The 144,179-nt window shown below is 38.7% G+C and overlaps 1 protein-coding gene across 3 annotated transcripts; it reads right to left on the reverse strand.

Annotated features, from left to right (window-relative positions):
• Positions 1–6,013: 6,013 nt before the first annotated feature.
• On the reverse strand, positions 6,014–113,367 carry LOC136867403 (oocyte zinc finger protein XlCOF6). 3 transcript variants are annotated; one of them, XM_067144599.2, is made up of 5 exons: positions 113,244–113,367; positions 94,111–94,280; positions 81,843–81,976; positions 53,155–53,291; positions 6,014–10,700 (listed from the first exon to the last, which is right to left on the reverse strand). In XM_067144599.2, exons 2-5 carry the CDS (start codon positions 94,157–94,159, stop codon positions 9,170–9,172), a joined length of 1,851 nt encoding a protein of 616 aa, XP_067000700.2. In that variant the 5' UTR covers positions 94,160–94,280; positions 113,244–113,367; the 3' UTR covers positions 6,014–9,169. The 3 variants fall into 3 exon arrangements, with proteins under 3 accessions (XP_067000700.2, XP_067000699.2, XP_067000701.2); XM_067144598.2 differs by having other exon boundaries at positions 94,111–94,340; positions 113,244–113,308; XM_067144600.2 differs by lacking the exons at positions 94,111–94,280; positions 113,244–113,367 and adding an exon at positions 90,286–90,369.
• Between the last annotated feature and the right edge of the window lie 30,812 nt (positions 113,368–144,179).

The following is a 144,179-nucleotide window of genomic DNA, read 5'->3' on the forward strand; positions in this document are numbered from 1 at the left end:
AATGGTAAATGATTTCATATACATTCACAGGTTACGAAGTATAGTATCTACTACCAGTGCTTAAGATAACATATCAGTATGCTACATACTTTCCTTGGGCATCAACACTTGCCTGCACTCATGAATTAAAATAATCCCAGAGGTGGTAAAAATCATCTACTGATAGGTGGTTTTAAACCTCTTACACTTATGGCACTTGATGGGGTAGAGTAGTTAACTCTATGCCTGGCCGCCTTTGCCCCTGCTCAGGAATTAACTTGGTACTTGTTTTACGGGGCGAGTTGGCCGTGCGGTTAGGACCGCGCAGCTGTGAGCTTGCATCCGGGAGATAGTGGGTTCGAACCCCAACTGTCAGCAGCCCTGAAGATGGTTTTCTGTGGTTTCCCATTTTCACACCAGGAAAATGCTAGGGCTGTACCTTAACTAAGGCCATGGCCACTTCGTTCCCACTCCTAGCCCTTTCCTATCCCATCGTCGCCATAAGACCTATCTGTGTCGGTGCGACGTAAAGCCAATTGTTAAAAAAAGTACTCATTTTTTGTGTAGGCTGAATGAAGCTCAGGGCCATGTGCACCTCCAAAAGTGGAAATCTTTTTTCTTAAATTATTTGACTTCCTGGCAAGGAACAGAACCGAGGTCCTTCCGAGTGAACTGAGCATGCCTACTGCCTTGGCCAGGCAACTCCTAGACAGAATAGTGCTGATTAGGAAAAGTCCTCCCAGTTTTAATTACTGCATTGATGGAGTGAGAGTTCCTTATGGCGATCACTGTAAGTACCTAGGTGTTAAAATAAGGAAAGATCTTCATTGGAGTAATCACATAAGTGAGATTGTAAATACAGAGTACAGATCTCTGCACAATGTTATGAGGATATTTAGGGGTTGTGGTAAGGATGAAAAAGAGAGGGCATATAAGTCTCTGGTAAGACCTCAACTACAGTATGGTTCCAGTGTATGGCACCCTCACCAGGATTATTTGATTCCAGAACTGGAAAAAATCCAAAGAAAGGGAGCTCGATTTCTTCTGAGTGATTTCCCACAGAAGAGTAGCATTATAAAAATGCTGCAAAGTTTGGACTGAGAAGATTTAGAAGAAAGGAGACAAGCCTTTCAATTGACATGCTCTATTGGTGGTAAAAATATCTACTTCCCTCCATGGGAACTTAGAATTTCCATTAAGTAGTATGTTCCGTGCTGTCAGTGTACAGATTGCGTGGAATAACATTAGTAGATGAATAAGCTGGAGTGGTGAGTTTTACAGTAGAAAATATCAAAACATGAAGATAAAGTTGAAATTCAAGAGGATAAATTGGGGAAAATATTTGATTATAGAAAGGGGAGTGAGGGATTGGAATAATTTACCAAGGGAGATGTTTAATAAATTTTCAAATTCTTTGCAATCATTTAAGAAAAGACTAGGAAAACAACAGATAGAGAATCTGCTACCTGGGCATCTGCCCTAAATGCAGATCAGTAGTAACTGATTGACTGATTAACTGTCACTGAAATGTTTCATGGTGGGTAGGTCTGACAATCATGCCAGTCAAGTAAGTTGTTGAAAATTTTACGAAGTACATTAAACAGCATGAGTAACATGATAGCAGATTTTGTCTGTTGGAGCATTGCAAATGCCTATATGCCTTCTTGTTGCAAGAATGGCAGTATAATGAATTGAACACTGTTCTGTATGTACTATCAATTATCATAGGATATAAACTTCATGGTTTTGATCCATATTGAATTGTGATCACAATAATAATTATTAAATTAATCTCGTAAGGGTCCACATTTTCAATACTATAATGCGCCATCTTCTGCATCCAAGATGATTGGCGTCGAAGAAAACTCCAGCCAGGGTCGGTAGGCATCTCAGGGTAAATATTGAAATTTAATTTTTTTCTTTTTTTACCTGGATTCCAGATGATGCAGATATGTAAATTTAAAAAAGTCCACCAAACGTCAATAGTAATATCAGTTATTATAAATTGGGCTACCTTAACTCTAACTTAGGTACTATTCCAACTAACTATAAACAATATTAAATTATACCTTATTTACTAATATTTATTCATGAAAAGGAAATATGATGGATAAATTGTAAAGTATCTGCTTGAAAATCCTAAAATTTATCAATTGATTTTGGTTACAGTCTTCAAATTATTTGTATATAATCATTAATCGTCGTATGAATTAATATAATCATCACTGAAATGGATAGCCGCTTCATATTTGTCTAACATTACACAATAAAATAAAAGAAAACAGTTATATACAAATTCACGTGAGTTAAATCCAGTTAAATTAATTGTTTCTTGCTCACACAAAACATTCTTCACTGTATTGTACGTTCATCTTTGATTTCAAGGACAACTTTTGTTGGCTATACATCAAGAAGTTTGGACATTTTTCCACAGATGACTCTACCAAAAACTCTGATCATGCACTCTGGTGCAAGGTGGAAGAACTTATACTTAAGAAGTTTTGTATTTCTAGGTTTGCATAACTGATTCTATGTTCATTTATTTTTGGGTTGGCAATACTTCTTTTCTTTCCACCAGTTTTGAATCTGGCCAATCAGGAATTTTTGTAATTAATTTTCAACCAATCCCACATTTCTTGTTCACTTTGAACTTGCCAATAAAAATTAAGAGGGTGTGTCCTGATTAGTCCCGAATTCTCTCGAACCTTCCCTGAGGGTATATAAACTGCGGCTTTTCAGGCTCCTTTGCCAATTGATTGTCGTCTTTCTGAGTGTGTGTGTGTTAAGGCAGTAAATTCTATTTTTCTTGCTGTCTCCGCAACTTTATTCGAGGGGAAGGTCCGAATCTTTAACTATGTAACAAACTTTTCTAAAATGTAAATCTTCTTTTGCTTAATGTAAAATTTCATACACTTTTCAACTGTAAATCGGGGATAGGGAGTGAGTTACCCTCTCGAGTTACCCTTCATCTTGGTTTGAGGTGACTACGTTTTCATAACTGTTTCCTTTCTATATATTAAAGTGAGTTCCATGCGAGCCACCTCAGTAGTTTGGGATTAGCCCCAGTTTCATCGGCCGTGAGCGCTGTAGGTTTTAACTTTTCATTATCTGGGAGCGCAGTGTACGCCTCCACTCAGTTTGTGTTCGGGTCATTTATTTAACCTGTTCTTTTCCGCAAAGGCCTGGTAGGTTGGGTACTAGATACCCCTGTGTAAAAGTATTTCCATTTGTAATTCGTGCCTTGTGAGGCCAGAGAGTGTAATATTTTGGTGTAATGTTGCCTTGAGTGGGCTGTAAGAATGCGAGAGCATGTAAGCTCTTTTCAAAGTTTTGTAATGGGGAAGGCTGCCTCTGGAAGGCTAGATATTGTAATTTTTGGGAGCTACTGCTCTTGGATTAGGAGATTTCTGCCCTTACCTAAATAATACCATTTTCAAATTGTAAATCTGTAACCTAGGGGCTTGAAGCCCAGAATTATTAAGGTTCTGAATCTTGGATTTTCCAATTTTTGAAATTGTCATTGTACCTGTAACCTCATGTTATTCACTCAGTGAAAAGATTGTTATGTTAGCGATTTAAAGAGAAATATAACCTTTGTTAAAGTTTTAAATTCAATTTTGATATTGTAGATAGACCCATTCACCCCAGCACCTCCTCTAACCTCTTTCTGCTCCACGGATACTCCCGAAGCAATAATAATAATAATAATAATAATAATAATAATAATAATAATAATAATAATAATAATAATAATAATAATATTTTTAATGAGGGATTGTGGAAAATCTTCAAAAGACACTTGTGAAGGGTCCGCACTCCACAAGTGTGTGGGATTCTTACCCACTAAAAACCACACCCCCTTTTCCCACGATGTGTGTCATCACCCCGGAACTACTCTCACATTACTTCAGGGTGATATTGTGCTTTGTCTTTCAGACTTCTTCTTTCTTCATTTCACCTTTACGAACGTTCGTATGCTTCCAAATTATTCTTCTTCTGACGAAGGAAATCCTCCACATACACTGCCACGCGATCCCAGGATTCCTGATTTCAAAGCATCGCCGAAATAATATTATCTGTTGTCAATTCTCCTAGTTCAGTTTCCACACATCTTCTCTGTATCGTCCAATGGCCGCACACAAAGAAGGTGTGAAATACGTCGTCGACGTCATGACAGTATGTGCATGCTGCGTCACTCGCTCTGCCCACTTTATGCAGGAATTTCCGAAAATATCCATGTCCTGTTAGAAACTGCGTGAGATAGTAATTTACTTCACCATGGATCCTTTCAACCCAGATATCCAAGCGTGGTATCAGTCACTTGTCTATTTACCCCAAGTGTCACTTTCCCATCTAAGTTGCCATCGCCTCATCCGTTGATTGAAGGCACGCTTCTTTGCACATTTCTTTCCCAGCTCTCCTTGGATACGCCAGATTTCATGTCACTCCAATGCAAGTAGGTCTATTGGGGCTATTGCTGCCACTGTGAGGATTGCAGGTTCGGAAACCGTGCGGTATGCACATGCAATACGTAAAGTTGCTCTCCGTTGTACGGCAAACATCCTTCTCCAATACCAAACAAATCTCAAGGATTCAGCCCAGATTTCAGAGCTATACAAGAGCACTGACTGAACCGTCGACATGAGAAGACGTCGTTTACTGGATTTCGAACCTTTAATATTTCCCATCAGTCTGTCGAGTGCAGTCATGTATTTTACTGCCTTATCTGTCGCTCTCTGAATATGATTCCAGAATGTGAGCTTGGAGTTAAGTGTCACTCCTAGATATTTTGTGCTCCCAGATGTTTCAATCACTAACTCTCCAACAGTAACTGGTACAAGAGTTTCGATCCTTTTCCTCGTCAGAAGAACTATCTCCGTTTTGTGTTCGGCTAGTGTTAGACTGTGGCTCATCATCCATTCTTTTATGCGCCGCATCACCTGGTTCAGTTTGATTTGAGCCATTTGAACATTACGAGCCACTATCAAGGCGGCCACATCGTCAGCGTAGTCCACAAGCTTCGTGTCCTCTGGCATCTCCAAATGTAACAAGCCATCATATATTATGTTTCAAAGATCTGGACCAAGGATCGATCCCTGCGCTGCACCAGCCATCAGATGTTTTGTCTTTTGTCCATCTTCCGTATCATACAGCAGAGTGCGATCTTTGAAGTAATCTCTCATTATACGCCATAAGATATTATGGTAGCTTGAAAGCTTCTTCAAGAGCTACCAACATGTCGCTCCACCTTGCCGAATTGAAGGCATTCTTCACACTCAGGGTCACAAGAAGTGTCAATTTATGGGAATGATGATGATGATGATAATAATAATTTGTAAAAACAGGTATGTTTTGTTGAGTGTTTCAGATATCTTTGATGCAGTTCAGAACAGTGACAGTGATTTTATTTCTTAGACACTTCAAAATCATTGAAAGTGAGGAGGAGTGAGAGTGATGAGAGTTCTGACAAAATCAATGTCAAAGCTAGTGGATACCATGAAGTTCTCGCTGATGATCCTGGACTCACACAACATTCATTTATAGAGATAATACTGGTCCCCTAACCACATTTCATTTACCTCAACAAGAACAGCAACACCACGGACTGTGCAGTGTTCCGACAAAAAAAAATCAAAGGTGCATGCTATGAAACTGTATATTTTTGGCTACTTGTGAAAAGAAACTAGGACTACTGTACATCCAGGTGTTTGTTTCGAACTGTACCACACAAAGGTTAACTACAAAGCCAATGACTCAAGCAATAGGTATGAGAGATATCCAAAAGCAACATAAGAAATGAAAGTTCCTAATTCATTTTGTAACTGAATGAAGCAACTGTGCAAACATTTTTAAATTGTGCACCTTCTAAACAGAACTAACTGAAAAAACATTCCCTAATTAAACACGACCTTTTAAGGTTAAAATAGCTGGCCATGAAAAAATCCATTTCACTGTTATTTTTTCATGCTATGCAGATGGCACTAAACTCGTTCCTATGGTAAAGATAAAATTCTACAAAAAAAGTTCTTCAAGTTCAAGAAAAAAAGTGGGTGGGTGGGTGAGTGGATGAAAATGGAATGAAGGTGTGGATGAGAGAGAGAGAAATATGCATTTATTTCTGCTTCCCCCATTTGGAGGTTGCCAAAAAGACAAAGCTTACATGAAAATTTGATTAATAACTACAAGGGTCGTTTATAATACTGTATGTCCATAAATGATAAGTATACTATATTAAAGCCTACTTAATACAGTAATTAAAAAATGGGTATCAGTCAATAATTTTGAAATCCATAAGGGATTCCTCATAGGACAAAGACATAGCTAAGAGTATATATGATTTTTAACTATTGCTAAAACGTCCTGGTGGCCTCCTAACAAAGTCAGGCCTTCGTGTGTGACCAGTTCAAAACACACGTAACAGAAACAACCAAGAAGATTTGAACTCTCAATTGGAGATCATACTAGAGGGACTCAAAAGTCAGTTGCAGCCAAAGGATATATCAGTTACCAAGCTATTTAAAGTCTTCATGCGTGGGGAATGGACAAAATGGATGGAAACACCAAACCACGATCAAACACCAACAGGAAGGATGAAGAGACCAGCTATCGTGCAAGAGTGTGAAAAATCATTTAAGAAATGTGTTATTTGTAGAGCCTGGATTTCCATGCAAATGCATGTTTTTAAATAAGCTTGTTATCCTTCTCAAACTTTGAAAATATTCGTTTTTTGGCTTAACGATTCAAAATAACCATTCTTTTTCCCCTGCATGTTTGCATAATTTGACCTTTTTAGGTGAAAATTCATGCATAATGAATATTTTGAAGATTTTGGATTTAATAGTGAATATTTCGACATTTATCATTGCATAATATGAGCTTTCTTCTGACTTTGGCGCATATACAATGTTAACCTGCATGATAGTGCCTTTTGTGAATGGTGGTTTGCAGAATTTAGGACCATTTTCCCACGTTGTACAGTATGTCTATTACTGGACGACGGAGAGAATATATTCCTGGCATCCTAAGTTACAACCAATGTTAGTACATAAGGTACAGGTCCTATAATCCAATTAACCAAGCACTTTCTTATCTGTTGGTTGAGTAAACAATGACGTAAGCTGGAAGTCCCCACGTCGATCTCTGTAATTCTTAGGAATAAGGTGTCCCAGTTATACACTGATATACATTGAACCTTAAATTGTGCATTACTCATTGACGGCTCATTTGTTCGTCTGTGTTAGATGAACAAAACAAAACTTGTATAACACTTCTGTGTCACCGCGTTACTGAGATAGCAGCTTACAAACCTTGGTTTTGCACTGAACCCTCTTCCGTTGTTATCCTGGAATTTCCTACCCGGAACTCTCATGCAGTCTTTGTTATTGCACTGGGCAATTATTACCAGTTATTGAGGACATTCAAAAGTGTCTGGAATCATCACATGGACAAGTAGCCGCGGCAACCAGAGTTGGGTCGAACAAAGTGATCCGTTCAAATCCCGACTTTCAATTCGTCAAGCTTATATAAGACACATTGTGGTGACCTCGCATTGTCCCAGATATCTTCATTTAAGTATGCACCTGTCATTTCTTGTGATGTAGAAAGATATTTCTGTGTTTAAGAATATACTGACAGATAAACGGATGAGCTTAAATCAAGATGATTTGGAGAAATTACATTAGTTGTTATACAATGTTTCAAAAACAACTGTATTTTCATAGTCCATATTTTCCAGTTTATTGTACATGTTTTGCCATATGATAGTGCATGAATGCATGCATATTTTGAGATTTGATAGTGGATGGAAATCCGGGCTCTAGTTATTAGCAATGATCTTATACCTGGGGACAAAACATGACGACCTCAGTTCCTGGAAGTGAGCTGGAAGCCAACCACCGTGCACCCTGCTGAGTTAATGAGTTCTAAGTGCTTCTTGTTTGGTGTGGAGAAGTTGCCAAACCACTTTCTTCACTCTCTCTTCAGTCTTTACCCTTTCTCTGTATCGAGTGTAGTAGACAATATAGCAACTCTGGCTACAGTGGACGTAGTAAATCCCGTAAGTCGCTCATAGACACTGGACTGCTGCTGGAGAGTAGTGGGGTGAGGCTAGGTTGTCATGTTTAATCCCCAAGTATAACAGTACTGAAGGCAATGTACTTTTTGTAGACTCAGAAATTGATACTGGAAGTAAACATTCGGACAACATCATTTATGACTGATAATTGAAATTAATATATTGAGGACTGTGATATTTTGTGTCTCTGCTCAAAGTGTAATGTTCCTTGATAAAAATTTTGGTTGAGAAATACTTAAATAATATTTATCTTAAATTTCCATCCTAAAATCAAGGTGTCTTATGGTCTGAAAAATAAGGTAGCTGTACTATGGTAGCTGTAAGGAAATACTGACTTACCAATAGTAAAACTGAAAGAATATATGAAATCCTGTTATGGAAATATGAGTTGATTTCTCCAAAATTATAATTCTGAGCTAACTGAATGCACAATTACATCCAGAATTCTCTACTATCTTCTTGTATTTAAATTTAGTGCCAGTAGAATATGCAAATATATATATGCTTTTTACATTTTTGCAGGTGTTCCAACTAATTCCAGTATAATAATTCAGTACTAGCTGAACACATCATTGTGCCCAAGTTTTGGGTTTTGTATGTCTCTCTTCTTTTACAGGTACTGCTAATTCAGGTGAAACAGACTGATATCTTTTCAGTCCACCAAAGTACTCATGGTTACTTTGTAATGGTTCCTCTTGCTTTCACGAGGTTCCCCTATCTTGTTTCAGGATTAACCTTCAGAATTGGATGACTCCATGATCAATGAACATGAATGCTTTAAGCCAAGTTCTAACATATCAATGGGTCCTCCTCCAACAGTGGTTCAGCATTATAATGCTTTTTGGTTGCCTTTGGAACTAGAACACTGGATTTGGTGTCAAGCCTTTGTATGTTCTAGAAGAGTCATCAACTGTTGAGTTGAGTGCCGTTATGTGACTAAAACCCTCACCGCATGTAATACAGAGGTATGGCTTCTCACCTGTGTGCATGCGCAAATGTACGACCAACACATTTTTTGCAACAAAATATTTCTGACAATATTCACACTGATACGGTCTTGGTTTTTCATAAGATGACTTGTGTACAAGCTGATGTTTCTTGAGTTCTATTTTCTTACTAAACTGTTGAGTTGTCAACTATATTTGACTGCCCATGCTGAGTCTTCTTGTGTTTCAGGAGTTCCTGCTTCAGCCGGTAATGCTTTTCACACATGTCGCAGGAATGAGGTTTTTCTCCTGTATGTATACGTTTATGTTCTGTTAGGACATATAATCGCCTGAAGGCCCTACCACAAACATCACATTTGAAGGGCCGTTTCCCAATATGTATCTTGCGGTGCCGACGGAACACACCCTCTGTTATGAAGCGTTTCTCGCAAATGTCACAAATATATGGCCGTCCCCCGGTATGTCTGCGCACGTGACTGTCAAGTTCAGCCTTAAATTTAAAACTACAATCACACAGGTGGCAGGAAAAGGGCCTTTCATCTGAATGTACTCTCTCGTGCTTGTTGAGTGCCGTTATGTGACTAAAACGCTCACCGCATGTAATACAGAGGTATGGCTTCTCACCTGTGTGCATGCGCAAATGTACGACCAATACATTTTTTGCAACAAAATATTTCTGACAATATTCACACTGATACGGTCTTGGTTTTTCATAAGATGACTTGTGTACAAGCTGATGTTTCTTGAGTTCTGTTTGCTTACTAAAACATTTCCCACAATGATCACACTGGAATGGCTTGGAGTGAGTCATACTGTGCGATTTCAGAGTTGGTTTATCATGAAACCTCTTGTGGCAAAGATTGCATTCAAAAGGACGTTCTCCCGTGTGCAAACGTTGATGTGCCTCCAGTAGGCTTCTCTTAATATATGTTTTGTCGCATTCACTACAGGCAAAGGGTTTCTCACCATTGTGGATAAATTTCCAGTGTTGATAGTGTCTACTTTCATAAGGAAAGGTTTTGGCACAAGGCTGGCAATGGAGGGGTGTGACCCCTTCATGAAACTGTTGATGGAAGAGTAATCGGTCTTCAGTCCGGAAACTTTTATTGCAAACACTACATCTGAATGCATGAGGCAGCTTGACGAAACATGAGTGGGCCTTTAACTCAGTCTCACTAAGTAGCTCACATCCACACAATGAACATACATAAAGGCTGCCCTTCAACTGTTCATCTTGTGCCAGATGTTCTTCGACATGATATTCAAACTGTATCCTGTCTGGAAAACATGTCCGGCACATACTACAAGGGAACTTGTTGGACTCTGCATGCAGAGAGGAATGTTCCAAACACTCTGCCAGAGTTGGAAAAGATTGTTCGCAGAGAACGCAGTTGTACATCACCTTACACTCCCCAGCTACTCCTTCTTCACTGCTATCCTTGATGTCTGCAGCATTCAGGTCCCGACAATCTACCAGATCCACAGCATCCCGACAGTGTTCACTGGGAGATAGTTCCTGGTTGCACCCATTCACCAAACCAGTTATCCTTCTGTTGTCCTCTAACAACGTATCGTCAAATGTATCATCAGCTTGTACCACCATGCTACCTTCATAGCAGAGAGGACAGCAATATTTATCTTTACCCTCACTGTCACCACAGCTAGATTTATCAGGGTTGTTCAAGCATGGTGTCCATGACCTGCAAACAGAAATTACCCATATGCAGAAGATAAACAGATAAGAAGTCATAGTTTATCACAAAGATCAGAAATATATATTCTTTGGATTAAAATGCCACTGACCATTAAATTATCAATGGAATTCACTTTAAAAACATAACATTTATCAGTTTAATGATGGAGTCTCTTTCATGCCTTTTCCTTCCTAAACAAATGTAATGTCCTTTACTTATTGTTCACAGGAAAGACCAGTTAAATTATTCCATAGAAAAGGAAAGCATTTTCTGAAAAAATAAAAACTTTACAGTTCTAAAATGGAGACCAAAGAGCAATCATGAAAATACAGTAATATTTTGGATCAACAACTGAAAATGAAACGATCACAACTTGAAACAAGTAATGAATACGGTTATATATGTTCTGTTTAAAGGAGAATCACCATTATCAGTTTCTGGGACTATACTACTGTAATTTCACTCAATAGAACAATTAAAAATTGAGTGACAAATTCAGTGACATGTTTATTTTTCAAATCTGATAAGTACTTGAGAAGATACTAGGTGCATCAAATATAAACTGGAATTTAAAATGAGCAGCTCTGGTAGCAAATTGAAGTGGGTGGGGCTTTGAGAGGATGTTGGTGGGGATGTCCGGAGTAGGGTCTTGATGTGTCACACACCACACGGTGACTGCTCGCTTCAGTACACCATGAGAGAGCAAGAGGTACACATGTCCATTGTGCAGCGCATCATCATCAAGTTTCTGGAGAAAGAAGGCACCAAAACTTTACAGATATTTTGAGAAGGATCCGGGCACAATTTGGGGGTGCAACCCTTTCAAAGACCCAGGTGTATGAATGGCACAAATAATTTTTGGCAGGACGGGAAGAAGTGGAAAATGAACCCAACCAAAGACGACCGCGGACAAGCATCACTGCAGACAACATTCATGCTGTACGTGACCTTTTGAAGAAGATCAGTGCATAAAAATTTATGAAACTGCTTCGCTTGTACGAATAAGCTTTGGAAGTGTTCAATCCATCCTCAATGACGAATTTGACCTTTGAAAAACTAGTCTTGTGGGTTCCTTGTCTTCTCACCCAGGAAAAAAAAAAAAAAAAAAAAAAAAAAAAAAAAAAAAAAAAAAAAAAAAAAAAAAAAAAGCCAGGATGTTTGTCGAGGAATCTGAATTGCTAAGAGGAGAAAGGCTGTGACTTTTTGTGTCACACAGTGACTTCTGATGAAACTTGGGTTCATCATTACACCCCAGAGTAAAAACAAGCAAGTATGGAGGGGCGGGAACGAGGCGCTGCTGGCCCAGTTAAGACCAAAACATGCCTTTCTGCTGCAAAAGTGTTTGCAACTGTTTTCTGAAAAAATAAAACCAATCACAAAATTAAAATTAAACGACATAAAATATACGGCAACTAATGACAGGAAGTGGACAGCGGAAGGAACCCTACAAGGTCCATGTGAACGTATAGCGTTATGGGGAAAAAGAGGTACACGACGATCACCCTTAACTCTTTACTAAATTAACAAAGAAAATTAACGTACAGCACCAAATGAACAATGAGGCAAAACAAGTAATGTAGTGAACGAAAATTAAGCGAGTGAATACAAAGGCATTTAAATAAAATTAAAAAACAAGAACAACAAAATAATCAAAACCTTAGAACAACAGGAGCTTTAGACTTTGACTCAGAAGCTAACACTGAGTTATGCAAGGCAACTCCAAGGGAAACAAAATTTTACATGTCACTTACAAGATCAAAAATCAAGAAAGAGAAAGTTAGATTTACATTTTAATTACAAAATACTTCACCAAAAGAAAATGAAATTGCCTCCGGAAATAAAACATGATGACTAGCTGAAAAGCTAAGTCACTCAGACGATTTAACTGGTGAATTTGGGTACCGTGGGTAAACTCTTTCACACGAATGTTAATTTACATTGCAGTGAAAAGTTACATTAAAATAAGTTAAAGGCTGAAACACAAAGAAAGAATAGCACTTACCCTGGGGGCTGGCATCCCCAGACGGGGCCGGACGCCGAGCATGTCCACCAGCTAAGCTGGTCAGAAATCAAAGATGCGGAAAACTTGCTTCGCTCTCACGAGGAGCCCGAAGACGGAAATAGTCCGTTCACCAGGTAACCAATGGGGCAATCGCATTACTCCCAACATTCATATTCACCAATTAAAAATGTTTTTTTATGACCAATCAAAATACACTTTGTTTCCGCAGCCAAAGTTCGAAATCTTTCGATTGCAACACACACAAATTTCCTTACCAAAAAATGACATGTGGCAGTACACACTGCCTCAAAATTTATGTACAGTTACACAGTTATTTAAATACCAACATTTCTTCAAACATAATTCTTGCCATATTTGAAATGTTTATGAGTCCTAAAACATAATTCTTCTAAACAGATATCAGTTACCACAAAATTTCAGATAATAATAATAATAATAATAATAATAATAATAATAATAATAATAATAATAATAATAATAATAATTTTTTTACAGTTCCGAAAAGATTTTCAATATAAATTGTCCATTAATGTTTATGATTTCCTACAACATATGTTTTATATGGAAAATTTTCAAAATGTTCACCCGTTCAAAATTAGATAACACAGTACATGACATTCTCAAAATAAAATGAATAGATTTCGATGATTTCTTGCTGTCCAAACTACGGTCACATCTATCATGAATGAAGGACCGTGAATGCAGCCTTTTACTGCCATCTTTTGGTCGAGACAAAAGCTACATATCGCAACAAATGTCGCCAGCAACCAATCCAAGATGTTGTTCTTCTGTACGACAATGCATGGCCACACACTGCTGATGTAACACGGGAAAAACTGGAGGAAATGCACTGGACACCTCTGGAACCAGTGTTGCCAACTTAGCGGATTTCCCGCTAAATCTGGCGGATTCTAAATCCTTCTAGCATCAAAAAAAAAAAAAAATGCACTTAGAGGCTAGTGGAATTTTGATGTGTCGGGGGGGTTTTCTAGTGTCTTTGTAAAAAGTAATGCCACACATTTATGGCATAACTATTACTGAATCAAATTAATGGAAAAAATTGGAATGTACCTAGTCCCCGGTGGAAGTACCACTAAAACTGTCTCTCACTTCCGTTGGGTCAAGATTGTAAATCACCTTTGTGTAATTGGGAAGTAGGCCTATAGTTTTTTTACTGGATGAGATCTGTTTTCCTTTGTGAGAGTATATATTCAGTTCATCACTGGTGTCTATGTGGGACTACATAATTTTACTGCAACACCACAGGGTTCATTTTTAAAAGTATTTAGTATTTTAGTGACTTTCATCAGTGTGTTGTGCATGCATTCTGTGTGGGTATTATTTTGTTTAAATTATTTACTTTATCAATTTTTATTACCTCTGCCTTAATGACTCGTTCTTACTGTGTGCGCATGTTTAAATATCAAGTGTGTTTATTCCGGAACACTGTAGTTTATACCACTAATCACTTTGCCGAAGTTTGCAAGACGATGTTTACAGACTCGGTTGTTGCCAGCATATGCATAGAACAAAGTATACTGCAATAATTAAAACAGACTTAGCCCTCATTTCATAAACGAGTTGAAAAAATATATAAGTGACAGCCCTTACAGTATCATCACTGACAAATCAACAGACGTTGGCATCTTAAAATTCTGCGGAAAATGTATAGTGTAACAGCATCGTATTGCCTGGTGATTTTAGTACCGTACTTTTATTGCGTTGTTACGAGGGTATGGCTTGACAGTAAGCGGTAAGCAGGTAAGCACTAAATATCTTATATTTAATAAATCATACTCGCTTTTAACGAAGTGGTGCTATTGCAACCATTCCCAATTCTATGCCCTGTTAAGCTTTGCTCCAAGCAGAGAAAAAAATATGCAAGACTGCACATTTTATTTATCATTAAATTAAATGTTGAAGAATTTAGCGTATTTCTAGCGGAACTGGCACAGTCAATTAGCGGTTTTCACTCTTATGGTGTTGGCAACAGTTTATGGAACACCCTCCTTACAGTCCAGATGTCGGTTTGTGACCACCACTTGTTTGGACCACTGAAAGAAGAACTGAGAGGAAAGCGATTTCATGACGATGCAGCAGTAGAGGAGTACGTGCGCAACTGGCTGCATATACGTGTTCTATCTTCTTCCTTTTTTTAGGGTGGCATAAAAAGTTGCCAATTCGGTGGTAAAATGTGTGTCAAATTCGGGAGGATATGTAGAAAAATGAGGTGCTTGTTGTGTATTTGTATTTGTTGGTAGATTCAATAAAATTGTAAAAAATAATTTTGGTTTATATTTGATTCACCTAGTATTAAAGGGTTTCAATACTAAATTCATCCAATAGAACAATTAAGAATTGAGCGGCAAATTCAGTGATTTGCTTAGTTTTTAAATCAGACAAGTACTTTTGGGAGATATTTAAGTGTTTCCCATGTGCAGGTATTAGACAGAAAGAGATGCGCTTCTGGCCTTGATGTCGGGTACGTAGTTCTTGTACTTAACTCACGCCTTGTTGATAAACACATATATCTTGCCATTATCTCGAGAAGACCAGATAACACAGTGAAATTCGAATAATTTAAATGCTTTATTGTCCTCCTCACGAGTACATAATACATGAGATGAAATCAACAACTTCAAAATCCAATGAATGACATGGCCATTAGAAAGAATTAATGCAAATTTAATGGACAACATTATTGTTGGGCTCTTTGGTCCTTAAAACCAACATGTAAGATCGATGTACATTAGCAATAGACAGTCGTCGGGTTGGGAATAAACTACTGTTGGTAAGTTATCATTCACCGCTGTTCAGACAAAAAGTTCAGGTATTTTTGCTTTTAGGAACAGTTTCATTCTGCCTCATTTCAACAACTTGCATCATGCAGGGAAATGTGCACTTACTCAAAAAGTTGTTGAGTGTATGGTATTATTTAAGTCTCTTCCAGGCATATCCACACTTGTGTTACTTGGTATACAATGTTCCTGAAAAAACTAAAAATAGAAACAAAAACATATTCAAATAAACTGAGTGAGATAGTTTAACACAAGCATAGATATTCTAAGAGAGATAAACTACCATGCACTTATCACTTTTTTGAGGGACTGCAGAAATTCCTTCTGGTGATGGTGCTTGTGGCTGTTAATTTAAAGGTGAAACATGGAGGTTACCAGCCATTCATAACAATAAAATATGTTGAAAGAGGAAAAAAGAAAAGTCAGGTCCCTTGAAAACTAAAGATATTGATAAGAAAGGAAAGGGCCATGCACAGCAGAAAAACGGAGGACGATCTATACAACCCATGTTTTACAATCTGTGAGCTATAGAGGGTAAATTCCTTCTGAAGTAAGGAATACAGTTTCATTGAAAGGATTTATTTTAAATGATTATTTTAGATATGCTTTTTGACATCCAAATTTGCAATCTGTATTTTATACCGGTATGCCATACCGGCCCAATTCAACCACTGCTAAAGGTTAAATTTGAACACGTACATTTAACAAATAGGAAAGGCTCCTGTAATGTGTTTATGTAGTACTGTACTGTTGCTCCTGGAAATGGAAAGGTCATGCTCGTTTTTCACGTTCTTGTTCACTTACAGGTGATTTGAATTCAAGTCACTAGTTGAACATGTGCTCGAAAACAACACCATCAACCGCAATGCACATCTGCAATCTTTTGGTGAGAAATGAATGCACGGACTGAAGTGCATCTCTCGATAACATACGGCATGCTGCACCGATGCGGTGCTTTCGGTTATCTGGAGTCATCAGGATGCCGATAGCCATTGTCTTGAATGTATCCCAAAGAAAAATCTATAGGAATCAGATTGGTCAAACATGCTGGCCACCTAACTGTTCCTCTAACAAGGGGGCATTCCCTACTCGTCACCACCGATTTCGCTCAAATGTATAGAACATGCAGGGCTTGGCTAGAAATGAAAGTACCCAAAGTGGGAACTCCAGATGGCCAAGCGTATAGAAAATAAAAATAAAAATGTTGACGCGGCTCCCTCAACGTATAAGCCACTTACGTTAGTGTGCATGCCGAGCGGTTGTTGGCGTAGCGGTAAAGAGCTTGGACTAGTAATTCGATGGTCGTGGGTTCGGCTCCCCATGTGGAGAATGTTTATCTCAATTTTTATATTTTTTTATTTTTTTTATTTATAAAAAAAAGGCATATAGGACGTCATTTTTGTAATGAGCGCGCAATTGTAGAAAATTTGGAGTTGCGAACTATCCCGACGTGTTCAAACAGAAATTTTTTTTTTCTCCTTTACTGATGATCTCTCCTCCTTGGGGAATGTGCCATAAACGTGAATAGTCGTTTCGCTGTGAGATTCGTTTTCACCTGACAAGTGAAGGTTGCTCCTGGCAGCTGTACACAAACAATAGATTCTTGGCATAGGTAGAAAAAATTCTGACAATGAAATCCCAATTTTTTACTTTTTCTATGCCTTTTGCATATAAATAAATAAAATGAATTATTCACCTCTTTGCGTAACTGGAAAATGAATAATATAAAAGTTGACAGAAAAAAGTCTCCACATGGGCAGTCGATCCCACGTCCATCGAATTACCAGTCAGAGCTCTTACCGCTGCACCAACAACTGCTCAGCGTGCGCACTAATGTAAGTGGCTTATACGGTGCGAGAGCCACGTCAACATTTTTATTTTTATTTTCTATACGCTTGGCCATCTGGAGTACCCACTTCGGGTACTTTCATTTCTTGCCAAGCCCTGCATGTTCTATATGTTTGAGCGAAATCAGTGGTGACTAGTAGGGAATGCCCCCTTGTAAGCCCAATCCACTGGTCAGGGAAAGACCTGTTAAGGACTTCTCCAGCAACGAGTGTAGTGAAGAGGATACCTGTCGTGTTGGAACCACATGCACGTACATATGTCAAGTGGAACATCTTCAAGGACAACAGGTAATAAGAAAGTTAATGTACCTTCCATAAAGTATGGACTGATCACGAAGCCCCCAGTATCCCACACCACACATCTGCCACTGCCTCTGGTGTTCCACCAGCCTCAGCCAGCACGGGTTCACTGCAGCTCAGTAGTGCATGTTCCTCAGGTTCACGCTCCATGGTTGCTGAACATGCCTTCATTGATGAAAAGAACTTGGTGGAAGAATTGTCTATTGTCTCGTACTTGCAGAAGAAAATACCGACAAAATTCCACCCACCTTTCATAATCATGATCATGCAGTTGTTGGTGAAGTGATATGAGTACGGATAGTACTTGTGCTGTTGCAAAATACGAATGACACTTGGCTGGCTTATTCCTGTGCCCCTCAAAATGTCCCTCGTGCTCATCTGTGGATTGTGCACAACTGCTGTAAGAACATCTATTGTCGTTGATTCACCTGTTGCTTGCTTGTTTGTTTCTCTTACAAGGCATTCATTTTCTATCAGATATCAATTTCCTACACAATCTCGAAAGGGAAGTTCGTGATGGACACTGTTGCAATGGATACCTCTCCGCATATCAAATTACCGGTGATATCGCATTTCTTTTAGATTCACCATAAATAAGAAGCAAGTCCAATTTTTTCACATTGCTGTAGTAGATTTCCCTCCACTTCTGCAGAGTCTACTCAGAACATAACTGTACAATGGTGGCATGTGTGGAATGCCATCTGTTATCTGTAAGCATCCCCTCCCCCCAGCCCACTACACCTCATCCTGTATCCTAGTGAAAATATCTGAAACCACCTTACTGAACAGGATAAATAATAAGTACTGTACTCTTTCAATACTGGCTAACCTGAGAAAATTGAATTAATTTACACATTCAAATTTAAAATGAAACACAACTCTTGTGGACGTCTCGTCTAATTTTATTCTTACAAGTGTCGCTGACCATCAAACATTTCTACAATGCTCAGTACCATCACAACATGCTATGTATGGAATACGTTCGGTATGTGTGTGTGTATCAACAAAGCACGAGTCATGCAGGAGGACAATACACTGGGCATCACAATGAGTGGCACATCACTTTCTGTCTAATATCCACACATACGAAACCCTTTAATATCTCCAAAACTATTCGTCTGATTTGAAAAGTAAAGAAATCACTGAATATGTTGCTTGATTCTACATTGTTCTACTGGTGAATTTAGTATAATCCCATTTTTTTTTAAAGTTGCTATCGGTTTCACGGTAATTATGTATGTGATCGAGAGGAATAGGACAGTATTTTACGAGCACCTTAAACTTGAAAACCGAATGTATATATCTTTAACAGATCAGAAGATATTTGAAGTGGACAACTTAGCTAAATCATCCTGTATATTGTGCAAAAAATTTTAGGCGTGTAGAAATGTTTCATCCCATAGTAATTGACAAATACTGTGATCACAATGGAAATCCTTCCATGCGTATGAATACAAAGAAAACAAACTAATACAGTCTGATGGTGCTAAAATTTAGTCTGCCACTGATAACTTTTAATTTATATTCCACCTAGTCAATACTTATTACAATCTTTTTATTGTTGGCTAAGTACCGTAGGTTGAGAACCTATAGTTCTCTTCCTTTTTTTTTTTTTTTTTTGTTAGTTGCTTTATGTCGCACCGACACAGATAGGTCTTATGGCGACGATGGGACAGGAAAGGCCTTAGAATGGGAAGGAAGGGGCCGTAGCCTTAGTTAAAGTACAGACACAGCATTTACCTGGTGTGAAAATGGGAAACCACGGAGAACCATCTTCAGGGCTGCCGACAGTGGGGTTTGAACCCGCTATCTCCCAGACGCGAGCTCACAGCTGTGCGCTCCTAACCGCACGGTCAACTCGCCCAGTGTTCTCTTCTTTAGCGGCTCTACAATCTACCAAGTATTTCTAGGACTTGTTGATCTCATTACTTTATCTTGCATTACAATTAACTCACAAACTGTGTATCATTCTAAATAAAATGTTACTAAGGCTAAGAAACAAACTATTACATGTCAATCTAAATTAAAAATTACTGAAAATTATTTGATGGTAGAATGATTTCTTGGTTCACGGTACTTACAGGGGTTAGACAAGGCTGTCATCTTTCACCTTTGCTGTTTGTAGGTTACATAGATCATCTGCTGAAAGGTGTAAAGTGGCAGGGAAGGATTCAGTTATGTTGAAAGCAGTCTGGCCTATGCGGACGACTTGGTCTTAATGACATATTGTGCCGAATGCCTGCAATCTAATATCTTGGAACTTGAAAATAGGTGCAATCAGTATGGTATGAAAAATTAGCCTTTCAAAGACTAAATTGATGTCAGTAGGTAAGAAATTCAACAGAATTTAATGTCAGATTGGTGATACAAAGCTGGAACAGGTATATAATTTCAAGTATTTAGGTTGTGTGTTCTCCCAGGATGGTAATATAGTAAGCGAGATTGAATCAAGGTGTAATAAAGCTAATGCAGTGACCTCGCAGTTGCAGTCAACAGTATTCTGTGAGAAGGAAGTCAGCTCCCGGACGAAACTATCTTTACATCGGTCTGTTTTCAGACCAACTTTGCTTTACAGGAGTGAAAGCTGGGTGGACTCAGGATATTTTATTCATCAGTTAGATGTAACGGTCATGAAAGTAGCGAGAATGATTGCTGGTAAAAACAGGTGGGAACAATGGCAGGAGGGTACTCGGAATGAGGAGATAAAGGCTAAGTTAGGAATGAAGTCGATGGATGAAGCTGTACGCATAAACTGGCTTTGGTGGTTGGGTCATGTGAGGCGAATGGAGGATAGGTTAGCTAGGAGAATAATGGACTCTGTTATGGAGGGTAAGAGAAGTAGAGGGAGACCAAGACGACGATGGTTAGACTCGGTTTCTAACGATTTAAAGATAAGAGGTATAGAACTAAATGAGGCCACAGCACTAGTTGCAAATAGAGGATTGTGGCGACATTTAGTAAATTCACAAAGGCTTTCATACTGAACACTAAAAGGCAATAACAGTCTGTAATGATAATGTATGTATGTTATTTTATGGTCTTTGTGTTCCAATTTTTATACTAAATGTAATAACAGATTTGTAAATTATCTATTTTAAATTGTTTAGCCTGAAAACAAACAGTCTTGTAAAATTTTGCATCAACTCCAATTGATGTGTCTGTGAATGTTTTTGCAACTCCTCCTGCTGAACATTCCTCTAATCCCAGGAGGGTATCATTAAAAGCACTGCGGGATTAATGGTAGCCATTGGTCTACCCGTTTGTTATATCATCACAGGGACAAGCTACACAGGCGAGTACCACCAGCATTGTTAAACGTCAGCATTCAAACCAGTCCATCACAGTAAAGGTGGGTTAACAATTTTTCTTCTTAAGATGTCGTCTCCGAACGGAGGTTGATGATCCACACGGCCAGCTCTGATCTTGACGTTGCAGCCATGCCATGTGAATTTATTGGAATATCTCTCAGCATCTTTCATGCAGTGGTTTCCCGTTGCCTTCTGTATCCTAATCCCATTGACCAAACTGGTTCCTCCGCCTTTGGGAACAATTTCTTGTCCCCAGGACAATAGAGTGCCCTTACCCATACCAGCTCATCCACTCTCAAAGAGACTGTTGGCACTTGATGTAGGGGTTCTCCTTATACCGGGAGATAATGGGTCCCTTCATTCGTTAGCCGCCTGCATATAAAATATTATTTTTATATGCAGTCGTTGCCCCCTCTCTACCGTGGGGAGGTGAATGTCAGGATTTAACCGTCATTGAAACAAGGACCAAATGGCATTTCCTTGTTTCTCTGGTACTTTAGAGTGGGGTGATTAACAATTAAATAACAATTCATTCTAAAACCTGACATGATGAAATATTTATGAGAGATTTTTGTTGGCTGTAAGACACAAAATGTAATATTAATTTCCCTTATCTTTAAACTGGAACATAATGTAATAAAAATTGCACATGAAGTGATGAATATTGCACTACTGTAGTACAGTATATACAGTAAAATCATTGATGAGAGTAGCCAACTAGAAGTTTCAAATCACAGTCCAGTTGTTGTACGAACGAATACAGCACTTTATATACACATTCCGCTAGGCTTTTCTCTGGCACTAAGGTTCTTCTACAATGACAATTTGTTTTCAACTAAAGCACATGAATAAATTCTGCTTCATAACATATTTGACACTATTATTGGAAACTTGTCCATATACGTATCCAGAGAGAACTTCAAGTCGTACTAGTTGTAGCCGACGAAGGTGCAACCCACAATCGTCCTTTCTTATTAGCAGGATACATTTTCATTGTCTCTAGTTTTCACTTTTGATTTCAGTATCTGTTGCCAATAAAATTCCTAGTTCATGCATACAGGTGGACTACTTTTTCATGAATTTCTGGAACTTTATAAGAAATTTGAGAAGCCGTTGTATTAATTATGCTTTTACATTTTGATAAATTTGTAGGTGCTTTCTTCAAGGGTGCAACATATCTTGGACTTTTGGTAATCTTAAGAGTCCAACTGCTCTTTTTTAAAAACAAAGTTGCTTTTGAACAAAGCGGCATGCCTTCTCTTCAGGGCTGTTGAAACGGCTTCATCTTCCATTTTCATAACTTGCCGTTCTTCTTTCAGTCTCTCAATTTCTGTGTTTTCAGAAACTACTTCAGCAGAAGTTGACTTAGTGGAGGTACTTTTATCCATCTTTGGTTTTTTTCTTGGGTGACAAGGCTACCATTGTTGACATCGCTCTCTCAAGCAGTGTTCTCTTCTGCTAGCACATCTCCCGTTCATAACTGGCCTGTAATGAAAATTTTTCTTGAAAAGAAGGCTATTTAAATTTTTAAGATTTTGTATTATGTCAAAGGTTGAGGCCTAGAAATCCAGAAGGAAGTGGTCGTGATCTGCGAGATAGGTACCATCCTGGTATTTGACTGGAGTTAAGTACAGCAAATGGTGGGATGCAAACCCACCTGTCCCCAGACATAAAATATACTTGAAATATTTTTGAAGGTTGTATGATAAATCAATGACAATATATAAATATGTCGCATTAGGTGGGGATGAAAAATACTATAGCAAATATAAATGACAAAATGAAAATAAATAAATATATAACAAGTAATCGAACCCTAGAACAAAGACTTAAAAGTAAATAATTTACTATTCAGTTATTGCAACATATCTTAGGAGGCTTCTTTATAATTTATTTTATGTTTCCTGATTGATAAGATCTTCAATATATCAAACATGAGGGCCAATAACACCTAACCGTGTCAATGATATTAAAGCATTATAAGTGTTCTGTACAGTGCATGGTGTCTCCTACATACTGTATTTACATTACTCATGTCACAGCTTACTCATGCTTCGATAACGTATGAATAAATGTGCTTCTCTCTATTCATGACAGATACACTTCCCAATATTAAAGAACAGTCAGTCTGTTGTCCAGTAACACTACTGTCCTCATGCCAATTAGGTATGTTCTGCGAAGGAACTGCACCAACCCGCAATTTCTTCTTCAGAGGCAATTCCAACATTTCATTCCATTCCGTGCTGTTCGTAGTCCTCTGTTATCTTTTTGTTTGCATCTTAAAATCCATCACCTTTGAACATCCTCATTCTTAGGAAAACTGTGGTAAACAACTTCAGAAGTTCTACAGGTATTGTTTTTGCAGTCAGAAATGGCACACTTACTGTGGCTACCCATTTTTAAAACCATATTAGTTTACTTTGAAATTAATCAACCAGGTGCATCACAACGCATACTCTCTTCGACAGGCGACAATGGCTTGCCCGCGCAATGACGTCAGCATCAAGGGAGCCTCCTGGTGACTGCAGCGGGAACTGCAATATCAGCCTACCTGATAGTATTCTAGTTACCTTGCTCTAATCCATTCTTTTAAGGTCGTTTTACAATCTTTCTTGAATCTATAAGACAAAGAAAAGGAAAAACACTCTTATTGTTTGACTCTAGATTGAGAAAAATTGATATGAAGGTACATAAATGAATGACTTACTGAGTATGCTGCTTGGCTCTTATGTATAACCATAGCGTATCAAAGAGGACGTGCGACATCTTCACGAGTTACCGTGAACCCCCACACAGATGGCACTGTCATCCACAGTGTTGACTGAGCGCAAAGATAACAGAGGCATTATCGGGACTACTACTTCAAAATCTACTAAGAAACTCAAGCGTGCAACTTACGTTTGAAAATGATTTCATCTGCTGGACACTTTGGAATATTTCCTGGATGATTTCGCTGCCTTTGAAGTAACCAGCTCCCTTCTTATCTCCTTCGTGCGGAAGAAGAATCAACATTTTAACTCAGGTAAACTGCTACCCAAGTCTGGTATTTGAATGTCATTTTCAATAATCACAATTTTTTCCCTGATTTCATCTACAGCTAGTGTCTTCACTGCAAGATTTTTACTTTCAATTTCTCTCGCAAGAATACGCATTTGATTATCAAGAGATGTCAATGGGGATTCAGCTCTGTACTCACAGTTTCCACCAGACGATAAGGCAAGTTTCGTCGGTACGTAAATAGACTGCAACGTGTGTAAATGTAGAAAGACAATAGTGGATGGATGATCATCACAACTTAGTGATCGCAGGATACGGAAATGATGTTCTAGGTGATCTTGATTAAAGTTTCCTGTCAAAACGTTGCTATAATTGTGTTCCCACAAATATTCAGACACTTCTAAGGTACTTTCCACGGTAACTCTTAAAGACTCCAGTGTCCTTTGTGAAGCGAATGAATTTTGAGTATCTCTGAGAACATTCTGCCATTTAATTAAAGTTTTATGTGCCTGTGATCCTTTATACAGTGCTTGAGTGGAAATAGCCAAATTCAATGCGTCAATCAGACAGTTTAAATTGCTTGTGAAAATTTCCGTTTGTTTACTGTTCTCTAAACCCTGTGTTTTAATACCCCGATAAAATGGTATACCTATAGCGACTGATCTACTGAATAGTTGAAATGCCAGTCTTACATTCATTCGCTGAAATGAATTAGGATCCAAGTGGGCAGAGGTCAGTTTGTAGTAAACTTTCAATCCGGAAAATTCAGGATACGAGTCACATTCGTAAACTTTCCTGTAGAATGAATAATCAACAATATTGCCATTATAATTAACCTGTCCTTTCTTATGAAAATGATTTCATACACATTTAAATATATGTAGTACGTCTGAAAATGCCCATAATTTTCTGCTGGAGTCACCTGGATTGGAAATATAACACTTCAGGTTCTTTATGTTACCAGATATTTCTAAGCATTTCCACAACTTTTTATTCGACTGGCTACCATCCGATGTGAAACCAATGATTCGGACACCTACAGTACTTGCTCTAACTGTATGATGACATGAATGAGAATGTTTGCAATTATATCACCAGGGGTGGCATTCCGGCTAGCATATATTGCTATAGGTTTATCCAGTTATATAGAAAAGGAACAAACATTAAAACTAGAGCATGATTTGCCAACTGACCCTTGCTTTTATCTTCAGTAAGTTTCTCCAAATCAACAAAACCCATTCACTTGCAACGATTCCGAGTTAAAGCAAATTTCTTCTCGTAACTTTACCTCGTCAAGAATTCATGTTCCTCCTTTCCATTAAAAAAATCTGCTATGGCAGCGATAGCATGCTCATATATGCCGTACAAACATTTTAGGCCCTTCACCAAATTTCTCAAGTGGGATTCAGAAGGCAAAGGCAGCAAGTCATGATTTAAACAGTACCGATAACCCTTGGGAGACTTCATTTTTAAAAGAAGTGCATCAAGAAGAAATTCATCACTATATCTCATTCCTTTTTTACTTTTCACTTGACATTTCTTTAACACTGTATCGACTATAATTTTCTGTTTTTTGCTGAGAGAAGCGAACTGTTTGACTGAGTGTAATTTCTCTTTGATTTTATATCAGAAATGTCTTTTTCAAGCAAATGTATCTGAGTTGATTCCGCATTCTAATAAAATTACGTTTCTGATTCTTCAATCTCCTCTTAAATAACGCAATTGTTTTCCTAGCATCTGCGACGTTAGAGCTATCTTCAACTGCTGAGCATACAGGTTGATCACTATCACTGATATTATCTGCGCACTTTTTAGTGATAGATTTACACCCTAGTGCTGAAGCGGTCGACTTTGGTTATCTTCGAGATTCGTATTGGCAACCTTTGAAACACAAACTAAGAATCGCTTATCATCGCTGTGCGCCATCTGGCGTACACTTTAAGTACTCGTACTGTTGTTGTTTACACAGCAAAGCCAAACTGTAGAATTCATGCTAGGAACACTTTTCGCAACGGGAAATGTTATATAGTATTAAATATTGTGTGTGTGACACAGTTGTTTGCTTAAAATAATAAAGGTTTATAAAATTCATATCGATCGATCATATTATCGATTCAATTCAGATTTCATTTCCATTCAGTTGGCAGTACTACCGGAACCCTTCTTACTTCTCCAAGGAGTACAAAAATCTATCACTAAAAAGTGCGCGGATAATATTTATGATCTGTTCAGGGCTTTTATTAGAGAAATCTCTTCGTGTAGATTGCCTATTCGTGGGGTAGTTGCGTTTCTCAACTGCCTTAGAAATATACTTGGGTAGATTAGGAAATATGTGAGGAAATGCTTCTGGTTTTAATTTCCAGCGCTGTCTTGGTATCTCTACTCTTTCACCATTCACCGTAAATGAGTCTACTTTTACTAGAAAGTCATCACAAAAATGAATGTCACACACGAAACAGTCATGAGTTAATTTTCGGTCTTTTCTATGGATAGCCTTCTCCCATTTCAGTAAAACACCACTCTCTTTAGGGGGCCTAAAGAAATGCCTACCTGAAGACGATCGGTCATATCTGGATCTGCAGCCGGGTACAAAACATGAGGACAAGATGTGGTAGTTTCCTCCCGCACCGATATACGTTGTCTTATAGAACAACAGCGACAAAGACCAAGCTATTTAAAACATAACACTTCTCACACCACTCAATCGTGAATAGACTAATAATGCAAACTGTCAAAACATTTCTCACAGCGACAATAATGAGCAATAAAAATTACTACAACTGAAGACTAATATAACGCAGGCTAATGGCCAAGGGTCCCTGTTGACATCACAATCGCCTGTGCTGCCACCAAGTAGATGTCCCACCAACCTCTTCTGCTCTCTTACGGGCGAATGGAGAAATGTCGCACTTCCTCTTCAATACGCTATGGTATAACTATATTTGACCTTGACCTTTGAGTCATGAGAGCCAGTTGAACATAAACCTTGTGTTTCATACCTAAAATAAAACAGAATTTAGAAATTGCCACACATGATAACATGAAAGGAAGATGCTGTTCTACTAAGACAAAATTACTTTGTGGCTCTCACAGTTGCTGATTAATAGTGTATCATACATTGTGTCTTTATCTGCGTGCCTTTCAATTCAAAACATGTATGACCTCGTTGCAGAGTGACAGTTTAGACGGGGAAGATGAGTGGGTGGAGGGGAAGCGTGCTACTGTTCGTTGTTCAGGGCAGGGAGGGAGGAATGAATTGGGGAAGGGAGCGGAAGGCTTGAATGTAGTTATTCTGTGTTGCTAATTTTCTTGTTTCCTTTTTCTCCCCCATGCATTTTCTTACTAATTTAAATAATACGTTCTCAACATTCAGCGGTTCATTCAAATTTAATTCGCTATTCCTTTTTGGTGCCAAGTAGCCTAAATCCATATCCTTTCTTAAATATCCACCGATTTGTCTTTCTTGATTATATATAAAATCTTCATATCTTTTCCTATGTCTGTAATTTGTGATTGTATTCCTGCATATGTTCACCCATTGCCAAGTATCTCCTGTGCTTAATTGCATTTATGTGCTCCTTGTATCTAATTTCTAGGCTTCTACCTTATTGTCCAATGTAATGTCTGTTGCACTCTTGGCATGTAATACAATATACACCCAATTTGTGATATTTCTTTACATTACTGGTCTTATGCATATTAAATGTTTTTATTATTATTATTATTATTATTATTATTATTATTGTGTTTATGTTTCGTAGATCTAGAGAAAGAATATGACAGGGTACCGAGGGAAAAATGTTCACCATACTGGGGGACTATGGAATTAAGGGTAGATTATTAAAATCAATCAAAGGTGATTTATGTTGACAATTGGGCTGCAGTGAGAATCGATAGTAGAATGAGTTCTTGCTTCAGGGTACTTACAGGGGTTAGACAAGGCTGTAATCTTTCACCTTTGTTGTTCGTAGTTTACATGGATCATCTGCTGAAAGGTATAAACTGGCAGGGAGGGATTCAGTTATGTGGAAAGCAGTCTGGGCTATGCTGACGACTTGGTCTTAATGGCAGACCGATGTAAAGATAGTTTCGTCTGGGAGCTAACTTCCTCTCAACCACTGATCGCACCCTCCATTCCAACATGCCAGGGAATACTTTAATATATAAGTAATAATAATAATAACGTAAATGTTTCCACCTTTTCAATACAATATATTCACAAAATTACAAAATTATACGGTACTAGTTTCGACCCATCTAGGGGTCATCATCAGCCGTATTGGAGCAAAGATCATTTGTGGCGAAATCCAAAGACAATATTATTTTAAAGAATAACAAGTGAAATGAGATGTTATGGTAATAGTTACTAATACAAGGAATATACATACTAAGAGGTTTTTAACAAAGAATAAAGTATAAATGGGGTGTTGTAAAAATTATAATCATGGAAATCAGTAAGTTCTTGTATTGAAATGAAATATGGCTTAGGAAGAGGGCTTAAGGTGGGGCTGAAGGGTGCGGGAGAAAGTGTAATTGTCTTGGAAAAGTACCTTTGATTAAATTTAGGATTGAGTTTAGGTTGGCTGCATTATTGTTTCTGAGGAAAGTGATAAATAGATCGAAGAGTATGTTGGGTTTCTCTGAGATTTCATTGAGATTGTGACTGGCATTAAAGTATTGGTCCAGGTGTATGTAGTAATTTTCCATTATGTTCAGTAAAGGGCCCTTGTTTGCTAATACGAGGATGTCCATGTCTTGTTCAATATTGGTGAAATTATGGTTATAATCTTGCATGTGTTGGCCGATGGCTGAAAACTTGTATTTTATTGCGTTAGTGTGCTCGTGGTATCTGATAATGAAGTTTCTCCCGGTTTGCCCGATGTAGGTTTTTTTACAGGTGGTACATTTGATCCTATAAACTCCTGATTTTAAAAAACTGCTGGTCTTGTTGATGTGTTAAGTATTGTATAAAACATTCATGTTCTTATTGTTGGTTTTGAAGGCTATTTTAACGCCTTGTTTCTTAAAGATGTTGGTTAACTTGTAGATATCATTGTTGAACGTGAAGGTGGAAAATGTTAGAGGTTTGGTTATTTCTTTTTTGAGGGTAGTTTTTGGGCGATGTTTGTGTTTATTGATTATCCTTTCTATAAAATGATTGCTGAAGCCGTTGAATTTTGCGATTCCGCGGATTGTGTTGAGTTCGTTTTTTAGATCTTTATTGGACATAGGTATGCTGAAGGCTCCGTGAACTAGGCTGTTGTATGTGGCTCGTTTGTGGGACTGGGGGTGCACTGAATCTTGGCGAATGGTGGAGGCTGTTTGAGTGGGTTTTCTGAAAATTTTATAACTGAAAGAATCTGAGTTTCTAGTGATGGTTAAATCTAGAAAGTTGATTTTTTGATTTGATTCGGATTCTAGTGTGAATTTGATATGAGGATCAATATTGTTGAGTCTTAAGAGGGTGGTGGGTGCATTAATTGATTTCTCATTCATGATTACAAAGACATCGTCAACATATCTGGCCCAAAAGAGAATGTTTTCGAATTCGTTGTCAATTTTGGTGTATTCGAGGAAGTCCAGGTATATTTCTGCTAAGATACCTGAGGCCGGTGACCCCATTGCCAAACCATTTTGTTGATATATGACATTGTCAAAAGTGAAGAAGTTATTGTCGATGATAAGTTTTAATATTGTGATAAAGTCTTGTATCTCTAGTTTGCTTAAGTGGCTGTTTTTGTTTAAATTGTTTATAATTATCGGAATTAATTTTGATACTTGTATGCTTGGGTACATGTTTACAATATCGAAAGAGTGGATGGAGTGATCCGGTTGCAAATTGAACTTGTTTAGTTTTTCTAATAGACTTTTTGGATAAGAATTGATATTTTTTTCTTAAGAAACATTGGATGAATTGTGATATTCTGTATAAGGGGCTCGGTCTATAGTTGATAATTGGCCGGATGGGAATTCCGGTTTTGTGAATTTTGGGAAGAGCTTTAGCAGTGGGGAGTCCTGGGTTCATATGTATGAGTTTGGATTTTTCCTGTTCGGTAAATAAAAATGAAGTGTTTTTAAGAGTTTGTTTAAGTAGTTTTTGAATTTTTTGGGTGGGGTCTTTTTTGATTATGGAAAATGAGCTGTCTGTGAAAAAGTTTGTTTTTTCAATATATACTTTTTTATCCATGATAACTGTTGCATTACCTTTGTCAGCTTTGGTTACGATGAGTTCGTTGTCTTTAATTTTCTTCTTGAGGGCGTATATGCGCTTTTGTTCAGCAATTTTTTCTTTATTATTGAGGTTATTTCCGGAGTTGGTTAAATTGTGGAGGATATCAGTCAGTTTCCTTTTAACATCGGTTCTAACCTCATTTTGCGTGTCTTCCGGCATTTTGCTGATGGCTAGCTCTGATTCTGTGATCATAGTAGCGGCTATGTTGAGGCTGTTCAAGTTTGGCCAGTTGTGTTTCGGTCCTTTGGATAAAGTTAAGTGTTCACTTTCACTTAAGGGCGTGTTAGATAGATTTACAACAGCTGGATGAAACTGCGTACGATCGAACGTGTTACTATTGGAGTTTCTAGTTTGTTGGTTATGTAGTTGGCAGTTTTTTAGCCTGTTGAGTTTATTCTCCAAATTTGACTGTTTTTTGGCTAGTTCGTAGAATAATTTGTTCTCTACTTCTTGATAGAATAGTGTCCATTGTGCGTTTGAAAGTAGTTTAGTCGCTGCGAGGTGAGTGTCGTATAATTTCTGATTCAAAAAAGATTTCTTCCTGTACAAGAATTTAATTTCGTCTCTTAACCATATTTTGTTTGTTTTGTTTTGAGTTTTGATGGTTTGAGGTGAAGTCCGATGTTTCTTTTTATTGCTTCTTAGAAAATTAGGTGTCAAGTTCAGTGATATACATTGCTTTAGGAAATCGATGTCTTTGCGTAATTTGGCTATCTTTAATTTTAGGCCTAGATATTGAAAGGCTTTCTGTTTTGCCTGGTAAGCTACATCATTGATGGTTATGAATTTCATGTTTTTGGTCCGTATTGAACTGAGAATAATATATAAGTAATAATAATAATAACGTAAATGTTTCCACCTTTTCAATACAATATATTCACAAAATAGCAAAATTATACGGTACTAGTTTCGACCCATCTAGGGGTCATCATCAGCCGTATTGGAGCAAAGATCATTTGTGGCGAAATCCTAAGACAATATTATTTTAAAGAATAACAAGTGAAATGAGATGTTAGGTAATAGTTAATAATACAAGGAATATACATACTAAGAGGTTTTTAACAAAGAATAAAGTATAAATGGGGTGTTGTAAAAATTATAATCATGGAAATCAGTAAGTTCTTGTATTGAAATGAAATATGGCTTAGGAAGAGGGCTTAAGGTGGGGCTGAAGGGTGCGGGAGAAAGTGTAATTGTCTTGGAAAAGTACCTTTGATTAAATTTAGCCTTTCAATATCTAGGCTTAAAATTAAAGATAGCCAAATTACGCAAAGACATCGATTTCCTAAAGCAATGTATATCACTTAACTTGACACCTAATTTTCTAAGAAGCAATAAAAAGAAACATCGGACTTCACCTCAAACCATCAAAACTCAAAACAAAACAAACAAAATATGGTTAAGAGACGAAATTAAATTCTTGTACAGGAAGAAATATTTTTTGAATCAGAAATTATATGACACTCACCTCGCAGCGACTAAACTACTTTCAAACGCACAATGGACACTATTCTATCAAGAAGTAGAGAACAAATTATTCTACGAACTAGCCAAAAAACAGTCAAATTTGGAGAATAAACTCAACAGGCTAAAAAACTGCCAGCTACATAACCAACAAACTAGAAACTCCAATAGTAACACGTTCGATCGTACGCAGTTTCATCCAGCTGTTGTAAATCTATCTAACACGCCCTTAAGTGAAAGTGAACACTTAACTTTATCCAAAGGACCGAAACACAACTGGCCAAACTTGAACAGCCTCAACATAGCCGCTACTATGATCACAGAATCAGAGCTAGCCATCAGCAAAATGCCGGAAGACACGCAAAATGAGGTTAGAAACGATGTTAAAAGGAAACTGACTGATATCCTCCACAATTTAACCAACCCCGCAAATAACCTCAATAATAAAGAAAAAATTGCTGAACAAAAGCGCATATACGCCCTCAAGAAGAAAATTAAAGACAACGAACTCATCGTAACCAAAGCTGACAAAGGTAATGCAACAGTTATCATGGATAAAAAAGTATATATTGAAAAAACAAAAAACTTTTTCACAGACAGCTCATTTTCCATAATCAAAAAAGACCCCACCCAAAAAATTCAAAAACTACTTAAACAAACTCTTAAAAACACTTCATTTTTATTTACCGAACAGGAAAAATCCAAACTCATACATATGAACCCAGGACTCCCCACTGCTAAAGCTCTTCCCAAAATTCACAAAACCGGAATTCCCATCCGGCCAATTATCAACTATAGACCGAGCCCCTTATACAGAATATCACAATTCATCCAATGTTTCTTAAGAAAAAAATATCAATTCTTATCCAAAAAGTCTATTAGAAAAACTAAACAAGTTCAATTTGCAACCGGATCACTCCATCCACTCTTTCGATATTGTAAACATGTACCCAAGCATACAAGTATCAAAATTAATTCCGATAATTATAAACAATTTAAACAAAAACAGCCACTTAAGCAAACTAGAGATACAAGACTTTATCACAATATTAAAACTTATCATTGACAATAACTTCTTCACTTTTGACAATGTCATATATCAACAAAATGGTTTGGCAATGGGGTCACCGGCCTCAGGTATCTTAGCAGAAATATACCTGGACTTCCTCGAATACACCAAAATTGACAACGAATTCGAAAACATTCTCTTTTGGGCCAGATATGTCGACGATGTCTTTGTAATCATGAATGAGAAATCAATTAACGCACCCACCACCCTCTTAAGACTCAACAATATTGATCCTCATATCAAATTCACACTAGAATCCGAATCAAATCAAAAAATCAACTTTCTAGATTTAACCATCACTAGAAACTCAGATTCTTTCAGTTATAAAATTTTCAGAAAACCCACTCAAACAGCCTCCACCATTCGCCAAGATTCAGTGCACCCCCAGTCCCACAAACGAGCCACATACAACAGCCTAGTTCACCGAGCCTTCAGCATACCTATGTCCAATAAAGATCTAAAAAACGAACTCAACACAATCCGCGGAATCGCAAAATTCAACGGCTTCAGCAATCATTTTATAGAAAGGATAATCAATAAACACAAACATCGCCCAAAAACTACCCTCAAAAAAGAAATAACCAAACCTCTAACATTTTCCACCTTCACGTTCAACAATGATATCTACAAGTTAACCAACATCTTTAAGAAACAAGGCGTTAAAATAGCCTTCAAAACCAACAATAAGAACATGAATGTTTTATACAATACTTCACACATCAACAAGACCAGCAGTTTTTTAAAATCAGGAGTTTATAGGATCAAATGTACCACCTGTAAAAAAAACCTACATCGGACAAACCGGGAGAAACTTCATTATCAGATACCACGAGCACACTAACGCAATAAAATACAAGTTTTCAGCCATCGGCCAACACATGCAAGATTATAACCATAATTTCACCAATATTGAACAAGACATGGACATCCTCGTATTAGCAAACAAGGGCCCTTTACTGAACATAATAGAAAATTACTACATACACCTAGACCAATACTTTAATGCCAGTCACAATCTCAATGAAATCTCAGAGAAACCCAACATAATCTTCGATCTATTTATCACTTTCCTCAGAAACAATAATGCAGCCAACCTAAACTCAATCCTACATTTAATCAAAGGTACTTTTCCAAGACAATTACACTTTCTCCCGCACCCTTCAGCCCCACCTTAAGCCCTCTTCCTAAGCCATATTTCATTTCCATGATTATAATTTTTACAACACCCCATTTATACTTTATTCTTTGTTAAAAACCTCTTAGTATGTATATTCCTTGTATTATTAACTATTACCATAACATCTCATTTCACTTGTTATTCTTTAAAATAATATTGTCTTAGGATTTCGCCACAAATGATCTTTGCTCCAATACGGCTGATGATGACCCCTAGATGGGTCGAAACTAGTACCGTATAATTTTGTAATTTTGTGAATATATTGTATTGAAAAGGTGGAAACATTTACGTTATTATTATTATTACTTATATATTATTCTCAGTTCAATACGGACCAAAAACATGAAATTCATAACCATCAAGGGAATACTTTGCCTGGTATACTAATCAATGAGATACCTCGATAGTTGTTGCAATCCTTCCTGTTCCCTTGCTTATAGATAGGTGCAATTACTGCTTTTGTCCAATCTGAAGGTACCTTACCAACACTCCATGCTAATCTTACTACTCTGTGAAGCTATTTCATTCCTGCCTTCCCACTATACTTCACCATTTCAGGTCTCATTTCGTCTATTCCTGCTGCTTTATGACAATGGAGTTTATTACCATCCTTCCCACTTCCTCAAGCGTAATTTCACCAACATCATTTTCCTCCCCCCCATGAGCTTGGCTGTTCGCAACACCACCAGGATGGTTTCCTTTTACATTGAGATGATGTTCAAAATATTCCCTCCACCTCTCCAGTGATTCCCTGGGATCTATTATGAGTTCACCTGAATTACTCAAAAAGCTGTCCATTTCCTTTCTCCCTCCCTTCCTAAGATTCTTTATTACTGTCCAGAAAGGTTTCCCTGCTGCTTGACCTAGCCTTTCCAGGTTATTACCAAAATCTTCCCACGACTTCTTTTTGGATTCAACTATTTGTTTCTCTAGTGTTTCTTTCATCTACGTACAAATCCCTGTCTGCCTCGGCCCTTGTTTGCAGCCATTTCTGATAAGCCTTCTTTTTCCATTTACAAGCTGCTCTCACTTCACCTTTTCCCATCCTTACATACAGTTGTTCTTAGGCATTCCTTTGCTGTTTCTACTACAGCATTCCTGTATGCTACCCATTCATTTTCTATATCCTGAACCTGCTTACAGTCTACTGTTCAAAACTTCTCACTAATCATATCCATATACTTCTGTCTAATTTCCTCGTCCTGGAGATTTTCTACCCTTATTCGTTTGCAGACAGATTTCACTTTCACTACCTTAGGCCTAGAGATACTTAGTTCACTACAGATCAGATAATGGTCTGTATCATCGAAAAATCCCCGGAAATTCTTGTACATTCCTAACAGATTTCCTGAATTCGAAGTCGGTTAAGATATATTCTATTATGGATCTGGTACCCCTAGCCTCCCATGTGTAGCGGTGAATAGCCTTATGCTTGAAGAATGTATTCGTAACTGCTAGACCCATACTAGCACACAAGTCCAGCAAACACTTCCCATTCCCATTAGCTTCCATATCTTCCCCACATTTTCCAATCACCCTTTCATATCCTTCAGTTCTATACCCAACTCTCGCATTGAAATCGCCCATTAGCAATATTCTATCCTTGCTATTGACGCTGACTACGATGTCACTCAATGCTTCATAAGACTTGTCAACTTCATCCTCATCTGCACCCTCACATGGTGAATACACGGAGACAATTCTAGTCCTAATTCCTCCAACTGACAAATCTACCCACATCATTCATTCATTTACGTGCCTTACAGAAACTATGTTGCGTGCAATGGTATTTCTAATAAAGAGCCCTACCCCAGACTCTGCCCTTCCCTTTCTAACACCCGTCAAGTACATTATAAGTACATTTAAGAAACTCTGTCAAACCTGGTTAATGAATAATAATTTCTTATAACATAGTAGGATTATATCATAGCTGAGTTATTAGGTTGATTAAAACATTTAATTGATACCTTAAGATATTAAACTGCAGATAATTTAGTGTATATTTAACTCTTCATGTAGGTGTATGTATGGTCGGACAAAATAGCAGGCTTCATAGCCTGAGTCCCGCCATATAAAACAAGCGTAATTTCACCAACATCATTTTCCTCCTCACCATGAGCTTGGCTGTTCGCACCACCACCAGGATGGTTTCCTTTTACATTGAGAAGATGTTCAAAATATTCCCTCTCCCCTTAACCGAACATCACTTACTCCTAGCACATCCAGATGCATCCTCTTTGCCGATTCAGCCAGTTCTACTTTCTTTATTCCATAAGCCCCATTAATATTGATAGCTCCCCATTGAATTCCATTTCGTTCGCCAAGTTGTTTCCAAGGAGTCCCTCGCTTGTCAAATGGGAGTGGGACTCCGTTACTCCCATAGGTCCAAGGCTTGCTTAAAATGTTCTGAGCTCGGTAAATTCATGAAGGAGGATGCTACCCTACTTGCACATAGTCCAAGTGAGGATCTCTCCTCTAACGGGTCATGGACCACCAGTGAATTGTATAGTCCTAGCCGCCTGAGCACAAGGAGGGCCACGACTCAGAATATGTCCGAGATGCCCACTCCCATTCCATAGCAACTGGTATCCCGACTCTCAGGACCACTTACTAGGCCACTCAGCCGTTGCCCATGGTTCACGAACTAGGACATGACTACAGTAACCCACACCATGAACCACTAGATGATAATTTACATAATTCTGTGGTTGATGATAGATCTCAGTCTGAACCTAGTATCAATTTTCTGCAATCTTGTGGTATTTCTGCTGTTCTCCTTCTAAGTTACTTTACATGTTTAGAAGTGAACAATGAACCTGTCTGTGCGTCAGTAAATTCTGGATGTAGCATCACCTTGATGAGTGAAAACTGGTATAATTCCGTGAAAACTGTTTGAAAGTTCCCTTCTTTAAAACCTGTATCTTTAACCTGCCATACAGCTAACTCTAATTCCTTGAATGTGATTGGACGTTTGGATGTCAAAATAAGAATCCGTAATTTCACATGGAGAATGCCCGTGCTAGTGGCGGAAGATTTATCTTGTCCTTTCATTTTGGGTGCAAATTTTATTGCCAAAACTGGTATGATATTGGACCTTCAGTACAATGAGTTCCAGTTTAAATTTGTGTTTGGATCTTTACATTGTGCAATCGTTCCCCTATTCTTCCTTATCATGTTAAGGCCATTTCTGAGGACACGGGTGAACCCAAAGCGCTTGACTTTGATCATTTGCCTGACGTTCAGGCCAACCTACTTAAGAATCTGATGTGATCAATTTCATGATGTATTCTCAGATAAGTTAGGTGTAACCAATGTCTTGGAATACAAAATTGAAGTCACTGACAACGTACCTGTTCGTTCTCCCCCATATCAATTGTCACCTCCTAAGATGAAAGCCCTTAAGGCTATTATTGATCAAATGCTTGCTGATGGTGTAGTACGTCGAGCTAAATCTGCTTAGTCTTCTCCCATATTTTTTGTTCCTAAACCACAGGGTGGCTTCAGGCCTGTCATCGATTATCTGATGTTAAATAAGAGAGTTGAGCTTCAATCTGTTCCTCTTCCTGACTTATACTCTTGCTTCTCTTGGTTTGGTAATGCCAAACTTTTTACCACTTTTGATTTGAATCAGACATATTATCAAATACCTCTTGCTGAAGAATCCAAGTACCTGACTGCTTTTGCTACTGATTGGAACCTGTATGAATTTGAGCGTGTCCCATTCGGCTTGTAACGGGAGCTGCGGTCCTTACTCAGCTGCTAGATAATGTTTTGTCAGACATTAAACTCAAATTTGTATATAATTATTTGGACGATTTAGTTAATTTCAGTGAAACTTTTGAAGAGCACCTTGTTCATCTCAATGAAGTCCTTGAAAGACTCCGTAAAGCAGGGCTAACCCTTAAGGCAAGCAAAGATACTTTTGCACAGCCCCAGATGTCCTTCTTAGGGCATACTGTTTCTGAGAAAGGTGTCTCTATTAAACAATCTCGTACTACGAGCTATTCAAAATTTTTCCACCCCTAAAGATGTTAAGGGTGTAGCTAGGTTCATTGGTATGGTCAATTTCTTCTGTAAATTCATCCCCAATTTTGCTGAAAGAGCAGCCCCATTAAACGCTTTGAGGAGAAAAGATGCTAAATTTGAGTGGGGTGATGCCCAACTTGAAGCTTTCTATGACCTGAAATCTGTCTTGTGTAACGCTCCTGTGCTGGCTATGCCAGATTTTTCTAAACGTTTCATTCTCCAAACCAATGCCTCATCTACAGGTATATCTGGTGTTGTCCTTTGAAGAGGGACGTCGTCCAATTTCTTATGCTTCCCGCAGTCTCAATTCTGCTGAACGTAACTATTTGATCTATGAATTAGAAGCTTTAGCTGTTGTTTTCTCTCTAGAAAGATTCAGAATGTACCTCGAACATCTCCCTTTTGATCTTGAAACAGATAATCAGGCACTGAGTTGGGTACTGGCCAAACCAAGGACCGGCGTCGTCTTGCTCGTTGGGCAGTATGCCTCTCAGCTTTTCAGTTTGAAGCTCATCACATTCATGGCACTGAAAACGTTGTTGCTGATAGTCTCAGCAGGATGTTCTACCCTGGCAGTCCTGATCTTCAATCAGAACCTGCAGATCACTCTCCTGAACAAGTTTCGGCCTTTGTTAATATAGTTCTCACTAATTCCCCTTTTCTTTTCAAAGATATTGCTGAACATCAAGAAGAGGATGCTGAATTAAAGGCTGTTATTGACAGGATTAAGTCTGGCGAACATGTCAAACTTTATGTCCTTAAGAATCGTGTTCTGTGTTGTCCTGCTCGTGGTCGCAGAGAGCCCAAAATTGTTGTTCCAGCTAATTTGGTTCCTGCTCTTTTTAAATATTTCCACAAATCCCCTGTTGGTGGACATCTCGGTGTGTTCAAAATTATGGAGAAGATATGTAAACATTTCATTTGGAAATCCATGGACGGTGAAATTCGTACTTTTGTCAAATCTTGCAAAACTTGTAATATTAGTAAACCTGCTCCTAGTAGTCGCCTAGGTCTGTTGTCATCTGAGCGAGCTTCTCACCCCATGGAGAGATTATTCATCGATTAGGGGGCTGTCACACAGGCTCGATCGAACGACTGTGATCAACCGACTAAGAAAACAAACCTACAGAGGGCAGTGGCACCAGTCACACAGCATCGATCGTCAGCGATCAACTACAAATGTGTCCGTTTTTCAGTCGCAGTCGTTCGATGATGGCGGACGCAACATAGTCATCTGTTGATGAAATCGAAACATTAATTTGCTTAGTGTATGAAAACAAAGTGGTGTATAATCCTAGACTCCCTGGATATAGTAATAGGGAGACCGTGAATTTTGTATGGCATTCTATAGCGTCGAGAATTCGGACAAAAACTGGTAAGTAATTATTAGATTGATTACGATTATCTTATGAATAGTGTTATCTTAGGTTATTTATTGATAAAATATATTATACGGAATAGATTGGTAAAAGAAGTTATACTAGGAGAAGTAGTAATTATCATTCTTGTAACTTAATTGAAGAAATGTTTGGAAAACATAAGCAGTGCTTTCCTAACCTCAATCTCGTACCTAATGAAATAAATACCACTGTTCGCTTTAATGACAAATAAGTGTAGGCCTATGCCATAAGTAGGCCTACTACATGTATATTTTCTTTGTCACAATATTCTGATTCATTGTTTCAGGAAAAAGTTGTACCAAAACATGGAAAATTCTGAGGGCTGGATATCGAACTTGGAGAGATAACATCCTCCCTCTTCTCCCAGGTTCTGCTGTACAGAAAACATAAAATGGGTCTACTTCAATGCCCTCAACTTTCTGGAACTCTTCATTGCTGGAAGAAGGTACAATTCAGTAATATTTATTTTTAAAAGTAGGCCTACACTACAGACCAGTGTTCTAGTTGTGAAAGAGTGAGGGGAAGATTCAGTCTGTAGGCCATTAGTTCCACCCATCTGTTCATCAATTTATCAGATATAACTGAAAGTAATACAATATAATCTAACCTAACAATCATCTTACTAAAATAATTATTGAAAGTAACAATTTCTTAAACAGAAGTCTTGTGTCCAGACTAAAATGTAGCTCCAATTTAGAAGAATTGCATTAATATGTTGTTCATTTTTTTCAGTTCTATAACAAACACATCTATGGAAGTGGCACCTGGTGTATGAGAGCCTTTTCACCAAGCTGAAATAGAGGAGGAGGAAGCAGAAATAATTTGTGTTGGAGGGGTCTAACTCCTACAGTTCAGAAATTACTGAAGGGACTTCAACTTCCAGTCCAGTGGCTTCTGCTTCTACAAATAGCTCTGCTAGCAGTTAAAAATAAAAGAAACAGAAATGTGACAGTGATGTGTTAAGTGAATATTTAGAAAAGATACTGAAAATTGAAAAGAAAATGTAGGTAATCATAATCAATGTTATTTTTAGTGTCTTCATGATGACATGGAAAGTATGAGTGTACTAGGTCAAAGGGTTTTCAAAGTTAAAATTCAGGAACTGTTGTATACACTGTTAGACCAAGAAAGAATCTAATAAAATTTATGTTCTTGAGAAATGTTCTACTTTTTAAATTGAATCAGTTTTTGTTACACTTATCTATCAATATTTATTGGAATCCTCAGTGAGTTATGTGTATTAACACCTGATGGGAAAGAACCTTAACTCCAATTTTTATTAATTATTAGCATTATTACAACATCTTAAAATGTATATTTTATGTGGAAGAACATGTATGGTTTACAAGGAAAGGAGTATTTTGAAATACATGTAGTAGGTCCTTTCTGTGTGTATGTAGTAAGCAGTTGTACAGCACAGGTGGTCTGAAACCAGACTGGCGTATTGATAGTTCTGTCCAAGAGCTGACTTCCTTCTTACAGTATACTGTTGATCGCAACTGCAAACTCATTGCACTAGGTTTGTACAGCACAGGTGGTCTGAAACCAGACCAGTGTAAAGACATGAGTAGTTTTGTCCAGGAGCTGACTGCCTTCTTACAGAATACTGTTGATCACACCTGCAAGCTCATTGCATTGGGTTTACTGCATCTCTATTCAATGTTGCTTACTATACTGCCATCCTGGGAGAATACACATCCTAAATATCTATTTGAAAGTATCTACCTGTTCCAGTTTTGTATTCTCAACCTGACATTCAGTTCTATTTTAGGTGTCTTCCCTACTGCCATCACTTTAGTCTTGAAACGACTAATTTTCATGTCATATTCATTGCATCCTTTTTGAAGTTGCAAGATATTAGATTGCACAGTTTCAATAGACCAAGTCGTTCGTATAGGACAAAATTCTTACTACAGTTATACCTGACAGAATCCCTCCCTGCCACCTTATACCTTTGTAACTTGGATAGCCTTTATCTCCTCATTCCAAGTACTCTCCTGCCATTGGTACCTGTCTGCACCAGCAATCACTACTTTCATGTCTGTTACCATACTTAAAATTTATTAATAACATATAGACCTACAGAGGGCATCAAGGTAGACCGATTTTTTTTTTTTTTTTTTTTTGTGCTGTAGATCCATATAAACAATGAAAGCAAAGATGAAAAATTCATTTGTAATTATTTTGATAGGTGTTTCTACCAAAGTTTTGTAGATTTTAATCTGCAACATAAAAAACTGTATTTTGTGTGATGTGATATTAAGGGGATATGATGGCAGAACATGTACATACCGTATTTATAAAAAATATATTCATATGACAGTTACATGCTTGTAATAAAAGGTTGAGTAGATTAATTACCCTGTAAGTCAATCCAAGATCTTACAAGACCCATACACCCTACTCTGTCAAACATTAATTTATATAATCGGTATTTACAAACAGTTTTGACAGGCAATGTAAGATATAGCAAAATTAAATCATTTACCACCTGAGCAATAGGCCTAAATAACATTTTACTGTAGACGGCAATAGTATTTAGTTGTTGGAAAGGCATACTCTTCACTTCTAAAAATAAAAGGCAAGGTGCTTGTTATTAGCACCTATTATTTTTTGCAGTGTTTGGTTCTCATTTTTGGTGAAATTGAAGGCAAAGTTTTCATTTTCCTTGAACTGATTCATAAGGAAAGTATTTGAGGATGGATAGATAGGCTTGGTAGTGTTCATATCAGTAAAGAAGTTACATATGAACAATACACAGAAAGGCAAAATCAACAGAGGTAAGAAAGAGAGTCCTACCAGACCTTTGCAGAAAAAGTTGTTACTCTGTACCAAGGAGTTTACCAGTAACTTGGATGGAAGTGCAGGATTTATATTAATTGGTTTATTATTGCCAAATGAGCAATTAGATCAGCTTGCCAGTGCAAAGTTTGGGGAGACAGTACTTTATGCTTAGTGATGAGGGTAATAAACAAGACCTTGTGTATAATTTACATGTAGTTGTGACAAGTATCAGTCTATTACACTGCCAACTTACTTATTAGAACAATATTCCAGGAGCTTTTCCTATAGTTATTAAGCTAGTGTACAGAGCACTAGCCTCACCTGAACTCCTCAAGAAATGTACACATATGTAAATACACAGAACCCTAAAGAGAATTTACTTTGGAAGAGATGTCCATAGACAACCTTTCTTCACAGCCATTTAGTAAAATTAGCTGCTTTTGAAGCTGCTGTAGTCTTCAATGATATAAATTAAGACAGGATTGTCATTCTTGCAAAGTTTGGATATGGACCTGGATTCTTTGCACAAAACACAGTAGGCCTACAGAAATTCAGCAACATGCTTGTCATGAAAGCAATATGATACTATTCTGAACATGGCACAATAACAAAGAAGAGGAGAGGCAACAAGAGATTTGCAGAGGATCATGAGGGAGAGAAACAGTGTAAGGAACTCCATTGCTTTTATCATTTTCACAATATTCAGAACATATGTGCAGTTTTCTTTCTTTTAAAATTATTTACAGGATTGTAATGAAACTTGACACACTATTTCTACATTAGGTAATGAAAATTTTGACTGGAAGCATTTCTTGATATGTCTATTATTTTGGCAGGTGGGATCTCACCAAGAGGTATGAAAAAAAAAAAAAATCTGTTAACCTCCATCTAACAAATACCTCAAAATATCATTTTAAAAGACAGTAATTATGACCCAAGATCCAGCATCATTAAAACAAATAAGCATAAATGGTATTCGTCTTATATTTGAAGTAGGCTACAATGAGCCACTGTTGTGAGGCTTTTGTTGGAATTTTCACCCTGTCAAGAATTCTGGCTGTAGTGATCTATGAATGGCATCACATATAATAGGAACAAATCCACTGATGTATTGTGAGCAATCCTAAATCTGTATGAGTCACCAATGTCCAGAAACCTGTAGGCCTAAATAAATATATTTCCACTGTTGATTGTAGCACCTTCAAATTATGAATTCAATATGATGTACATAACAGTTTTCAGTCCTTTTTATCAATACTTTATTAGAATCCTGTAGAATGCAGAGAAATGTACCTGCCACTAATCTTTTATTTGATATATTTTGCCACGGACATACAGTAGTTGTTTCGGAGGTGAATATCACTTCTGACTTTAAACCTAAAAAAATCGTTGTGAATACTGAATTTAACAATAGTATCAGCCTTTCCTCAGAACTTACACTTTTCCTGTAATTTGTTTGCCTGATGTTTATTAGTGACTTCATTTCTTCCTCTAATTCCTTATACAGTAATTATTGATGGGCATTCGGTACTAGTTCCTGAATTTTTCTTCGTCATTCCACAACGAAGGCACACTTTGGTGGAATTCTCCATGGCGCTTTACCTTGTCCACTGCGATCGTCTGGTTCTTTCCTTTCTCCTGATATATTCATAGGTTAGAATCATATTTCCACCCGAATTATCGCTTTCACAACACATTCTTTTTCTCTCGTGAATATGAATACGTCTGTAGCCTGTACGGTACTGGGCGGGTGTATCAGCTGTTTCCGTGCAGTCGATCCCTCTCGATCGATGAGCAGTGTGACAAGGTAAATGAATTTAGTCGTTAGTACTCGATGCCAGTCGGTCGCTCTTGATCGTTCGATGCCCTGTGTGACAGCGGGCTTACATTGGTCCTAATCCGCGATCTGTTTCAAGCAACAAATGGGAGTACTAGCATTAGCCATACGAGTTGGGAACAGCCACGTAAAACGCAAGAACGCATCAACACACACAAGTATGAAACAATGGCCAGTCCATGATCGCGGATAAATTTATGTTGCAGTGGCCGTAGGGGGATGCTATCCCCGTTTCTACTGTCGTGCCTAGAGGAGAGGTGCGTTAGGTCTTGGGCTCGGCCGTTCTGCACCGCAAGCCAGTGACCAGATGTCCAGGTGAAAACTACTGTTCCTGCCTCACAACCGGATGTGCCTAGTTAATGGTTGTGACCACTGTCCCATGCCAAAGATTCTGATGACTACATGTTTACCGATGTGGCCATTTGTGGCGAGCAATATCCACATACATTTTTGGACATGCCAATCAACAACGTAACCTTGTAACCAGATATTTTAATGACGACTGTCGTGCTAGACCGCGCTCGGTTCTGGAGGAACCATGTAACAACGTATTGGTGAACCCAGTTTGAACTGATATAATATGGAAGCTGAAGACATCGGCCGAGTCGTCAGTCACAAAATCAGCAAAAACTAGTGGTGTTATCGTGTAAATAAGGAAACAGACTCAAAACTCAATGCCAGAAGATATTCTTTTCTTATTTTGTTTTCCATGATGTTTTTTTATTTCCAGGGGATGTTTACGTTTTTTTTAAGACAATAATTCAGTGTTGGCGTTTGTTGGACATGAAAAGAATGAATTTTTTTGATCTCTTCACAGTGTATATTTTATGTCCTTTCTCTTTCAGTGAACATTAAGCGATTAATTGTTTTTAAAAACTATGCAGAAACTAGACTGCTAACTAAAGTGAAAAAAGTTATTTTATTTGGAGCGATGCTCCAAGTTAAGGGGGGGCGGGGGAGTATGTAGTGATTGTTTGAAATTGAAATACTGGGAAAATTTGTATCATGTATTTATTTATTGTTATTTTTTGTGTATGAATTTTGGAATTAGTTTATGTTGACATGGCTCTTCAAGATTGTTTGGTGAAAAATTGAAGTAAAATGTGTTTTTTTTTTTTTTGTTTTGTTTTTTTTTTTTTTTTTTTTTGGACATACGGTAGTACACACGCTAGATCGAGATAGGAAGCTTCCTGGAGTTTCCGGTTTCATCATATTGCATTAATTTCAAAATTTCTGGTTGCTACTCGATGTTCTTTATCAGCACTTATTGCTGGGATGTCATCGGATAAAATAAAAGTTAGTGTGATTAGCGGACAAAGGAAAATACGGGCGCTCATTGGTTGTTTCACGATTTCCTAATTTCTGGAGAGTAGCTCGTGGCTAACGCGAAGCTCTGCTGAGCCGTCTTTCTGCTTTGACCAGTGAAAGGAAAGGTTGCCTTCTTCAGGTGACGGGTCTTCTTGGCCCCCCCAATAGGTAAGCACTTAGTTGTTTTCATCTTTCAGGTTATCTTCAAATGTAGCATTCCGTTTAGTTTCTTTGCCGGAGCTTACCCGTTTTTTCCTTCATTTGTCAAATATTTCTTAAAATGACTTAGCCTTCCGGCAAGTCATATCAGATTTGTGTTACGAGACGGTTCCCATTTCTTTGATTTCGTAAATTAGATATTCAATGCCTCTCAATGTAATCGTAAAGTGTAAATTTCCCCTTGGGGCTGTCTCCTTTATCCCGTTTCATCTTGGAGGATTCACATTTAGGACGGGCACCCTTTCTCAGAGTGTTTTTGAGAGGGCTGCCTCCTAAAGGTGCCCTGCACTAGGATAAACATTTTAAAAGTTGTTCTCCTTTCTTATAGGTACCGCCTGGATATGGTTCCCAGCCGCTTCCCAGTTATCCTTCCTTAGCCGTCATGTTGGTTAACCTGTTTGTTATTGTTTTCTGTGCTTAATGAGCATATGGTTTTAATTTCGTACATGTTATTACTATCATGTCTCTTGGCGTTAATTTGTGTTGGTGTGTAACTATGTGGTTGCACAATGGTAGCAAATATTATTATTATTACTTGTAGCCGTATCTACCCGGAGGTTACAAATGGATCTTAGAGAATACTTTGTGATGCGGCAAGGGCTGGCATTTTTGAATTAAGAGAGATATGCCATGGTGGAAAATCGTACAAGAACAGAGAGACTCTATTTGTGTTGTAATGCAAATGGAAGCGAGAGACTTTCTTCCCTGGTCATAGGGAAGTTCAATTAGCCACGAAGTTTTAATGGCATCGGGTACTTTCTGTGGAAGTACAGGCATATAAAATGCATATAGTACAGTAATCCAATGAATAAAACACTTGCACAGCGGAGCCAGAATTTCTCCTCGTTTTGAATCATGTTTTTTTTCTTTTGTTGTGTGAGGTTATGTTTGTGAGTTATCCGAGTGCATTATTTGAATACTGTAAATGCACCTTGTTGGATACATTTTGGGCATAGATCTTTTTTCATGGCATTTGAAAGGTTTGAACTGTGAATCAAGGTTAATTGCATGCAGTAAAAATGGACCTCAGAATATTTTGTGACGCGGCAAGGGTTGACACTTCTGAATTACAAATTGGCGGTTAATTCAAAATCACGTAATTCGAAGTCCAATTTTTGAGCCCCAACGACTTCGAATTAACAAGGTTTTACTGTAGCAGGAAAGAATTAAGTTTGAAGTTGTAAAATCAGTTTGAAGTCCTTTCAAATCTTGAAGAAGAGTTGAGTGTGGAAAGAACTTTGGAAAATGTTAAGAACACTTATATACAAAAGTGTGAAAAAGTAATTGGTTATCGGAGTTATCAACAGAAAGACTGGATGTCTGAGGAAACTAGGGACTTAATTGAAAAATGAAAAGAGGTAAAAGCTATAGTAAAGCAAAGCAGAACAAGACAGCAGAAGCCCAAGGGAAATATTCGGAAATTGACAAAATGTTTAAAAGGAGTGTGCGAAGGGATAAAAGAATATGGATTGACCAGCAGGCACAAATTGCAGAAGAAGCTGAGAAGAAGGGTGATATGAAACAACACAGTTCAAATAAATTAGGGAAACATGTTTTGTAACGTCTGGTATGTGAACGTTAATTTGAGTTGTCAAATCGAAGTTACACTCCATCCGTGGGCATAGCCATGCATTAAAATGTCAGTTGACCCCTCAAAACAAAGTGAATAGTGGTGTATCCGTGTGTCGTGAGGTACACAGACTACGGCGGTCATTTGAGTACGTTGTACGTAAACCAGCACATCCCATGAGATATCTTAACGAGGTTCAAGTTGCAAGGGCCGTCACTTTGATCCAGGAAGGATGGACTTTTCATCGTGTTGCTGTGGAACTCAATGTCTCTCCGTAAGTTATTCAACGCTTGTGGAATCGCTACAATGAGACACGCCAGTTCACAAGGAGGATTGGACAAGGTCGCGGACGCATTACAACCCCACAGGATGACCGATATCGACCATCTGTGCGTTGCGGCGTAGTTCGGCAACTGCCAGAGAACTGCAACAAGACCTCAGGAGGATCACTGGAGTCATGGTGCCTGACCAGACAGTAAGAAACAGGTTAAGAGAAGTATCCTCACGACCCAGACGTGCTGTCTGAGTGCCCCGTTTAACGCAGCAACATCGCACAGTTCGGCTTCTGTTTGCCCGTACCCACGTCAACTGGCAACTTCGCCAATGGAGACCTGTGTTGTTCACAGACGAGTTCTGATTTCCCCTGACACAGCGCGATGGACGTCAACGTGTATAGAGACGCAGTGGTGAGCAGTACATGCCAAATATTATCCAGGAACGCAACCGTTGGGATAAGGGTCTGTGATATGTGGGGTGGCAACAGTACTGATGGTTGTATGGATCTTGATATAGATGTTGATTACCATAGGGAACTTAAAATATTTGTCCCGAATGAGTAAGTTTATAATACCAATATAATGGTCCGTTATTGGACATTATAAATTTTCCAGCTAACTCATTCTTGGTTGCCTGCGTTTCGCCCTTTTGGAAATGAGACATAGTTCTCATAGTGCATTGGCACTGTTGGTGGCTTCAAGTGGCCTATGCAGTGGCCTCCACGGTATGCACTAGCCTTGCGTCTTGGGAGGTGTGCTAAGTCCCAACTGATGAGCCCAACTTAGCACACGAGGGCGAAACGCAGGCAACCAAGAATGAGTTAGCTGGAAAATTTATAATGTCCAATAACGGACCATTATATTGGTATTGTATGGATCTTGTCGTCATCCATGGTAATCTTACTGCTGCGGGGTACAACAAGCAGATACTGCTACAGCATGTGTTGGTTGCTGCATATGGTGTTGGCCCTGAATTTGTACTCATGCACGACAATGCCCGGGCTCATGTAGCGCACATCACCAGAGCTGTCTTGCGAGAACTGGACATTCAAAAGATGAAATGGCCAGAAGTGAGTCCCAACCTTAATCCCACTGATTTTTTACTGATTTTTATCGCAGCAAGTTGTTTTCCATATGATGATGTAAAATTGTATATTGTCCTGTTTTTGTTTCCATCACATCTCTCTTTTGTTTTTTCAATTGTTCCTTCATTATGTTTTTGGCATATTTTTAGCTTGCATTATGTAAATTATTTCAACCCCCCTCCCCCCCCTATCACTGAAGATGGCTCAAATGAGCCGAAACATGTTTGAATTCGTTTACTCCATCTCATGATGGAATTATATGATGTATTGAATTAGGAGGATACACTTAATTTTTACCTTTCTAAAGTGAAAACCGTCAACAGAGAATGATTCTAATATCTTGTAATAGAGTCTAGGCACCCACGTGGATGACACCTTCCTCAACTGTAAGTGGGCATGCACAATCCGCTGCAGGGTGTTTCGGCTAATTCCCGTGGCTGCCTCCATTTCCGTAAATGTGATGAATTTGTTTCCTTGGATGGCCTGTTCAACCCAGGCAATGGTGGCTGGTGTTGACACTGCGACATTCCTTCCAGAACTGATTCCCTTGTCCACCCAGTTGTAAACTGTTTCCCGTGATGGCGCATGATTTCCACAGACTGCCACCAAAAGCCGATGAATTTCTGCAGTGGTTGCGCCTTCTTTCCATAGGAACTAAGTCGTATAGCGCTGTCCCTGACGGTTGCTTTTCACGTTGCCTGCTCCTACGCTGACAGTGTTGTTATGAAATGGCTATGACGAGTGCATTCATTGGCCCCTGTGCGTGTGCTGCTACCAAATGGTGGAACAAAACACTAGTTACACATCACCACCTTCAAATGTAAAATGTGAACCATACCCAGATGTACAAAAAATAAAGTGTAAAACAATACAGTATGCCCCTCGTACTTACGACCATAAATAATTTAAATCAAGTTAAAACGGAAGAAGAGTTGGCATCAGAATTAATCAGAAAACTGGGCCAAGCCCAACTGTGTGACATAACTTGCATCACAACCTCATGGTGTGGGTAAAGCAGTAGAAGAAGAGGAATAAGAATATAGTACAATGGAAGAATATACATGAAGCAGTCAGTTATCTCAATCACACTTCAATATTCCTTATAATGTCTGCGCTCAATATTGTGATTTGTTACAATGGAAGTAATTTCTCTTCAGTTTCGACTTAATCTATAATTGTTAGATTCTTCAGTAACAAATTCAGTATAATATGAATTTATAAAATACCTAAAAAGAAATAACCGAGTATATCTGAAATGAATTTTGAGTTAAATGTTTCTTTTTCACACATAATCTGTTAACTCGTTGGTTTATACTGACGGGTCTCAGCCATGTGATTGTTTGCAGAATGTAACGTAGCTTGACAGCCGTGAAGCTCAGCACGAGTAGATTTGTGCACATATTTCAGACGTTCACCAAGATATGGCACTGACATATTATATACTGCCAGAAAGAGGAAGAGTTATTCTTTCTTGCAATAGTAATCTCGAACAGTTCACATTACAATCAACCTTGAAAAGATGTAGCTTGATGGCTCGCAGCCGTGGAGCCAAGCACGAGTATATTTGAGCGTGTATTTCAGAGGTTCATCAAGAGATGGAAGTAACATGTTATATATCGTTGGAAAGAGCCATTCTTTCTCAGAATGGTAATTGCGTTTGATTATCTCAAAGAGTTAGTATTATAATCGATCTTGAAAAGTTACTCCCTGTTGTATCTTTCCCTATCCAAGGTGAGTAGACGAGTAGCATGGCGCATAAAAGGCAGTTGTCAGTTAACGGTGATACATCGGATATGCTGAACAGAAGTGATAATGAAAGTGAGTCAGAAACTTCAGATTTTGAAAAATTACGTGTCAGTGGTGATAGTAACAGTGGCAGATCCGAGAAAACTGACAATGAATCCAAAATTTCTGATGGTGATAGTGATGTCTTTAATGTTGAAATGCCAGGTGCTAGAAGAGCTAAAGAGATGAAAAATGAAAACTACTGATATGGCAAAATATCCAAATATAGGATTTATGATTTTTCATTTTGTAAATTAAAGTTTGTGTGCCTCCGTGGCTCAAGCGGTAGCATGCTGGACTCTCACCACTGGGTTCCGTGGTTGAAATCCCGGTCACTACATGTGAGATTTGCGCTGGATAAAGCGGAGGTGGAATAGGTTTTCCTCTGGGTACTCCGGTTTTCCACGTCCTCTTTCATTCTAGCAACACTCTCCAGTATCATTTCATCTGTCAGTCATTAATCAATGCCCCAGAGGAGTGCAACAGGCTTCGGAGGCCGGCACAGTTCCTATCCTCGCAGCTGGATGGAAGCTTCATTCATTGTATTCTTGACCCGGTCAAATAACTGGAAACAGGATGTGTTTTTTCATTTTTCCAAATTGAAGTTTACAGAAGAAAACTGTAATCTATATATATAAAATAAGAGTTTTGTCTGTACATTGCTCAGAATTTAAAAAGAATGGCATTTCTGTATCGGTCATGTCCATCGTAACAAGGAAATGCACTCATTACTTTTCCATAATTTCTGTCTATCTGTCTGTATGTATGTATATGTACAAGCATCTCAAGAAAATGGCTGAAGAGAATTTAATGAAAATTGGTATGTGAAGTCGGGGAATGAGCCACTCCAATCTAGGCTTTAAATAATTTTATTCACGCTGGGTGAAATCGTAATTTAGGGGAAGGCCTAAAATTTAATTCTCAAATATTTATATTATTAGTGGTTCTATTGATAAATATTACATATAGAATTAAATTGCCAATCATTTATGTCATACGTTGTTACCGTACCGGCTTTGATAGCAAAGATATTCAAGAATTTGTATTTTTATTGCTAGTCCAAATCAACACCGAGCCACGAGAAAATGGGAAAACAGATATTAATGAAAATCGGTGTATAGAGTCAGGGAATAAGAAACTACAGTCTAAGTTCTGAAAAATTTTGTTCACCCTGGATGAAATTGTACTTTAGGGGAAGGTGCCTAAAATTTAATTTTTATATACCTATGTTAATAGTCCTATCGAAAAGTACTCCATAACAAAAGTTTTAGAGAATACTATTTCCGATCATTTATGTTTTATTCACTTTAACCGTACCGACTATGATAAGAGTGGTATTTCAAAGTCGGATGAAAACTAAATGTGAAGGCCTACAATACCACAATACATTGACCATTGTTTGCTGTGATGTTCTTTTCTCTTATGCTGCCGCTCAACTCCGATACATGGGATTACTGCTGCGTACCGAGTATAACAGCCTGACTGAATATTGGCAGGAAATAGCAGGGGAGCTAGAAAACTTTCTACTTTAGCATATCATTCCTCTGGTTCATACATTTTCTGATACCATACTGCTGCTACATAACACACTGGTTCATCATAGTATTCCAGCTATTCGATCCCTACTCTGGCGCGCTGTTTTGAATGAGCAGGGTGCACACTTAAGGCAGAGGCTCACTTAGTAGTAGTAGTAGTAGTAGTAGTAGTAGTAGTAGTAGTAGTAGTAGTAGTAGTAGTAGTAGTAGTAGTAGTATGGCCTGGTCTAGAATTACAATTTAGGCATATTCCAAATTATAGCACCACAATTCACTAATTAACTCAAAATTCAACCCTGAAAAGAGCTGTTTCTTAAAAAGAGCTTCTTCCTCACCGCCTTTATTAAATTCTACCTTCATTTTATCCAAATTAGCAGTGAAGAGAGGGTTTCTCCTCTGGTTTGGAGGAAAAAATTGCCTCCATGTCAGATTTTTCTGCCGCCAATGTAGTGAATTGAGATTTTCCGACTCATCGGATACTCTTACGGAAGATTAATAAAAGGGCATAGATTTTGCCCTGGGACTCTCCACTACTCAACGCCTGCCCCCTCCCTCTCCGATAAAAGACAAAGAGTGTTCACGGATCACAGCTGTCTGCGCCCTGGTCATTTCAGCCATGGAACTTTGGACTGCTAGATCCGCAGCGTTGTACTGTTCGTTAAAAGTAAGAAAATGTGTGGTTTTTCATTTGATCGAGTATTTCATGTGAAAGCATTGCTTTTACTTGCGCCAATCCGACTGATGTCATTGTAATGACCTATGTTCATTTCAGTTAGGAAAACCACTAAGACAGTCTTTCTCAGGATGTAAAAAGGCAGGTTGGAGAGTGAGTGTCTTCCATTATAATGAATACTCCACAAGCTGATTGTGACTGATGTTAGACAAGCGGGCCTAATATTACAATGAAAATTTCCTAACCTTCATTTGAGAAAAGACACTGGTGACTTCCCGTCGCGTTTCTAGGGTAACGTTGAGAACTGTGCAATTTAATACAATCTTGCTCACAACGTGTACACTACCTAACCTAGAACTCGGTATACAATGTAGAATTCCGTTGTGAAGCACAGGTACATCAGCTAGTAATTAATAAATTAAAGTTCTCATGAACTGAGATTTACATAGATTAAATACTAATCATGGGCATGCAAAGCGCTAGAAAATCAATACACCAATGGGTTAATAAATGTTTTCTTTTTCAGGTATTTCACAAATTTATTTTATACTGTATTATTTTCGGCAGACTGAAGAATCTAACCTAGATACAATATTGTGATATCTTCTCCCAAAAATTGCAGGTAATACATTAATAAATATGGCAGATTAAGGTTCTGTTTCATTTCCGCAATTGATCAACTCATCTTCTTTTAGCATAGAGAAATAAAAGAATTTATTTAAGTCTAAAATGAGATCATTATACTTACATGAAATAACCGCTGTCAAACAAGGCTTGTAATTTAGCTTGTGCCAGTAGTGATGTCTCAGCGAAGGAATGGCACAAGTAAAGCTTATCCACACACTCACTGCATAATTGCTTGGGCAATTTATCTGTGCGACACACCTAAAAAAAAAAAGGCAGATGTGAGGCAACATGAACTCAATACTTTGATTCTGTAAAGGACTACTTATCTGTTTCTGATCTTATTATAGTCACAATCAAATCAGAAAGATTCAGATACCACATATTCTGGCCTCTAAAATACACTACAGTTCCAGTCATTGAGACACGTTTTTATATAACCCTGAGTATCATTACCATTCAATTTATACGTTCAAAAAATTGCCAAAATATTAATGAAATCTTGATGCAAAAAAATGTTAAAATATACACTTACTTTATTTCTATATTATGTAACACATTTTCATGAGATTCAAATATGTAACACCTTTTTAATACACCCATATAACGTATAAACAATCCATTAATAAAGAATCATATAAAGATGAAAAGGGAACAACCACATTTTATATAGCACTGGCTATTTCATTTAAAAAATTATTTAACTTCCACATTTCAATGTCCACTGTTGAACATTCAGGTACTTTGTGGTAAAAAACCAAATACCAACATACACAATACAGGTGCTTTGAAATTAAACACAAATAAGTGTTTACAAGATTGTTTGAGAAAAATGTTCAAAGTTTGCAGAAATAGGCTCTTTATTCATATTTCACTCCAAGTAATTACATCCATTACAGAACCGCTGAATTGTACGACTCACTATCGCAACCCTCACCGTTCTCTGCAGTGTCTTCAAAAACCTGTCTTAGATCATCATAGTGTGAAAATGTTGTGTGAACTGCTCTGGAATGAAAGTTCCAACGTGTAGTGCATGCTTCTGGAAGTCTGAATCCTTTGGATTCCAGAAGATGAGCTCTTTTTGAGGATCTACTAAAAAATGAATTAAATGCTGTCAGATTATGAATGAAGAGCCTGACTGATTTTATTGTTTTGGAGCAATGGAGAAGAACAAGGTTTAAGTTTTGTGCATAACAGTGTAGAAATATTGCCTTTGGGCAAACTTGTTTAACGTAACGCTTAACACCTCCTTGTTTTCCTGCCATTGAGGAACACCTGCCATATGTTTTGACATACAATTTTGTCAATTACTCCCTACTTTCACAGAATATCGACAATTAATTCTGATAAGCCTGATTGCAGTCTTATCAATCAAAACATCACAAAAGCCTATGAATCTTTCTGTAGAACCCTGTTTTGAGAAGAATGAAAATATTACACTAACTTGAGATCGGTTTGATACATCTAAGGTCTCATCTACCTGAATACCAATGAACTCACAAGAATCTAATTCTGCTTTGATTGTCTCCTGAATGATGGCAGTTACAGACTCAATTCATTCATTCTGTCTGTATTTTGCTTGATGTGCCTTTTAAAGCCTGATGTGGACTGGAGATAATCTCTAATGTACTGTTCCTGTTTTGAAAGAAGAATCAAACAACTCTAGGTAATTGCCCCTGTTAAACGAGTCTTCCCATTCAAAATGACCTATCCAAGCTTCTGTTTCCCAAGAAAACGCACAGTGTCAACAAGTCTCAACAACAAGCCGATTTTGTTTCATGATTTCGTTATGTTTAACGGCTTGAATTCTTGCACCTTCAGATAAAGAATGTTCTATCCTCCTGCACCCCATTAAACGTAATCTCTCTTCATTCTGAATATGTTTTTTTTTTTTAATTTTGATGCTTCTCTGCTTTTCTATGAAAGGTTTTTGTAACAATTACACCACTTAAACGTTCTGCGTTTTCACCACCAAACAAAACACACGTATAACAAAAAAGCTTCTTACTTTCGGAACAGGCTGTTAACCATGAATATCGTGTATTCCAAGAAAAATACTTAATATCCAAATTAGGCATACATCTTTGGATTTTGGCTTCAGACTTCTCTTTGCAAGTCCAAGATGAGAACAGTTTACATTTTAAAGACTTCAAAAGACTCGTTAAGTTCTAGAAGGCGCCTACTTCACTCATTATTTCAACACTAGTTTTAATCGGATGATGTCAATTTTGTTTTACACAACTAACAGTCCATGTCTGAATTTTCACAAATAAAGCCAATAATGCACTGATTTCCTACTAATTCAAAAGAACAACCAACAATTAACAATACGGTACTTCAATGTCACCTTCGCGGAGGGGAGGGAGTTTCTACACACTCAAATAGCAGAGGAGGCATGCCTCTCTGGGGTCTAGACCTTGCGGAGAGAAGAGTGCGGACGGTAACCTATCTTTCCTTCACCACCTCGCTCGAATCATCAAGCTGATGGAAGGGAAACAAAACAAAAAGTCCTGGGTGAGACAAGTTAGTGACTGCCCCCTGTCAGAACAAGTAGTCTGCTGTCACCATCTGGCGGGGCGATCAGCAAAGCACATCACCTGCTGTCATCATGTAGCACATATCAAATAGAGATTATTGTTGATTTAACACAACAACAGCAGCAGATAAATTTGTTACGATATTTATGTTTAATCGTATTTCTTAGGGTAGGCATTGCCTCAAATGACTCCAAGTAGTTTCATCACTGGTTGAAGCTTCCCCTTAAGCTATCTGCAGGAGCTATCACATGTTTATGAAAACCCTGCCAATACCTTGAGTTCCCTATTCATAACCTATGATTCCTTGAGTTGCAGGGCCTTCGGAATGCCATCTGTGCCCCTGCCTCCTGGTTCATGTCAATACATCCTCCTCACACTAGAGCCATTCAGACCATACTGCCCTAAAGCGCCCAGCTTTTATAGTATTTTTGAGGGCAAGCTTCAAGAACTCTTTACTGATACGCTGGATTCCTGTACACACCCCCAAATTTTAACCTGATGAGTGCTATGCCCGCCTATAGATGACAAAACAATAAGTTAAATTGTACAAGATCCATGTTTTCAATACAAGATATGTTGTTGATTAAAATTACATCATCATTTATTAAATGGTACCAGTTTCAACATCCAGCCAAATAGAGTCATTATACAAAGATATAAATTGAAGTTAAAACACACAAAATTGACCCTCATAATTAAAACTATCTATAACAAGTTAAAATATAAAGCATATTTATGCTAAATGTCTAGGTTTGAATATGTAATTAATACAAGACTGACAACTTGTTAGTCATGAATAAAATAAAAAACTGAAGCTGAGAAGCCTCGTAGAAATAAGTTCACCAAGCTCGATAGCTGCAGTCGCTTAAGTGCGGCCAGTATCCAGTAACTGGGAGATAGTGGGTAGGGCCCCACTATCGGCAGCCCTGAAGACGGTTTTCCGTGGTTTCCCATTTTCACACCAGGCAAATGCTGGGGCTGTACCTTAATTAAGGCCACGGCCGCTTCCTTCCACTTCCTAGGCATTTCCTATCCCATCGTCACCATAAGACATATCTGTGTCGGTGTGATGTAAAGCAAAAAAGAAATAAGTTCGAAGTCTTTAACAGTCTTAAAATTTTTAGATTTGGGTGATTTTTACAGCATTGGCATCAACGTATGTAGAGAAATGTATGCTAAGTGCAATGCAGTAATGTTAAATACATTGAAAGAAGTGGATGATGTTCCTGTGTGAGCATAAAAACAATACTAAGTCAGTAGATAATACGTACAAAAACCATCTTCGTAAATACGATGTTATAATACCAATATAAATGGTCTGTCCGTTATTGGACATAAATTATAAATTTACTCATTCGGAACAAATATTTCAGATTCCCTATGGGAATCAACATCTATACCAATAGGATGTTATGTCGTATTTTTCTGGAGCGAGTGGATCTTGTGACCGAAATTGTATGTTGAAGAAGTTAAAATATTCTCGATCCAATGCGGGCCTGTAGTATGAAAGGTAAAAACAAGTTAAATTGGATAGTGGAAACGGGGCAAAAAAGTAAAGATTTATGAAGAGACTCACCTTTTGGTTGACTGGTTTGTATGTATTGCGGAGTTGAGTTGGAGAGGAACTGGGAAGGGAAACGTGTGCACCGACTGGGGAAGAAAGGGGAGAGGGAGGAGTGTGTTAGGTAGGAGGAGGGGGAAGGGTGATAAACAGGGCGGGATCAGGGGGTTTTTGAGGTAGGAGTGGTAATCGCGTCAAAGAGTTACATCCTATCTGAAAGACTGAGCTATTTTCTGGAATTTTGAACATATTAAACACTGTAATGAGAACATCAAACAGAATTTTCGGTTTCTCAGAGATGTCATTTAAATTAAAGTTTGAATTAAAAAACTGGTCTAAGTGAATGTAGCAGCTTTCGGTAGTATCTAAAAGAGGGCCATTGCTAAGCGTGTCAAGGATCTCAATATCCTGGTCTATCCTGTAAAATGTATGCTTAGCATCGTGAATATGCTGGCCTACCACGGAAAATCGGTTATACCCAATTGCATTCGTATGTTCTGTGTACCTAATTTTTATGCTTCACAATTAAGTATTTATTTATTTTCCACCTAGTCGATACAATGATTGCTTAAGGCAATTTTTAATGGTCAAAAGTGGTACATGTTTCGTATATTATCAACATCTTCAGCCACATAACACTGTTTAGACGAAAAATATATAAAATTGACAAAGTAATGCTTTAGAGGAAGTGTCCTTAAAATTAACATAAGATTGACAAGATTAAAACAAACAAATAACTCAAGAGAAATAATTTTTATGCTACGGCCGGTTTGCCCAGTATCTAAGCTGCTACAGTCATTGCATCGAAATCTGTATACACCTGATTTTGAGAAAGGGTTAGAGCTATAGACGCCTATAGACGGGCTGACGCAGCCGGTCCAGCACTGCTACGCCTGTCTATAGACTGTGCGCGAGAATTTTAAATTTTCTGAGTTTCCCAGTTCACATTCGAGTCCCAATTTTATCTCTGACATGTTCTGCCATCTGTTGGGCATTATGTAGAACTAATTGATCAGAGATTATAGCTTCGGGAAGTAACTTACAGAGCTTTTTGTAGACATCTGTGGGGTTCATCTGTGATGTAAACGAACATGGCGGAACAACAATCTAGTTGCTCTTGCAGCGATGTTATTTCGGATCACAGAATCTTTTAGTTATTAACCACAGTGGAAAATGATGATGGAGATGATTTTAATGAATTGTTAAGCAATTTTGAAAGTGAGAGTGATACAGAGTGCCAAAAATATTGTACGTTAGAGAGAAACCGAGCTTCTTTCTAAACGAAAGAAGAAAAACACGGTGAGTACAAAAGTTATTTTATCACCATTTTCATGGCGGACAGATTACTTTTCTTCACCAGACTTTCAAGTATCTGTGACAGGCTCTGAGGGCCAAGTAATGTTTGATGACAACCCAAAAATTATTGATTTAAAAAAAACTTTTCTGCCAGTGGAGTTGGTGCAGATAGTTGAACAAATCGGCATTACAAACAACCAGTAGAAAACATTTAACTATCACCACATTCCAGGTTTAGAAAGTATTTTACAATATCAACTTATGTACTTCTAAGAAGTTGCATGTATTAGTTGCCTACAGATTTTAGGGAATATTATTTTGGGCTCTTCACTCTGTATAAAGATAATGCACGCATGGGCACATAAGTGTAATTTTGTTTTTCTCAGAATAATATTGAACATAAGTGTTGGATTTTCTATTTGCATTTAGATTTATAAAGAACTAACATTTATAAACATTTTAAGCTAATCACCTCACTGATAAGTTAAAAATTGAAGCTTCTACAAAAAAATTTACACACGAATAAAAAAACTCAGCACTAAGGTACCAAACAGTCAACTGGTAACTCAGCACTTAAAAGGTTAATTGGCTATAGAAAATATTTACAAGTTTCGTCCCGGGTTGAAACTTTCCCCTCAAGCTAGATGGCGACAGCAGACTACTTGTTTTGACAGGGGGCAGTCACTAACTTGCCTCACCAGGGACTTTTTGTTTTCTTTCCCTTCCGTCAGCTTGATGATTCAAGCGGGGTGGTGGAGGAAAGATAGATTACCGCCCACGCTCTTCTCTCCGCAAGGTCTAGCAGAAGTTTTGCAACTTTGATACATGAAGAAAACAATACTCAAAACCTAAGGTTTGCCAACAGCAAAAATAAACTTTCCTTTAAAATTAAATTATAGTTCATCCCGCTAGGAGGGGCATTTAAACCAGTGACAGAGACATCTAACTGTTGAAAACCAAAGTATCTTGTAATACACCAGTTCAAGTTTGTTTACAAAGATGAACTTACAGAAGGCGCACAGTTTAACTGGCCGGAGAAAGTGTAGCCCCAGTACACTATGTACTGAAATTAAGACTGTGATAAATCTCAAAATACGGTGCAGAGTAGATGACTGATTTCAGAAGTTATAGTCCACATGGAACTAGAATAGGATTGACGTTTAAGAGAACGAGATGCTCCATGTCGCCATGCCGTATTACTCAACGAAGGCCTCTTTGCAGCAAAGTCAATACTGTCTATTAAAGATGTATTTTAAAGAATTCAACCAGATATTCAAAGTGATGCAAGTGTGTAATAGACTAGTATAACTTAGAAACAATTCTCTAAATCCATGGGTGAATAGTAAAAATATCAAGCTTGTTTAGAGGGTGGTGTTATCATTTCTATGACTTGTGAGGTGTGGCTATATGCACTGGTAATTTGATTTATGAAGTTGTTTAGGTCTGTTATTATTATATTATCTACATAGTTAAGTACGACAGGTTGTCAGTACGGACTGTATTTGGTATAAATTGTGGGCGTATCATTTATTATTTGTGCGTTGTATGATTTGTCTTGTGTAACAGAACATGTGAGGTTATATCACGATACTTCTGCTGTATGTTCATTAATACAACTTTATTTAATGTAAGAAAACGTAATTATTACCTGTAAATGTGATGTATAAATCCAATGTAATGTTGTGCAAAACAGGGTAAGAGTCTAGAACAACACAACTTGTCCTGATGACCCTCGAGTTTTACAGAATGTTCTATTCATTTGCATATAGGTTACTGGAGACTCGAGAAGATACGAGAAAACATGTTGTGTCATACTTTTCTGAAAGCCTGGTCAGGCAAGGTATATAAAAGGACAGTCTTGGTTTTGCCGTTGAAGTGGTTATGTTGTGTCGGTACCACATGTGATCTTGTCAATCAGCGGAATATGCGTGGTTCTCAAACACCTAGACCAATCAAGACCATTGGGAGTCGGTCTTGGAACAAGCCAGCTGATTGCAGGTGATACAGAACACTGTTATTTCGGAACAGGATGTTCAGGATATTGTGGACCAAACTCGCTGGAATGCAGGCGACATGAAACACTGTTGTTTCAGAACAGGATGTTCCAGCATACTGTTCATTTAGAGATCAGATTTGAGTCTGGAACAGTTCCAAAATAACCGTTATGATATTTTTTTGCTCATCTCTACTACTAATGCTTTCTTTCCACACCATCCCCATTACAGCTGAAGGATACATGTTGAAGCAGCTGTTAATCCCATTCTAGTTCAGCGCGGACTATAGTTTCAGTGTTTCCCTAGAACCATTTTAATGGGGGCACTGCCCAGCCGTTTTTATAGACCGCCTGGGTAAATTCACCTAGATATGTGCTACTTACAAAATATTAATACATAATACCAATATAGTTGTTCCATTATAAGGACATAAATTTTTCAGCTAACTCATTCCTGGTTGCCAGCGTTTTGCCCCAGTGTGCTAAGCTGGGCTCATCAGTTGGTAAATAGCACACCTACCAAGAAGCATGGCTAGTGCATACCGTGGAGGCCACTGCATAGTCTACTTGCAGCCACCGGCAGTGCCAATGCACTATGAGTGTGTCTCATTTTCAAAAATTGATGCCTGCCTGGCCACTGTGTGCTCCAAATTAAGAAATAAATACTGTAAAACAGTTTATTTAAATAATAAGCCTTCGGCATTTCCCCCTGTGGGTAGGTGCTGTAGAACCAACACCCACGGTATTCCCAGCCTGCCGCAAGAGGTGACTGAAAGGGACCCCAGCGGCTCTTGGGAGTGTGGGTTGGCGACCATGGGGCCCTGAGGCAAGTCCTGGCATTGCTTCCATTTACTTGTGCCAGGCTCCTCACTTTCATCCATGTTATCCGACCACCCTTGGTCAACTGTTGTTCTTTTCAGATCCCAACGGTATTAGGTGACGAGGCCTAGGGAATCTTTCAGTTTTACACCCTTCGGGGCCCTTGTCTTTCTTTGGCTGATACCTTCATTTTTCGAAGTGTCGGTCCCCTTCCATTTTTTCACTAATTAATGTTAATAGAGGATGGTTGCCTAGTTGTACTTCCTTTTAAAACCATAATCACCACCACCACCACACTCCACAGCAACTGAGCCCCGGAGTTACACGATTATGAACGAGCATTAGAACACTAGAAGATCAAAATACTCTGTTAAGACTCGTTTGTGATAACACTAAAATAGTTCAATTTTGCAGATAATACGAGAGTTGGGGCAAAAGTCATGGCACTCTCGGTCGCCAGATTTATTTCAATCACTTAGCACGTGCGGCAAGTCACATCATGTTTGTTTTCTTAAATTGTGTTAAAATGTAAAATGTTCAATTCCCTTCTCTTAAATTGTAAACCAGGGTGTCCACCAAATCCAGATTTTAAAATTCCCTGACATTTCCCTGTTTTCCAGACATAAAAACCAGTTTTTTCCCTGACACATGATGACAAAAAACAATTACAAAGGAAGTGTCACTAATATTAAAATACATTTTAAAAACTTAACATCCAAAAAATAAATGAGCAATTAATGTGCATATTAAAACTTGGAAGTTTAATTTAGTCTGATTAAATTCACTTTAAGTTTTTTTTACATGTATTACCATTACTGCTTCAGCGAAGAAGCTTCTTTGTAGCCACCAATGACTCGAGCTTCTGCCATCACCCTCCACTTCTTTTCTTTTAATTCTTTCAGCAACAAAGCGGCCTTTCTCTTATTTTTTCAAAGAATCTTCTACTTCCAATATTTCACGTTTCTCCTTTAGATTTTGAACGTACAAAGCATGAGCACTCCTTGCAGCATGGAGCATGTTCTTATTAACGGAGACCTTTTCAGTTCCACCAGGGTTTGGGATAGAATCATATATTATTCTTTGTGCTACAAGGGATACTTGTAGCATGTTCTCTACAATAATTTCTTTATTAACAGGAAAACCACATTCAAGTGAAGCATTTCCATGAAACAATATTAGTATCATTTTGAGAAATGAAGCCAACTTTTCTGTTTTCAAATTTACTATTGGAAGAACAGTGCGAAGCCAAAAGTGATCTAACCTCTCGCCTTTAGAATACAAAGAATTCACTTCTATCATTCTCACAAACAGAAGTGAACTCCCTTTGTACACAAATGGCTTCATTACCCGAGATCCATTTGTTTTCAACAAAGGCATTTAAAGTTATCCTTAGCAACCTGCTGCTTAGAAGCTACTTGGCTACACTTGGATCGAAACAAGAAATTAATTTAGTCAGTTTATATGCTAGCAGTGAGCAGATGTGGCCAACAGCTGGCAACTGCAGATGATGACGATATGCCAGCGGTGACCTTTCCAGTAACTATCTGCACAAAGCTACCATTCCCCTTAGACAATCTATGCAAAACACTAATATATCTCTATCATTTAATCCAGGATTGCCACGAAGTGCTGCTTTAGCAGCATAACCTATGTCAATTTTAGAGGCAGGCAGAAGATTTTCTTTACTGTCTAAATACGTTTTAGGAGATCTTCTGAAGACTGCAGTGACTCAGACTTAACAAACCTTGTCATGATATTTATCATCAATGAAAGATTCATAAAGGAGTGATGCAAAGGGGAGATCTGTCTGAAACTTTTACGAATGGTTCCAAATCTCCAACAAGTGATAATAAAAATGACAACTTGGCCTTAAGAACCTTATCTTTAAGTTGATACTATTTTGAAGCTGTTACAGCTTGAGATTTTCTTGTCTCTGTTTGTTCCTTCCACATATTTTTCGACATTAGGTAGGATATATATAGCATGTTCAATGACTTGAAAATTTTCAAGCCATCTTATAGCACAATATTTCGAAGGAAATACGTTTGAACCTGAATAATATATATAATCAGCACGACTTGCAGGAGCGTAGCAAAACAAGAAGTGAAGAGCACGAAGAAATTCTGCAATATTCCACCATTTTATATGAATTATGCACACTATGCAAGCCACAAGTTCCAATGTTCAACAAAATAGGAACATCTAGATCATCTAATAAATTACCAAAATCCTGAAGGAACTTTTTATTAACATTTGGACCATCCACTGAAATTTGTAACTTTTTAGATAGAGTCCTTGCTGTGCTTGCAAAAAACCATTTAACAAATCTGAGGAGGTAGAGTGACCAAGAAACATGGAATGAAAATAAGAAGTGCATACTTCATTAGTATCAGGATTGAAACAATGAACTACAAGATCCATTTGGCCTATCTGAGAGACTCGTCAAACCCAACGGTGAAATGTGTGCACTTACTACCCATCTCAAGAACTTGTTTATGGAAATAGAGAGCCAAACCATGAGTGATTGTATATGCAACTTTTGTTCTGTGCAGTTGAACTTTCGAAGCTGTTTTAGAATCTGGAAACATTACTGGAAAAAACTGAGAACGCAATATAGGTCTAATTCATCGAGCTCACCATTCCCCAACAACTCAGAATATTCAATGGTAAGCAGATCAAAACAGTGAAAATTCGATCGATCAATCATATAGCTATTGATATTATTGATTACTTCACATTCGAGATCACACTTTAACTCTTCATTAAAATTTATTCCTGGCATAAAAGACATGCCCTAGATTAATAATATAAAAACTGAAAAATGTGTTTGTATTACACGCATAAATACGGTATGTCAATTTTATCTGGCAGAAGAATGAATTTCCAGATTTTTTCCTGAATTCCCTGACATTTCCAGGTTTTCCCATTAATTATCGAATTCCCTGACATTTCCCTGTTTCCCAGGTTTTCCATACGGGTGGAATCATAAATTTCCCCCTCGGGGCTGTCTCTATTAAATCTGCATCCTCTTAGAATACTCTCTTTTAGGACGAGCTCCTTTTTCTGAAGTGTTTTGGTTAAGGATGCCTCCTAAAAGAGCTCGGTAGTAAGATATTTAATATCTTCTGTTTTCTCTTCCTTTATTGTTATCGTGTAATCTTAATCTTACTGTGCAACGCTAGGTTGTCAAATTTTACTAGCTAATTCGGTAAGTTACTTAATATTTGCGCCATGGAATTTCACCTTCAATGCGATGTTCCTTTTGAAATAATGTAAATTTGCATCATTGAAATTTGTACACTCTGTGTGAGCTATCATTATCATTATGTTCGATTTGTTAGTGTAATATTATTTTGTTCACTTTTGTAAGTTATTTCCATCCAACTTATTAACCTAGTAAATTTTTTTTTTTTTAAATGAATCACCACCGATTTCGCTTCCTCAGCACTGCCAATACCTTTCACCGCCTCAGTATGGTCCTAGCCGCTTCTCACTTCCATTCCTTAGTTGTCATGTTGCTCAACCTGATCATTACTGTTTGTCTTCTTGTGCAAAACGTGCGTTCGTTTCCAATGTCTTTGATTGCGTCTAAACATTTTTAGTCTGCATTAATTATTATTATCTTCATGTATCAAATATTATTGTGTGTAATGAAGAGGTTACAGTATGTATGGGTACAGTGAAAGATATAGGCTATCTGCCATTTCTAAAGAGGAGATGAGTATTAAAAGACATGAAAAAAGACAAGAGAACAAATACAAAAACTTTCACACTGGAACTTGATTAATAGAGAGAGAGAGATTTATTAAAGAAATAAATCATCCGTCCTCCAATGAGGGTGACCATTTGGATCCGGAATACAGTTTCAATTTCAATGGTTTAAAAATATCAAAAGATGAACATTTAATCGTTAATGCTGTTATCTTCTTTTTTCCAGGGTTAGTTGGGGAGGAATGTAACTCACGTTCTCAGGTATAGGTGGAAATGAATGATTTGCAGCGAGTCCCTCAGTATCTGTATTACTATTTTTTCTAGCTCGCAGAATGGAACTTTCAAATTTTGTAGGAAGTTCGATGTCTGACTAGGGAGGGTGCCTCTTGCTCCGAAAAGCAGGCCTGTGACAATCCACCGATCAATAGGTATTTTATACTTAGATGAAAGGTAAGGCAAGCATGGAACATAAATAGCTTGCTTTTCTAGGTCCACATCCCGTGCCTGATTAAGGTCTCTTTCAAAGCGAATGGTGGGATCTAAGACCATCGCTTTCATGTCCTCTCTGTTGATGGCTACGATGTCCGCCCTCCGATTAGAGTCATCGGTAGAGATGCAGTGAACCTCCTCGTGCACCTCCCATCCACGCTGTCTCAAGCCTTGAGCAATCGACGTTCTTACACGATGGTGGCGATGGTTGCGCATTAGCTCAGTACTCCGGCAGAATCCCAACACATGTCCAAGGGTTTCTGTCTCGTTGCAGCCATTTTGGCGGCAACGGGTTGTGTTGAATGACCTACCGGGAACCGACCTGACTGCGGTGAGGTTGCATGTCATCTTCACTGCGTTTATGTATTCAGAAGAGGACAGAGGTGATTTACGAGTCATCCAGGAGTTTGCTTTCGGGCAGTCTGAATATAACACTACTCCTTTTCCTTTATGTGGTAGCTGGCACCACGACTGAAAGGATCGATTTCTCATAATTTCACGTAGTTTTCTTCCGTCAGTCTTTGAAGGAAGACTTTCTTTTTTTATGTCAAGTCTGTGGAGTGCCATATCTTGTTCTTCAGGTAACTTCCTTACGTATGGTAGATGAACGTCCTGAATATGGAGTAAGCGATTACAAATATTGTAATGCTGTATATTTGCTTCCCATTCTGCGCAAATTATTCCCATCCCTCTGACCTTCCTTGCACTATACAGCATCGAATTTGGAGTATCATCTGGCAGCATCATTATTTCTTTTACAGAACTTCTTATAATTTTGTCCAGATCTTTAAGAAAAGTGTTTGATAGTTGTGTCAGAGGGGCACATTGTAGAGGATAGATCAAACCCGGCCAAACAAACTCGTTAATAATCTTGATCTTTTGCTCTGGTTTTAGAAGCTTTGTTTTTACCAGATTATTTAAGTCAGAAGTTATTGTGCTTATTAGTTTATGTCTGTCAAGAGAAATTTCACTGTTGAAGTCAATTCCTAAATACTTGATTCGTTCATTGTGTGTTTTTATCGATGGGATTGTTGATCCCTCAAGTGTAGTGACGTTTCCTTCAGTTAATTTTCCTTTCTTCAGGATTATAGATTTGCTTTTATGAGGATGGATATGTAAACCAATTTCTGCAAAGCTGCTTTCAGCTAAATTTAACAAGGTAGTAGCATCATTTTCAGTTTTGCTGAGTATGACTAGGTCATCTGCGAAAGCAAATGAGGATAACGACGGTAGATCATCAGATAAAGTATAGCCATAACGTTGGCATATGTCATGGTCGGTGAGATTTTGTATTACAGTATTGATTGCTAAATTGAACAGCAGTGGTGAGATAGGGGACCCTTGAGCTACGCCACACTTAATTTCGATGGGTTTTGATTTCTTATTATCAGCTTCCACTTGAATTGTGTTCTTTGTAAGAAATGCTTCAATTAATCTACATAAGTTAGGAGGAATTTCAGATTGTCGAAGAGATCGTTTGATATGTTCATGTCCGATAGAGTCAAATGCTTTTGTGACATCTAAAAAAATGATGCAACAATCCTTTTTGTTGCGTTTCGCATCTTGGAGGCAACCATTCACGAGGGAAGCGTTGACATGAGTTCCAGGTAATGGCACGAAGCCACGCTGGTGAGGACTTAGTGTGACATATGAACGCAGTCTCATATCTAGTACTCGTTCAGTTATTCTCCTAATCACCGAATATATGGTTATAAGTCTCCATTCTTTAATATCATTTATGTCTCCACCCTTATGTATTAAAATTGTTCTGGCCATTTTGAGTTTTGTAGGTACGTAGGAAAAATGAAGCATCGTGTTGATGAGTAACGTCAGAAATTTTGTAGCCTTGAGGTGCCTTAATACACGAACTGTAATATGATCTGGGCCTGGTGAGGTGTCAACTTTAATGTTGTATAATGCTTTATGGACATCATCTACTGAAATATTAATATCAGCAGGTAAGTCATTGCTTTTTTCCATAATAAAAAGAGGAGAATTGTTATTTTCGGTACCAAAAGTCTTTTCAAAATGATCCGAAATCGTAGTTATTGGGATTTTACAAGAATGGGCCTTATTCGTTTTGTTCAAAATTTTGCGAGCAATTTTCCGCCTCTGATTATAGAAATGATATTGGGCTACCTCGTAGGCATAACGCTCTCTGTTTTTCTCTCGTTGCCTTTTAGACCTCCGCTGTGGGTTACTAGAGGTTTTATGGTCATATTTACGATTATTTTGTAATTTTCTACTTTTGTAAAATCTAACAGCAGGATGTTGGGGGCCAGGTAATTCATTTACCTGATCAGCAAAGAACTGCATAACCTCAGAAGTAAAAGATTCCAGCTGATTAGCATCACCGTTTTGCATTATGTTTGAAATCCTATCCTCCCAATTTTTCATAGGATTAATATTTTCATTTTCATGATCAGCGACCACTGGGGTGTCTTCTGTCAACTGTAAGCTTTCCCCAACATTCATGTTACCGGTATTAGCATATTGAGTTGAGAGTTTATTTCTCCTTTTCTCAGGGTGAGCTTTTCCTATGTGAATATTTACTCCTAACGTAGACTTACAACATTTATTACAGATAGGACATGGAATTTCGTCACCAGACTGTGAATCAACGTTGGGCATTTTAATTCATTATATTTATTTGAACGTGGCAAGAGATGAATATTATTTTGTTTTTCATAGAGTTATTAAGGTAGATATCGGAGCTGTAAGTATTCTTAGCGCTGGATCAATGATAATTTTGAGAATATAAGATAGATTGGACGTGCTGAATACTGAAAAAAAACATTGTAAATATAATGTATACGAGGTACGTAGAATATACAAACGGGTAGATATACCCACTCCATATGATGATGTCAGATGTAACTAATGCGAATTCCGCCAGATGGTAGTGCGTTATAACTTCCAAGATTTGGTAACGTTTAAGTTAGTCTGCCTCGAGAAGAACAATGTGTAATCAATGCCAAGCAATAAAATAAAGATGGCTGTTGACTTTGGCACTAATTTAATTTCACAATTAAATGAAGAATCTCTTAACATGAAGATCGCACAAGACAGACAACACTACTACTTACGTAGAACATATTCTTGCACCCTAATTTTGATTAAATGGCATTACGGAAGTCATAATTTTCGTGATCAGCATTATTAAACACCACGTATGATATCAAGTAAGATCGTTGTTCAAGGCCTCCTTGAAATGTATATTTAAAGATGTGTAAATCACCAGACAATAAATATAAAAACATTTGCACTGGGGCCCATAAAAGTATCAGTGCATTATTGCAGATCACACTGAAAAAAAAGTCAGCTGAAGCCTTACATTTCAGACCAGTGGGTTATTAAACGTTTTCTGGTTATTTGAAGATTAAACTGGGCAATGTGTGAGAGAATATTTTGAGTGTCATCTTGAATGCGACAACACTTCGATCGACTCTAGTCGAAACTCGAAGGCGCGAGTTTCAACATACATGCCACCATTGAAAGATGTGGATACCTGTCCACTTCCTAGATTTTGTCTTCATTAGTAAGCGATTACACGACTTTTTTTCAGTACCCATAACTGGGTTAGCACAAAAAAAAAAAGACCAAGCTACTCAACTTCACACGAATATGTTCCTAATTCATAGGAAGTCTATCATGCGACGAATATTTGCTACCCTTCACTGTATCACTCAAACAAAGAATACATTTCTAACTTCTGAATGGAATGTGAAATACAAGCACAGACAGGCTTAATGGGTTATTCAGCAATATGAATGAAAACCGTAGAACAAACGTGAACTTTCCCGAGGCTAACTGTTTGCTTCCCGAAGATATAATGACAATCTGCTATAACAACTATATTTTTCACCGTTATGAATTTTCGCTATAACGGACTTTTACTGTAGTTTCACTATACGCTGAAGTTCAGGAATTCAAGGCCATCTCCCATTTTTCCAAAACATTCCCCGACCTACCCCCTGTGGTGATGGCTCCAATCTGTGTTGGAAATCACGTTCCTTTCATAACGGATGACAAAGAATATTTTCAGGGCTAGGGAAAATATAATCATACTAAGCGGTAATAGTGAAAATTTGTGATGCGATAAGCGAGATATTTTTCAACAGATTTATTATGACGTGAATCGAGAATCGCCTTAATGAGGAAAGCATTAACGAGGTTTCATTGTATTTTCTCGCGTCTGGTTACTCTACTGGCACTTGAAATATGTCTTCATGATACATACAAGGTTAAGTTATGTTAGGCGACATTGCTTGAATAAGAAAACTGAATTTTTGCCACAGGAGCCATTGGAGCAATTTTAATCAGATTTTTCAGAATAAAATTGAACATACACATTCATGTCTCGGAATGAGAAAAGTAACTTACGAGCAATCCATAGTATGGAAATCTGCGAAAACGCAAGTTTTGAACAAACTGGTTGCCGTTACATACCGATTTTAATCTGTGTGGGGTTTTCCCCACCTTTTACCAAAAAATCAGATATAATGACAATCTGCTATAACAACTATATTTTTCACCGTTATGAATTTTCGCTATAACGGACTTTTACTGTAGTTTCACTATACGCCGCCAATGAGTATCAACAAGATGCACTAAGCATCATAATGCCTTAACCAAGATTGCAATTCTTGATCAATAAATTCATTTGAATCTTTTATCATGAAATAAGCTCACTGGACAAAATATTAGTCACTCTAGGGAAATCATTAAAAGCATCATTTAATACCGTGCAACTCCGCCTCTGGACTTGATAACCGCCTGGATTTGGTTAGGAGGCGAGTCCACCAAGGTTAAGCACGTAGATCGCACCCAGGATCACTGGCTGAGGATTTGATCGCGCAATTCCACCTAAATGCGGGGATGCTGATATCGGCGTTTTACTCACTGTTTCAACATGTCCCACCGATTTTCAATGGGGTTCAAGTCAGGTGAATTTGCAGGCCAATCAAAATGTAATAGGGTGTGGGAGTGTTCATTAAACCAGTCACATATGCTTCCAGCCCGATGAACTTTAAACATTCAGGATATCAATAGTATACTCATCATGCAGATGTTGACTGAAAGGCGACAACTGATCATCCGGAATTTTTAATTAAACATGCTGGTTCATGTTAGTGGTCACTGTAAAACATCACAGACTCGCCTCCAGCTTGAACCTGGCCTTCCGCACATTCAGGAAGAAATGCTTCATTTGGCCTTCGGTGCACTCCGCAACGTGCATCATTGGAATACAGGCAAAAGTGTGATTTGTCAGACCACATTACCTTCTGCCGGTCAGCTGCTGTCCACGTTTGATGATTTCTAGCCCACTGAAGACGCGCAGCTTTATGTGCCTGTGTAAGCAATGGCCTCTTGCAAGGTGACCGACTGCAAATGTTCATTGCATGCAGTTCCTGTCGCAATGTTTTCTTGCTAACAGGTTGGGATGGACCTTCTTTCACTGACTGCAGCTATTCCTGTTGGGTTTGGAAGCGATTTTCATTCACAAGTCGTGAAATGCATCTCCAGTCCCTCTCAGTCAGGATTCCCTTCCAACCGTAATTCTGACGTCGTGTTTAGTAGCCACATGTAAATAGACCACTGCTTGTAGACACTTCAACTTCACGTACACTGCCTGCTTAAAACATAAATGTCTCACTGATACTACTGCCTTATGCTGAGAGAGAGAGAGAGAGAGAGAGAGAGAGAGAGAGAGAGATACATACACGTACACATTTAGCTCCATAAATAATTGTGTTTAGTGTTTATTTGTAGTAATCTGTGATTAGTGGCATTTATTTACAGTTTTCACACTCAGTAGTTCCGTAGGCGTTCGCTAGACTACAACCAGTAATTTAGGTCTGCGTGAAAGAAGAAATATCTCTTTCTTTTTAATAGTATTATTAAAATATCAATAGGTTTGTTGATAAAATACGGTACTTACAAAGACGGGATATTAAAAAGAGTCATAACTTCGGCAGCGGTTATATCTATTAGTGCAGGCATTTGACAGGGTGCCGTATTTCAAATAGCACTTCAACGGTCCCACCTATCACGAAGGTAATAACTTCTTTTAATAACGCAATACTGTTGTAAATTTTGTTTAAAGAAAGGATTTCAACAGAATAGACATAGTATTTCACTGGCGAAATAGTTAACAGTCGTAATTGTTATTGATTATAGTCACTCTTCTTATTCAAATATTGGCATTGTTGGCTACAGTCTGTGAACAAAGGGTGTAGTGTATCCAGAAAATATAAATAAAAATCAGCTGATTCTTGTATTACAATCATTGTAGTTCTGAGTAGGCAGTTAAAGTATCCGTAATTTATATTTCACACCCTTGACATTTCAGTATTTATGAGCGTTAGCTAATAATCAAGTTCCTTCCGTACATTCCAATAATTGCAATTCAAGTCCCTGGCGTAATTTAGACAGAAATACTTTGAGAAAATTATTGTAAACCTCATATTTTTCAACATTTAAGGACACTTATTCTTCGTCCCGCGGAGTAAGAAAAATAATAGTAATCCACCATCTGTAAAGATCACATAACCGCATTTCAGTTGAGAATTGTAGTGTAGATACAGTATATTAGATAGTAATTTGCCTGTTATATTCGTGTGTATTTTTGTGCAAACGGAAGGTTTCATTTCTATTACAGCATAGTAGGACAAGTAGTACTAATATTAATCTGTAAACGTGTTTAACTTTGTTGGTAATCTTTGAGTACCGTACCTACCAGTAGTTCTTGCGAATATCTAAATTTGGGCCTAATTGAAATTTTCATTCCTATTTGTGCTTAGTAAGCAGCTAGGATACGTCTGAACGTAGTTTTAACATTAATGTAGTGTAGTATAGTAACTTATTAGAAATTAGAGTGCCTATCCTATAATTTTGAGTAGTTTTGCAAATTTTGAACTTTAATGGTAATTTTCTTTTCTGTTTTTGCTTGGAAATAACCTGTTGTAATTAGAATACGTCTGAACGTAGTTTAAAATTATTGTAGTGTAGTATCTGTACTTAGTCTGAACGTAGTTTAAAATTATTGTAGTGTATTCTATTACTGTGAAATATTAGTATAGTATAGTACCATTTCTGTGGTATCTGTAGTAACTCTCTTACTAAAATTCTGTTGTTGTAATTAGGGTAGACTTAACTGCAGTTAAGAATTGTGTAATTCTTGTGTATTATTCCCTGTTTCCAGTAATTAACACAATTTTCATCGTGTTAGTGTGTTGTAGGAATAAAAATAGTACAATTAAGTAGTATTGTAGTGTAGTAGTAGCCTATATTAAATACCTTACTGTCGTGTATTCTTTGTAAACTAACCTAGACAATATTTCTTTCCTTTCATTTTTATTTTGCACAGAATAAGTTATCTTATTTTTCCTTTTCTTTCGATTATTTAGTAAAAAATGACTAAGCAATGCGAGTGTAGGAACTGTGGGTGTGGCCAGGCGTTAAGGAATATGAGGGAGGAGTTGGAGAGCTTGAGGGAGATAATTAGGATTCTCTCAGAGGACAGGAAGGAAAGTAGGCCTCCAAACAATGTACAGGATACAGTAGGTGTAATAGAGGGATTGGAAGGAAATGGAGGAATTGTGGAAGACAGGTGGTCTAATGTTTTAAGGCAAAGGAGATTGCAGGCTACGGGCTCCATTCAGGACAGGTGTCGATGAGAAATCGGTACAAGTCACTGCAGGTAGAACAATCGAGGGAAGATGAGGAACAGGGAACTGTTGCCAAGAAGTTTGGAAGTAGGAGAAAGGGAAGAGGTAGGAAAGGGAAATGTGGAGTAGTGGATAGGAAAAGATAGGTGGAACAGGGTAATGGGTTGGAGAAAAGGGAGGAGGAAGTAGCTTCTGCAGCTGTCAGGAAAGATAGGACTGACCAGGAGGGGAGGGGATCAAATGAGGTGGGTAGTGTTGGGACTCTGGTCATGGGGGATTCTATCATTAGACATGTCGGGAAAGTGTGTAGAGGAAAGGGTACCAGGGTAGAGTGTTATCCAGGAATTAGGTTAAGGCAGATGTTGAGGAAAGTAGAAGAGAAGGAGCAGGGAAAGGAGAAGGTGATAGTGTTTCACGTTGGTACTAACAACGTAAGACAAGCAGGTATAAGTACCAACATAGTTGGGGATGTGTGGGATCTGGTAAATGCAGCACGGATGAAGTTTAAGGAAGCGGAGATTGTTATCAGAAGAATACTGTGTAGGAGGGATACTGACTCGAAGGTGATTGGGGATTTAAGTGAGACTATGGAGTAGGTATGTGGGAAACTGGGAGTGAAATTTCTAGATCCTAATGGGTGGGTAGGAGAAAGGGATCTGCGCTCAGATGGCCTTCACTTAAACCGCAGTAGTACATATAAGTTAGGAAATTTGTATGGAAGGGTTATAGGGAGGTACATTCAGGGAAACAGGGTGCGCTAGGGAGCGGTGTTAAGGGAACTGGAAATCAAGTAGGGATGACATAAAACTGTTAGTGCTCAACTGTAGAAGTAACGTAAAGAAAGGAATAGAATTAAGTTGTAATAGGCATTGAATCATGGCTGAAAAATGATATAATGGATGCAGAAATTTTCTCAAGGAACTGCAGGGTGTATCATAGAGATAGGATAGGAATTTGTAAGCTACGAAAAAGTTAAAGATGACAAGCACGAAATTCTAAGGGTAAGGCTCATTTCTAAAGATAACAGACAACTTGATGTCTTTGGAGTGTACAGACCAGGAAAGGGTAGCGCAGATGCGGATTCAGAATTATTTGATAAGATAATCAGCTATGTGGGAAATGATAACGAAAGGAACGTGATCGTAGCGGGTGATCTCAATTTACCAAGTGTCAATTAGGAAGGTAATGCGAATGACAGGAAGCATGACCAACAAATGGCAAATAAGTTAATATGGGAAGGGCACCGGATTCAGAAAGTGATGGAACCAACTAGAGGAAAGAATATTCTGGATGTGGTGCTGGTAAAGCCAGATGAGCTCTATAGAGAAACCGAAGTAATAGATGGTATTAGTGATCACAAAGCTGATTTTTGTGGTAATTAAAAATAAATGTGAAAGAAAGGAAGGTCTTAAAAGTAGGACTGTTAGGCAGTACCATATGGCTGATAAAACAGGCATGAGGGAGTTTTTAATAAGCAACTATGATCGGTGAAAAACGGTAAATAAAAATGTAAACAGACTTTGGGATGGGTTTAAAGCAATTGTTGAGGAATGTGAGAATAGGTTTGTACCTTTAAAGGTGGTAAGGAATGGTAAAGATCCACTATATTATAACAGGGAAGTAAAGAGACTAAGAAGGAGGTGCAGGTTGGAAAGAAATAGAGTTAGAAATGGCTGTGAAAGTAAGGAGAAATTGAAGGAACTTACTAGAAAATTGAATCTAGCAAAGAAGGCAGCTGAGGATAACATGATGGCAAGCATAATTGGTGGCCACACTAATTTTAGTGAAAAATGGAAGAGTATGTATAGATACTTTAAGGCAGAAACAGGTTCCAAGGAGGACATTCCAGGAATAATTAATGAACAAGAGGAGTGTGTATGCGAGGATCTTCAAAAGGCAGAAGTATTCAGTCAGCAGTATGTAAAGATTGTTGGTTACAAGGATAATGTCCGTATAGAGGAGGTGACTAATACTAAAGAAGTATTAAAATTTACCTATGACAGCAATGGCATTTACAGTAAGATACAAAAGTTGAAAACTAGAAAAGCAGCTGGAATTGATAAGGTTTCGGGGGATATACTAAAGACTTGTTTGATTATTGTTTGCATGAAGGAACTTTGCCAGATGAATGGAGAGTTGCTATAGTAGTCCCTGTATATAAAGGAAAGGGTGATAAACATAAACCTGAAAATTACAGGCCACGTCAGTTTGACATGCATTGTATATAAGCTTTGGGAAAGCATTCTTTCTGATTATATTAGACATGTTTGCAAAATTAATAACTGGTTTGATAGAAAGCAGTTTGGGTTTAGGAGAGGTTATTCCACTGAAGCCCAACTTGTAGGATTCCAGCAAGGTATAGCAGATATCGTGGATTCAGGAGGTCAATTGGACTGTATTGCGACTGACTTATCTAAGGCATTTGATAGGGTAGATCATGGGAGACTACTGGCAAAAATGAGTGCAATTGGACTAGAAAAAAGAGTGACTGAATGAGTGGCTCTGTTTCTAAGAAAACAGAACTCAGAGAATTAGAGTAGGTGAAGCTTTATCTGTCCCTGTAAAAATTAAGAGGGGAATTCCTCAAGGCAGTATTTTTGGACCTTTATGTTTTCTTATATATATATACTAGTAAGGTACCCGTGCTTCGCTACGGTATTATACTGAAATTTATAATTGAATGCTTATTGTTTTAGATATATAATCCGCCGAAATTCGCGACCTGACTCGTTTTCTAATAGATTACGGTAAGTCTCCCTCCATTTTTCAATCTTTCTTTCCAGCAATCGATTCGTACTTCCCGGGCTAGGTCCAGGTATTCCACCAGGTCAGTTGCGTCCCTAAATCTTTGCCATCTTTTCCTATAAGCATTTTTAATATGGAGGAAATCCTTCAGGAGATCCGGCGTGGTGTCGTCTTGGGTGCCTTGGCGCTTCTGAACCCGCAGCCAGACTGCATTCTTAGCCATTACCCGTCCAGGACCCATTTCCAGCGCGGTCCCCACATTTGACAACGGTCCAGAACATTATTATTATTATTATTATTATTATTATTATTATTATTATTATTATTATTATTATAGATGTTCTGGGGCCAACAGCAAGATGCAAGACCGCTACTTGGCGGTAAATTACATCTGCTGCCATTGTCATTGTTGAGAATGTGACCAGCACCATTGTCGCGCGAAGGCAAGTGTGGGGGATTTCTGGGCATACGAATGACATACTTACGTGCATTATCGACCTTATTATAGAGGTGAAAAACTGGACGGTCAATCTCATTCCTATCGTTTATTTCAAATGTGTTTATTTTTTATTTATATGCCAGGAGAAGGTACTGTAATCTAAGAACGTCCTCCAAAGGGAAAGATGGCTCTTGAAAACGAACTCAGGAAAGATTAAAAATGATCGGTTTATGATCAGAATAAGTACATCGAAAATCTACAGCCTGTTTCCAGTCATTTGACAAGGTCAGGAATGGAATGAATAAAGCCCCCATCTAGCGGCGACAATTGGAATTGTGCCGGCAGCCGAAACCTGTCGCACTCCTCTGGGGCAATGATTAATGGATGACAAATGAAATTATATTGGACAGTGTTGCTGGAATAAATGATGACAGGGAAAACCAGAGTATCCGGAGAAAAACCTGTCCCACCTCCATTTTGTCCAGCACGAATGCCACATGGAGAGACCGGGATTTGAACCACGGAACCCAGCTGTGAGAGGCCGCCGCGCTGCCGCCTGAGCAATGGAGGCTCCTTATAAATACATTATGAACAGTAAAATCAATTGGTCTCAACTCCTTTTACACCCCACCGCCGTTAAGTTTATTTACACACACCCCCCCCCAAAAAAAACTAAAAGAAGGCGTGTTTCTTTATGTTTAAAGGAGATTCCAAACACCATTGTTGATGTCTATTACCTTCAGTTTTCAGATTAAAATAATTCACTTTTTTTCACTTTCACACTCCCCCCCCCCCCCCCTCAAGTGAATTTTCCGGCAAAAAATACTTGTTTCTTTAATAGTAAAGGATCTTCTAAATACCAATTATCACGACTGTAACTTCTTCAGTTTTTGATTTATGTGTCCTCATGAAAGGAATTCAACTCCTTTTCACTCACGCCTCCCAAGATGATCCCCCCCACAAAACGGGCTTTTCTTTGTCTTTAAAGGAGATCCAGATACCAATTTTCACGTCTGTAGGCCCTAACAACTTTAGTTATTTATACAATTAAGTCAAGTAATTTTTCAATTCTTTCACCTCTCCCCCCCCCCCCCCCCCAATTCATTGGATTTTCCGAGAATTCGTGCTTCTTTACTTTTAAAGCAGACTCCAAATATCAAATTTCAGATCTGTAACATCTTCATTTTTGAGATAACAGTAGCCTAATTAAAAGAATTCAACACCATTTTCAGTCACGTTTACCCCCTCCCCCTCCACCCAAGTGCTATATCCGAAAACTAAAAATACACGTTACCTTATTTTTATATAGATAAAAATACCATTTTTCACTTCTGTCACATGTAAAGTTTCTTGAGATATACTGTATAAATTCTCATTCCCTTTTTAGTTCCCCTCAAGAGGAGTTTCCAAAAAGAAATCGCCTATGTTTATTTACATTTACAGAAGATTCCAAATATCACTTTTTACGTCTGTAACATTCTACGTTTCTCAGATATTCTGTAGATACTGTCTTTCAAAAAATTCACCCAAATATGTCACTCCTGTTTAACCGCCATTAATTGGATTTTCCAAAAACAAAAAAATACGTGTTTCTTTATTTTTAAAGGAGATCCCATATACAAATTTTCAGTTCTGTGATATCTTCAGTTTCTGAGATATATGTATCCTCATTACAGGCATTCAACCCATTATTCACCCTTTTACACCCCTCCTATTGGGATTTTCCGAAAACAAAAAATACATGTTTCTTTATTTTTAAAGGAGATTCAAAATACCAATTTTCACATCTGTAAACGTTTAAAATTCTGGGATGTAGATACACTCATTTTAAAAATTCACTCCCCTTTTCACCCCTCATTATTTGGATTTTCCAAAAACGAAAAATACCTTATTCCTTATTATTTTAAAGTAGATCCCAAATACCAATTTTCAGGTCTGTAATATCTTCAGGTTCTGAAATATAATTAGCCTCATTCAAGGCATTCAACATATTTTCACCCTTTTCTACCCTTCCTATTGGAATTTTCCGAAAACAAAAATATACGTGTTTCTTTATGTTTAAAGGAGATTCTAAATACTAATTTTTTACATCTATAAACTTTAAAAGTTTTGTGATATAGATACACTCATTTTAAAAATTCACCCCAGTCACTCCCCCCCCATTAATCGATTTTCCAAAAACAAAAAAAATACGTGTTTCTTTATTTTTAAAGGAGATCCAAAACGCCAATTTTCAGGTCTGTAATATATTCAGTTTCTGAGATATAAGTATCCTCATTAAATACATTCAACCCATTTTTCACCCCTTTCCATCTTTCCTATTGGGATTTTCCAAAAACAAAAAAATACTTCTTTATTTTTAATGAAGATTCTAAATACCAATTTCTACATCTGTAACTTTCAAAGTTTTGAGATATAGATACACTGATTTTAAAAATTCACCCCCCTTTTCACACTCCCATTAATTGGATTTTCCAGAAAACAAAAAAATACGTGTTTCTTTATTTTTAATAGAGATCAAAAGTACCAATTTTCAGGTCTGTAATACCTTCAGTTTCTGAGATATAAGTACCGGTATCCTGATTAAAGGCATTCAACCCCTTTTTCACCCCTCCTATTGGGATTTTCTGAAAACAAAAAAATACATATTTCCTTATTTTTAAAGAAGATTCTAAATACCAATTTTTACATTTGTAAACTTTTAAAGTTTTGAGATATAGATTCACTCATTTTAAAATTTCACCCCCCTTTTCACTCCCTTAGCGGCGGAATATCCAAAAATCCTCTCTTAGTGAGCACCTACATCTTAATATGAATGTATCCCCAAAATTTAATTTCATTATGTCCAGTAGTTTTGGCTCGGCGATGATGAATCAGTCAGTCAGTCAGTCAGTCAGTCAGTCAGGACAAGCTATTTTATATATATAGATCAATGATATGTGTAAAGAAGTGGAATCAGATGTAAGGCTTTTCGCAGATGATGTGATTCTGTACAGAGTAATAAATGTTACAAGATTGTGAGCAACTGCAAAATGACCTCGATAATGTTGTGAGGTGGACAGTAGGCAATGGTATGGTGATAAACAGGAATAACAGTCAGGTTGTGAGTTTCACAAACAGGAAAAATCCTCTCAGTTTTAATTACTGCGTTGAATGGGGTGAAAGTTCCCTTTGGGGATCATTGTAAATACCTAGGTATTAATATAAGGAAAGATCTTCATTGGGGTAATCACATAAATATGATTGTAAATAAAGGGTACAGATCTCTGCACATGGTTATGAGAGTATTTACGGGTTGTAGTAAGGATGTAAAGGAGAGAACATATTTGTCTCTGGTAAGACTCCAAATAGAGTATGGTTCCAGTGTATGGGACCCTTACCACGATTACTTGATTCAGGAACTGGAAAAAATCCACAGAAAAGCAGCTCGATTTGTTCTGGGCGATTTCCGACAAAAGAGTAGCGTTACATAAATGTTGCAAAGTTTGGGCTGGGAAGACTTGGGAGAAAGGAAACGAGCTGCTCGACTACCGAGCTGTCAGTGGAGAGATGGCGTGGGAGGACATCAGTAGACGAATAAGTTTGGATGGTGTTTTTAAAAGTAGGAAAGTTCAAAATATGAAATAAAGTTGGAATTCAAGAGGACAAATTGGGGCAAATATTCGTTTATAGGAAGGGGAGTTAGGGATTGGAATAACTTACCAAGGGAGATGTTCAATAAATTTCCAATTTCTTTGCAATCATTTAAGAAAAGGCTAGAAAAGCAACAGATAGGGAATCTGCCATCTGGGCGACTGCCCTAAATGCAGATCAGTAGTGATTGATTGATTGCTCACATCGAGGCAGTGCGCGTGCGGCTGAGCATGAGATTTGTTTGCTGCGCGATCTGTACAGGCTAAACAATCTATTTGTGCGTGCGCACTAGGGTGACTAATTTTTTGTTCGGTGAGCTTATGTTCCCTACTGAATATCATTAAATTTCTTCTAGGTAGTGATCTGATGGGAAAAAAATGCCATAGGAGAAGATGTGATTGTAATGAAATACCAGTCAGTACAGCCTATTAATAAGTAAGGGATATTACAGTAAGTACCGCCTGTTGCCATTTTTTGATGGATGCAGCATTTTTGTATCCGTCTCTTGGCACAGGCCAGAGCGAAGTGTAGCTTCCACCGAAGTCCCAGTCTCATCCATGGCTGTAACAATATGGAAGCTGCTGGGGTGTGGGTGGTGCTGAGTAATGACATTTGGAGCACGACTAGTGTCTTTATGAAAGGTGTTACTCACAGGATCAGTCGTGCTGCAGTAGCACCTTCTGGTCCAATGAGGAAAGCAATGGTAAACTACCTCACGCCTCATTTGGGCTCTGCCGTTGGTTTTTGTGATTTTCCTATAACTGCATAGCCTTTGGTGGTGCTATTTGAGGATCCAACCAGCCTCTGGGCTGATGACCTAACAGACAGACATTATAGTAAGTACAAGATATTATAGGTAAGTACACATGAAACCCAGTATCTCCTCTACAATATTTTTCACCCATACCATATGAAACTATCACCACCATTCAGCCTTGTTATCCAGAGCAAACGGATTTGTTCAACCGCTAAAGCCTGCCAACAACAACCTGAGGAAGGCCTTTACTGCTAAAGGTTACCACATACTTGGATAATGTGCAGAACCATGAACTCTGTCCCCAGACTTTCCAAATAACCAAGCTAAGTACCCTTCATAACCATATACCATACTGGTCTCCACAAAATCAAACACATTTTAAAACGATCATTCAAACCAGTGCTTTTCTTACAAAAAGCCGCACAGTTAAATTCAGGCACCCAACAAAGCTCAAAAACATTCTCACTCAACATGAACCAAACCTCCCTGTTTTTTGCCCTGTGAATACAACCACAGCAAGACCTGCTATCAACCTATACCCAGCACCACCTTAATGAGCAGCAGCAACACCACCACCAAGTCTTATCCCACACAATGTCATCAAAACCGCACTTCATTCACCATCATCTACCAGTCTCACCGCAGACTTTGTCCAGCTTTCTGCACTGGCAACACTCTAGCCAAACAAATATGTCACCACCACAGTACCTACAAACCCTACCTAGTATAACCTGAGTTTTCCTGTCCCCACTCATATCTGGCTCCATCAAACTACATTTAATGATTGTTTCACACAACTTAAGTCCTACGTCTAAACAAGCACCGAACATTAGATAACCGCTCCTCTCTTCCATTTTTTCTGTCACCCAACCCCCACCTCACAACAGTGTCTGACAACAGCAATCATCACCATTCTTGATAGAACTGACAAAGGCTGCAGCAACATTTTGGATCTATGTGTCTCTTTTATGTATACTGTAACCATGTGTACTTACTTTTCTCTACCAGTTTCCTAAACATGTACAGTATATATACGGTAAAGTATACTTTAGTAAGTTGCATGTAGAATGATTAGGAACTTTCTTTTTATAAACCTTGAATAACTAACTACATATACAATACAGATCTGAACCCAAGAGGCACATTCACTAGCCAGACTTACTGTTACAGGCAGACACATGTTGATCATTGTTGCTAGACCGTCACCCTGTTGTTCTCTGGTATCGAAGATGTAGACAGCATCCTCAATAGTGTTAGCACATAGTCGACACAGCTGTTTACCACTTCTGCAGTCCTCTGAGAACAAAAGCAAACAATTGTAATAGGGTCCCCAAGGAGGAGGATTCCAGTACCAATAACAATAGATTTGTACAACTCAGTTGGTAATATACAGGGTGAAGCAAGATTCGCGCACTCGAGCGTCGCTGCACGACTCCTCACATGCCAGCAATAAAAAAATCTCTCTCACAAAAGTTCGTCCTGCAAGTATATCTGGCAGAAAAAGAATGTTGAAGAATGGCAATCTGGCAACACTGTAACAAAATGTAGGGTAACTATCTCTGTCAGCACATACTAGTTGTGATGCACAGTTGGTGCAGTGGATAGAGTTTTGGGTTGGCATGCAGGAGTTCAAGGGTTCGATCCTGGGTTGAGGCGCACTTTTTTATTTGCTAATTTCCATTGGACATTACATACTGTAATACAGTAAGACACCGTATCTTAGGTCACATGTATCCTACATTTTCCAAAATTTAGTAACGCTGAACACGTTGTGACGCATCTAGTAGATGAAATGGTACGAATAAATTCACGCCCACGAGTGGAAAGGGCGTCTTTCAAAGCTGACCAAAGAAAACGAATGTTCGTGCCTTTCTAGGATCATAGTATGTAAGTGCAAATGGTTTCTAGAGGACCCGCTGCAATCGCTGTTGACGATTAAGATGCCAGACACCATACCACCTGGACTACATTTACGAAATAAAAAACATACGCCTCAAACAGGATCGACCCCTCGACCTCCTGCATGCTAACCCAAAACTCTATCCAGTGCACTAACTGTACAGCACGACTAATATGTGCTGACAGAGGTAGTTACCCTACATGTGGTTACAGTGTTGCCAGATTGCCACTCTTCAACGTCCTTTTTCTCCCGGATATACTCGCAGGACGAACTTTTGTGAGAGACTTTTTTTAATTGCTGGCATGTGAGGAGTCGCGCTGCGACGCCCGAGTGTGCGAATTTCGCTTCACCCTGTATATGTAAATTAGATGTTAACTGGAATATAGCACTTGACATAGCAAGAAAAGATACGGAATGCTGCCTGAGGTATTGAAAATACCAAAATATACTCCCACAGTAATTATAATGAAATTTCCAGTGAAGTCTTTTTTTTTGTTCTTTTTTTTTGCTAGTTGCTTTACGTCGCTCCAACACAGATAGGTCTTATGGCGATGATGGGACAGGGAAAGGCTGGGAGTGGGAAGGAAGCGGTTGTGGCCTTAATTAAGGTACAGCCCCAGCATTTGCCTGGCGTGAAAATGGGAAACCATGGAAAACCATCTTCAGGGCTGCCGATAGTTGGGTTCGAACCTACTATCTCCCGAATACTGGATACTGGCCGCACTTAAGCGACTGCAGCTATCAAGCTCGGTCCAGTGAAGTCTAGAGAGAGTTACTGTTACATTCAGGAGTTTACAGGAGACAGTCTCCCCAGGGAAAATTTGGATCAACAAGGACGTATTACAGTTAATTGATAATGCATTAAAGAGAACCCATGGGTACTACAAAACTTCAGAACATGAGTTAAGTGAGAAGTTTGTGAAAATTTCTTTTCAATAACTCAAGTGCAACTCACCAGCTGAGTTCAAGTGTTGAATTCTCCCTTACTCACCCATACATTAGCGGCTGAAAGTAAGAGAAATTATGAATTAGAATTTATGAATGCCATTGATATGACAATTCTTCTAATTAAATCCTTTTCTTCTGTATACCTAACAGTATTAAGATAGTTCTTGTGGAGGGCAACAGTGCTATTGTATCTCAAGTTAGATAACTACCCTCCTTTCTTGTGTGTTTTAAAAAAATAAATGTTTGCAATGTCTCGCTGCTGTAAGATTCCCCTAATTTATTCTGTAATGTATATGGAGTGTACAGTTCAAAGACTCAGTGCAGGATTATTACACCTTTACTTATGAAGGCTTACAATTTGTATTTTGAGAAGTGTAGTTAGTAGATTTAGAAATAAAGATAAAATATGGGCACCTAACTACTGCTGCCATACCATTACCATAGAACTTGAATAGGTTGGTTAAGTACTACACATTTATGCATGCTATTTGGCATTCTAGTGTTATGAAGGGAACCTACAGATCACACTACAGACTGGTATTTTCGCATGGTCAATACCGTTGAACCTGCTTTATACGTAACTCTGTTCTGCATAATTCGTATTTGTACATAACTTCCTTTAGGTCCTGGCAAAATGTAATTTGAACGTGTGTCAATTAAACCGTTTATACGTATTAAGTGTCAGTGAAATATAACTGACTTTTATGTAATTGTAATGAGGACGTGCTTTTTTAAAAGGAACTAGTGTATTTACGAAGTTTCCTCTTTGTCGGCGTAGGCGGAAGTAGAGCGGTCCGGTTTCGGTGCTGAAACAGAACACAAAGAGTTTCGCCGAGTGACACTGTTGACCCTTACTTACTGGCGGCTTAACAAAGGCCAACCGAGCGAGTCCCCTTTGCTCTCTATCTCGCTCCTCCTCTACCTTCGTCGTTCTTGACCTTCACAATGCCACCCAAGATTAAGATACATTACAAGCATTACGGTGCCGGTATCTGGTGTTTACTGTTGAACAGTAGTTTTGCCATTCATTTGCTTTTGATTAGCCATGGAGAACAGAAAAAAGAAAAATTATACACTAGATGAAAAAGTAAAATTTATAAGAGAAGTGGACGCTAATCCACACAAAACAAAAACTGAAATTGCTTCTAACCTAGGGATTGCTTATACCATGCTATGTACAGTCATTGGTAAAATAAACGCTGTTTTTGACGAGTTCTTAAAACTGGGTTCAAAATCAGTAAGCACAGCCGTTAGCAAGAAGGAAGGTACGTAGATATGGAGAAAACACTTTTCACATGGTCCCAGCAAAAGCGGGCTGCAGCTCTACGAATTAGTGGCGACATGCTAAAGGCAAAGGCGATAGATTAAGCTAAAATGATGAGTATCACTGCTGATTTCAAGGCTCCATCAGGATGGTTGCAAGGATTTAAAGATCATCATGGAACCACAGGAAGAACAATTTGCATTGACTCAAAAGCTGTGGGCGACGTCATGGTGCAACACTGGAAAGAAGAGGTTCTGCCAGGTATCGTTAATGATTATCAGTCTCCAAACATCTACAACTGTGATGAGACCGGCCTATTCTACAATCTCCTTCCTAATAACATATTAGCTGAAAAAGGTGACTCATGCCATGGAGGAAAGAAAAATAAAATTCGTGTAACAGTACTTCTCGCCACCAATGCAGATGGATCTGACAAACTTCCTCCACTTGTGATAGGAAAATTGAAGAATCCAAGGTGTTTTAAGGGTGCGAAAACAAAACCTGCGGAATATGAATCCAACAGAAAATCTTGGATGACTATGCTTCTAATGTAACAGTGGTTTAAAAAATTGGACATTAAAATGAAAAAGAAACAGAAGGAGATCCTTCTTCTTATGGATCGATGTGCAGCACATCCACCTCAAATCATCCTGGAGAATGTCTGAGTGGAATTTTTCCCTCCTAACTGTACCAGTATTTTACAACTGCTTGATTTGAGCATCATTGCAAATTTCAAAGTGCATTATAGAAAAATGCTTGTTCAACATTTAATAAAACTGAGTGATACAGGAAATGAATCTCTCTCTCCATGGACTTTATCTCAGCTGCCTCTAATGATGATTATGGTGACTAAGTTTTGTCTGGCAATGATCTAACGCTACCGGAGGGTGTAGAATTCAATACTTTTGTGCATTTTGATGATAATCTGGCTGTATGTGGAGAACTACCAGAAGAAGCGATAGTGACAGTGATGAAGATAATGATGATCACTTTTACAAGCAACACTCAGATCCATAATGTTCCACACAGAATGGTACTGCTGCTATATAACGTAGACCCTCGCAAGGTGGTACTAGTCGCAAGTAACGTCGAACCATGGTGTTCCGCACATAATGGTACGAATCACAAGTAATCTCATGGTTCTAATGTCATCATCCCTTGATCACCCCTTTTAGTCATCTCTTACGACAGGCAGGGGATACTGTGGGTGTAGTCTACGTCTGTGTCCCCCCCACACACAGGTGGTAGAGAGAGAGGGAAAAGGAAAAAGAAAGGATCCGACACTTTGAAAAATGAAATACCACACAAAGAAAGACAGGGGCCACGAAGGGCGTGAAAATGAAAAACTCCCTAGGCCTCGAACGCTCTAATACCATCGGGGTCGGAAAAGAACAAAAGTTGACCAAGGGAGGTCGGAGAGGATAGATGAAAGTGAGAAGCCTGCCACAAGTAAGTGGAAGCAATGCCAGAACTCAGCTAAGAGCCCTGTGGTCGCTAACCCACGCTCCCGTTGAAAGCCCCAGGGACCCCTTTTAGTCGCCTCTTACAACAGGCAGGGGGATACCGTGGGTGTATTTTTCATCTGCGTCCCCCACCCACAGGGAGGAAGTAGTTTATAGAAGACCAGCTATTAGAGTAAGTCTGGAAGAACCTTTTGAAATAGTTATGGATAATGGTCCATATCATTCAGCCTTACTTGACAAAGTACCCAAATACAAGCTGGAAGAAGAAAGAAACTCAAGAGCAGTTGCTGAAAAGATAATATACCTTTTAAGTGAGCAAGAAACTCAAGTTAAACAATTGTAAAATTTTGCTCCCTTCAAAGTAGGAAAGAAGTACGAGCTTGATGAATTAGCTCTCTCATGGAGCCATGAGATAGTAAGGTTGTCACCTTCCACTGCCAATACAACCCAATTAAATTGATTGGGGCTCAAGTCAAGAGAGAACTGGCAGACAGGTATAAGACCTTCAAAACAAAAGATGTATAAAAACTCACGCCAGAAGCCATCGACCGTGTGACTGCAGCAGATTGGGAAAAGTGCTTCAATCATGCGGAAAAGCTTCAAGACGATGATTGGTCCAAGGAAATAGCAAGGGATGAAAGAATGGAGCCATTCATTATTCGTGTGAATGACACTCTATAATAGTAAGATGAGTAAAGATAGTGACTAAGAAATCGCAGACTGCCTTGAAGCTAGAAACTATTCTTAATACACTGTAACTGAATGTAAACTTATTTTTTAAGTAGTTCTTTTTCTATATCAGACATTCCAATATAAAGTATTCAAATATTTAAAGTTATATTGTAAACCGTACACAAATATTTTAATACAACTGATAAAGATTAATATGTAACCCAAAAGTATTTACCATTTCCTGTACTGCGCTGGCACGTGCGACCCAAACAACTTCAGCTAGTGACATTTGTATGATCGCTTTCCAAGCCATTTTCTAGGAAAATGAAAAGACCCACAGAAACATGTTCCAGATAAAAAAATGTAAGTCAGACGATTTTCTACTTTGTTTCCGCAGACAAAATGTTATTGGCTCAAAAAACAAAAACTTGGCCACTTACTGAAATTTTCAATACAACTTGTAGGATTCCAGCAAGATATAGCAGATATCTTGGATTCTGGAGGTCAAATGGACTGTATCGCGATTGACCTGTCTAAAGCATTTGATAGGGTGGATCATGGGAGACTACTGGCAAAAATGAGTGCAATTGGACTAGACAAAAGAGTGACCGAATGGGTTGCTATATTTCTAGAAAATAGATCTCAGAGAATTAGAGTAGGCAAAGCTTTATCTGACCCTGTAATAATTAAGAGGGGAATTCCTCAAGGCAGTATTATTGGACCTTTATGTTTTCTTATATATATAAATGATATGAGTAAAGGAGTGGAATCGGAGGTAAGGCTTTTTGCGGATGATGTTATTCTCTATAGAGTGATAAATAAGTTACAAGATTGTGAGCAACTGCATAATTCTACGGATTTTAATTTACTTGTTGAGTTTTTTATTCTTAATAATTATTTAAAGTGGTTTATATGGAAAATAATTACACCGCTGAAATCAGCAGTCTTTTCTGAAGCTTGTAGTATAATTTGTTTTGGAACATTGAATGAGGTAACATCAGGAGCTTGGGAGATAACATACTGCCTCCAAAATGATGTGTTCAATAATTAGACATTTCTTTGCCAGTTGCTACATAACCATGGCAACAGCGTAATTTGTCTGACCCACCCAATTTGGTGGTTACGACTTTAGACAAAAGAATGACTGAATGTGTGGCTAAATTTCTAGAAAACAGAACTCAGAAAACTAGAGTTGCAAGTTGCTTTACGTCACACCAACACAGATAGGTCTTATGGCGACGATGGGAGAGGAAAGGGCTAGAAGTGGGAAGGAGGAGGCTGCGGCCTTATTTAAGGTACAGCCCTGGCATTTGCCTGGTGTGAAAATGGGAAACCACGGAAAACCATCTTGAGGGCTGCCAACAGTGGGGCTCAAACCCATTATCTTCCAAATACTGGATACTGAATGGAAAATTCTAAATTCCCATGGAGGGAATTAGATATTTTTCACCAATAGAGCATGTCAAAAATACATATCAGATGTAAGCCAATAATAGAGCAAACGCCTGAAAATCCTTACATCTGATATGTTTTGTGACATACTGGATACTGGCCGCACTTAAACGACTGGAGCTATCAAGCTCGGTGAGAAATAGAGTAGGTGATATGAATAAGCCTAAGATCCATCTTCTGTTGGAATAAATTTAAAAGACAGAGTTGCATCATGAGATGTTTAAAATCCTTTCCTTATTAGGTGGCATTTGTTTATACAACTATTGTCAACTTATAGATACCAGGACCAGTGTATGAGATACACCTCAAGTGAAAGAGATCCATCTCTTTAGTGGAAAACAACCTTTATTAATGTGCATAGCAAGATCTGTCTTGCGAGTGACTTTGGTCTCATGCCTCTCTTGAAATTTGTTTCACAAGATGTATCTCATTTTTATTCATATAAACCACTATCTGAACCTATAATGATTAATACAGGGATTCTGCAAGGCAGTATTTTCTGACCTATCAGGTTGTTTTTTTTTGGCTGTTTGTTTTACGTTGCACTGACACAGATAGGTTTTATGGCGACGATGGGACAGGAAAGGCCTAGGAATGGGAAGGAAGCGGTCGTGGCCTTAATTAAGGTACAGCCCCAGCATTTGCCTGGTGTGAAAATTGGAAACCATGGAAAACCACCTTCAGGGCCACCGATAGTGGGGTTCGAACTCACTATCTCCCGGATGCGAGCTCACAGCTGCACGCTCCTAACCGCACGGCCAACTCGCCCGGTACCTATAAGGTTTCTTATACACAGTACAGCCATAAGCTTTGTCAGTACTTTCAATGTACTAAGTACTAAATAAAACTATGCAAACAAACTAATATACCTATATTTTGAAAAGGCACAAAAAATGCTACAGAATGAACATACTCTTATTCGAAACGATCATCATTTGCGGCAACACAGCGGCAAAGATGTTGAGACCACTCATTAATAACTGCACGAATTGTGCCCAGTGGAATTATTTTGACAGCTGACATGATTGGTATTTTTAACATCCCAATACTGCGGTGCTGTTTTTGACATGCTATTGCCTCGAACTTCTGTCACAGAGAATAATCCAATGGATTGAGGTCCAGCGTTCCACTAGACGAGTCAGCAGCAGCGATGAACCGTGGGACATTGGTTGCCAACTACTGTTACATCATTTTTGCTTTGTGTGCAGCAGAGCTATCTTGCTGAAAAATCCACGATTTCCCTTCAAACAGCTTTGAACTGATACGTGGTATCACCTTTCCCAACAATGTCTGGTAGACAGTTGCAGAAGTCTTTTCTCCGCCTTCGCAAAAATGTACCCTCGATTCTCCCCACCAGGAAATCACCCACCATACCATGACAAAAGCAGTGTGATGTCCGCGCTGCACACATGGAACTTTCTCTCTTGCTTCCTTGGAGGACCATGCGTACACACTATCGTTTTGCTTGCTAAACGACTCTTCCACAGTGAATATTTTTTCATCTGTGAATAGGATGTCGCGATACTAGCTCTCCCCATACTTCGTTTACAAAGCCTGCGATCGAACCAGGCATATCTTTTTCAGTTAGTAAATGCCATGTGTATTTTTTATAAGTCCCAACACATAAATCATCCTTCAAAATACATGACATAGTTCGTCGAGGTATATTCATTCCACAAGACAAAATTGTTTGTTTTCGCAAAGGATTATAAGCTATAAATTTCATTTTTGTTCCGTACTGAAGTATATCAAGTAAATAATATTACATCAGTCTTGGGAGTAGTTTCAGCCACTTAGTGGCCATCTTCAGCCAAATAAAAATTAAACAGATCATGTGATAACTAAAACATATGTATACCAAACAAAGACAATGTTGCAGGAATAATTATAACATTAAAATACATACAAGAACAAAATTATGGTTGTGATCTTCTTGTTATAATATGATGTCTTTAAGTTGACTTAGGACCTCAGGCAAATAGGTAAATCTGGAAATGATAGGCAGAATTAGGAATGAATAAACATACAGAAAAGAAATTAAAAAGGAGAAAAATTATTTATGAGACTCACCTCTATGGTGAAATGTACAATATATCTAATGTCTGATGTAGAACAAGCTCTGACATGCTGGAGGATGCAGGCAGGCCGTGTAAACAAAGGAGTGGTTAGGGAACAAGCGCTGACTTGTTGTAGGAAGGAGGCAACGTAAACAAAGGAGAAGATAGGGAGAGGAGGAGAGGGGTAAAGAAGGGAAGGGAAGGGAAGGGAAGGGAAGGGAAGGGAAGGGAAGGGAAGGGGGGGTGGGAGGGGAAGGGTGGAAGGGGAAGGGAGAGGGAGAGGGGTGAAAGAGAGAATGGGATCAGCTCTACTCCAGAAGTCAGACATGAAAATGGGGACTGAATAGGCGGACTGAACTCTGATCGAGAGGTCTCACCTCTGGACTAACTACCGTCTCAAGATTCCCACCTCCCTTATAACTTAGTCTACACAATTATAGCATTCTGCTAGAAAGAACTTTGCATTACGTTCAAGCCAGACTTCCAGACATTAGATAGCCATCCACTATCAGAGACTTTCACATGTTAGTGGCACTCTACATCGTCAGTATAGACCTAATTGTACATATAGGATCAAAGTGGTATAAATGTAAATACGTCTTGTTCAAACAACAAACTTAATCACGGTACTATTTAGTGTGTGCTCCACAATAAGAAGCAAGCCTCAAGGTCAGTTATTTTGTGTACTGTACAAATGATGGCAAGAAAATAAACTTTTAAGTTGTGTTATATATATTGTGCTCCTTGTATACAACAGGGAAGAGAAGGGGGAGGGAGGGAGGGGGCCAAATAAAAATTTAAAATATCATGGAATCACAAATAATGCTTCCTGGAAATGATGTTATATTGAATAGAGCAATAAATGAGTTACAGCTGCAAAAAAGACCTTGACAAATGACTGTTGGAGTGAAAGCACCTCGTGTGGATCACTGTAAGTATCTAGGTAAAGTATTCACATCAACAAGGTCATAAATAAAAATTACAATTCTATTCAGAACTCCACAAGAATACATCTTTAGGAGATAGGAATGTGTAGATCTGGCATGATCTATCTTCAGCCTACATCAAAATTACAGCCTCTTCCTGTGAGGGCTGCAAAGAAAGGACTACCACACGACAGTTGTCTCCATAATTTCCCTCAGCTTGTTGATAGTTTGGAAAGATAGACACTCCGATTCTCAGGACATCAAGATGGTTTGGCGTAGCTGAGAACAAATATCCATAGCAGGCACATTCGTAGGGCTAAGTGGTAAAAGTACTGCTCCTTTTGCAGATTGATCAGTAAGTTTGTTGCCTGCAAACACTACCTGGCTTGGAAGCGACACAAAGGTGTTTTGGGTGCCAGCATTGAACAACCTGGCTAGAAGGTCATGAATCTGCTGCAGCAATGGGTGTTGTAGGAAATATGTATCAACAGACTGCAGAAAATGTAACAAATTGGTATACACATGGGACAGTGGCCTTGTTGATGCCTCTGCGCAAACAGCAGAGCTTCTAAGATAGCATAGAGCTCTGCAGTATACAGGGTGCAACAATAAGGAATAGCCAAACTCTCAGGACACATTTCTCACACATAGAAGAAAATATGTTAAACGGATTTCAATGTTAGAATTTATTTTCTACAACTCTGCACAGTACATTAATCATGGGAAACATGCAAGAACAGAACGTACCAGGAAACCCTATGGAACTCTTTCTCACAAGAAATTTTCAAAATGCCTTCCATTAGCATTGATATATGCATCAAACTGCCACCATATTGAATCAGCACATCCCAGTCGTACATAATGTTGTTACATCATAACAAAAACAAGATGTTGAACATGAAGACCACTTAGGCAAGCCATAATTTGTGTGATGGAAGTCATGCTATTTTTAACTGTGAGGAATTACTCAAATGATCAGTAGAAGATAGATAGAAAATGTTCCAAGAAAAAGGGCAGTGTCATAACTGTTTGAATCCAGGGCATATTGCAAAAAATTGTAGGACATTGAAGCGCAAGAAATGTGGACTTTCACACAACACACTTTTAGATACAGAGAAGCACGACGACAAACAGAAACAAAACACTGAAAACAACCAAGTGCACATAAACCTTTGTGTCAAATCTCAGCATTCACCTGCTTCCTTCAGCGTGAGCTTGGTGAAAGAAATAACATTGCAAATACTATTGTCAATGGCTTTAACTGATGTGAAAGATGCTCATTGTAGAAGAGCAATATGTTGAGCTTTACTGGATCCAGGATCTCAACTGAATCTAATAAAAGGTGGTCTGAATAAGAAGCTTGGTTTACTAAACACGGAGAGCAGCAAATAAATCATTGGAGTTGATTGCTCCTAAGTGGAAACAAAAAGAATTACCAGAGTACACCTTGCTTCAAGGCATGATGGATTTCAGGTAGAAGCAGAATTTCTGGTTTTTTGCCTTTTATAACAGAAAAGTTCGAGCTCAAGAAAGACAAGGTTATTATTCACAAGGACATTCGCTTGGCACATCCCACGCTCAACAAGTCTGGAGACATAGACATATTGATTGGTATTGGACTCTATAGGAAAATAGTCACAAAACACCCAATTGGGCTGGGTTATAGGCAGCGAAGTTTTAGAGAATAAACAGGACTCAGCAACTGCATGCATAAAAATTAGCAATCAACAATTATCAGATCAGACGGAAATATTCTGGAAGCAACAGTCAATTCTGGAAATTCAGCATTACATAACCGAAGAAAGAATATGTAAAAGGCAGTACACTGAAACTGTTTCAAGGAATGAACCAAGTACATTTATTGCAAGCCTAACAAAAGCCAGAAGTCATCCTTCGAGAATAAAAAATTCATGCACCAATGAGACTAGAATCATTAGTCAAGAGATTAAACAGACAACCAGAATTCAAGACTGCTTACACAGATTTCATTGATGATTGTCAAAAACTAAGGCATATGAGCATGATTGAAACAAAACAAAATGAAGAAGTGATGAATTCATACTTCATACCCCATCAAGCAGATAGTGACACCACTAAAGTCAGAATGGTGTTTGATGCCTCAGAGAAATCGCTTGTGATGTTACTCAATGACAAGCTCATCATAGGACTTAATATGCAGTGAGATCATTTTCACATCGTACTTAGATTAGGATAAGATAGAGGAAAGGAGGGCAAGCGGGAGGCCCAGTGCAAGATGGACAAGAAAAGAATAAGAAAAAGAAGACTGGACTGGAATACAATTACTGAAGAGGAGTGGTGGGAAGACAGGCAATGATGGAGATGTACTATCAACACCCCGATCTTGTAGGAGCTGGATGAGGGGAAATGAAAATAATGAATGATGTCTTAGATTTTGCAGCCGTATGTATGTCATGACATCAGATGTGGAGAAGATATTTCGGCAAATCCTCACCCACCCTGAAGATCTGGCATTGCAGCAAATTTTGTGGAAAGAGGAACCTTCAGCCGCTGTGAGATTTTATCAATTAATCACAGTAACATACACAGTAGCATCAGGACCATACCATGCCAAGAGATGTCTAAACGAATTGGGTGCTCCGCTAGATGGTATTACTGCTGCAATTACAAAAACTAACCTGTATACAACAGCTAACAGTAAAGGTAACATAGAAACAAAATTAAAAGATGAAAAATAAACTTTTAGAAAAAATGTAGTAGGCTCTATACCTTTTATAACTTCTGGCTCTTCAACTTTAATAGTGCATGCTGGCTCCATGGCACAGATATATCTGATGTACAATGAGCAGTCACTATCTGTCAGTTTCTCTACTTGAAATTAATATGGCAGTTGTATTTTAGGAGGCAACTCCACGGCATGTGACCAAATCCATAGAAAACTGCATACAATGATGTAAAAGTTAGGATATTACCACTGGCATTATCGGATCTAAGACAATCTAAAAAACACAAAGCACATCTTAAAATTACAATGAGAACATTCAATACAGAACAGCTGCTATATAGAATATACTGTTTCAGGGCTCTAGCAAAAATCCAAGTAGATTTAGTTAACAATCACCTTTACCATTAACTTTTTTGCAATTTTCTCTCATTTAGAGCGTTTCAAAATTACAGCCACAAACTGTAGTGGGGTATACAGGGCAATGAAACAAGGAAATAAGTCACAATAAACATAGGTCCAGAAACCAACCACTTCAGAAATATGATTTAATCGTGCTTAATGTTGCAGGTACTAGGCTTCACATTGGATATCAACCGCATCGTGCATTCATAGCAGCATTTGAAGCAGTAGTAATGGCACCTCACACAATGATGCGACCATTTGAAATGGATGCCAGTCATCTCGTCGATAGAAAATGTATGAAGTACCTTGACAATTGCTTCAAATGGCTCTACAAACACAAGACACTTTGGTGCACATGTCTGGAACATAGAGCATGAACAGCATTGTAAGAGTTGTAATGTGTTTACATCATATCTCTGAAATGGTTTCCAGACATGTATTTATTGGGATTTCTCCAATGTTTCTATGTCATTTACTCATCCCTGCAAGCTGTCCTTATAATTGAATCACTCTGTCTATACTGCATGTCTAAATTAAACAAGCTCCCTCAATTACAAGATATTAGAATCATTCCGTATTGACAGTTTTCACTTTACAAAGGAAATTTAATGTGTCCTCCTATTCAATACATACACATCTCCATCATTAGATGGTGTAATAATAATCAAATATGTTTCAACTCGTTTGAGCCGTCTTCAGTGAAAAAAGTTAAAAAAGTTAATCACATAATTGATGCTAGAAAATATGTTAAAACATAATTAAGGAAAGAATGAAAAACAAAAGAGACATGACAGAATTAAAACAATTCAATATATACACAAGTCCATCATTAGATGGAGTAATAATCAATTCGTTTGAGACATTTTCAATGAAAAAGGTTTAAGTTATTTACCTAATTGATGCTGAAAAATGTGTTGAAACCTAATGAAGAAAAGAATGAAAACAAATGAGACATGATGGAAACAAACAATAAGTGATTATGGCATGGTTGTGGACTTCTTAGTCAAAAACTTGCAGTGTGCTATAATTAAAAAACAGGACGACATCACTGTGCTAAAAATTCAAAGAGACAGTCTGTCTCCGTTGAGTCACCATCACAAATAGTTAAGATGGGAGCCAAAAAACTTGAGAAACTAAGTTTGAGAGGAAACACATGCCAGGTAAAATGTATGTAACACATAGTGGAAAACCGCCAAAATCGGCACCGTTGGCGATGGGGGCCGGGCTCGCTACTGGGGGCACCGCTGACATCAGCCCGGCTCAAGACGGGTTGCCCTAACATTATGATATAGATGTTGATTCCCATAAGGAATCTGAAATATTTGTTCCGAATAAGTAAATTTATAATACCAATATAAATGGTCCATTGTTGGACATTATAAATCCTCCAGCTAACTCACTCCTGGTTGCCGTGTGTTCGCAGACGGATTTCAGTCGTACTATAAGGTAGGGAAAAATGGGCAGGGTTAAAAGGGTGCTTCTGTAAAGCTTTCTTGCATAATGTAAGGAGTATAAATACCCCACGTATGTATATAAGGACATCAGACTCTCATTGGCTTCATTATGTCTGCATTAACGACACCTTCGTTCAAAGTGCCGACTTAGCAGAGCTCTTGGTTAACAACCTCTCAATTCTTCTGCGAGGTATTTTTCATCAACCCAATTGCAAGTTCGACCTGCAGGGCGATGATACCATACTTCTGCACCTTCTGGACTCTACAAAGTGTGAGCCTATTTACAATAAATTTGGGGAATGGGCTGAGTTCATCAGAGAAGTGCCACAATCGATCCATCTTCAAAAGAAGGACTCTCGGCAGTTCCTGGACTGACCTGGAAGAGGAGGATTACCACATCACCTGAACCACCCCTGGGCAACCACCACCTTGGACCATCACAATGAGCTGGGAGTACTTCGCCATCAAAAAGGTTCAAACAATATTCTTGAGTCGTTAATTAGGAAGTACAAGGCTACCTCGCACAGTTTATTATACGATTTGTGTACACCAGACGAATGGACACTCCTTACTGGACATTATTCCCAGGTGTTAGCTTCAAGTGTTTTCACAGTTCAAACTTATAGAAGCTGTGAATAATCTTGAATCAGTAGATGAGTACCCACATATCAGTGATTGAATATCAAACATTTTATGGTATAGAATATATTTGGCTCTAATGGATAACCCTTAATTTTTATACAAAAATGTAATAAAACTGAAAAGTATTCTGGAATTCTATTGCAAGGTCAAATTGCATTTATTAATATTTTTGCTCACTTTTCATATATTTCATATATTTTTAGACATTATATTTTAACAATTCAGCACGAGGTATTCTGATAGTCTCTCAACATATTGGCAGTGAAAAGGTTAAGGTACAGTTCCAGTATTTTCCTGCAAAAATGGGAAAGCAAGGAAAAGCATCTTTAGGGCTGCCAAAAGGAGGGTTCATGAGTTCAAAACTCATTTCCCAAAAACAAGCTGTCAAAGTATAACTTGCTGGCCATATATGATGTGTAAATCCCATGTACCACTCACTGACAGTAAAAATTGCTCAAAAACTCATTGTTTGTAGTAACATTGAAAGGAAGTCATATCACACAAGAAACACACATGCATATATATCACTAAAGATAGGAAGTTAGGGAAGGGAATATGGACATATATAAGGAAAAATATAATGGCAGTCTAGTGTGGGCACAGGAAGGAGAAACAAGGGCTGCAACTGTCTGGTACTGAGAGATAAGTTAGGGCTATTGCTGCAACATCATTAAAGGAGGATGTCCAAACACTGAGAAGAAAGTACCAATTTTTTGTATTTTCTACTGAAAAGTTTTATTTAAAAGAACATATTTATGTAAAGAGTAAAATACAATGTCTATACTGTATTCAGTACTAAAGCATACAAAGGAATTATGACTGTTAAAACAATGGAAATAGTTTCAAAATATTATATATAGCCATCAGATTGTTCAAAACTTAAATAAAATTCTGATATTCTTTTGCACCATTAATGACACCCTCATCATAATCTCTATCTATCTAGAACACTGATCTGTGATAAAAAGCTCTTCATAGCTTCTCCGATAATATTCTTCATGAAAATGCCAATCACTGAGGAATCAGAAGAGACGGAAGAAAATCAAGGCACAACCCAGCTTCTTTAAAATCTCACAACAGATGTTTCTATTGATCGTACAGAGACTGTAGGCAAGAATTCAACAAATAAAACTCCTTGCACGTCTCATAAAAACTGTACATTTGTGAATACCAGTAAATCCCAGAAACCAGTAAATACGTTGTTCAAGAACTCATTATTTGATGGAGCAACGACAAACATACGAGGGGGCATCAAATATAAATGGAAGTTTATTTTTTATTTAAATTCATTTACTTGAAAACACAAAGCAATTACAGTTTACTTTTCCACATAGTTTTCTGGTTTGGAAATGCATTTGTCCCAGCGTATGAACAGCCTTTTGATGCCCTTATCGTAAAAAGAACAAGGTCGTGTCACCAGCCAGTTGCGCAAGAAGTCTTCCACACTCTCGTCATCTTCAAATCGTTGCCCTCCTAGAGCTTCTTTAAGTGGTCCGTACAAATGGAAATCGCAGACCGATAAGTCCGGGCTGTAAGGAGGATGATCAAGTGTAGCCAAGTGCCTCTGACAGACCTCCAAACGTCTCAATTTCACATTTTCGTTCAAAAGGCAAGGGACCCATCCGGAACACATTTTACGGAACTGTAGTTCGTTTGTGACGATTGCTTGACAGCTCCCATAGCTGATTCCGACTTGTTTTGCTATTTCTGATATTCTCACCTGTCGATCATTGTCAATACTGTCCTTAACCGCACAAATATTTTCGTCTGTAATGCTGGTCCGTGGACAGCGATCGCGTTGCTGATTTTCCACATGTTCTTGTCCTCCCTTGAACTTTTTATGGCATGCAAACACACGAGTCCTTGACAATGTTTGATCACCGAACTGTGCTGTCAGTCTCTGGCAAATTTCTCCCTCATGAGCAAGAAATTTTAAATTTATGAGTTGCGCGGTGGAAATTTGCACCCGTTGCTCCGACATCGTGAGCGTTTTGCATAAGCCAATTTCATGTTTTTGCCCGTATTGAACTTACTATTAGTATTTACAATTCTTGTATTTATTATCCACACCAATTCAATACACAAAATAAAGGGACATTACAATACAAACATTAATTGGTACATGTATCAAGCATCTTCAGCCATCTTTTATACGATTGTCTCAAGGTTAAGTCATTCATTAAGTCCTATTTACAATAAATTTGAACATTAAAAATGTTTTACACAGTAAAATGTCATCACACTTAAAGAGTAAGCAAGAAAAATTGACAATTAAAATGTCTCATTAATGGACTAGACGTAAATTACATAATATTGATAAAATGTTGTCACTACTTAAAAAGTAAAAAAGAGAATTTGACAAGAGACTGTGTGTACAATACTCTTTGCGTCTGTAAACATGAGTACCTTTTTCTCTGTATCCCCTACTTTTTTTCCTGTTTGCATATTTATTTGAATTTCATGTTATGTTAATAAACCTTATTCTTGTGATCCCAATCCTTTATTGTGGGTACATTCCTTTTCTACTTCCTTTCATAAGTTGAAGAGGCACAAATTCAGTTCCTGGCAGTCTCTACCCTGTTCCAACCGGTCCACAAGGTAAGTAGTTTGTGTGCATTAGGGGTGGGTGGTGGTGGAGAGTTAAACGCTCTCCCCACTCCTAACGGCCCCACCTAAGCATAGCAGATGCGCACGGCCAGATCTACCAACTCTTAATGTTCAGGAACAAGAATCCCATTTATATTTGATTGAACTTCATATAAAAAGACATTTCAACAAAGCAAGAATAATGGAGAAATGATCAGTGGCAGAGGTCATCATGTACATTCCACCGAGGCAAGAATTTTTTTTGCTAGTTGCTTTACGTCACACCGACACAGATAGGTCTTATGGCGACGAAGGGAGAGGAAAGGCCTACGAATGGGAAGGAAGCGGCTGTGGCCTTAATTAAGGCACAGACCCAGCATTTGCCTGGTGTGAAAATGGGAAAGCATGGAAAACCATCTTCAGGGCTGCCGACAGTGGGGTTCAAACCCACTATCTCCCGGATGCAAGCTCACAGCTGCGCGCTCCTAACCGCACGGCCAACTCGCCTGGTTGAAGCAAGAAAACAAGTACTTGGCTGCAAAGACTGATGTCAATGTGGGAGAAGGTACTGTGCGCTTCGCTGAAATGCGTTGGTTCCCCTGTATTCAAAATCCATAAATCCAGTTGTCCTATTAACTGTTCCAACTTTCTTCCTTTGAGGTAAGGTATTTCAGAGCCACATAATGGGTGATGGGCATTCACATCACTCAGTAACTGAAAAGGAGGTGGGAGCTGATTTGTAATTACATCATTGATATTGAGAGTATGGCCTGGTGGGAAATAAATAGTGCAAACTGTAATTATGACAGGCAGCAAAACACATACCACTACTGCCTCCAGCTGGGTTCTTAGTGAAACCACTTCCCTGTGGGTATCAGAACGAATAGAAATATTAGGTCGTTGCCTAATTTTGTGCAGTTCTTATATTTTATATTTTATTTTACTGTCACTGTCACACACTGTAACTCACAATCACTCAGTGATGTATTCGCCTCCACTCTCCATGACCTTCTGCCAGCAGTTGAATGCCCCGCCTGTAGAACTGTTTTGGTTTTGACTGGAAGAAATCTGTTAACCATTGGTCAAGATAAACTTTGTCAGAAACACTTGCCCCTGAATGTGGTTAGAAAGAGAGCGGAAAAGATGGAAATCTCAGGGGGTAAGGTCAGGGCAATATGGAGGATGAGGAAGAGGTTCCCAGCCAACTTCAGCAATCACACCTTTGGTCAATTGTGCTGTTTGCAGACAAGTGTTATCATGGAGCAATAAGACTGGTTGTTGTTTTTGTCTTTTGTTGTCAATAGCAACGACAAGCCATCTTCACTGGTCACTATACACAGCAGAGGTAATCGTTACATTATTCGGAAGAAGTTCATGGTGAAGAATACCATCTTTGTTCCACCAAACACACAACATGAATTTCTGTGGATGGGCACTATCCTGACTCCCGTAGGGAACCTGAAATATTTGTCCCAAATGAGTAAGTTTATAATACCAATGTAGTTGGTCTGTTATTAAATATTATAAATTTTCCAGCTAACTCATTCCTGGTTGCCAGCGTTTCACCCTAGTGTGCTAAATTGGGATCATCAGTTGGTAAATAGCACACCCACCAAGACGCATGGCTAGTGCATACCGTGGAGGCCACTGCGTAGGCTACTTGGAACCACCGGCAGCGCCAATGCACTATGAAAGACGTCTCATTTCCAAAAATTGATGCCTGCCTGGCCATCAGATGACATAGATGTTGACTCCTGTAGGGAACCTTAAATATTTGTCCCAAATGAGTAAGTTTATAATACCAATGTAGTTGGTCCGTTATTGAACATTATAAATTTTCCAGCTAACACATTCCTGGTTACCAGCATTTCTCCCCAATGTGCAAAATTGGTAAATAACACACCCGCCAAGATGCATGGCTAGTGCATACCGTGGAGGCCATTACGTGGGCTACTTGGAGCCACCGGCAGTGCCAATGCACTATAAGAGACTTTGTTTCATGTCCAAAAATTGATGCCTGCCTGGCCATCAGATGACATAGATGCTGACTCCCATAGGGAACCTGCAATATTTGTCCCAAATGAGTAAATTTATACTACCAATGTATCCAACTTTTAGTCACATCTTCTGTAGGCAGGGGATACAGTGAATGTATTATTTATCTGCGTCCTCCACCCACACGGGGTTCTAATCCCTCTCTCTCCCACTACTCGTAGACCAACTGCGTTACCACATTTATTCGGTACTGTCTCTTTTGACAAGCATACTTCTTAGGAATTTCATGTCACTTGCCAGGATTTTACTTTCTTTTCGTTCGGTCATTACTAGCAAAAGTGAGGGCTAATATTAGGAAGGAACTGATACTGACTTCTATGCATTTACCCAATTTGAAAAGTGGGAAACCATACAAAACAAATGTCTAGGGCATTAGAGAGCTGAACTTCAACTCTTCCTAATTGTGTTTCCAAAGCTGAATGTACCCTTTTCCACATTCTCAAACCAATGTAATTATTAAATTAATGTAGTAATGGTCCACCTTTCAATACTATAATATGTAATATTCTAAATTACATTAATTAGGGACTAGTTTCGGCCTGGGCTGGCCATCTTCAGCCTTAATGTAAAACACCTAATAACTAAACAAATGTACATGCACACAATTGATATAAAAACAAATGAAAACAAATATATACAAAGTGACATTAAAAACTGGGATGGAATATGAATAAATATGAAAATGAACTAGGTTCTAACATCTCCTCTCCTTCTGACCTTCCCCTCCCCTCTCCTTCCTTTTCATTTGAATTTCACAACAGTTAGTCTGAAGCACACTTAACAATGGACCACACACCTCATGCTGTATTGAGAGGTAAGTCTCATATAACCTATGCCATCTAACTAACACATTCTTTCATTCAATTCATTAATTTAATTTTATCTAATTTATCAGGTTAACTTCATGGGCACCGCAATGAATCGCAAAAATTTTATACCAGACACAATGTATCTGTGTTAACCACATCTTCATGTGCTGTCCTGACAATGTCCAACAACATCTAACAGTTCCCTGTCAGCTAGTGGTTATTTACAGCAGTGTCCAATGGATTACATATAGCTAACACCACACATATAGATTTGATGACAAACTACAGGATCAACATTTACCAGTTCCTATTGAAATGATCAGCAGTATTAGAACTAACAGTTCTGTGTATATAAATTAATACTTAATACTTGAAATTATTCTCAATGATGAACATACTCAAGATGTTAGAACCTAGTTCATTTTCAAATTTATTCATATTCCATCCCAGTTTTTAATGTCACTTTGTATATATTTGTTTTCATTTGTTTTTATGTCAATTGTGTGCATGTACATTTGTTTAGTTATTAGGTGTTTTACATTAAGGCTGAAGATGGCCAGCCCAGGCCGAAACTAGTCCTTAATTAATGTAATTTAGAATATTACATATTATAGTATTGAAAGGTGGACCATTACTACGTTAATTTAATAATTACATTGTACTTGCAATTCAATACGGATCAGAACCATGAAGTTTATAACCTATGATCATTCTCAAACCAGTATAAAATTCATCACAGACACGAAACTATAACCTGGTCCTATTGGCAGGAAGTCACTATACTCAGCACTCTGCCACAATAGGGGTCAAATATGACATGCTAAGCTTTCTTAACAATAACAGTGGTAAGAATAATATAACTTATAATTGACAAAGAAATTGTAATAGTTCAAAATGAATTGTGTGTATGTAGAGTGAAAGCTATCATATTACTCATTAAGACTACACTTTACTGAGGGAAATATGGTTTGACTGATGATGTCAATTCTTCTCTTCCTCAAAAAGAGGAAGATAATAAATAACGGTATACTGCTTGACGTGCGATACATCAAGGAATTATCAGCATTGCTTTCTACAAGTATGCAAATCAGATATGAGGGAGAATCAAAATATAACCTTAATAAGGATCTTCCAATTATAAAATTCTGCTAGTGGCTTTACGTCGCACCGACACAGATAGGGGACGAGGGAGAGGAAAGGCCTAGGAGTTGGAAGGAAGCGGCCGTGACCTTCATTAAGGTACAGCCCCAGCATTTGCCTGGTGTGAAAATGGGAAACCACGGAAAACCATCTTCAGGGCTGCCGACAGTGGGATTCGAACCCACTATCTCCCGGATGCAAGCTCACAGCCGCGTGCCCCTACCGCACGGCCAACTCGCCCGGTCCAATTATAAAAGGAATAGCAGAAGACAATATTACAGTTTCATTATCCCTTTATCTTGAGGAAGCTGAGCATGCACACACATTTCCCATTGAAGGAATATGTGAACAATCTATAACAGTGGCTGTTCCTTTTGAAACATGTGCAAAAGGAGCAGCGAGTTACATTTTTGGGTACTGAGGGGGGGAAAACCAGCAGATTATCGCAGCAAAATCAGTATGGTGACTCGAGAACGTTGCCATAGCAGGTACACAGAAACTTGAAAAGTAGAGTTTCAAGTTTGGTTATGCAAATCACTCTGCCTAAACTTTCTCTTTCCACTAGGTCTCAGAGTATAAACCGAATTTTGGGTACAAGGGTACGTGCAATCCAGGTATCCGGAGAGTAAATGTTGCTCAAAAATGTGTACATAGATGAACAAGGATATTCACTTAACATGCAAGTGCAAACTACTAAACATTTTGAACTCAAGCATAGGTGGTCACAAACATTTGTACTCGGAAACTTGAACTGGCAGAGTAGCCGAGAGGTGCATTGGCTTCTCAGTCGGGTGACTGGAGTTAGATTCCCATTGACTGAAATTATTTTTTACTACCAAAAAATACATATTTTCACAATTGAAAGACAAATCTCAGGTGCCCAGTCAACATGGCAATGAAAAATAAGAAAGTGTAGGCATCTAAAATGAATGAATGAATGAAAGATTTTTTTTTTTTTACAGCAAACTCATCAATATTGTAGCAATACTGCCAATATCAAGAGCTTCGTGTGAAGAGGGTTTAGTACTTTGAATCAACTCCAAAATAAATTGAGATCTTCACTGCAAACAGATAGTATCCGTAGATCCATATGAATGCCCCAAGCCCAGACAATTCTGAACTGACAAAAGCAGCAGAGCATTGGTATTTTTCAACAAAGGGATACAGAAATGTTAGGAGGAGTTAATAAAAAGGAAGCAGAGGTCGTGCTGAAGGTGATGAGGTCGAACTAGTTATCTTAATTCTATAGAGGTAAGTGGTTTATATCTTTCTTTTCTTTCCTCTTGGCTCCTAGACTTTTTCTGGCTTATCCAGACCTGTTCTAGAATTCTCTCTACTTTGCTACAAGGACCACAGCTAACCTCATAGTGTAGGCCTAACAAGTTCAACCCTTACTCAGAAGCATCAGGTAAGATTTCTGGCTAGTCCAGGAATTTTATTTCTAGGCTGAAACAGAGTATATTATCCGCGCACTTTTTAGTGATAGATTTTTGTACTCGTTGGAGAAGTAAGAAGGGTTCCGTCAATACTGCCAACGGAATGGAAATGAAATCTGAATTGAATCGATAATATGATCGATCGATATGAATTTTATAAACCTTTATTATTTTAAGCAAACAACTGTGTCACACACACACAATATTTAATACTATATAACATTTCTCGTTGCGAAACTTGTTCCTAGCATGAATTCTATGGTTTGGCTTTGCTGTGTAAACAACAACAGTACGAGTTCTTAAAGTGTACGCCAGATGGCGCACAGCGATGATAAGCGATTCTTAGTTTGTGTTTCAAAGGTTGCCAATACGAATCTCGAAGATAACCAAAGTCGACCGCTTCAGCACAAGGGTGTAAATCTATCACTAAAAAGTGCGCGGATAATACTTAGCTTTGTGAGGCCAACTGACAACTGGCCAATACGAGGGGCAGTGAATCTGCACAAGAAAGCTAAACAATACGGCTGCATGTTGAACATGAGGAACCTTATCTGCAGGCAATCGCTTTTAATGAGATGCTGTGCCATGGTTTTCTTTTAATGTCCATTAGCCGTAATATAGGGTATCCCATGTCAGGGTACTCACCTGTGCATTTCACAAAGTTTTATTTTTTTCAGCTAGAATTTAGGAACAACACGCTGAATTACATCATTTATAGTATTATCAAACTCAAATATCACTGTAAATATAGGCTATAACTCTTACAGTTATAACAAAACTATTTCACTGTAAATTACGTTTCAATAGGCCTAATTCGGTTGTCTTGTCTATTATCAACAAGAGACAATAACAAACATGAGGCAGACAACAGAAAAATGCTTTGAGTTCTGTGTCCCTGCCTATATCTGTTTCCTTGATTATAAAAAGGCCTTCGACTGTGTCAAGTAGGACAAGTTGTGCGAAGTGCTCAATGAATGTAGTGAGTCCCAAAACACTTAATGTCATTATTGAAAGGTCTTTATAATAGTCATAATGCAATCGTAAGGGTGGATGGTGAACGCTCAGAATTTTTCAATGTGACAAATTGAGTCAGGCAAGGTTGCATACTGTCACCCCAACTCTACAACAACTATGCCGAGTATGTAATGAGAAGAGCACTGGATGGCTGGGATAGTGAAATTTCTATTGGTGGTAGCAAAATCAACAATTTACGCTTCACTGATGAGACTACACTCATTGCGAGAAGTGGACAAGAACTTGATGAACTGCTCTCTGGAGTAAACATCATTAATTTGGATTTTGGTCTAGAAATTAACAAGTAAAAGATCAAACTAATGGTTATCAACAGACAAAGTCAAATCCCAATCCAAATGACAGGATGCCTGAAAGTTCTGGAGTTGGTAAATGATTGTGTATATCTGGGGTCCATAATCAGTAACGCGGGACACTGTGGTAAAGAAATAAAATGACCGATTGTCCTAGGTCAAGCCACAATGGTCTGGCAGAACCAGGCATTATCCAAAACAGTGAAAATACGATTGGTGGAATCACTGGTATTTTCTGTTTTCCTGTACAGTTGTGAGACCTGGACTGTGAAGGCTAGTGACAAGAGCTGAACAGATGCCTTTGAGATGTGCAGTTGGCGGAGAATGCTCCGTATACCATGGACATACATACGTACATTCATTCATTATCATTATAGACTGTTATGCGTTTCAGCGTTCAGTCTGCAAGCCTATGTGAATTTACTAAACGTCGCCACAATCTTCGATTCGCAACTAGTGTTGTGGCCTCATTTAGTTCTACAGGCCTACCTCTTATCTTCAAATCATTAGAAACCAAGTCTAACCATCGTCGTCTTGGTCTCCCTCTACTTCTCTTACCCTCCATAACAGAGTCCATTATTCTCCTAGGTGACCGATCCTCCTCCATTCGCCTCACATGACCCCAACACCGCAGCCGGTTTATGCGTACACCTTCATACATCGAGTTCATTCCTAAATTAGCCTTATCTCCTCATTCCGAGTACCCTCCTGCCATTGTTCCCACCTGTTTGTACCAGCAATCATTCTCGTTACTTTCATGTCTGTTACTTCTAACTTATGAATAATTTATCCTGAGTCCACCCAGCTTTCGTCCCATAAAGCAAAGTTGGTCTGAAAACAGACCGATGTAAAGATAGTTTCGTCTGGGAGCTGACTTCCTTCTTACAGAATACTGCCAAGCGCAACTGCAAGCTCACTGCATTAGCTTTACTACACCTTGATTCAATCACTGCCTTCGTAATGATCAGGCCGTAGTGTAACTTCTGTGACGTCACGCAAAGAGGCGGTCGGCTAGGTCCGTCCGACCCGCGCAATGCATGCACATATCGTTGTAATGCGATATAATTTGTCTTTTAGTTACGAAATATTAACGATTGGTTGCATTAATATAACAGATGAAAACAATAACACTGTGATCTTTCGAAATATAGTAAATAAGGCCGACATAATTTTAGGAAAATTTGGTTTAGAACGTGATAAAAACATTCAAAGCATAACGATTGTCTTACTTGTCAACGCACTCAACAAATCATATTTTTCATTGATAAAAGCATGGAGACAACGAACGTACAAAAATAAAATGTGTAATAATAAAAGGCGTTACCTCCATAACTTTAGATGTCCATAAATACGGCAGCTTTCCTGGTTTTCTTCTTGGAACTTCCGGCACTATCCTTCCAAGATCGTTTGGAGGCACTTTCTTCCACACAAACATTTGTTTGAATTTTACTGTAGTTATTTAGCAATACATTCGCCCAAATGGTAACACACCGGCCAGCAAGATATACTAATGTTTTCCCACATTCACATACAATTGTAGAGGAACTAAGTTGCATTGCTTCTAGTACCAGATGATTAAGCACAGATTTTGGGTCCTCAGAATACAAAAAAAACATTTTGTAACTATCAGAAACAAGAACTTCAAAAATTTTATACACCTGAATTCCAATTTCAAGTGAGAAACTAGATGGATACTTTAACCCTCCACGATTTAAATGGTTTAAATAACTCACTTCAGGGGGTAAATCACAAATTAAGTCTGAAGCTGTAATTAGAGTTGTCTTACACAACAAGCATTCACATCTGAGAGAGACTTTAAAGCTAACATAGCCAGCAAGAAATATTATTATTTCTAAAGTAGAGGATTCCATCTCAATTTCCTCACTTTCATTTATGACATGGTCATATTCAGCAGGCAAAAGGAATTCATTGGATATGTCCTGGTCTGAAGCTGCATTAATATCTTTGATCATCTCAGAAACATTGAAAATTGCTTGCCTAGACTTTAACTTCAGTAAATTTGTAACTTTTATTTTTCTCTCAGATTCTATTATCTGCTGAACTGAAACATTGTAGTTGCACCCACTCATCTGCCTATACTTTCCAAATCTTTGCTCCAAGTCATCAGTTTGAAAAGTGCCTAACATTACATAATGCAACTTCAGATCATTCAGAAGGTATTTACATAGTTCGAGCAAGGTCTCAGTGGAATGTAACAAAGCTGAAAATGTCTCCTTACTAAGCTTTCCACAACTTTTGGGAGAGTCAATGATAACAATATCATTCCAGCTTTTGAGCCAGGAGCAAAAGGAATACAAATACTGAACACTTTCCTGACCCATGTTTCTAATAGGCTCAGCATACTTCTCTCTCAAACGAATCCCCTTCTCTGGATGCTTCACATTAACAATCATCCACCACTTCCTGATAATTTGCAACCACTCTTTTGTACCCTCTGTATCCTGGATAGTAGACATTGCAGCAATTGTTTTATCATCAAAAAGCGCTACGGCATAATTAACATTTTGTCGTTCAAAACTGTTTGGATAGCACACTCGATAGGAAAGACTTGGGGCATGCTTTACAAGATGAAGTTTCTGGTCCTGATAAATTCTTCTGACATCCTGAAATTTACACAACTGAATGGTGTTAACATCGTTCATTGATGGGTAGATGAAAGTACTGTCCCTCTCGTTTAACCAATTATTTCTTAAATTCTTCAACAGATGAACTGTATCAAATAGTAAAAAGCACTTCTTCTGACTGTCACAGGGGTTAAAGATAAACGGGTGGATCACACTATCATTACTTAACAGTTTGTAACATTTAACATTAACCTTAGCATTGTCTGCAATAACAGCAACAACCTCATAGCCTGCTTCATGAAGTGTGCGTAAGACATTCATTACTGACTGATAGAGAAAATCAGCATCCATATTTTTTACTGGCAGTAAAGCTACTACATCTTTCTGTTTTGACAAAATAGATTTAATCATAAAAGTCTGAACAGTAGTTGCTGATGTAAGATCCAATGAATTCCTTGCCATGCCAACAATTTTGTTGCCTTTGTATGTAATTTTCGGTTTAACATATATCTCATCTAGCAACAGACATACCAGTTTTTCATGCGCTTCCAGGGCATCACATTTTACTTTCAGATACTTCTTAAGTGAATCATTAACATCAGAACTAATGCTAGATAAAGTGAATGTTTTGAGATAAGAGGGATGTGGCAACACAAGAATTTCCAAATTCCTAAGAAATCTGTAAGCAGCAGGAAATGAATAAAAAAAGCTACAGGCAAAAACTAAAGTATCAACAGAATACCTCATCTGGCTGGAAAATAAAAGTGCAAGCTGTTCACTAATGAAATCCAGAGCAGCTTTTATTCTGCTTTCCTCACAAACATCATTACACTCTTTAAGAACAACCTGGATATGTCTAATTTTATCCTTAATTGTAACATCTTTACTTTCAAGGTTGTTTACTGCCGTTAACAAATTAACCAGTTTAGAATAAGAGTTGCATAATAGCTCTGGGCCTAAAATATATGAAAACTGCCCTACCTCAATATTTATACTATCAACAAAAATGTTTACTTTTAACTCTTTATCAATGGTCACAGTTCTTTTAAGGGATGCACAATCACTGAAATCTACATTCATAAAATACAATTTCTCATTTTTACCTTTGACTATCCAATCTAAATGATTATACTTTGATTCATTATTTAAAACCTGATCTAAATTTGAAATTTCATCTGCTGACAACCACTGAGTATATTTCCTGTTTTCATTCTCGATATAAGTTTTTCTTCTTTCCTCTGGATCTTTACGATAAACGCGACTGTCTGAAGTAAGATACTTTGGTAAATTTGGAAATATTGATGGTACGGCATCACTTGTCAGTTCCAATTTCTTGCGTGGTACCACCAATTCAGTACCTAAGCAAAAAAATTGGCCCATTTGTTGTTGTCTACAAGATAAACATCATTCATACTAGCAATAGTTTAATTTTTCAGTGTTATAATAATGCTAAAATCAGTTAACAAAGATTAGGATTTATAAACTGCATTCATTTCTACATTTTAAGCTGTGTTTTAATCTTACTTAGCATGAGAGGAAAAAAGGCAGCTAATTCTGAATATTCCCTACCCAAGAAACATCACAAATTCAGGCTCAGTTATTGCCCATTTAATTACTTGTAGGCTTATTCTGCAAAAATTCACTACTATAAATCTGTACCACAAGAAGAAAGACAAAAGCAGGACTCACCATCAGCACGGGTTGCTCTGATTTCTCTCACAATCTGGTCTTCAGGAAAATGAATTATGCATACTCCCGTATTCTTTGTAATTGTTAAATTTTCCCTCGGTATTTTTCTCTTCCATAAATGAATTCTTTCCTCATCCGAAGGAAATGAAAATACTGGTGTATATTCACCTGAGTAGTTGGATTTGCATCCTGGCACACAACAACTTTTTGGCATAATGGCAATCGCTTTTCACACACACTTCAACTCACAACACATTGTATTAACACAGAACAGAAAATATTCAATTAATGTATTTAACAAGGAGCAATAAATCCTCTGAATTAACTCAGCTCCCCACGAAGAGATAGCATACCTAACCTAAACAACCTTGTCTCACTATTTCAATTACAGCTACTTATGTGGATCTCGCTTTGATGAATTACGATAATTTAGAAGAAAAGGCATTTAACATACTTAAAAATCAATAATTGACTTTCAATAACCCCTATTATTCACAGAAAGCTTTCAAACACTTCGTATTACACTCGGAGATGCAACTCGTAACATTCGCCCTAATCGATCAGCTGATTGCCTTCGCGCGCTTCCTACAGTATGGCCTGTTGCATTACGAAGGCAGTGATTCAATCTCACTTACAATATTACCATCCTGCTAGAACAAACAACCTAAATACTTGAAATTATCGACCTGTTCTAGCTTTGTATCACCAATCTGACATTCAATTCTGTTGAATTTCTTACCTACTGACATCAATTTAGTCTTTGAGAGGCTAATTTTCATACCATACCCATTGCACCTATTTACAAGTTCCAAGATATTAGACTGCAGGCTTTCGGCACAATCTGCCATTAAGACCAAGTCGTCAGCATAGGCCAGACTGCTTACTACATTTCCACCTAACTGAATCCCTCCCTGCCACTTTATACCTTTCAGCAGATGATCCATGAAAACTATGAACAGCAAAGGTGAAAGATTACAGCCTTGCCTAACCCCTGTAAGTACCCTGAACCAAGAACTCATTCTACCATCAATTCTCACTGAAGCCCAATTGTCAACATAAATGCCTTTGATTGCTTTTAATAATCTACCATTAATTCCGTAGTCCAGCAGTATGGCGAACATCTTTTCCCTCGGTACCCTGTCATATATTTTCTCTAGATCTACGAAAGATAAACACAACTGCCTATTCCTCTCGTAGCATTTTTCAATTACCTGGCGCAAACTGAAAATCTGATCCTGACAGCCTCTCTGTGGTCTGAAACCACACTGGTTTTTATCCAGTTTCCTCTCAACGACTGATCGCACCCTCCCTTCCAAGATGCCAGTGAATACTTTGCCTGGTATACTAATCAATGAGATACCTCGATAGTTGTTGCAATCCTTCCTGTTCCCTTGCTTATAGATAGGTGCAATTACTGCTTTTGTCCAATCTGAAGGTACCTTACCAACACTCCACGCTAATTTTACTACTCTATGAAGCCATTTCATCCCTGCCTTCCCACTACACTTCACCATTTCTGGTCTAATTTCATCTATTCCTGCTGCCTTATGACAATGGAGTTTATTTACCATCCTTTCCACTTCCTCAAGCATAATTACACAAACATCATTTTCCTCCTCCCCATGAGCTTGGCTGTTTGAAACACCACCAGGATGATTTCCTTTTACATTGAGATGATGTTCAAAATATTCCCTCCACCTCTCCAGTGATTCCCTGGGATCTATTATGAATTCACCTAAATTACTCAAAACACTGTTCATTTCCTTTTTTCCCTCCCTTCCTAAGATTCTTTATTACTGTCCAGAAATGTTTCCCTACTGTTTGACCTAGCCTTTCCAGGTTATTACCAGAATCTTCCCATGACTTCTTTTTGGATTCAACAACTATTTGTTTCGCTCTGTTTCTTTCATCTATATACAAATCCCTGTCTGCCTCGGCCCTTGTTTGGAGCCATTTCTGATAAGCCTTCTTTTTACGTTTACAGGCTGCTTTCACTTCATCATTCCACCAAGATGTTCGCCTTTTCCCATCTTTACACACAGTTGTTCCTAGGCATTCCCTTGCTGTTTCTACTACAGCATCCCTGTATGCCACCCATTCACTTTCTATATCCTGCATCTGCTTACTGTCTACTGCTCGAAACTTCTCACTAATCATATCCATGTACTTCTGTTTAATTTCCTCGTCGTGGAGATTTTCGACGTTTAGTAAATTCACAGAGGCTTGCAGACTGAACGCTGAAAGGCATAACAGTCTATAATGATAATGTATGTATGTATGTATGTATGTTAACCTCTCCAGAATCATGTAGAAGCTAAGCAGGCTTCTTCTCAAAGCATGATTTTTCTCATCCTACAAGTATATTTCTAATGAATATTTATGTTTATATATTCATAACTCTAGGTCTGTTGGAGATAACAACCTGAAATAAAAACAGATGTGAGTACATGTGCTACAAATTGTGTAACTTACTGTAAAATAAAATCTCAGATGAAATTATCTTTACATTTTTACTGCATGGGAGTGATAGTTGGGTGGTCTCAGGCTATCTTATGAATAATTTGGAAAAAATCAGTTTCCGGCGTTTGTTTCCTGGTGAAATACACTGTTATATTTCTCTTGGACATAGTTCTCATTAGAATAGATAATGCCAGCAATATTCTAATTTTATCAGCATCATATGATGTTCATTCGCTTAACCCTGACTTTCTAAGTAGTGTAATCTTGGCAGCCTCTTCAGCCTAACATACAGTCAGCAATATCAGTTTATATCATTGTCGGAAAACAATTTAGAAATATTCAAATAGACTATCATTGTTTACAACCGGCAATGTCTGCTTACATTCCGTTTGCCGTATGTACGCCCTCTTACGCATAACCTACCTCTTGTAAAACCGTCAATTATTATGTTGAATATATTTCAATTATCTTTTATTAAATCCTAAGTACAATATAGGCCTGCCCAGTAAATATGTATTGTACATCTGTATAACTTCAAATATGTATTGTGCAAGGATCATACAAGAGAATTTGTGTATTGTGAATACATCTAACCTCAAAATCCGTGTATTGTTGTTGGTGGTGGTGGTTTTTGGGCTTTTATCGAGCTAATTTCGCCCAGTCCACAATCCTTTACTTGCTGAATAACACTGATACAATTGAACACATCAAATATGAATCGTCTTCGTTTTGAAGGGATTCGCACCAAATACACTACGTATTTGCTCACACCTTAGCCTACAAGGAATACAAAGCCTGCCCAATAGCCACTCTTAGCTGTCAACCCTGTGGATGCTATATTTGCCGCTAGAGGCGCTGCAATTCAACCTCACACGAACACCTCGGTTGGCGGTATTTCTACACGGTGTATGCTTACTGGTGACGTTTACTACGAAAGTTGAATGTTAATATCGATAGAAATAACGAACCTCAATAATAATTTTGCTTTGTCCCAATCCTTGGCTGAATGGTCAGCCTTGAGGCCTTCGGTTCAGAAGGTCCCGGATTCGATTGCCGGCCGAATGGGCGATTATAATCACGTCTAATTAATTCTTCTGGCTCGGAGACTGGTGTTTGTGTTTGTTGGTATAGTGATTACTAGACCTCCGATTTTTAGGTGCTAAAATGTTATTTTAGCTGCCTAAAACAGACTCTCAAATAGGCTCTACAATATTTTTAGGCAACTGCATTTCTACATATCTTAATATGCATTATTTAAAACACCATGTTGATTTTGCTAAATTGATAATAATTCGTTGTGGGGAAATATAAAACAAGTTTCACTCGCCTCTTGCTGCAAACGTCGCAGAATATAATTTTACCATCCGGTGTGAAACGGGTGATCTCTTGTAAATTGAGTATGAATTGGAATCTGACACTTTCGGCTTAATTCACACACTGACCAAATGGGAAAAAAGTATTGTCAAAATACGTCAATCATATTACACTGGTGTACTGCTGCGTTCAGTTTTGTAAATAAGGCTCTAGAAATAAAGTTCCTGGGACTAGTTTCCATGAATTCCTTTGCTAAGGGCCAACTAGGGAATTATGGATTAAAGCAATAACCAGACAAGGTATGGTGCAGTAAATAGGCAATGTGACGGCAAAAATTAGGTTACTTATTATTATTGCTCCTGTTCTGATGATAATAATTCCCCTATTCTGTTGTGTAAGTGGTACCAAGATAAGTTATGGAACCCTAGTGACCGCTCCGTCGAGTGTTGCAATGGTATATATTGGAGGGCATTTGGTAAGAGTTGTCGAAGACCACATGCCATGTCAAGAGTGTATTGATAAAATTAGTAGTATCCAGAGTCTATCTCCACTAACGTCATTAATAAAATCAAAGACAGTGGTGGTCTCACGTCTCAGGTATCCAAAGCCAAGTTTTGTTTCACTGCTGATGGAACTGGGGCGAGTAAGGGACGAAATTTTATCGGTAACGCTGGGCAGTCCAAAAATAGCACAAACATTAACCGAAATACTATTGCCACGTGTTGCTAAAAATCCTATTCTACAGTGAGGGAAAAGTTATCATCCTGAGGAACAAAGCAGAATAATACTGCAGAAGTTTCTGCACCCATCTGTCACTAACTACGCTAATAGCATGACAGATGAGTATCGCAGAGAATACTTCTCGAGAAGAAAAGCAATTTATGAGAAGAAAATATCAAGGAAAATAGTTAAAGTCGTTCCTTTTCACTAAAAATCTACGGTGCGGTAGTAAAAATATCTAGTTGAGCCCTTATATACTTTTAAATGCCAGACATAAATTTCGACAGTTATATGTGTTATCTGATATGAAAACCCACAGCTGAATTGAACTCCTAGGGGTAAAAGGTGAACATTTATTATTTTCTAATTCATTCTGTTCAGTAACGTATATAATATACAGGAAGTATAGTGTAGAGATAAGTTTGTGTTGGTTTTAACTCCCGTTACCAATGCTACCGAGTGCTGATGTGAAGTGGCATACTAGCGCTGCAGCGGTCAAGACGCGCACTGCCAGGCGGACACTGTTTCTGAAGAGAGTACTGAGAGTGAGCAGGCTTTGTATTCCTTTTAGGCTAAGCTTACACTACTATATTCAGGGTTGCCAACTCCTAGATACTCATTATCACCAGATATGGATTTGGAAAACACCAGAAACCACCAGATCTGGATTTGAAAACTCTATAAATTCTCCAGATGTAGTAAAATAATGCATTAAAATTGCACTCACCTCCTTTCAGTTGTGCTGTTCTGCTTCTGAAGTTTAGTAACTCTGATGGTATCCTCTTGTGAAGATAGGTCTAGTCTATATTATAGCCATATGATCAATTGAATACAAGTCACACTAAAACACTATAATAATAATAATAAAATGTTCACTGTGTTTTATCAATTATCGTAATCCTAACATAAGTGTATTTAATTGCGAACTATATACACAAATTAAAACTGTACTATATTTGTTTATTTGTGGCTAATCTGTAGAAGTTGAGGGTACTTGACCCGGATAGTTGTATGACTCTAATGCGCCTATTTTCTGCAGTACTTCTTTCGGTAGATCGTATGTATAACAGCATTTCCCTGTCCTATTCAATCCAAATTTTACACACAAGACCGAATGGAGAGTTTGAATTGACATTCTATTTCTCAGTTTATTTTTAGTTATATTGACATGGCTGAACACTCGTTCTACATCCGCGTTAGAATGAGGAAGTACAAGAGTCGATATAGCTAAATTTGCAAGTTCACTGAAAGGGTTTTCTCCAGTTGAATCCCTATACAAATCAACTTCTGCCCAAAATTTCACAGTGTCCTTAATTTCAGTCCACTGGATATGATGCAGATTTCTCCACTGGTTTTCTACTTTCGCAATAACATTATTGTCACCATGAAAGAGTTGTGCTATATCAATAATTTGCAACTTAAACGGCCTTAACGCGGCCACACACGCTACGTTTTGCTTGACGATTTGCATGCGCAAGCCAAACTCGCAGTGTAAAACTGAACGTGTGTGTTAGTAAGCCGTGCGATTTAGTAGGCTTGCGCCTGGGCTTGCGCAGTCTTGGGCATGACATGACAGAAGTCTGGAGCTGCTTGAAATTTTCCCGCGTGTGCAAGCAAGACGCCGTGCAAGTTGTAGCGTGTGTGGTGACCGATTGCGTTCAGTTTTAACTTGAGTTAAAACTGCGTACGGAAATGTGTGATTTACGTGTGTTACCGCGTACATTCTTATCTGAGTTCATTGATATCTACAGACACTTTTCCGGCCATTCTTTCTCTGTATTACTTACAAATATGAAATTCTGATTACTGATATTTTCTGGACACGTTAATCATTTTTTGTGATTTTACTGCATGTTTTTCATTTATACTATACTCAGTTTTGTAAACTTCATGTACCGAAAATTAAGATTAAAATAATCAATTCCCTCTCTCGGATCTATGGTTCCCGAAATTATGGGAGATGAGCTTATCTTATCTTAAATTTCCCGGTAACACTATGGTTGTGAGCTTTTCAATAACCCCTCAGTGTAAAAATATATATTTAGCCTTCTTTATTTGATTGAATATTAAGAATGCTGCAGTTAAGAACAGTGATGTTGAATTTTATTTAGCGAATATCTTAAGGATAGACAAGATTATCCATATATAGATTTTATTATCATTCATTGATATAAACATTTCACAATTGAAGTTATTCACATCAACTGAACATGCGTCATTTTGTCGATTCACCGCACGTTTCTTCTTTCTTGTCAAATAGTGGGTAGAACTTCTAATTCCATATCACCAAATACGATGAGGGTGTCTTGCCTCCTTGACTCAACCCAGGAAGCTTTCGTAGAGGTGATGGCCCCTCCCCGCCATCACCCGTGGCGACCATCCAGTAAGTCGATGCGCTTTGTCGCCCCCGGAATCCTTTCGGACGCGCACCTCATCCCGCATATTTGTTAATATCTCCGAAGTGTCAGTCGTTACCGACACTCGGAACTGAATCCCCAAACAGAGAAAATCCCTGTTCTGTGGAGCAGTACCTCGTGTCGAGTTCGACTGTCACCCGGACGATGTTAACAAGTACAGCGGGGGAGTACCAGCTGCGATCGCAGTAGGCTTCCCCGTAGTGATGGCCCCTCCCCGCCATCACCCGTGGCAACCATCCAGAGAGTCAGCACGCTTGATTGCCCCCGGAATCCTTACGGACGTGTGCTGTGTGAACGGGGAATAGCGAAACTTTTCTTAGCCTTCTTATATCAACTGAATACGGACTGCAGAGTAAGCGACTTGTTCAACAATAGTATGTTTCTGTCGTATCTTATTGTTGACTGTGCACCGAATGTATTGCGATTGTGGAGCAGAATGAAGGCTTCCCTCAGTCCCACCATTTCCTACCAGAAGTTAAAATTATAGGTATATTACACTAAGCAATAATGTCGTAAGAAAATAGAACTCAGTTTCTCTCGTATATTATATTGTTTCCTTCCGGAGGATTGTTGAATTGGGCTGCCCTCGCATTCTGTTCTGGACACTTATTCCATTAAGGATATCAAATACTGTGATAGTGTTTCTCCCTCAGTCCTGGAGATGGTGCATCACAGTCAATGATCAGTGATTACTATGTGTCGCATGTATTACAAGCTACCACTTTCTCATATATTAATATGTTTTTGTGACAATAATGAGTTTATACGTTTCCTTAGAAACAAGTCAGCTTCCAAAAACTGAACCCTAATATCATTTCCAGTTATTCAGAGCACTTCCTTCGTGATATACAGGCCGAACGAGGCTTTCATCGACCCGAGAGTCCACATGCATGTCCCATAAAATCTAAATGCTACCTTACATATCTTAATCTTATCAGAAGCAATCATAAATAACATGTTCATTTTAACGTCATTTTAACATAATATATGCAAGTTTGAGTTCTCGCTCATTACGTTTAATTTCAATAGTCATTCAGTAGCGTAAATAATTCCATAGGGCCGATGACCTTCGATGTTAGGCCCCTTAAAACAACAGCAAGCATCATCAATAATACTATTCCTTCCAGTAAGAACCTGTGAATCTTATACACACATACATACATACATACATACATACATACATACATACATACATACATATATATGTCTTTATTGTTACCCTAGTATACACCATCGCCTTACAGGTAATAAAGACAGAACGAAACCAAAAATAGCCACTACTATACTAAATTAACTACCGCTTCATATACTCATTATCATCCCACACGTGCGCGGATAGTCAGCACACATGCAGGGTGTCACCACACTACAAACTACCCTGATCACCTACTCCTACCCACCACCTAAAATATTTCGTAGACTGGTCGCTGCGTTAACCCCGGTATGCAATACAAGCCCACCATCCCGATGATGCAGCCACCAGCCTCGCCACGTGAGAACGGATATCATATCTCACAAACACCTACTGACAATGTGTTCCTTCCCTATCTTGTGGGGCAAGCCACCTGTGGCGGAAACCAGACCCAACACGCGGCCCGCCACACACTTCCGATGTGTACGTTGCGCCTACTCTGATCCATTGTCAGCGCACTTCCTTCCCTCTCCTTTGTCTTCTGGTGCAGACATGCTTAAGCCTAACTTCCTTGCGATGGGTCATCCCTCTTCCCTTGATAACCGAGCTCGATAGCTGCAGTAGCTAAGTGCGGCCCATGCCCAGTATTCGGGAGATTGTTGGTTCGAAACCCACTATCGGCAGCCCTGAAGATGGTTTTCCGTGGTTACCCATTTTCACACCAGGCAAATGCTGGTGATGTACCTCAATTAAGGCCACGGCCGTTCCTTCCCAGTCCTAGCCCATCGTGTCCCATCGTTGCCATAAGACCTATCTGTGCCGGTGCGAGGTAAAGCCAAACCTTCCCTTGATAGGTCACGCTCTCCTCTCTCGCGCTCTTCCCACGAGCTACATCTCACATTAATATACCAGTTGACCATTTTTGAGTCTCCATCACATACTTTCACAATTTCTGTGAAACTTATACAAGAACATGAATGCCCTAGGGCTCTTAACTTAGAGCGTGGGTTGGCTAACAGGGGGCCTTTTGTGCCCTGGCACTGTTTCCACTTTCTTGTGTCAGGCTCCTCACTTTCATCTATCCTACCCGACCTCCATTTGTCAACTCTTCTTCTTTTCCGACCCCGACGCTATAAGATTCCAACTGGGCTATGGAGTCTTTCATTTTCACACCCTTCGTGAGCCTTGTCTACCTTGCCAGATACCTTCATTTTCCGAAGTGGCGGATGCATTTTCTCCCCGATTAGTGTGATACAGAGGATGGTTGCCTAGTTGTACTTCCTCTTAAAACAATAATCACCACCACCGGATCCCTTCCATTTCTATCTACGATTACTGTTATATAGCGGATGGCTGTCAAATTGTACTTCCTCTTAAAACAATAGTCACCACCACAACAACAACTTGAAAGTAATTAACATCGTCACGTGCTTGTTCCATTCTTATTCTGGTAGACCTACAACTATTCCAGATCTACACGAAAGATTGTATGTAGGGTTGATTATATATTTGCGTTCTGAAGTGTTAAATTTAACAGTTTTTAGCGTTCATACATTTTGAATGAACTTTTTATAGTGTTCTGAAGAAAGACAGAAAATATTAGGTCATTCATCAACAGGTATAATAGTAACATGAACTAAAATTTCTATTGTACATTCACACAGGGAAAAAAATATTAATTCACCTGCAGTTTCCCGCTGGTTCCGCCCGCAATGTACAATGTTACTATCTTCACGGATGTGTCTGCAAAGATTCGAGTTAATGAAATAAAGCACTTGATCTGCTGTGGTAATAGAATGTAACATTATGTCAACAAAACACTCCAAAATACATCACACAAAGAAATTGAATAAAACGTTCCTTGTAACAACACTACGCGCCGAACAGTTCAAAATTACTTCAAAGATCTTAGTCATGAAGATAAATGTACTCATAACTTTTCTCATAATCTACCAATTTAAGTAGTTATTACCTTACAAGAAAGCGCTTGATCCACTGAATGTTTTTGGACCAAAATTAGAACGAAAGATATGATTTCTTCAATGAGAAAAAATGTTGAAGAAATGAGACGTCAAATTGAATGTGCATTCGTAACATTCCTCAGAATAATCCAATTTGAATAGTTAAGAGCTGAAATGAAAAGAGCTTGATCCACTGAGTGTTATTAGGCCAAAACGAACTCCGTACCTCAATTATAACTGAAGAGACAAAAAATGGAAAAATAAAATAATTTGAGGAAGGCGGAAGTTAAGTGATTTATAGTACCTGATGTCAAATCTGTGCATGAACGCCTTTCAGTTAAAAAATGAAGGAATTCGACCGGATAGAATGGCCGGACTGACTGTCTTTAATTTTCATACGTTTTTTAATATATAGACTAGCAAATGTACCCGTGCTTCGCTACGGTATTCTATATTGTTTACGGATTTCTACGTAAATTGCTGTACGCGCATACGTTGCTTCCGATGTACGGTGCGCGTTGAGAATTTTTGATGTTAATGGCAGGCCACGTTTCCTACTGCCTAATGCAATTCAAAATGGAGGTGGGGAATTTTCACTATAAAGAGAGGAATACACAGCAGAATACCAGCTTGGCGTCTCTCTTGCCTTGTATGCAACGAACAACCACGAGTTTACAGGAATGACGACGAAAATGACATTGTGATTCTCAGTTCAATACGGATCAATGATGAAGTTTTCAGCTTTATACAATACGTTACTTCCCTACTGGCAAGCAGCCGGAGACGTTGCCATTGTAACTGGTAGGTTCGTTGTCGGTCACAAAATGCAGAGCATGGAACCCCAGATGATAGCAATTTTCTCCGTCATTGGAATAAGCGAATTTATATAGGCCTACATAACACAAGTTGTTTAAAATGAAGGGGCGTGTTCTGGTCTTCCTACAAACACCCAGTCTATTCTGTGATTCTTAAATCAAATGCATATGTATACCTGCTCCTGGATGAGTATACTCTAAATATGATGTTTGGTCGAGATCTGTCCAGCCATTTCGCCATGATGGTGGCACGGGCGGACAGACGGACAAACAGACACGAAAGCTAAAAACTACCGATATGGTCTTGAGTTGACCTAAAACGGATAAATATGTGAATAATTGGTAAAGTCAACGAAACTGACAGCGGATCATCCACAACTTTATTTATATAGATACAGAAACCAGACGCAACTGGCAAAAAGCTATTTTAAATAACTGATCAACACTTGAGCTACGGTAACACAGCAAAATAATTCCAGTGATTTGCTATAGCTGTGGTGTACAGTTTTCTCGTCCTTCTGATTTTGCAATTTTTAAATTTATACAGTGGTATAGCGAGGCATTTCAATACATACAACTAATTTAATACAGTTATCTTCCTGTTTTAATTGGTGAGAAGTCCACCCGTTACACGCCCGTTCATTTTTAATTTGCCATTTCACGAGTGGTTGTGAAACCTATTTCTGTTACCACTGCAACCCCGAATATCATGAAGAATGACTTATTACGAACATGTACTGTATTCGTGGCTTTTTAAATTCGTAATTCTAAAGATCTTATCGATGTAAATACGCTTCTTTTAATGTTACGTCTTTCACGTAGTAAATTCGGTTGATACATCAGTTGCCTGGTCTCCTATTTTCAACTGCGGTGTACCAAACGTATGCATAAGTTTTTGGCGTTTTTGTGGTAAAGATAACACGTAATTTTGAAGGGAAATTAATTTTTTAATTCAAATTATTGGTCATCGTCTTCTACACACTTCGCCCACCTTTCAGGTAAGTTATGAATAAGCTGCCAGAACAACTGCTTGTATTTTGCGGCAAACCATTCTTTGAGAAACTTTCCAACTTCCTCAAAATTGCTGAAGTGCTGCTCTGCGAGCGCCGTGCCCCATTCATACGAAAAGTTGAGTCAGATGGCGCCTGATCGGGAGAGTACGGCGGTTGCGGAGGGATGTCCCATCCAAGGTATTTCAAGATGTCTTTTACTGGTTTTGCTGTGTGAGACGGCGCATTGTCATGTAACAAAATCACTTTGCCATGTCTTCTGGCCCATACCGGTCGTCTTTCGATGAATGTGTAATTTATATTAGTAATTTATTAGCGACAGCGTTGTGCATTAATGGTTTCGCCGGGCCTCAAGTGGTCATAAAGCACAATACCGATCTGGTCCGGCCAGACAAGAAGCATGGTCTTCTTGCCGAATCGATTTGATCTTGCCAGGTGACAGCCACGATTTTCTAGCATTTGGGTTTTCAAAATTAATCCATTTTTCGTCACCCGTCGCAGTTCGGTACAGAAATTATTTTCTTTCTTTCTTTCGTGGCGTCGACGCAGCATTTCACACGAGACTTTGTGGTTTTCCATTTTCAGTTTATCAAATAACGTAGAACCCATTTAATGACTTTATTGACGTTCCCCATTGCTCGTAAACGTCTACTGATTGTTTTTTGTGACATGTTTAATGCCTGTACCAATTGCTGTTGAGTTTGAGTCCATGGCGAGCACTGTCTTTCACATTGAAGTCAGCACGTTTAAATTGCCGAAAACTCGTCTCATATGTTCTAATTCATGGAGCGTGTTTACCATATGTTTCTACCAACAGCAATGCGTGCCGCAAATGTGATTTTTCAGGCACAAACGTCGGCATGATCACTGAATGATACAACGCAGACACTAGTGTTTGGCGAACTCAACTTGTGTGTGTTGGTAGGTTAATGTCAGACGAACAAATTGACGAACGTGTCAAATTCATACGCTGGGTACTGTTCGCTGGCGCCGTATCTAAGTGAATCCGGAAAGGACTTATGAATACACCTGGCAAATTAATGTGAGAAAGACCATAACAGGTCTTTGCACGATTTATTTACTATGAAAAATATAAACATTATCGTTGATCAATCGAGTGTAATACGACATATAGTTTTACTTTAAGCACGCAGATTATAATTGAGTAGATATTTATATATAGATATAAGTAATAGTGAAATTCATTTTAACACTAGGAAAAAATATTTTAGAAATCGTAACGTACTGAATTGTGAAGTTTCTAGAACCATTTGTTAAACTAGGCGGTCCGCCAGCGCCGTACTTTCTACTTACAAGTGTCGCCCATGCAATAGTGATGAATGGGTTGCCTGATACATGATTTTAACAGGGGTATTATTGCTTCCAGGTTACTTACGTCGGAATATGAAGAGATAACAATCGGGCAGCCGCTCGCAGGATGTTCCTCAACGCTACTCGTCAAATGCACCCCCTTGCGTTAGTTAGCCTCGTTTCCGTACGCTCAGTGTAAGGCAGGTATTTGGTACAGTTGCTGTCCGCATGGACTGCTGTATTCAGCAACAACGAACACACAGGCATCACGTTAACCTATGGAGAATCTGTTTCCAAATTCCCACCGCCCTCTATACACGTATTTCGCTGAACAGAGTTGCAATTAAGAGCTGATAGATCGTTCAAGGCATGTACCAATTACAGGCTACTGTCGGGTAGACTGGAATGCCCGTACGTGCATAAATTAGTGAGTTCTTTTTATTTTTGTGCATCTTTGGCGAATTAACAAATTAATAGTGTTACAGAACGTGTGCGGTAAATGAATGCTATTTGTTTCACATCCGAAATATAGCACGTTGTAGCGCCCCTTTGTGAACCAATGATCAGGCATCACATTCGTCACTATTGCATGGAGGGCACTTGTATGTAGAAAGTACGTAGTTGGCGGGCCACCTGATATAACATGTGGTTTTAGGAATTTTACTATATTTTTTCTTTCCTAGTCTGCTTACCCCTCAGAGTTAGTTTATACATCGGACTCAGCGAGAGATCCCGCTTCTATCGCCACAAAGGCAGTGTCCTGGAGCTTCAGACTATGGGACGGGGATAGAACTGGGGAGGATGAACAGTACCTCGGCCAGACGGCCTCACCTGCTATGCTGAACAGGGGCCTTACGGGGGTATGGGAAGATTGGCGGGAATAGACAATGAATAGGAAAGGAAACAACCGCGGCCTTAAGTTAGGTACCAATCCTGTATTTGCCCGGAGGAGAGGTGGGAAACCGCGGAAAACCACTTACTGGATGGCTGAGGTGAGAATCGAAGCCACCTCTACTCAGTTGACACCCCGAGGCTGAGTGGACCCCGATCCAGCCCTCGTACCATTTTCAAATTTCGTGGCAGAGCGGGAATTGAACCCGGGCCCCCTGGGGTGGCAGCTAATCACACCAACCACTACACCACCGAGGCGGACTAGGAATTTTTCAATCTAGTAAATTGCTGTTTCTTAAAAAATTCTAGTGTTTAAGTATATTTATAGAATAATTTCATTTTTACCTAGTTTATATACAAGTATCTACCGAATAATTATGCGAAGTACTTTAAATCGTTATGTCGTATGACACTCGATTAATCAACGACGAGTGTTTGAAGCTTGAAGTGGGGCCGATGACCTAGATGTTAGGCCCTTTTAAACACCAATCATCATCAAGCAAGCAGATGTTTGAAGTGAACAGGGGAATTCTCCATTACCATTTGAGTTGTTAAAATGTGTAGAAACCGAAACGCAGGGGCGCAATTTGGAAAGGAAATCAGACATGCGCATATAAATGACAGGAAACTAAAACTGAAAGTAGGGCAAAATTACACTATCGGGGTTCCTTAAAATCAAGTTTCATATCGTACAAGTTTATTATGTTTCTGTATCCAAGCAAGAATTTTTCTAAAGTAGCAGTTTATTTAATGTCATCAGAAAACAAAGCCTGAACATACAAAGCAACAAATACTGTACTAATAGTACAAATTCCGCAGACTGCTATGATGATAATGTACTGCAGCCTTATTGTTAAACACAGTCACAAGTAAATAGCGTTGCAAGGCTAGCCTCTTTGCAAATTCTTTGAAAGCAGTATTCTCGTTATATTTAATATTATGAAGAAGTAATACAGGGTGGGGCAGAGTGGGCTCCCTGATTTGATGGGTTAAGTGTATAAAAACCGTACAAGATTATTACAAAAGCTTTTTATTTCTGAAATCTACATACAATGCCATTTTTTCATTTGGTTCTAAAAATGATACCGTCCAGGTGACGACCTTGACGAGCGACGCACATATTCAGCCGTTCAATAAAGTTTTCAAAAACTCTGCGCAGCATATCTGGCGTTATTCCAGCGATGACATCACCAATTGCTTCCTTAAGGGCTTCCACGGTCCTTGGTCGAACTTTATAAACCTCAGATTTGAGGTAACCCCAAAGAAAATAATCGCATGGGTTTAAATCGGGGGATCGAGGGGGCCATGAAACATCCCCTCGTAATGAGATCACGCGGCCGGGAAACTGTTCTTGCAGAAGTTGGCGAGAGCGACGGGCGGTATGAGCCGTGGCACCATCCTGTTGAAACCAAAAAGCTTCCATTTCCATTTCCTCACCATACTCTTCCATTTTGGGGAAGAAAAAGTTCTCCAACATCTCACAATAGCGCACAGCGTTCACAGTAACGGTTGCATCTTCCGATTCAAAAAAGTAGGGGCCAATAATGCCTATGGAGGACACAGCACACCACACAGTCACTTTTGGTGAATGAAGAGCTCTTTGGTGAAGTTTGCGTGGGTTTTCAGCTGCCCAGTAACGAAAATTTTGCTACCAAACCGCCTACGAAATGCCCTCTGCGTCGCCACCACACTATCGTTATTTTTAAAGAACGTTTCGACTACAAAACCACGATGCTCGCCAGTCCACGGCATGGTGACTACTAAAATGGCGTCTTTCCCCCCACCAAATGCTACTACTCCCAATCCGCTTACTCACGTGCACGCTCTTCAGTGATTTATTGAAATTAGGGAGTCCACTCTGCCCCACCCTGTAATTAGACTTTTCAACTCCTTCAATCCACTTTTCGGGTTCTGTAAAACAAAAATACGCAGTATAGTATTAAGAAAATTAAAGCTAAAATCAAGACAACAAAGTGAGTACCGAATAACAGGTTTCTGTTGAAACTAATACAGAATATAGCCTACATTATTATTATTATTATTATTATTATTATTATTATTATTATTATTATTATTATTATTATTATTATTATTACCATTTGCATTAAGCCGCACCAAAACAGATAAGTCTTATGGCGACGATGGGACAGGAAAGGCCTAGGAGTCGGAAAGAGTCAGCCATGGCCTTAATTAAGGTACAGCCCCAGCATTTGCCTGGTGTGAAAATGGGAAACCACTGAAAACTATCTTCAAGGCTTCCGGCGGTGGAATTCGAACCCACTATCTCCCGGATGCAAGTTCATAGCTGCGCGCCCCTAACCGCTCGGCCAACTCGTCCGTTTAATATTAATTACAGGTTACTTCAAACACAAGGGAACCTGGCCGAGGCGGTAGGGGCGTGCTTGGTTTGCTCGGAAGATGTCCTTTTGGTCGAAAAATGATCCACCATCAGAATGTTGGCCGGCAGGATAGGGGAGGTGGTGGTATACAATTTCTAATCACTTGATAGAGTGCCAAAAGCCTGGATTAAATTCCAAACGTCTCCGCAGTGCTCATATGGATGAGAGGATATGGCGCTATTGATGGTGATTCGTCCGTCGGCTGGAGACGTTAAGCCTTGAGCAGATCCCTTGGTGATATTCGACAGGAGTAGGCTATGTACCGGCATCGGGTTTCACTCTCTCCCTTCTATCATATATAACATCATTCATTTCATCTAATTAACTCGTCTGATGAAGGTTGCCGTCAGGAAGGGCATCCGGTCGTAAAAACCCGCCACGAGAGATTCATCTCACTTCATACTCGAGCCCGTAGAGAAACTGGACAAGGGTTGGACAAACAAACAAACAGATACCACCTGGGTTTTAGCTTGAAATGTGGGTAAGATGTCTAATAAGACAGTGGCTACCGAAATGTAAAAATATAGTAGAATTAGTAGTCACAAACGCGGCCGGGTGGTAGGAGAGAATTATTTCGTTTTGACCAGGAAGTATGTAAGTTGTATGGACATTCTCGTGTACATTTCTGAAAGTCTACACTATTTCCGTATGCGGTGTGTGAGTGCAGCTACTATTATATTGGTCTGTATTTCGTTTCCTCATTTGGAACAGAATGTTCTCAACCGAGGTAACATATCAATATTCCAGCGTTACGGTATTAATTTCAAAGCATGGAACACCTTTAAAAAGAAATACAATAAAAGAAGGAAAGGAAGAAGAGACAATAGAGTTGACCGACCTCATATCTGTGATCTGAAAATTGAATATCCTGTAGAAGGACAAGATCATCTACCGCTGTTTAGAATATCACTGACCCATATTCGACTTCTTTAGACCATTGCTTTCTTAGTCATAGCCTGAATTACTTTTTTCTGCTTTTAGCAGTCGATCTTTATTAATAGTATGATGATCTGGTTTTGAAAATCCACAGCCTGTTTCCAGTCATTCGACCGGGTCAGGAATGGAATCAATGAACCCCATCTTGCTGCGAGGATAGGAATTGTGCCGGCTGCCGAAGCCAGTCGCACTCCTCTGAGGCAATGATTAATGAATGAGAGGTGAAATGAAATGATATTGGAGAGTGTTGCTGGAATGAATTATGACAGGGAAAACCGGAGTACCCGCAGAGAAACCTGTCCCACCTCCGCTTCGTTCCCTTAGGTTTTGTCTCTAGGAATTACAATACGTCTTTTCAGAGTGCAGTTTCGTTATACAAGCTGGTAACTACATCAAGTACTCCTACTTCGTAACGCTTCCTGTGATACCTTCGGTCAGACTGGAGGGCTGACACTTTATTTCAAGGGTTTGCAAGTACTTATGAAGGAATTACCTATCACTGAAACCGGACACACCGCTTGATTGCTTCCGCCATTGCAGCGATCGGCAGTAAATATTTATGACGATATACCTTTCCTATCATTTCTCACTTTTGCTGGCCAAAGACATAACATTACGATTGTGTTAAAATCAGTGGAAAACTTAAGAAAATAGGTTGTCCGTACCCTCAGCCTTATATAAAGTGTGTCTGGACTTATTGCGTAATCTCAATATTGTTGTAGTAGGACAATGTGCGTGTCAGTCTGTCGACCGCGATCAAGTCAGTAATGTACCATCACATATTTTCTCCTTCGCATGTCTTTGCGCTGATTTTCGATCTTATACCTGATTGCAGCATTTAGTTGATTAATAATAATGTTATTTGTCTTTACGCCGGACCAACTTCTCTTACGAATTTCGGAGACGCCGATTTGGCGGAATTTAGTCCCGCAGGAGATCTTTTACGTGCCAGTAATTCTACCAATTAGAGGCTGATGTATTTGAGCAATTTCAAGTACCAGGATCGAACCCCCATGTTAGGGTCAGAAGTCGAACCGGGTATTGTTGCTAACTCTGAAGAGAGGAGTTCATTAAGGTGAAATACAATAATACAATTTCACCTAAATACCACTTAAGTTTAAAAATAATTATCATATTCTGAGTCATGATATTGGCAATGAAAGACTGCAAATTTTCAAACGTAATTTTCTTAGATGTAATATGTTTGACGAATGTATTTTGCGTGTTAATTTTGTCAGGGAGAGTTGGTAAAAACGTCATCGTAAGAAGAGTATGAGTCGATTTTCCACGTTTCCCTATGCACCCTCAAACTATAAATCAAGTCCCGAGTTTATGTCATACTCGTAGCTTCCTTGAGATCATAGATTATGTTAAAGCTCAACACGGTAGTTAATTCAGTATCCAGTCAAAACACGTTCACAGTATTACGACTTTACAATTTGCTTCTCTAAAGCACTAATGTTAATGACATAAACTTCACTTGTATTGATTTCAAAATAATCTTATTTATCATCAGACTCTAAACAAGGTTTCTTTCCCTTTCGTGAACGAGGCCTCACAAATGTTTCAGTTACACTGGTATTATACCTACAACTTGACGATATTGCTAATTCTGCATTTGTATCACTTATCGGTACTATTACAACATTTACTCTATCCCTTGCCGTAATTCATGCTTTTAAAATCTTATTAATCCTGACTATCGTTAAAAATATACGCTAAACATAGAAAAATCTCTACCAGCCGAATAAACACCATCACAGGTCTCTATAGTAATGAAAATATAACAATAATACCCAACGTACCGGTATACAAAAGCTATTTCACAGCACCGATGAACATGAGCAACGTTTTTGTCGTGTTACCAACATAGAAGACCAAATATCTGCCCGTAGTTATTTAATTTAGGCCACGAATGAGGAGCATTTCAGTATATGATACAAACTTATCGATACAGGAATTGGACAAATTTTATAAATTGATTCATTATTCGTTCGATCACACACCTAATTACAGAACATGGTGATCGATCTCCGGTTTCTTAAGTTTTCCACATCTCCACTATTGTGTATTAAGACCAACGAGCTAGAAAGAGGACTATAGAGTGGCTAACATGGCTGCTACAGCGCTCTGGGTGGTGCCAAGACGAAATAGCGACTCCATAGTTTAAGCGCCTTTCCTCCGCTTACGATGCGTTACTTTTAATAGATTAGATCGAATAAAGTATGCTCTCTACGTGTGTGGCAAGCTAATGCATAAATTGTAGGAAAAACACGACGAATGTAATCATATTTCAAATAAGATTTTTTTTTTACTAAACTACACAGTTATGGGCGATTAGCAGAATTACGTTGCCTGTGTAGCACAATCCAGCACGTGTAGGGTAGGCCTACTTTTATTTTCGTGTAGGAACTGACCAGACAGCCAGACATGATAAACTGTATCCTGCCTGGCTGAGTGACTCAGACGGTAGAGCGCTGGATTTCTGAGCTAAGTTGGCATATTTGGTATTTGAAGGTGCTCAGATACGTCACCCTTCTATCAGTAGATTTACTAGCACGTAAGAGAACTCCGGCGGGACATATGTCCGCCACTTCAACGTCTCCGAAAACCGTACTAAGTAGTTGGTAGGACGAAAAACTAATAACACTATTTATTATTACATTGTATCCTACAGAGCACATTTCCCCAGCATTTTGAAAAAGAAGTAATGTGAACAAATACTTATTTTTCGTAAATTATTATTAGTTTTACGTCCTACTAACTACTTTTTCTGATAAGCCGAGTTGCCTGAATGTAGTCCCGCAGGAGTTCTTTTGCGTGCCAGTAAATCTACTGACACGAGGCTGAGGGATTTGAGCACCGTCAGATACCATCGTATTGAGCTAGGCTCGAACCTGCCAAGTTGCTTTGTGTCCGGCTCCTTGGCTGAATGATCAGCGTGCTGGCCTTTGGTTCAGAGGGTCCCGGATTCGACCGAGTTGAGGATTTTTACCGGGTAGTTGACAGTTAATTCCTCTGGATCGGCGACTGGAAAACCTTCTTCATCTACACACAACAGAACATACTACAAACCACCACAGAAACACGTAATAGTAAATACATCACTCCACTTAGGGTTGGCGTCGTCGTCCGGAAGGGTATCCGGTCGTAGAATTAGGCTAAATCCATACAAATGCCAAATCCAGGTAACTGGCAAAAAACCAGGATTTATTATTATTATTATTATTATTATTATTATTATTATTATTATTATTATTATTAAAGTTATAGCAACCTCCGTGGCTCAGACGGCAGCGCGTCGGCCTCTCACCGCTGGATACCGTGGTTCAAATCCCGGTCACACCATGTGAGATTTGTGCTGGACAAAGCGGAGGCGGGACAGGTTTTTCTCCGGGTACTCCGGTTTTCCCTGTCATCTTTCATTCCAGCAACACTCTCCATTCTCATTTCATAGCATCCATCAGTCATTAGTAAATCACTTTGGGAGTGGAGACCCCATCGCACTAACAGCCTACATCTGGTTCATTCATTACATTCCTGACCCGGTCAATGACTGGAAAACAGGTTGTAGGTTTTCATATTCATTAAAGTTATATGAAATATTTCTCGATGTTGTTATATTACTTTGTTCAAGGTTTTCTGTTCTATATTTTCATTCCCTGTATGTAGGTCTAAATTTGTTTAATGGCAATGTACTATTGTGATATGTTTTGTAATTAGGGCTACCGTACTGGAAATGCACTAATTTTCTTTCTTTATACAATATGTAAGACGGAGCTCGATAGCTGCAGTCGCTTAAGTGCGGCCAGTATCCAGTATTCGGGTGATAGTGGGTTAGAACTCCACTATCGGCAGCCCTGAAGATGGTTTCCTGTGGTTTCCCATTTTCACACCAGGCAAATGCTGCGGCTGTACCTTAATTACGGCCACGGCCGATTCCTTCCTATTCGTAGCCCTTTCCTGCCCCATCGTCGCCATAAGACTTATCTGTGTCGATGCGTCGTAAAGCCAATAGCAAAAAAAAAAAAAAAAATGTAAGTATGTAGTCTGTACCTTGTATTTTTAATGTCCTTTTAAACAGGCATTATGCATCTTTGAGTGCTTCTCTAATAAAGAAAACTGTGAAACTGTATTTATTCCCGCAGCTTTTGTACTTGCTTCATCACACGCCCACTCGATTTGATCGCTTACAATATGGTGGACGTGGCTTTCAAGTAGATTCAAATATGGCGGTCCAATAGCCACTCTATAGTCCTCTTTCTAGCTCGTTGATTAAGACGCTTTCTTGAGAGCGTAGAAGGAAACAGAGACATCTAACATTAGTGAACGTTGATACGACTCTAGGCTTTCTTTGACGCGTTGAAAACGTGATAGATAGACAGAAAATTAAATACAATTTCACCGTAAATGTGCGTTGCGAGAACGTTAATAATTTAAATTAATTAATAATTATTGCTTCTTTGTTCCTAGCACGGGTCTGAACTTCGCTCATACGTGTTAATTAATTTCCATGCAGGAAGAGGCCTCTATCCTAACGTTCAGGCTGCTCATTGGTCAATTCTAGACTCCCACTTACGAAATTGTTCTACAAGTATTTCTCGTTACTGCATCACAACTTTCACGTTCTAACTTTGAGGTCTATGTTACACTGGGCCCCTTAGAGCATTACTACTCATAGTGAGCGCATAGCGTCACCTCGTGAAGCCAACATAGTTCAAAGTCGGTTCTCAGAGAATACAAGGAGAATTCTCAAACAGCGACGTTCGAAAAGGACACGAAATTGGAACATGAGAGGTACCCTGCTTGGCTTAAACTTAAATTACAATAAGAACCGTGGACACAAATTGGTATTTATTAAAACCGGTAGGGTCCTATGACAGGATAACTCATTACGATCGTATGATTGTAAGTATTATATCTCCGCGAGTAACGCTGTATTGTTTAATTTTAATTAATTATTATATTGTAAGGGATATAGCATCTTTTCCAACTACCGCATCATATTGGGTTTAAGAGCTGAAGTTTGAAAGTTGTCCATAAGGAAGTGTAGCCTTATTTTGAAAATAACTTCGACCACCATCTGCAATAAACTCTTCGTAACTTTCACAAACAGCTATAAAATACTGTATTTACCCCGCTTGGTGTAGTTTTGACTGAAATAGGCCTGCATCAAAATAATGCCCAAGCACATGACACAAAGAGTGACACATAGCCTACAGGACAATTATGGAGAGAAAAGGATGCAAGTATCATACTTCAGTGAACCATACACCACCAACAGATTGCAACATAAATGAGCTCACAGGAGTAAAAGATAAACAGGTGACTTTCACTTATCATAAGTCGAAAACAATCACAACTGCAGCAGGGTCAACTGTACCGTAGATCAATTGGCACTAGTTGTAGTACCTATCTGTATACGAAGCATAGCTCTTTTATAACATGTTGCTTCAACAACAACATAATAATAATAATAATAATAATAATAATAATAATAATAATAATATCGTCGCCATAAGACCTATCTGTGTCGGTGCGACGTAAAGCCCCTAGCAAAATAATAATAATAATAATAATAATAATAATAATAATAATAATAATAATAATAATAATAATAATAATAATAATAATAATAATAAAGGTATGCATAAAAAGCAACGCAGAAACAATTTCATTCCACTGCTACCTATTTCATTAGTCTTAGTTTAAAACCCATCATAAACTAATGCACATGCCACATTTGAGGTAGGCCTGTAAATAGGAGGTAAGATTTGAAGAGGAGAAAATTTCCTGCTTGTAAAATGTGGGGTGGAAAATTAAAAATCGTTGACACCGAATTTTGCTTCAGTTTAACTCCCACACGAAATGCTTCGTTATCAAAACACTCCGGTGAAAAAAGCTTGGAGCATAATTCTGAATGCTTGAATGCCTTATAATACAACTAGGTACCCATTTCTTCTTCCTCGCCTCATCAGCAGGAAATCTGAAATCAATTAAACCGCGATATTCAACATTGAAGTACCCGGCAAACTGGAACTGTAACCAATAAAATAAATAACACGTGATTATATGTATTCTACAGACACTTGACAACGACTTTATGGAACATATAAACCCCTTGCATCATCATAGTCTGTGACTGTCTAAGAAACCACGGATTAATTTAGATAAATATTAACTTAGGCGTGAAAATAACTGGCACATTGTTTTTTAAATCTCCTACGCTTACGCTACGCAATAGTGCTCCATCGTTTCATTTACAGTAGCTGAAAGCCACATTGAAATACGCTGATCATGATTCCTGCTATAACACAGTGTTTAGTACTCCCGCGCTACTCCCCAGTCAGCTGATTGAGATCTTTGCTTCGAGAATGTGACTACATCAGCCATCTATTGGATACATGATCGACGCTCGGCTCCACGCCTCTGCTTGGCCCTGTAAGTCTAGGTTTCTAGTAACTTCTTGCTGAGAATCAACTTTCGTATACGTACTTTATGTGTTAATATTTGCATTCTTACACCCAGTAAAATTATTACAGACTTAATCATTGCATAGACTCTTAATTCAATTACCATTATTACGTTGATTTACGTGATAATTAATTTCATTAATTTCATATTTTACGCATACGAGGCTTTTTATATCATAATACCTGTAACAAGACTTCATGAGAAAACAGCAAATAAAGTTGGGTGGTTACTTACATCAGAACTGGCCTGCGCCATATCTACAGCACTCGCATCTCTTCATCCTTTCTTCTAAGGACACATTTTGCAGTTTTCTCTTTTTCCTTGCAGTTTTCTCTCCTGGGGTGCTCCTTTTTCTGCCCTGACGAAGACGGCTGTGATCACGTTGCTCATTGATCTGCAGTGAAGAAGTTATAGATTCTTGCCTAATGTCAGGCACCACTTCTAATGTTTTCACACAACCAATGTTAAATTCACTCACTGCTTTTGTAACTGCTAATTCCAGCTTCTTATTTGAAACGAAGAACTCTTTAGGGCAGTTATGCCATATAATGCTACGGAGACTCTCATTAGCATTTTGAGTTTTCCCTCTTGCACCTCTCCAGCAAGGCGTCTTAGGCCAATCTCTGGTAAATAGGCAATATTTTTCCAACAATTTCAAATGACAAATTGGTTCCTCTTTAGGGCAGTTATGCCACATAATGCTATGGAGACTCTCATTAGCATTTTGAGTTTTCCCTCTCTTGTACCTCTCCAGCAGGGCATCTGAGGCGAATCTCTGGTAAATAGGCAGTATTTTTACAATTTCAAATGACAGCTTGGTTTTCGCACAACTAATAACGTGACGTATTTTTTCGTATCAAACCAGGAATAATAAGACACACTTCAAACAATATTACCCCGGCCACAGATCAATATACACCAACAAATATTTCGAAAACAACCCACATGGAGAGAATGTCAAAGAATGGTAGGAAGTAACTATAGTATTCGAATAAGCAACTCATTTATTTACCAGTTTCTTCTATTTACTTCATTACTGATAACAAAAAGGATATTGGATGGCATGAAGAAAATAAAACTCGACATCTAAAGGAAATTATTTCAATATTTTATGACAGAGGTTATTTCATTCCCGTGTATAAAAGTTTATAACTTGACTACTATTGTAAAGTATGAGAATTTTCTGTTCCTAGACGTCAAAAGACACCTGCATGACCTTTTCCGCAAGTGGATTTTGTGGTAACTTGTTAACAATGACATGGAAAACAAAATCCGAACTGTTTCAGTACATGAGACAGGTAGGCATGCCGGGCTTAGGTATATAATAATGACGCGCAACCAACTTTAAATCACCGCCAGGGCTTTAAAAAGGCGCTATGGGAAAATAATTCAACATTCCTTATTTTAAAACTCAACGAAGAAAGGCTGGGTTTCGAACCGTGGAGCCTTGACAAGAAGCCAGTCAATCCGCCCGGAGCGTAGAGGAATGCAAGGTGTTAATATTGAGTGTTCTTATGTTAACAGAAATCATTCGAGTTGAAAGAGTCATTGTTTTTTTTTTTTTTTTTTTTTTTGCTAGGGGCTTTACGTCGCACCGACACAGATAGGTCTTATAGCGACGATGGGATAGGAAAGACCTAAGAGTTGGAAGGAAGCGGCCGTGGCCTTAATTAAGGTACAGCCCCAGCATTTGCCTGGTGTGAAAATGGGAAACCACGGAAAACCATTTTCAGGGCTGCCGAGAGTCATTGTTTAAGAAGCCTTTCACGCGGACAGTCGAGATTTCTTCTCACGATGCAGAGCACAGTTCTCTACGAAACGTAAAGAATTTCACCTTATTTTCTTGACACGGCATAAGCCGAAAAGCCTATACAGTATCATGTCTACAGTTTCGAGAAGTTTGAAAACTGGAAAATGTAATGGCAGGTGGTGGCTTACGCGGTCGATGTACTGCTTCTTTCCTTGTGGACCGTGTCGACAGAGGAACCATGAGGTAGAGCGCGCACCGGTTATTTAGTACAAGAGAGAACATTTTTAGACAAACTTAATTGCACATGTCATTTAGTTCCTTATGGAGCAACGCAGACGAGTTAGTCAACGGATTTACGTTTTCAACATTCTCATCAGTCAGCGTTAGGCTATCGACAAGGACGACTGGTTTTGATGCGATGTGTGATGAAATTTTGTTCTGCGGGCACAGAACAATGAAGGAACATGAAAACAGAAATCTAATTGAAAACCTGTGGAAGAAAGGGACAGAAAATCTTCACGTGACAGGTAAGCGAGAACTTAAATGTAATAATATTTCTTATAGGCCTATAAATTGCAAAGCGAATACTTGGATTAACAGCCTTTCACACACAATTTCCTGAATTAATTTTGTCTGCGGCACATTCATATTTATTGATACACATTGCCACGAACGTTGTCGTGCCTCTGACAAAATATAGTTATTGAATTCATTTCTTATTTCAAGTGCCTCATTCGTAGGTCTGTGAATTCAAATATTCTGACCTTCCAAATTGGAGCTCTGTACGCATTCAGCCATCGCAATAATACCTACTATGTCAGGCTGAACATTTATTTCTGTTGCATAAACTCGGAACCTACTAAGTAACATTCCAAGGAAACGGGAGTATCTCGTTGACTACGTCTTGTCTTGCTTTGACTAACCGGTGTGCGATCTACCTAAGACGTTCACCACTCCTGTGACAGTGGTGGTGGTGATCATTGTTTTAAGAGGAAGTACAACTAGGACCATCCTCTATATAACACTAATCAAAGAGAAAACTAGGAAGGGGTCCGACACTTGAAAAAATGAAGGTATCGGCCAAAGTAACACAAAGGTCACGAAGGGCATTAAAATGAAATACTCCCTAGGCCTCCATACGTAATACCGTCGAGGTCTGAAAGGAACAAGAGTTGACCAAGGGAGTTCGGATATGACAGATGAAAGTGAGGAGCCTGGCACAAGTAAGTTGAAGCAATGCCAGGACTCAGCTGAGGGCCCCGTGGTCGTCCACCCACGCTCCAATGTTCAGAGCCCCTGGGGCCCCTTTTAGTCGCCTCTTACGACATGCAGGCTTATACCGTGGGTGACTCCTCTGATAAGAACGAAACGTGATCGGTAATCCACAAAATATGAATACTAAAAGACACGATTTCTCTGCTATAAAAACTATTTAAAGTGGTAAGAAATGTCTTAAATTCAAGACGTAATTGTGTGCCACTTTGCTACCGACAGAATCTATTCTCACTTCTTTTCTTTGCTGTCCGAACCTGTGCGTACTATCCTTCCTCCACGAAAGTCGACCGAGTATCTGTATATGAATCAGAGATTCGTGGAGTAGCTGTGGACACTGCTCCCTGCCAGGATCGCATGCTTATTACAGCGATAAAAGACCATACATGTTGATAAATGATTTCTATGTCTCGTGTGTAACCACGGTTCTGCCGATGAAAAAGTGGTCCTTCGTCGTATATGTAGGTGGTCATAATGTACTGGCTTACCTGCGCTGTGGTGTCTGAACCAATAACCGCTGGTCAGCACAGGTTTGTGTTTGACCTACCTGTTTCGAAGTTATAAATATCCCTGGTAACAACCTGTTGGCATAACAGTAAGGAAACGTGTAACAATGTCTGAATGATCTGTCTAGAATGTGTTCTTGCGATAATATAAATGGATGTACTGTATCAGTTAAGGGAGTAGTGAAAATAGCAGACAAACTGTTAGTTGGTTCAGTAGTTCGGAACCGGGGCTGTGCAACATATCGAGATTCAAAGGCGTGGATTGGCATTTCTTCCAATTACTTGTGCCAGGCTCCTTACTTTCAAATATCCTCTCCGACGTCCCTTGGCCAACTCTCATTTTTCATATCCTGACAATAAAATATCCGTGGCCTATGAAATATTTCTTTTTCACGCCATTCATGGCCCTTGTCTTTCTGCGGCCGATACCTTAATTTTCTTCCATTCTTTCCCCTCTGATTAGTGCTAACAGAGGGTAGTTTTCCAGTTACACTTCCTCTTAAACAACAATAACCACCACCACAACACATCGATCGCGACCTAACGGTAGAACTGATTCATTACACGAAGATCACTTTCTATAAGGATTTGAATCATTTCCTGCCAGAAATTCACATGCCAACCTTAGAAATTTGTTTTGCATTTTAACTTTCAATGCTCGCATATGAAAACGTTTTACAGGGGTTGAAAATATAATTATCCTCGCATGGGTATGACAAAGTGGGCCTGTCATTTCCAACTATATTCATTCTGTGAGTCAAAATTGTTTCAGAACCTAAGAGATGTCGGTTTGCATTTTAATCTACGGACTGTCGTTGCTCTTGTTTTGAAGACCCGGTCTGCAATAACGTTCTTTTGTAACGCCTCACTTTCCAGCGTGAACTTCATTCAAAATCGGGTACAGAAATCGGTTAACTAATGAAATGGAAGCGTGCAAAACTTCGTGTTATAAGTTTCTCACCCTACGAAAGATCCTACTAAATGTCACCCCAAGTAAACAGGTTTTATATTTCTAAAGCTGTTTACAGTATAATTTATTTTCATGTCATCTTAATGTCATTGCCTGATGCAATTTGTTTAGTGTTGCTGTGTTGAGCTACAATTTATTTTTATAAATATATAGTATTTGAAACTGTTCGAATATGTTTAGTTATCACTGCAGCATTTACACTGCTGTTTTCTCTCCTAAACAGTGACAGTCATTGTTTCGTTACTAGTGCTCCAACCAGCATGTACTATGCCTTACACACCAAATCTGAATGTTCCAACTAACCTGTGCTACGAATTTCTATTGTTGTGAGTCTGAAGAACAGCTGGAGTACAAGGAACTTAGAATACTCAACAGGTAGACCATTCTGGGCATGTTGCTGCCATTGGTCAGTGGCTTGTGGCGTCATCATCTGCGGTCTGTAATATTCTCTTACATTAAATGCAGAATGCAAAGTAATATTTATCGTTTCTTTTGCGCTTTCAAACTGGAATGTTTTTCTTTCTTGACTTGGACCATATATTTAAATCATGAATACGTTTAAGAATGAGAGAAAAATAGTAGGGCAAATTATTGTGCATAATGTATGTGCCAGCCTCGTAAACCTTAGTTAGGCATTATTTTTTAATAATCATATTACAGTATGTTTTAATATTTTTCTTCTTTATCGGACCAGACGGATGTGGATATCGCAAGGCTATCCTTCCACTATCTGCAGGCTACCATGACTTAGCAGGCTACGGCGCTCAGTGGGCTGTTTTGCCACGGTATGTTTTAAATATCCTTCAAAAGTTGAAGTTAGCGACACTGTTAGCGGCTAAAGCTTATTTTTATGTTAAGGCAGGAAATGTAATCTATGGCTGTTAAGGAGATACAACCGAGAGCAGGTTCTTCTTTACTGCATTCTTCTTCATTGCTTCCCATTTGGCCCTTTTGTTCAAATGTCTCATACGAATGAAAGTCCTTGTCCTTCCATATAAGGCACAGATTTTCCTATCGACTTCGGGAAATTTCGAGTGTATAGTTGATGTTAATGTTTCCATTGCTTTGTAGCACCTTGAAATACAGTGCTCGTGGAAGGAAGCAAAAATAACTTCAAACTCCATTGTCGTAGCCAACCACCTTTAGAAATAATAGTGATCCAGTCCTGTTCAGAGGATAGTTTCGGATCAAGACGACATATACGGTATCCGTTTCTGTTCCCAACGAACTGTCAATGTTTTTACACTTGTAGGCAGTGGCGGCGCGTTCTATGTGTTCAGTGGTTCAGTGAACCCCCTAGAAATAGATAAGTCTAGGTAAAATGATTTATCAGAGCCTATTCCTTAAATTTGCTCTGTATATCAGCGCGCGTAGCGGTATTTTTGACATCAACACTCGGTTGCTCTCCGGAACCAGCGAAGAGGTTCAATTTCAGGACTGAACGCGCGGGCCGTGAGACGTAAGGAGGGTGCGCATGGCGTGGGGCTGTGAGGAGCAGGGAAAACATAGCCCAGGAATCGCTGGCAACTGGACCAGCGATAGACACGAGTTACATCAAGCAGTTCCGAAATTAGCCGAAGCATTGTCAGAGCGCGCGGTTAAAATTTGCCGTATGTGGTAGGTTTTGAAGGGATTTTAATTTGGCGATTTTGCCATTCTGATGTAATTAACCGCAATGACCAGAATAGTTTGCTAACTACGGTTTGTATAGCATCAATAGGCGTAAGTAGCCTAAGTTTATGTAATCAAATGAAACTTTTCATTAGTAATACGTATTTGATGAAAAGTAAACAGCAAAATACGTCAACAAATAAATAACAGTAGTCTGCCTAACACGTTCTTGAAGAAGTTATTCCTACGTAAGCAACGTCTTCAATATGAGGGGAAATTGGATCAGCTTAAAGTAATTGCGCGTCATATCCTCTGCCTTTCATTCTTCATTGTTTTGGTAACTTCTTCGAGCTGTAGCCGTGTCTCTGCAAAGCAAAGTCATGTTTCTAATCAAGCAATGTCACTATTTTACATATATGTAAACATCAAGTAACAATAATAATCTGAACACCTTATTTTTCACAGCAGTGAACCCCCAGACGTTTTATTCACGCGCCGCCACTGCTTGTAGGTGACGTAACCTGCCAAGTATTTTAAATCATCGTCTGTTACATCTTCATTGAGAATCGTTAAACTGCTTAGGTCAGTATTAAGTAGCAAGTTTTCCTCACTTCTATCAAAACTCAAAACATCGCACGGGTTGTCAGTCACTTCGATGCGAAGTTCGCTGGAAAGGAAATTCTGGAATTCTTCTTCAGTTCCTTCGTCAGGGTGTCAGAGGGTCAGAAAATGTAGAAAAGTGACTTCTGTACAGAGCAATAGAGGCTCCACGAGATAGAGGCATGTCGTTCGCGTTCCCAGTTAGCATTAAGAGTCGCATTCTGTTTTTCACTTCGAAAGGAGTGGGATTGTTATAAAATATACCGAGACCCCGAAGCCTAGAAAAATCATTTTCCAGTCAATCTGATTCAGTCTGGAAGTCAAAATGTACTTTGCCTTAATGCCTTTCACATCTCCAAAGAGTCCAATAAGGGATTTTATGGATATTAAAAACCCTTTATGGAAAGGAAGGAGACTGCTTCTTTTCCCCAGCCGCATATTCGAGCAAATGTCAAACAAAAATTTAAAGTGTTTTCTTGACTTCGATGTTTGAAGCCATAACCACTTCTAAGGAGAGCTCTTTCGTCGTTAGGGACCCTTGAGTTAAAAACATCGAATACATCATTTATTAATGATGTTTGTGTAGAATATATTTAATTTCTGGTCTTTCATTAATATATCTGGATCAGGAGCGGGTTCTGTGTTGGTTGCCTGGTCTAGTTTCAGTTTCTTCGGAGATAAAGAGTCTAGTGCTGTTACGGCCCTTTTGTTGATTGATCTCGTATCACTGCGGTGTTCTCCCTCCGTTATAAAATAAACAGAAAAGAAAGGTATTGTGGTTTCTGAGTATGGTACTACTTTTTTTTACAATTGGCTTTACGTCGCACCGACACAGATAGACCTTATGGCGACGATGGAATAGGAAAGGGCTAGGAGTGGGAAGGAAGTGGCCGTGGCCTTAATTAAGGTACAGCCCCAGCATTTGCCTGGTGTGAAAATGGGAAACGACGGACAACCATCTTCACGGCTGCCGACAGTCGGGTTCGAACCCACTATCTCCCGGATGCAAGCCCACAGCTGCGCGGCCCTCAACCGCAGGGCCAACTCGCCCGGTATATGTTACTATTAATAACAAGCATTTCAAGTCTGAAATGTAATTTTAAATTTGAAAACAAAAATAAAACCCGAGATTAAGGAAAGTGAATGTGACTTACTGCACTAGCCTCAGTTTTATTCTTCTTCTTCATTTTAAAAATCCCTTTACCCTCCAGGTTTGGTTTTTCCCTCGGACTCAGCGAGGGATCCCACCTCTACCGCTTCAAGGGCAGTGTCCTGGAGTTTCAGACGCTGGGTCGGGGGATACAACTGGGGAGAATGACAGTACCTCGCCCAGGTGGCCTCACCTGCTATCCTGAACAGGGGCCTTGTGGAGGGATGAGAAGATTGGAAGAGACAGGCAAGGAAGAGGGAAGAAAGCGGGCGTGGCCTTATGTTAATTACCATCCCGGCATTTGCCTGGAGGAGAAGTTGGAAACCACGGAAAACCACTTCGAGGATGGCTGAGGTGAGAATGGAACCCACCTCTACTCAGTTGACCACCCGAGGCTGAGTGGACCCCGTTCCAGCCGTCGTACCTCTTTTCAAATTTCGTGGCTTAGCCGGGAATCGAACCCGGGCCTCCGGGGGTGGCAGTTAATCACGCTAACCACTACACCACAGAGGCGGACTTCAGTTTTATTTCCATGCCAATTTGGTATTTTCTGGGATGGAACAGCGTCCGATTTAAATTTCTTCCCTATTGGGAGATCCAGTGATTAATTTTTCAAGTCTCGTTCATAATCATCTGGAAGAAAATGTTCTGAACATATTCTTGCATTATTAATATTTATCTTGTCCATTCGTTTGCACCGAGCCACCCATGTATTTTGGAGTGCCTCATTCTTTGGGAATCGATGGTAAACTACGACCTGAGTTTTGCAACCAATATTATTACACAGAGCAACGGCACAGTTAGTTCTATTTTTAATCATTTTACTTAAATACGTAGAACACTAAAGAAACCAATCGCCTGTTAAATGAGAAACGAAGTGTTTACATCGGCAAGTTAGATTTTGTAACATAGACCTCACTATTATCACCCACAAACTCAACACAACCAAGACTTCAAAGCGAGTGGCGAGTTCAAAGCTCAATGTATCTTTCCAGTGACGTCACGTTAGACTTGACTCGTTTGCCACCAAATGCGCGGGAAGCCGGAATACACCCCCCCTGGCTGGAGTATATTACTAGGTGGGTAGAAACACAGTCACCCAATTCAGTAACAACAGATGTCAGGAAATATTAAAGAAGGATTTCTTATGTCGCTTACAGGTTGGTAGACATAAAGATGTCTTGGCAGTTAAAGCAGTTAAAATCGGATATTAGAATTGAGGTCATTGCCAGACTGAGTGGCTCAGATGATAGAAGCGATGACTTTTCAGCTTAGTTGGTTCGATGGTTCTTGAAGGTGATCAAATACGCAAACCGCAGATCGCTAGTATTCCTATCACGTAATGAAAAACCTGCGGGGCAAGATTCTAGTACTTCTGTTCTAAAAAAACTGTATAAGTAGCTAGCGGTCACGTCAGTGGCTACCGTATTAGTTCATTTTGATCAGCTGTAAGTTCTCTAAGTTGTATTAACATTCTAGTGTAAGTTCCTGAATGTAAACACTGTTTAGCTTTTGCTTCTGCGGTGTGTGTGTGTGTGTGTGTGTGTGTGTGTGTGTGCGCTCAATAATTGTGCAGCTACTGGCCTGTATTTTGTTTCCTCCTTTGAAATAGAATGTTAGTAGTATAATGGGACAGTTCGGGCGTCTCCGCCCGCGGGAAATTTGAATTTTGGCGGGAAATTTGAATTTTGGCGGGAGATTTGAATTTGTAAACAAAGCCACGTGCTTTTTGACAGCTGTCATCGACAACAACGCATCGCTAACCTCACTGCTGCCATCTTGACGGGCCTAAACCTCACTAGTGCCAACTTAACCTAACTAGCATGAGGTAAACAAACCCACGTGTTTTTTGACAGCCACGTGCTTTTTGACAGACAACAACGCATCGCTAACCTCAGTACTGCCATCTTGACGGGCCTAAACCTCAGTAGTGCCAACTTAACCTCACTAGCATGAGGTAAACAAAGCCACGTGTTTTTTGACAGCCACGTGCTTTTTGACAGATTTGTAAACAAAGCCACGTGCTTTTTGACAGCTGTCATCGACAACAACGCATCGCTAACTTCAGTACTGCCATCTTGACGGGAATAAACCTCGGTGGTACCAACTTAACCTAACTAGCTCGAGATAAACAAAGCCACGTGCTTTTTGACAGCCACGTGCTTTTTGACAGCTGTCATCCGCCATCTTTAAACTACAGAGCGCTGTGCTGCCCTCTTTCGTCACCTGTCATCGGCAGTGCTGCTATCTTGGCGGGCCTAAACCTTAGTGCTACCAACTTAACCTCACTA

Source organism: Anabrus simplex, chromosome 3, assembly GCF_040414725.1.
Source record: "Anabrus simplex isolate iqAnaSimp1 chromosome 3, ASM4041472v1, whole genome shotgun sequence".
In the NCBI taxonomy this organism is placed as follows: Eukaryota; Metazoa; Arthropoda; class Insecta; order Orthoptera; family Tettigoniidae; genus Anabrus; species Anabrus simplex.

Coding starts and splice junctions, on each gene's coding strand:
- LOC136867403 (XM_067144599.2), bottom strand. CDS start 94,159: ATGGAGCCAGCATGCACTATTAAAGTTGAAGAGCCAGAAGTTATAAAA. Junction 81,977..94,110: donor AGAGCCAGAAGTTATAAAAG/GTATAGAGCCTA, acceptor TTTTGTTCTCAG/AGGACTGCAGAAGTGGTAAA. Junction 10,701..53,154: donor TTTGACAGCGGTTATTTCAT/GTAAGTATAATG, acceptor TTCTGTTTGCAG/GTCATGGACACCATGCTTGA.